Source organism: Pteronotus mesoamericanus, unplaced genomic scaffold (assembly GCF_021234165.1).
Source record: "Pteronotus mesoamericanus isolate MK-2021 breed Mesoamerican mustached bat unplaced genomic scaffold, CSHL_Meso_final contig_68, whole genome shotgun sequence".
NCBI classification, from domain to species: domain Eukaryota; kingdom Metazoa; phylum Chordata; class Mammalia; order Chiroptera; family Mormoopidae; genus Pteronotus; species Pteronotus mesoamericanus.
Window position 1 is genome coordinate 12,407,157 of NW_026555234.1, and position 144,179 is coordinate 12,551,335.

Genomic DNA, 144,179 nt, shown 5'->3' on the forward strand with positions numbered 1-144,179 from the left:
TTGTTTGCTCATTCTGTCCACACAAGAGGCATCTAGCAGGGCATTATAAAAGGATGCAGGCAGTAAAAAGTTAAACACCAAGCCCATGTGGTTATATTTGCGGAGGTGACAAACCAGGTCCCGGGCCACAACTGATACCTTCCATTTTCTATCCCTAAACATGGGGGGATTCCTTCCTGTAAATGGAGCCTGTGGAGGGACATAGTTTCTGTGGCGGCATTGCCTGCAAATCCTTGCCTCCCTCGGCACCGAGGTGTCTGTCCGGTTCCGGTGTGGACGTCAACAGCCAAGTCCACGGCTGTCACAGTGTTAGCTTGCCAATTTAACCATAAAGTCAGAAAAATGTATGAAATTTTGCATAAACATCACTTATCAAACACAATTTGCATTCAATGTTAGGAACCTTTATGCTGTAATAAAAAAAAAAATCTATCTGACTCAAACCATGCAGTCTTTTAAAGTTTCCTGTTGTTGGTTATAATTCTAAAGCTACAGGGTTTTCTTCCGAGTTCCATAAAGCCAAACTATTTCAGGGAAGATGGACCAAAATGTCTTCAGGGGCATGGTTAGAATGCGAGTACAGATGGATATTCTCTTAGTGTTTTGCCTATGTGGAGGGGTCTGTCATGCAATGTATCCTCAAATGGGAGCAGATTCAGCCATCTTTACCACATAAAATTCACCCCAGAAATTCTGATGGCATGCAAGGAAAAAAAACTATCAAAATGAGTTATGAGATTTAAGCAGGTAAGGGTTCAACATAAAAAATTACAAATGAATAAGTTTTAAAATGCTTTAAGATTTTATTTATTTTTTGAGAGGGTAAGGGAGGGAGAGAAACATCAATGTGTGGTTGTCTCTTGAGCACTCCCTACTGGGGACCTGGCCCGCAACCCGGGCATGTGCCCTGACCAGGAATTGAACCAGCGGCCCTTTGGTTCGCAGCTGGTGCTCAATCCACTGAGCCATACTAGCCAGGGCTAAATGAATTAACTTTGAACAATGAAGTAGTTTCTCACTACACTCTAAGGGATTAGTAGAATGAATAATGAATTTCCATGTACTTGCTGAATTCTTTTCAAACTGTTGGCCACCAAATTCAAAATGACATGAAATCTAGCATTCTTTGTTTGGAACCCATAATGCATCAGTGCTTAAAACTAAACCTTTAAAGATGTAATGAAGATTAGGTAGGAATAGTCTCACTGTTGTTCATACAGGGAATCAGGTTATTTGCAGCCTGGTTATTTTGTTTTCCAAACCATCTTCCTTGCACACAGGCAGACTACGTTTCCCAGCTTCCTTTGCAGTTGGTGTGGCCACAAATGTGCTCGGGCTACACACTGTGGGTAGAAATGACATATGCCATCTCCAGGCCTCATGCATACAATCTCCCGATGTGCTGCCCTCCATGCTCAGAGGGAAGGGCACGGAGAAGGCCAGAGACCTGGGCGAGAACCCCTGGGGAGCTCGGTCAGGCTAGCAACGCAGGTCCGACCATTTAGGAAGAAACTTTTATTGTGCTAAGCCCCTCAATGTTGAAAACTAGTTTACCAAGACTCAACATTTTCAAGAAAAAATAACTAAGCAGTAAAAATTGTTAATCATAGTTGACCACTAAATTCATACTTTTACTCAGTTTTATAAAGGAATGGATATGGATAACGGAGCAAGCACCCTGTTGAGTACAGGAGTTCATTACTTTCACATGAAAGGTCCTCCTAGACGCAGTCTTCAACCTGAGCTAACACACATGACTCCACCTGGCTTTGCAAGCAAGCTTATCTTGCATGTATATTTGAACACTCTACAGTTATCTATACAAGCAAACCTTCATTAAAATATTATGTGCCAAGACAGAGGGAACACATGACTGCAAAACTGAGGATGTGATTAGCTGGCTTCCTTCCATTGCTGGAATAGCTCAGTTTGAAATGCTCCTGAAGCATGCTCTGAAAATATTTTGAATATTTTAAAAATACTTGTAATATGTAACAAAAGTCTTCAGCAGCACCTTCTCCAACTAGATGGCAACAGCAGAGAGCGGATTAAACTTTTTCCCTTTCTCTCATCTTTTACCATTTTGTAAACACGACACAATTAGGACAATATCTTTTTCAAATGACAGGAAACAAAAGTTAACAAAAAAATCTAATGAATTTTTGGCCAGAAACTTAGCGAAGGTAGCGGTCTGTTGGGGATATATAAATGGGGGCTTCTTAATACCACATTGTGAGCCACTGGAATCCCCCGTGAGAGGGGTCCAGAAAAAGCTATGGCCAGAGGCCGCCAGAAGCTTTACTGCATAGCTGGGTGCACCGAGGAAGCAGGAAGACAGGACTCATCGGTGGTACACAGTGACTAAGTGAATATAATACTCGCCTACGGGTTGCATTTATCATTCAGTGCCTTCTGTATTGCAATATTAGGACTGGCCAGGAGCTTTAATGACCAATATGAGATGCGGTTCTAGACTAGAGGCCCCAGGGCAGGTTGGGAAGAAGACGCCAAACAATTAATGCCGAGACTTAAAAATCAGAATCGTACTGATTGCAATCTTATCTTTGTCTAAAACCAAGCACCATGTAATCAGAGGCTTTTAGTATTGACAGATTATAAACAGTTACAAATTTGTCCTTGAAGAGTTTGCTTCATTTATACAGATAAATCTGTTGGATTTATTATTACTTATACTTCAGTGAAAAAGAGTGAGTTGATCCACATGACACTATTAATATAAATGTTAGGGAAAATATGGCACAGTTGACGAAAGTGCTAGAATGACTCGGGTTGGGGAAACATTATTTTAAGTGGCTAAGAATTATCAAATCGTCTCTTAGAGACTGAAGTGAATACTAAAATAATCAAATGATTCTGTGACTCCAAAAATAAGAACAAAATTAACATTTGCTTTAAATTTTGGATGGCAGTTATAGGAATCACTTTCCTCAATGTGATTAGTTTAATTTCTATATTAAATGCTGTCAGTTCGTTTTTTACTTCCTTAATTATGGTTTTAACCAACTCCAGTTTGAGCACTCTGAACTCAGTGCCTGAAACACACAGGTCTAAATGTTTTAACATTGTTATTTCTCAATAATGAGCACAATCTAAATATCATCATCTAATTACAAGGTGTCACCTGCTTAGAAGATTATATCCATTTATATAAATACATGGAATATGGATAGTTACTCTGTTACTTGTGCTGAGGTTTAGAAATTACTTGCTGCCTATTAATGACCTGAAATAACACACATTTACACACGTATATAAATCTAGTTACAAAAATATTCACACACAAACCTGATTACTAATTATTACTTAAAACATAGGTTAGCATATAACATCCAGTTATGGATATAATGTGTGCATATTATATACATTCTATAGTGTATAATGACATAATTAAAAATGCTTTCATGGGATAAAAGAATAAATCACATGTGTGTCCTTAAATAGATATGGCTCATTATGAAATTAAAACTCAACATCACTGGGATGAGAACAAAGTCTGGTCAATTATTGCGAAAAAACACTGCGAAGGGCATGAGTGGTCACCCCCAGAGAAACGATGAGATGGGGTGGCTGGTGGCTGCAGCATCCAGAAACGATCCCGGTCCCAGCTGGGGCGTGACCCGCGGTACTTTCAGCTCATCAGGAATTCTTTGGCCCTCAGTTGCCAAGAATTTTAAATGAGGTAAAAGTATTAGCCAATCTCTAAGAAAAGGAAAACATCTCTTAAGAGTTTATGATTCTATGACAAATAGAGAAATCTCAACCAGCAACAAACCATAAACCATAAATGACAAAGATGGAGGGATGCAACGTGGTACCCATTTCCTACACGCAAACACCAGTTTGATTCAATCGAATACTAAGAACACGATGCAGGAAATCATCACTCACCACTTTTTCCGCTTTGAGTATCAAAACACTCTGAATACCTTGTGGACTCTTCATTTTATTCCAAATATTTGAGTTTTTTCCCCAGTCTGCCACTTGCCCCCGCCGGCAAGCTTCAATTCCTTCTGTTACCTACAGGAAATTATGTTTAAACTAGTAAATGTGCTTACTGAGTGATGAACCTTTTCAGGAAGGGAAATTCTTTACTTCCTGTGGAGAGGTAGGAAAAAGAAAAAGAAAGAAGTTCTTTCCTTATGTAGCATTGACCCATGGGTCAGAGAAACAGGTTAAACTTGGGATAATGAACTAGAAAATAACCGAGCAAAATTAAATAGCAATAGAAATAATTATTCGCTCCACTTCTTATTAGTTTATCTTTGTCATTTCTAAACATCAGCCTGTACATATACAGGAGGGTCAGGCAGCGGTTCAAGGCACATCTATCCATCTGGTTGCCTTGCTGTCCTCCGCTCCCTTGAAAAGAATGTCTCTAAAACTGTCACCTGACGAAAAGCTTAACTAGAACTCCCGGTTTTGTTACTGCAAAGCAAAGTTATTCCTTTCTCTCTAATGCAGTAACCACTGAAAAAGAACATTTATACTCTTAGTGGGTGATCTCATGATATCTGTACTAACTACTCTGAAAATAAGCAGTAAATCAGATTTTGAGGTTCATCAAGGTAAATGTGACTCTTTTAGCATTTCTTGAAATGTATACGTTTAAGTATGATCCTATTTAAGTCTTCAGACTGCTGTCAAAACCAGATATACACACAACATGATATATATGATGTATTACAGAATAGTATGCTGGAAACCTATATAGTTCTATTAGCCAATTTCACCCCAATAAATTAAAAAAATAAACCAGACCCACACTGTGCCAATCTTTTCAAGGCATTGTTTTGCATGTCGGAGAGACTGAATGTACAAAGGAGTTCCAATCTAACTTTTGAGAGTTTCACGACTGACCCCAGGGAGACCGGGGACTACGGATGGAGAAGGACCGCAGTTTACTGATGGCCAACGTTAACTATTGGGTTAGACCTGCTTTTACCCTTTAGCATGGACCTAAGGAACTTCCTCTCTTTAAGAACAACTTAATAGCCAACATAAAAGCAGTACTGAAGATTCCAGAATAAGTGAATGTGAACCTTATATGGTAGCCCTTCATTTATATTCAAGAATAATGTGCTAGGGGGGAAAAAAGATCATATTGGAAAATGAAACCCAAAAATAAACAACTGAAAAGCTATACGAGTGGTAACAATGGTATTAATAGGATCTAATTGATATGGCAAAAGTAACTTAGGAAGAGCTTTTAAGGCATTTCCATTTTCAAAAAACATTCTGTAAGATCTTTTTAAAAAATCTGTAGCATTTAAAATTATATTTATAAAATATATCAATCCAAGAGCCTTTTGATCCATATACCATAATCAGGGGATCTAATCATGTAAAAATCTGATAACTGACTTATGCATATACCTCATTAAACTACCCCAAGGTATAAACATCATTAAAATAGTACTAGATGCTTCCATTGTAAAATACAAAAATACAAAACTGACACAATGACAAACACCTATTTATTGTATTAAATACAAGTCTGAAATGGTAAGTCAAAATTACAGATTTTAAAAAATCACATTTCAGATACCCAAAATGTCCTGCTGGTGCTTTGACAACTAAAACAATGCTTTAGAGGTTTTCCTTTCTTTCTTTTTAATTCATAAAAACAGCAACAACGGGGGGATATAAAATAAGTAAAATCCACAACTTTGAAGTTTATTCAAAATTCTTTTGAATCCCTAAGGTGGCTGTAAACAGTCCGTGTTCTCGCGTTCACAGCTTAACGGAATGTGACTATCAGAGTCCGCACGGGCCTCCGGCCAGGATGCCCACCACCGCTACACAGTAGTTTCGTGTTTCCATAATCCAGTCCTAACATTGCCAGTGCTATCCGTACCCAGCAAGGGCCCGTCCTGCCCGTTGCTTTTGATTGGTCCATTCTGCACGGCCAGGTTGAGGCCGTAAGACTTCTGTTGACTTTCAAGTTCAACTACAGTTGGCTTCCTTACTGCATCTTTTTTACTGCTAGTTGAAACTGGCTTCTCCACATTTCTGCTGCTTTTGGGAAGCGTGCTACAGGCATCGCTGCTGTCTTGTTGGGGCGGGTTATACTGTCTCTCTCTATAGGCTAAGTACGCTCTCCGACTGCGTGAGTGGCCTTCGCCGTTACCCGGCCGACTCTTCGGTAGGCCGTTCTGCACGCTGCCTTCCACGCTTGTGGGGACATCATACGCATATTCTCTGAGGACTGTCAGTCGGCTCGCCCGGTGTCCTTTACTTCTGTTTTTGTGATGGCGGCTTGGGTGCACGTTTGTTCGAAACTGCACTTCTAAAGGCGCCACGTGCATTTTAATATCATTGTCCATCGAGTGTTCTGTCAAGCTGTTATCAAGCTGAGGTGTGGGGTTCAAAGGGAGAGAATTGGTATGGCACTGAGCTGCCGCAGCCTGCAAGTTGGTTAATTTGCAGCCCTGGGAGGAATTTTTGAAGCTTGACACACTCTTGTTGGTGCACGAAGATTCCGCGCTGCTATTGGTGCATTTCGGGGCCTCACCATTTGTCCCAGTGGAGTTGGGAGGCTGTACGTTGACCTGCACTGAGTACGAGCTCCGGCCTGGGCAGCAAGTCATGATCCACGCAAGTCTGACGTCCTCCCGATTGACACAGTGGTGAACCATGATGAATGCACTGAGGCTCAAACACGTGGCTCCGAAAAAGAAGCTGAAAACCAAGTCGAGAGGGTAATACAAAGAGACAGCCAAGGCCCCAAACATCCACAAAGTGACGTATAAGAGCAAAGTGAGGCTGGCCCCCAAAAGTTGAGAATGAAAAGTGTGCTCATTTTCCAATGCCGAAGTGGAAATCAGAGACAAAGACATTGAATCCTGCTGATTGACTTCGCCATTTTCAGTGGCCGCCAGCCTCTGTTGCTCCTCGGTGGGCTCCTTCAGCTCATACTTGCGCTCAGGGTGTCTTTTCAGCTGAATAAATATGCTTAGAAAGTACATACAGTTCACAAAAGTGATGAAGCTGGCAGGCCCGTAGAAGGCTCCCAAGGAGGGTTCCCACGCCATCCAGCAGCTACAGGAAAGAAAACGGTGAACCAGCTCAGATGCTATGCAGCTCAACAGACTGTTTACAACATTGCACCAAGCTTCACTGCCTGGGAAAGTTACAAGAGAAGCAACTGGGTCAGGTACACAGAGAACACAAACTACTCACTAGGGCGCACTTGGCCGACTGCCGTAATTCTTGATGTTGGCCGCCGCTGTTATGCCACAAACGATGATGGGAATACCTCCCCCGATCAGGTAAAACCTAACAGGAGGAATAAAGAAGGAATAGCTCATTATCCAGCTAGTTACAGTGCATGCGTCTCTTTACTGCAGAAGTCATTCCTTAAGATTATCATTCCTATTCCGATGGTAAATGGAAGGTTAACTTTTAGAGGTTGCTGTGTTAGCAAGAATGTTTTTAAAATTTTTACTAATTTCTGTTTTGCCCAAAGCACAAAGTCTACCAAGTTTCTGAGCTGGGGAAAGCTGGTCATCTTCTGCCACCCTGTGGACAAGCAAAGTAACACTCAGCTACAGCAAAGAACGGGTTTTTATCCTTTTTGGGGGCTGGGGGAACTGTTTTTGCTTTTTTAGATTCAGCTGGTGAACTGGAAAGTTAGTCCATTACAAAATGGACTTTCATATCTCACTGTGCCATAGTCCAGACAAAACACATAATGACATAGTAATTATTTATCAACGTTCAGCTAAGCCTGCGTATTATTCCCAGCCCACTGAGACACCTGCGTCCCGCAGCCTCACGCAGTGCTAGGGCCCTGCCTGGCCCCTTCCCCACAGACCAGCTCAGGAAAGCAAGACAAACAACAGTGCACTAAGAACGCAGGGAGAGAGTGGTGGCTGGTCCTAGCTACAAAGCTGCTTTTTCTGGCTGAAGCTTCTTTGAGCTCTCTGAAAAGAGAAACAGGAAACTTTCCGCCCTGGCTGGGCCGCCCAGGGTACAGTCAGAATCTTAATTCTGCATTTGTTACTTCTTGGGGCACAGCCCGAATCCTGAATGGGCTGAATAAAGGCACTGTTCAGAACATTTTTCCATAGATTGTTTCTTAGTCATGCTCACAGATACTAAAATCCTTAAATCTGGTATTCATTAGTATTGCTGAAAAAAAGACAGCAAATTACACTATAAAACCATAACCTTGTCTTCTATTTCACACATTCGAGGGAGGCCAATATCCGTGACCCACTCCCCCCACCCCCTTCCTGCTCTACTGTTTCCCATGGGCTTCCTTCCTGAGAAGGCGGCATCATTTCCCAAATTAATCTCAGGTTCTGCATCCCTGTCTGCCACTCTTGCCCTTCCCACCTCCAGGACTTCTTCTCAATTAACTCTCATGTGCAGCTTCAAAATCTTCTCCACTGCCTCTTACTTTCAGCCTAGACTATGTCCCAAGTTTTCTCCTTTCTCCTAAAACTTGCCTGGACCTACCACCTTCTTCCTCTCTTCCTTCCATGACAAATTCCTGGAAGTATTACCGCCATCATGTGTGGGAGTCTCCTTCCTCACCTTATCATGCGGCTGTTTCCACCCAGTGCTACGGAAACTGCCCACCCTCCAGGGACCAGGTTGCTGGGGCTTCCTCAGGCTCAAGGTCATGGGGAAGAAGGACATCCTAGAGGGAGGAGCTTGCACTCTCTAAAGCTAAAAGGGGTGCTTGTGGGTCCCATTCAGGGACTGCATAGGGTTTGGGGTCCAAGCTGCCTTTTCCTTAACCATCTGCGTTTTTTCTGAGAACCCAACAGGAAGGAGCAGCTGCTTGAGGACAGGGTTCCCAAGTTTCTTGGCCAAACGCCGTCTCCCAGTTTCTATAATCTGACTCAGCCGCGCTCCGCTGCTGCCCCTCATTGTTCTGCCTGAATCTTGTATGTTCTCACGTGTTCTCTTTCAAGTCTTTTTTTTATCATCGGAATACTTTTATTTATTTCATTTCATATTTAATTAAGTGTATTGGGGTGACATTAATTGATAAGATAATATAGGTTTCAAGTGTACATTTCCATGACACATGATTTTTCCTTTTATTTTCCATGACCCATCTATTAAACATAGACCTGGTCCAAGAACTGCTCTTTTTTTTAACCACCTCTCCCTGGGGTTCTTGTTTACAGGACTGCACACATAAACCTGTCCTGTCCCGTCTGCAGTATGTCTAGCTTATCCTCTCTGCTGAGCAACAGACTTCCAAAAATGTCACCTTTCCACAGGACAGCAGTGGAGAGCCTACCCCTCCATGCTTACCCAGCCCCCCTCGCCCCCACCATTTACTTTCCTTATAGGATTTTCTCAATGGTTGGAAGCACCTTCAGCTGAGGCAACCTAGCTCCCTGGAGTAGACAATCTGCAGGCGTCTTTGTATTTCTCTCCCCAACTCACCTCTTAAATCAAGTTGGTCATCAGCCCTAAAGAAGCTGCCTCAAGCCTCCAGATCAAGTGTCCCTTGTATGCTGTATGTCACTGCTCTGGTCTCAGGCCTCATGGGGCACCCCCATGCCCTGAGTGGAATCCTTTATTCTCAGGCATTCCAGCTTATATGCCAGACCAATATGTGGCTGTTCTTTTAAAAAGTCACCCAGTCGGGTTATAATCCCTTAGTTAAAAATCTTCGACAGCCGCCCCCATTTTAACATGGCACCCACAGGCCTGAAACTCTGCATTCACCCTGAATTCATGCTACTCTACATCATCCGCCTCGGTTCCAGCCCATGCGCATTTCTCAAAGTTCCTCAGCTCACCACACAATTCTGTATCTAAAGTGCCACCTCTGCCCTTTGCTCTCATCACTAATGGAGGTTCAAACCAGAGGTTGAACAATGATTAATAGCCCCCGCCTCCCATTAATGGCCACTTTGTTTGCACTTTCAAAAAATGCATCTCCACTATAGTTCTTAAGCTGTCAACCATCAGTTCTTCACATGTCTGTCTCCTCAAAGACTAAACTCCTCAAGGAGGGGTGGGGGGGGTTTCTTTAAATCAAGTACATATCCGGCATTCAATAAGCTCAGAGACATCAATCAATTTTTACTCACCAAGTATGATAACCCCCTGATAATTTCTTAATGATAACGGGTAAAAAGGGCCTAACTCCAAAACTATTTTGTCTTTTGCAGAGAATAAAAAACTGCTGCATACTTGAGTAGATTAAAACCTATGACCAGATCCCGGGAAAATGAGAAGAGCTGACATTCTCACAGAGCCTATTATATGGTCGGTACCTTCTCGGCTGCTCTACACACTAACCCGTTTCTTTCTCGCAACAGCCCTATGCGGTAAAATCGTTCCCACTTTATAGATGAGATAGAAAGGCAAATAAAGAGTCAGAGCTGCAAGAAGGACTCCCGGCTGGAAGAGGCGTAGCCAGTATGCAAAACCAGGAAGCCCAGCTTCCAAGTCCACCCTTCTACCTTCCACAATGCACCCAGTTTTGCTATGACAATGCTTCGTAAAATGTGATAGCAACACGGTGCACGAAACAGAGCTATTAGGTACCTGAGCATTGGTCTTGGTGGAGGTGGCAGTTCGTCGGGATCCTGGCACCTTTTAGCTTTTTTAGTGACTTGTTTATAGATGTTTCGGGCGGTCACCCCCACCCACAGTACTGTGGCGAGGGTGGAATAATGAAGGAGTATTCCAACCTAGAAAGGAGATCAAAAGACACGTAAACTGAAAAGACAAAAGGTCTCCTTTTCGATCATAAAGTGTAGTAGCTGTTATTAAAGTTTATCACCAAGGTGGGTATGTAACTTTCAAAAATCAGATTCAAAAACAGTATGAAGGTGGATCCTAATGGTCGACTCCTTCACCTGCTAATGAAACAAAGCACTCTAACCGACATGTAAGAGAGGATTATGTCTTCTAAAAGCAAATTAACAGTTCATTTAGGAGGCCCACAGCCTACAACCGATAGCCAAGGTGACCCTTAACACCCCACGGAACTGGCTGCCGGACAGCGATAAACCAAAGGCATGTTTCTCATACGTGTAAAGTTCTGCATTAGAGTTCAGTTTCTAAAGCCCATTAAAAGGAGTGATATAGAGGGTAAGGAAACTGGAGGGCAAAAGTGACAGCACATGAAATAAGCTTTAGAGTAAGAGACCCAAATTCTAATTCAGCACTTTTATATACCATAATGGCAAGAGAGCAACAAAACACATTGGTGGTTAGGAGGAGGGAGAGGTGGAGTCAAAAGGTTGCCTGATCCACCCCTTACCTGCTGTGACACCTTAGCAAATCACCTAACATCTCAAGCATCGTTTTCCTCATTGGAAAACTGAGAATAACATGAAAGTACTGCGAGGTTCAATTCAACGTTATACAAAGCATTCAGCACACTGCCTTGTACATGAGACGCAATTAATAAAAAAGATACAGATTTTTTTTACAATTTATTAGGACTGTGAACAGTGGGGGGGATTATAAAAACCATCTCTAGGGTTTTTGTAGGGATTGAATGGCAATACCTGAAACACAGTAAGCATTCAATAAATAGTGAATAACTGTAATATATGTAAATGGTTACACAAATCAAGTTTCTTCCAGAGGGTTGACCTGTGTTTGAGACAAACCTAGTTAAGGATACAATTCTAGATGAAGGTTTATATGAGGCTAGGAGAGCTTTAAAATCTATTTTTTAAAAAAATAAATATACATGTCATTGAAGTATTAGGGGCATAATTCAGCTTTCTTATCTGACTAATTACCTACTATCTCTTTGATCATTTCTTATATAATTATTATAGGTAAAATCCTATTAATAAAAGTCTCCAAGAAAAAAATTTTCCTTCTAAAAGGATGGCTCTCCAATCTCAAGGAAACCTGATTGACATTATCAAACCTGGGTTATATAGCATTTAGACACAGCTCAACGTTCATTTTAATTAGAACCAGTCTGCAGGTAAAACCTGGTGACGTGAAGGCTCAAGTATTATTTTGCAGGACAAAACACTAGGGTCGTCACTGTCCTTGCAAGGACTCAAAAGTGCTGAGAGGGTCGCTCCAGCTGGGCTGAACAAGAAAAGTCAGAGTTCTGTTCTTCTTAAGGAGAAAAGTGGCTTGTACGTTCCCATTAGTTTCACTGACTGTACTGTAAAAGCAAAATTTACAGACAGAAGTGGAACAAAAGGCATAAAATAACACTGAGTTATCTGGAGTCACCCCAGATACTGTAAGTAAAAATAGTTTAAGTGAATTTGGTACATAGGAACAAAAACAGTCAAGACAAAGTGCTGATACTGACTGAAAATGTCAGGCTCTACTATTGCTGGAGTTTTTTCTCTGACACACAGGTCAAAAGAATGAGACAGGGCTGTAAAGTAAATAAGTGTAAAAATAGAAGTTTAAAACATTTTCAACACAGGAGGGGCAAGATAGAAAATTCTTTTTATTGACGTATAAGTGACATACAATATCCTATTAGTTTCAGGTGTGCACCACAGTGATTCGATGTTTATATACATTACAAAATGATCCCCACAATAGGTCTGGTTATCATCTTCTACCATAGAAAGTTGTTATAGCGCTGACTTCATTCCTTATGCTGTATATTACAGCCCCATGATTTACTTATTTTTATAACTGGAAGTTTGTCCTTCTTCATTCCCTTCACCTATTTTGACTGCAACCAAACTCCTCCTCTCTCTGATAACTACCAGTTTGTTTCCTAAAAATTTCTAAAATTTGTATGAAATCATAAAAGATCTCAAATAGCCAAAGTGATCTTGAGAAAGAGAAGCAAAATTAGAGGTACCGTGCTCCCTGATTTCAAACTATACAACAAGGCTATAGTAATCAAAACAATATGGTACTGGGATGAAAACTGACACATAGATCAATGGAACTGAACAGAAAGCCCAGTAAGAATCGCATGTATATATGGTCAATTACTCTATGGCGAAAAAGGTGAAAATATTCTACAGGGACAAGACAGTATCTTCTACAAATGGTTAGGAAAACTGAATAGCTACATGCAAAAGAATGAAACTGGACCATTATCTTAAACCACATAAAAAACTTCAAAATAGATTAAAGACCTGAATGTAAGACCTGAAACCATAAACTTCCTAATAGAAATTACAGGTTGCAAGCAATTTGACATTGGTAGTAGCAACCAGTCCCCTTAGGCAAGAGCAACAGAAGCAAAAAAAACACAAATGAGACTTAACACCAAATTCAAAAGCCTTTGCCCAGGGAAGGAAACCGTTAGAAACACAAAAGGCAACCTACCAAATGGGAGAAAATATCTGCAAATCCTGCATCCAGTCTGGGGTTAATTTCCAAACTATATAAAGCACTTACACAATTTTATATATATATATAAAAAAAATAAAAAATGGGCAGAGGACTTGAACCGACCTTTCTCCAATGAACATATGCAGATGGCCTGTAACGAGCACATGAAAACATGCTCAACATCACTAATCATCAGGAAAATGCAAACCAAAAACACAGTGAAATGCCATTTCACACCTGTGAAAGTGGCTCTTATCAAAAAGACAAAAAAATAAGTGCTGCTGAGGATGTGGAGAAAAAAAACCTTCGCACACCACTGGTGGGAATGCAGACTGCTACCACCGCTATGGAAAACTACAATATGATCCAAAAATTCCACTTCTGGGTATTTATTCAAAGAAAATAAAAACACTAATTTGAAGAGATTCAGACATCCCTCTGTTCACTGCAGCATTATTTCAAGTAGACAAGACATGGAAGGAACCCAAGTGTCTATCCATCAACAGGTAATCAAAGAAGGATGTAGGGGATTCCAGAGAATTGTTCATACTTAAAAGATACTGAAGCCTTTCAATTAATTACCAATAGTGGAATTTTAGGAGTCTGATGTCACCCATCACATAAGCAAATCACCAAATATTCCACAAGAACCAGAGTAAAGAAGGAAGCCAGATCTGTATAGAGGGTATTCCTATCTTTTGGAATGAGGTACCTCCTATTGCATTTGCTATCAGATACTTGGGCTACACTTCAAATACAACTTCCTTCATCACAATCTCTGTCAATTAAGCAAGAAATACATGTGAAACATTTGTAAATGGTTTGTAAATAGGTTATCTAATTTATAGGGCATGTAAATAATTCATTAAATGCTACAGATTATTACTTAAGTCACCAACGTTGCTCGGAACATCAATTTCCAAAGCTGCCAAATGGATATAAACTAATTATCCTAAAGGACTATTTTTTATATAGGTATGTAACCATAAACTCTCCTATACTGGAGACCATACATTATAACAATTGTTATTTTTAACCATCAAAAACATAAGATAGTGCAGTATGAATAGCAAGTGTGCAAACGATGACCTTTAATACTCATCATATATGAATACATACAAAAATTAAAATACCAATAGCTGTCACCACTGAATGCCTGATATGTGCCCCAAAATGTATTAGGCCATTTTGTAGGTGCTTCCATTCTCTCTTCCTAGCATCATCATTCACCTTCCTAGCATCGTCTTGAGTTACAGACGAGGAGACTGAGGCTGAAACAAGGTAAATCATCTGCCGGAGGTCACATGGTCCGTGGCAAGACCACAACTCAGAACATCAGACTCCTAAAATTCCTTCTTTAATCTCATTCTGTGGAATGTTTGGTGATTTGCTTATGTGATTGATGACATCAGACTCCTAAAATCCCACTGTTGGTAATGACTGTTTAACTGAAGGGCTTCAGTATCTTTGGTTTCCCAAGCCCGTGTCCCTTCTATTATCCATGCCAGTTCTCACTGAATAGTAAAACCCAGTGATGAGGAGTGAGGGACGCTCAGAGTCGGAGACTGGCGTTCACATCATGCCTCTGCCACTCAATAGGCCCAGTGATTTGGGGCAAGTTAGTTCAATCTGTTAGACCCCATTTCTGTACTTATAAAATATATAAGGAGGAAATGCGTCCGAGGGTTAATATGAAAGTTAAGATAACACATTTGCAGTAGTTGCAAGTAGAAAGCTCGCACTATTGCCTGATTAAACTTTTCCCAGCGCACCTCACATGCCAACGCAGCAGTCCGCGAGATAACAGATAGAGGACACCTCGGAAGGTCAGCTGGCACTATATTTAGTTGATTAAATCATAGAGTGGTAGAGCGACAAGGTCACTAAAATGAGATCCAGCCAAATACTTTCACTGCATAGCTACGTAAACCAGGGACCAGAAAATTAATGATCAAGCACTTATTTGGTGGTACATCATGACCGGGAACCCAGATCCCTTTCAACCTCGAGCCCACAGCTCCTGCTACTCCACCATCACTCACTCAGCTCCTTTTGCGAAAAAGAGTTAGAGGTTCCAGAAAGCTGGACCCAAAGTACCACCTGGAACTGCCTTAAGAACCACAGTGGGAAACACCTGGCTGGTGGCTCCTTTCCTAACCCCACCTGGTCACTAGGGGGTGAAAACTATGCCAGGACCTGGGCACACTCTTCATAAAATAAGGGAGCTCTACAAGGGAGACAAGAAAGACTAGGCCGATTATGGGCACATATAAGACTGCATGTAAAATATGAACACATTAGGGGTTCAGTTCTAGAGTCGGAAGGACCTTCATGATCACTGAACTAGCCCAACTCATTATTTTAAAGCAGAAACACTGCACCCCAAAGCGGTTAAGTGACCAACCACAGAGGCTGTTCTGGGAGACACAGAGTAAGAACCTGCCACCCAGTGTCTGGAATCCAAGGCTGCTCCTCTCTGTGTTCTACCGCTCCCCTCTCAGGGGGCTTCCCACTGAATGAAGTATGAATTACATTGGGAAAGTGAAGCAAGTCATGTTTGAGTCAGAAATAACAAGAATGAGGGTCTGTCTTGCATAGAACGGGAGGACATTGTAAAAACTGAAGAAAAGGACATGGGCAAACATATAAAGACGTGGCCTTTCCCGGTTCGTGTAAAACTTTAACAAATGGGCATTTGTTCTGCCCCTGAGAACTCCCTGCAGTTCTTCTTTTCTTTCTAGAAACGGTATAAAATACCATTCAGGACAATGCAAGGCAGTCATCTTTACAATGGATTTTTTCTATTCATGTCCTCAGTAAAATAAATGCATGTGCCTGCTTCAAGATGTCAATGAATGTTTTCCGATACAACTGAGACTACTACCTTGGTGTGCTAAGTACCCTCCTAAGCGGCAATGCTCAAAATGGCCCCAGGGTTGAACGATTTCTACTGTTTGCCAACAGAGGCCTTTCTTTTCATTCGCCCAACAAATATTTGCTAAACACCTACTAAGTCAGGTCCTGTACTGATCCTTAAATCAAATCAATGTAAATCTGCCCTTGCAGAGCTTAGAGGCCAGAGACAGTAAGTAGGTAAATACCAGTCAATTACAAAGTTTTATAGGCACCATGGAATTTTAATAAGCACCACAGGAAAATGAGGGGAAGTAAAGGACAGCGTCTCTGAAATGGTAACAGTGAACTAGGGCCCATAAGATAAGTGGGTACCAGTCGTGTGAAGAGGGGAAAATCAGAAAAAGCAGCTCTGTCTTCTTTCCGTACAAGCACTAAATTGACCAGAGTTGAGGTCCGGCACCTGGCTTCTTGCAGGTTCTCAACAAGGTTGTTTTCTGATATACAGTAACAGTCTAAGACAGGGAAATGTTCAGCACAGCTGAAAGGTAATTTCATCAGTGGAAACAGGAGGAGGAAAATCTAACATGTATTGAGCACTTACTGTATGCCAGGTGCATTCCAGTCATGGAACCGTCGTAACGATGTTTCTACACATCGACATTTAAAATTCTCTCACATATGAATACTGAGTAAATCATCTGCCTTAGGTTCATGGCACAAGTTAATGACTGGGCCAAGGATGGCTGGCCTTTAATTCATTATTTACTCAGTTATTTTTAACAATGTATATTCAAGAATCTACCAGCAAGACAGAAGGTAAGACCTTGACAAAAACCCGTATCGAAACACATGGCCCCCCTCACCCAGGGTAACCATCACCTCATATCCTGTGTTTATCATCCCCTTGCTTTCCTTTTTTGACAGTTTTATTGCACATTACATTAAAAGTGTACTGTTTCCTTTTAGTTACTTCTATCTTTATAAAAAAAAGATAATGGGAAATGTAATTTATGATACTAAGACATATTCATAGTTATGCATTGTTGTAATTCATTAGTTTGACTCTTGCATAATATCACAGTTTATTCATTCACTCTCTCAGTGATAGGCATTTGGGCCACTTCCAGGTTTTTGCTACTGTGTATCATGCTGCTATGAATATTCATATGCACATGCATACTCACAGGCTCACCGCAGTTACACAAGGGCAAGCTTACTCCAGATCTGAGCCCAGGGGCGGGAGTGCTATGTCCCAGGGTATGTGGATGCCTGACTTGTGAAGGTGCAGCCTCCCAGTCATCCACGCACATTCCCGCACACGACGTATAAAAAGAGCCTGTGGGTCCACATGCTCAATGCTCGGCACTGTCAAGCTAGAATTTTGCCCACAGAAAAGGCTTAACATGGTGGCTATCTGTGGTCTTAATTTGCATTTCCATGACCACCGATGATGTGGAACACCATTTATGCATATACAGACCCTGTGTATTTACTCTCATGTTGTCTTCTTTTTTCCTACTGGGTTTTCGGTGGTCTTCTCATTGATTATATTTTTAATATATTTTTATTCTAATGCTGTCAGTAGTATGTATGGAGAATACCATCTTGTGTTTTCACTTTTGTTAAAGAATCTTAACAAAAGCTCTTATTTTTAATTTAATCAAATTTATCTCTTTTCTAGTCAATGTGTTATTAGTGTCATATTTAAGAAACTCCTACTTACCCCAAGAACTGTGATATCATCAAATGTAAATTTTAACATTTTTGGTTTGGGCATGTTTGGACTTTTTTTTTTTTTTTTTTTAACATATGGCACAAGGCATAGATCCATTTCCATTTTTTTCCAAATGGACTTTCCTCAGCTCCCTTTACTGTACAGCGGGCTCTCTGTACCCAACCTATCGTATCAAAGTTCCACACGGGTCTGCTTCTGGCCTGTCTACTCCATTGCATTGGTCAACTTACGACCCCTAAGCCAAATGTTACAGTTTCAATTACAGTTAGCTTAATGAGCCCTGGTTACTAGAAGGACAACCTCCCCACTTTATACTTCTTTTTCAGAAGTGCCCTGGATATCGTTGGTCCTTTACTTTCACATAAATCTTTAAACCATTTGCGGAAGAGAGACTGTTCAGGATGTGATTCCTGCCAGATCCACGAGCTCGACGGGCGCCAGAATGGAGATTGCTTCTGCCGCCTCCTCAGAGGCTGTCCGATCCCTCGTACCGGGTGCTTTCCTGCTGACGTAGGCCAGCCCCTCTCCCACGTCCCATGGCGTGCTGCTTCCGGGAACAGGCCATTGTCCAGACCTGGTCAAGCATGGGAGGCATTTTCCTGCACCTGGGACTGGTCACATACCAGTACTGCTGGCCAACCTGCCCTGTTTTATCTAACTCTTTGGCACCTGCCAAGCGGTGGGGAGAGTACTCAAGTCATCTTGGAGCCACCCAAAGCACACTTCATATGTAAGTTTCCCTTAAGAAACTCAGTTAATTGCCAGGTTGCAGTGGCCTCTCTTCCGTCCGTCCCTGCCCTCCACTTACGAAGGCAGATTTTCAGTCTCGAGCTTTTCCCTGGGGCTGTGTGTACAAACACCATTTGTTGAGTTGAACGAAAAGTTCTCTTCATTCATATTTATAGAAGAACCTGCCTCTTTCTGATAGTAACTCTTCCTATCTTTGGGCCTAGTGTATCTTTCCATTTATGTCTTCTTATTACATATTAAAACTTAACCTGTAAATCTTGAACATCTTTTATTATTTCTAAGTACTTGATATTCTTTGATACCATATAAATGGTATCTTCTCATTAATTAAGTTTTCTCCTAATTGCACTTCTGAATAGCAGAAAAAAATTTTATAATAAACTTACATTTACTCTGTGCTAAACTTTCTTATTATTTCAAATAATTTTCCTGTAAATTACTGTGGGGTCTTTTTTATATAAATAATCATATCACCTGACAACAACTCAATTATTATTCCCAAATTACAGGTGAAAAAACAGAGACACAGAAAAGTTAAATATTGAAATGAAAACTTATCCATATGCCTAAGTACCTTGCAGCATTATTCACATAGCCAAGAGGTGGAAACAACCTAAATGTCTCTTGACAGACGAATGGAAAAAGGAAATGTGGTACATGCATACAATGGGGTATTATTCGGCTATTTAAAAAGAAGGAAATCCTGTCACACACAAGATATGAATGAACTCTGAGGACATTATGCTAAGTGATCTAAGCCAGTCGCAGAACAAAAAAATACTTCATGAGTCCACTGAAAGGAGGTATCTACGTAGTCAAGGTGATGGAGAAGCAGAAAGTAGGATGGTGGCTGTCAGGAGCGGGGGTGAGGGCACTGGAGAGCTGCTAGTCCGCGGGGGTTGAGTTGCAATCGTGCAAGATGAAAAAGTTCTAGGGATCTGCTATACTTAACAGTGAATATGATACTGTACACTGAAAAATTTGATAAGAGGATACATTTTGTTATATGCTCGTTGCAATTAAAAAAAAAAGGATAAGTAAATTGCTCATAAAAACATAGTTAGTAAACAGAACTGAGATCCAAATCTAGGCAGCCTGAACTCTTAATTACTATGTTGCTTGCTATCACACACATCAAAACAATATGCAAATACGGGTATAAAAATTTACATATATTTTATTCATATATTAAATAGCTTCATTCTTTATACTTATTCTGCAAGAATACTACTTACTAAGGCTACATACGTAATAATTTATTTAAAATTAAAAGTTGACATTTTTTAATTCTTCATATTTACCACACTTAGGAAGCTTCTTTTTATCTCTTACAGTTAAATCTTTTTCTTATTCCTATTGTTTTCATCAATAAATGAAATAATTTTTAAAATCCTACTGTCAGAAAATGCTGTTTCTCCTTCAGCAATGTCAGGATTTGGTAAAATTTTTAAATTAAATGTTCAGCATTATAACAGACATAACAATTGGCGGTGAATTCCCAAAGATAAAGAAACAAGCTCCATAAGTCACATGTTCCATTAAGAACTGACAATTCAAAACCTGAAGTATAATGGCAGACTAAGTGACAAACATTCAGCTCAACTTAAAGGAAAAAAAAACTTTAAGGAAACAATTTTCCTTCTATGGTAGTTTATGAAACATATGAAATTACTTTCCAATATCATTACTGTTTTCCAATTCAGTTTTTCACTAGGACTTACCGCTTGGCAAACGCTGGCATTTCTGGTTTGGGTTATTCCTCCCACAAAGACCACACAGGTCAGGAAAATGTGGAAGCACAAGTTCACAAGCATGTGCCAGCCCTTGAGACTGATCCTAATCAAACTGTTAAAAGAAAAAGGAGAATATTTATATTCAGGCTAGTACACTTGAGGCAAGTCACTACAATATTTGCCTTCAAGTTAATAACTCCAATAGTATAAAATGCCAAATTTAAATGCTTAAACATAAACAGTAGGTACAAAATAGACAGGGGGAGGTTAAGAATTGTATAAGGAATGTATAAAAAACTTCTATGTACAACCCATGGACATGAACTGGGGGGAATGCTGGGGAGGGGTACGGTATAGGGTTGAGGGGAATAAAGGAGAGGCAAAAAATGGGACACCTGTAATAGCATAATCAATAAAATATTTTTAAAATATAAATAAATAAATAAATACATGCTGCATTTTATTTAAAAAAACATAACACTATCAGACAGAGAGACAAGCACATGTACATTTTGAGAAGTCATTTAACTTAATAGTTTCTTAATGTTTCACTTGACACATGAAAAAGACAAGCCATATATGGAACTACTGCCCCCACTAAAGGCTAAAGAAATTCTCCATAATAAGAAACATGTGAGCTTCTGTTAGTTCCGCTGTCTTATGACAGCTGAATTACTTGCTTGCTTCCTAGAGATTTCTGCAAGGTGCCAATCTCTATTTCCCTGACCTACGAGTGCTTAGTGCCTTTCTTCTTGGCCTTTCCTAATAAAATGTTGAAGTCTTTCTTTCTTTCTTTTATTGTAATATCAAAATCTCCTCTTGTTTCTTAACTAAATGTCAAGAAATGCCATATAGGTTCAGCTTAAATACATTCCAGGAAAACACATTCTAGCAAAACCTCTTATAAAGGAAGTTTCTGCTTAGTGAACTCTTTCAGTTCACTATTTCCTACCATAAAATGAAAGTTCCTGGTGTTCTGCCTCCAATTAACAAAAACCATATCCTGTGCTTAAATGCCACAAACTTTCTTAAAAATGCCATCTATAAAATAAAGAAGATCACAGCAGGGAAAAAGTCACACACCAGAAATGATAGCACAGTCCGGCCCTGGAAGGCGCCTCTCCAGTACCAAGTCTGCACACGACCTCTCCCCCGGCTGCTCCCCTGCCCGCCCTCCCGGCATCCCACCCAGGCCTCCCACATTCTCTCCCTGATCCAAACCCAGAAAACTGACTGGATGCTACCAAAGAGGAACCGACCATCCTACGTACGAATTATTTACGTCTCAAACTTCACGGGATGAACAAAGCTTGTAGGTCTTTCAAAGTAACCGTTCTTACTTTGGAAAGGTGGCATACTATAAAACTCAAGTGTTATCTTAATTAAGTGTGGAATAAACTCCTCTAAAATCAAAGTCCTGCCCTTGTCAAGCTTTATTCTTACCTGTGGTGGTACATGTAACTGACGATGACCGCCAAGAGGCATAAGAGGAGGATGATAGCCGTCGTATAGACCACCGGGTGCAGGAGGCTGGCGGCCTGGGTGTACAGCTCAGATCCCGTCAAATCCTGAAGGGGAAAAAAAGCATCATTCTAGCTGCATGTTTTGCATGTTTCTGGATGTAGACTACTGAGATTTTCTCCAGTAATGAACACACATTCTTCATATTTTATTCAAGGGCCAATGTGTTGTGCCATTTTCCTCACACCTTACTTAGCTTTCCTAACTTCCACTGTGATAAATACTTATGGGATTCATGCGTGGGTGTGTATAGGGGGTGTGTGCACATACACTCGTGTTCTACCCTAGACTACTGTTGCCCTACATTTGCTCCGTAAAAGCGCTACAAGGTCAATGGAGAGAGAACAACAGCCCACATGTGGGTGACTTAGAAGCCCCGGCTACAGATTCCACCCTTTAATGCCCTTTCAGCCCACTTATCACTCTCCATGTTCACCAGCTGTTACAGCAGAAGACAGCAGTATCTCTAAATCAACAAAGCCTAACTAGGCTTCGCTAATCACCTGCAGTCAAGTTAAGTTCAGCAAATACGAACAGACCAAACACTGTGTGCGGCGCAGGGGACATAATAGTAATAAGACGTGGTTCCTGTCCCTGAAGAGCTGAAAGTCACAGGGGGGCACAATGAGATCACAATAATGTCTGAGGAAGGGAAGGGCAGCCTGGTTATGGTCAGTGCTATGTAAGCGACTTGCTGTTACTGTTCAACAATCAGTTAGTGTGAACAGTAACAGCAGGTCACTTACATAGCACTGACCATAATCTGGACACTGTGCAAGCACTTTACACAGAGTAACCCCAGGAGCTAGATATAGGGTTGGCCTATATTTAGCCTGAAAAACTGACACACGAAGAGGTTAAATCCTTGAGGATTAGATGAAGAGGAGGGTGGCTGCCAAGTCTGTGCTCCCCCACACAGTGTAGACAGCACCTCCAAAAAGGAAACAGACATCTTAAGGCTCCCTTCCTTATAAAGGACCAGCGGAGGTTGGGAAGAAGCCTCCAGCCCTGGCCCTGGCCACTGTGCCAGAGCACGGGGGTGGCAGGAGTCAAAGCTGTAGACTCCCCACCCCCCGCCACTAAGTTATCTTTGCCAATGGACTCTGAACGCTTGAGACCTGAGAGGAGGAAGGCCGGATGGAAAACAGATGTGAACAGATGACAGACAGGAAAACGGAAGATGGCCTCAATGGTGTCAGAAAGAAAGGGGCAAATCTGCCCGTGACAGAATTGCAAAGTGGCAATATATGATTATAGATCAAAATGGATCAAACCGGAACATCTTAATGAGTCCCTCACTGTCCCAGGTGATGAACAGAGATCCCCCAGAGCCTGACGAACGTCAGTTAATGGGACACGGAAGGCACAACACGGAACACTCGTGCTCCCCTGCACTGCAATGAGCCCCAAACCTGGGATGCGTCTGCGTGTCTGACAAACGGTCAGGGAGTGCCCGCCGTGACCAGCAGCTATGCCAAGCTCCGGATATTCAGGAAAATGCAGAATGTAGTCACAGCCCTTGAGGGCTGACAGTGTGTAAACTAAGAACACAAACACATTCTAGCAAAACCTCTTAAAAAGGAAAATACAAGAGAAGCAGTCTTATCACCAGGAATTGGGAACAACTGGCCCTTGTGAGATGCTTACAAGATTAGTCTGTGGTATGTGGTCTCACTGTATTTTCATTCTCATGACAGTCCAGATTATGAGGGGAAAAATTTAAAAAAAAAACAAAACTGGGGCAATGAGAACCAGTTGGATATTAGTTAAGAGTAGACACATTCTCCCTCAATTCCTGTGTCTATTCCAGTGCAGAATGAATAATAGAGAATAAACTTCTAATACCTAGGATTTGGCCTATAGGCTATTCACATTCCTCTGGGAACTGTTCAATAACACATGGTCACTTTCTTGCTAGCTGTGTAATTTTGGGGCAGTGACACCTGGAGACACCACCAATGTCCGTCAGGTCTGGGGTAAGGGTCTGAGGAGGGTGTGTGAACGTGCCTTCCACAGACCTTGGCAGAGTGTAGCACAACAGAGGTACCTGGATATTATCTGATCCCATTCAGTTCCCAAAATGTATTATATATTGTATGTAATACTCATGTTTAAAAGAGTTCCAAATGTTCCAAAGCCAAATATTCCAAACAAAAATGTTCCAAAGCCAAATGAATGTGACACAGTACAAGAAAGAAACTGGATTTTGAATCAGAGGGCAGTGACAACGAATTCAAAGTCACGCCTGGAGGAAAGCACAAGTCCTCCATCGCCAGTCACAGAGGGCACTGCTTCTCCAGGGACATTCCTGGTTGTCACAACAAACTGACCTGCCCCAGTGCAAGAGAACCCGTGACAGGTAGTAAATGTTTTAGGCTTTGCATGCCAAGAGGCAAGCCAAGGCTACTATGCAGGTACTTATTAGCCACTGACCATAACAATTTTCAAATCACTCTTAGTTTTCCAGCATTAAAAACAAAAACAAACAAAAAAACCCAGCAATGACCAAACTGGGCCTGTGGGTCCCACGTTTGCTGGCGTTTACAGGTCCCTGGTACAGAGAGAACAAGTAAGATACGAAAAACCTGTCCTGGTGACACAGAATTCTTGAGACTATAAGACTCTTTAAGACAGTTGAGAAAATTGGGATGGGAAAGATGTTAAAGAGCTCAAAAAAAGAGCTAAAGCTGAAATCTGAATCAAAGTCATTTTTAATTATACTAGTAAACAAACATAGGTTTTGTGCTACTATAACCAACACATTACTAAATGCACTGTCCAAAAATGGCCACTAGGAGACACCCGTGAGAAGAAAAAGTGAGAGGCAGTCACAGAAGCACAGTGTCAGACAGTCTCTGCCGCCGGTGTCTGCAGGACAACAGCCCGTCACTAAGCTAAACAGTGATCTTAGTCACTCTTCCTCTTCCTATCCAGTACAGTCGAAGGAAATAACAGCGAGGAGCCAAAAAGTAAAGCTGTCCAGAGACATTCAGTAGTATTAGAACATTTGCAAGTGTGCTCAAAAATCACAAAGATGAGTATTATTGAGGACCCAAATAAGGGAAAGGAGACTTGAAAATCTTTGTCTCCTTGACAGAGAGTCACATACTTCCAAGGTATTTTTAGCCTGAGAATGACTATATATAAAATCACTGGCAGTTTTAAAGATTTCATTAGTATCCTATCAATAACAAGGATAATTATAAACTAGTAATTCTCTAATCTCACCAGGATGCGAAGTAAAAAAAATGTGTGTGTGTGTGTGTGTGTGTTTCAAGTCATTATGCTATACACCTATATAGAGCGGTATGTCCAAAGGAAAAAAGGTCAAACATAATTTTAAAAATGGCAAGACTTGAGCAAGAATGTCACAAAAAAAGGATACCCAAACTGACCGTAAGAAATTGAAGGGGTGCTCAGCATCATGAGTCAGCAGAGGAAGGCAAATTAAAACCACAATGATATATCATAACACCAGCACCAAAGACTAAAATTAAAGAGTTAGAATACTAAGCACTGGCAAGGATGTGAAGCAACTAACCCTCATTATGGGTCAGACCATAAAACCAACATGACCACTTTGGTCAACTGTAAGGTATTATCTACTAATTCTAAAGATAGGGATAACCTACAATCCAGCAATTTCATTCCATCAAAAAACATGTACATGAATAATCATAGCAGCATTTTCTTGAGAGCCAGAACCTAGCAACAGCTCAAATGTCCATCCACAGTAGAATGCACACGTTTGGGTATTTTCATATAACGGATTACTATGTAAGAATGCTGCTACTTGCAAAAATAATGATAAATCTCACAGACATAAGTCATGGGAAAGACACCGGACACAAGAAAGTACATACTGTGCAATTCTAATCATATAAAGCAAAAATCATCTGTTGTGATCAGCATCAGAAGGGTGCGTCTCTCTTCAGATGAGGATGGGAGTTAACTAGAATGAAACATGGGGGAGCTACCGAGTGCTCTAAGTAGAATCTCAATTCTGACAGTAGCTAAATGTGTGTTTTCAATGGAAAAATATCAGCAAGCCATACACTTAAGATCTGTGCATTCTGCTCAGTATCTCAATTTCACAACAAAAAAAGAGAAAAATGAGGGTCCCCCTTTGATTACCAATTCCACTTGAGAATTTATCCTGCAGATTTTCTATTAAATGTGCAAAATAATACTGTATAAGCAAATTATTGAAAATAAACAAAATGGAAGGATATCTCAATAAAGTATGGTAGGGACAAAAAATAACATTCAAAGGCGAAAACAAACGAGGGAGCTCGTTTACACTGCTGTGAGACGATCTGAGAAAGGAGGTTGAGTAAAGTGATTACGAAGTCCACATTTCTGAAGTTAGAACTCCAATCCCAATTCCAACACTAACTAAATTTATAAATAAGGGCATGGTGCTTAAGCTCTCCATGCCTCGGTTTCTCCATCTGCAGACGGGCAGCGGGGAGGGTGGTAACAGTTACTGCATAACGACTCCATGAGGTCCAAAAGGTCCACGATGGCCAAGTAACTGACTGCATATGGAGGCTCCAGGAGGGTGCCTGGCACACGTGCGGAATGAAAATCCGCCACTGCCATCTCCACCACCATGTCATCATAAGGTCTCACCATCTGAGGATCTGTCGGTCCATGGAAACCACCCTCATCACAAAGTGTAGTTTCATAGGGAAAAAAAAGGGCATGATTTGAAACAATATTCGTAGCATGTAACCTTCCTGTAAAATTGGAAGGAAATGTATTCATTTTGTTTCAATCAACCTGAAACTCTCTCCCACAATATTCAAGAAGCTAATATTAGTGGTTGCCTACTTTGTAAAGAAATGCGAGGACGGGAGAGGGAGGTGGGAGTCAAGTTTTCACCGTACATTACTGTGTAGTAATAATCAAATGTTTGATCCATGTGAATGCAGTACCTATTTAACAGAAACGTGGCTAGCACCCCTGTTCCATTACAGAGCAAATGAAACCAAAGTTTGCTTTCACTCAGCAAGTTTTATATAAACAATATATAAAGCAACACTACAGAGATGTAAAAACAAATGAGGGCTCTCTAGTTTTATGGATTTCTAGGTGAATACAATAACAAAGGGAAATCAAAGTATAGAGATTATTTTATCTTCACTGCTATTACCAATTAAAGTATTAAGCACTACATAAATGGTTTGCCACTAATCGTTACCTTCTTGCTATTTAAGTTTCTTCTGTCTCTTACTGCCCAGCTCCTAGCTCTTCCTGATCCAGCTGGCTACCTGTGATCATCCAATTCAAACAGGCTCAATTTCTGCTTAACTTTTAACTTTTTCTGTGGCTCCCACAGAGACCTGAGGATAAAATGGGTCATGGCAGAATGTCTACTGAACCAAATTACGGTATCTGTTTGAGACGTACAAACAAAATATATTCTTTTTGACTCAATTTATAAAACCAGATCAGGAAATTCTTTAAAACCAGATCAGGAAAAAATTTATGGGCTTTCTGAGAAAACCCCCCAGAAATTTAGACTTACTGTATAAAACCATACTTTAAGATACAGGGTTCTCTATCTATTACTCAAAATAGTGTCAGGTAAGGAAAAAAAGATATTGACTTCCAATTTTTAAGAGACATTTCTTCTATTTTAGACATTACTTTAATTGAGAGTAGGTATGATTTCATTGAACTGCCTTTAATGTTTAATTAGCAACTCTCAAAATCCCACATACTAATTTTCTTATAACTTTGTCAACAATATTAGGTACATTTCACATTGCTGCCTCTAGGTGGCACAGTAATATTTAAGAAAGGCAAAAGGATATTCTTTGAAAATAACGAATAAAAACCTTAGTACTATATTTTAGCTTGTAAGAACTGTATATTGCATTTTTTAAAAGATTAAAGTATGAAAGATAAAAGAATAGCTTATTTCTTCTGGAAAGGGATTATACTAATTTAAATAGTTTAGAAGAACAGCTAGGAAGTTCAAAAATAGATGCTTTAAACTGGTATTAGATTAAATAAAAATAAGTTTCACACAGTATAGTACCATGTCATTACCAGTGAAGCTTATAAAATGCCTTTTTAATGTGTACTTTGTTTTTCATTTATTTTTCCCAACCTTTTCTAGTTAACTATTATATAAATTTCTGACAATGCTGTATCTCCATTATTTCTCCTTCAATACTTCATAATTTCTGGTTATTTTATAACAAGAGCCTGAATAAGACACTACGTTTAAACTGAAAGAGAAAATGTTCATACTTTCATTAAGACTTCATGCTTTAATCTGAAAGGTTACTACAAATTAATAAAATGTGAATTTACAGAAACCAGACTCACACTTAACAGAAATAAAATGTCTTATATATGTGAGGAGATTCCTAAACTATCAACACATCACAACTTTAAACCAGAATTGATAAATGACTTATATAAACACGGCTGAGTCTAAATAGTATGACTGTGCCCATCGTCCCCTGGGATGAAGGATGCACGTGAATGGATGTCATTGAAGAGACAAGCCTTACACTCTGCTAAATAATCTATTTACTCTTCCTGTTGGACAGGTATGCCAGGTAAGGTATATTAAATTGAGGAGCAAAGGGAAAAACAAAAGTTGAGGAAAACCTATTCTAATTCATGTTTGTTTTAAGATCATTTCTAGTGGTAAAGGCTCTTTAATTTTTTTCAAGAAAAGAATGAATCACAAAAAGCAAAATGTATCATATTTGAAGACTAGCTAATGCTTTCATGAAATATTATCTAGATAACAGATTCAGAGCTGAAGGCAGAAATAAAACATGGGCGTCCTCCCTCCCAGGCTGGCCTCAAGCCATTTCTGAGAACTGTCTTTTAGATTCATTAGGGATTCCTTCCACTATACTCTAAATACTTGTACAGATAGTCCAGGATGATAGTATCTTATCCTAACGATAATATAAAATAAAAATTAGCACGGTTGATTTCATAATTATTAGCCCAGGGATCAGATTCATATAAATAGTTCATTTAGGAAGAGACCTGTCCTTACACATTAATAATGACTTTACCAAACATTAATAACGATAAATAACAGAAAACACTGGCTTGATGAGCATTAAAATTGAAGAGACGTGATTTGTGTCGATACTGTTGCTTGCAGTGACTAAACTGAAATTACCACCAGTACTCTTAATTCAAAAGGAGGCTGAGGAAGTCGGTCTCCACGGCTTATCTTCGGGCAAGCTTCGAGTCACGTCCTGGGTTGAGAGCTGGACTGTACAGACCTCAAGATGTCTCCAGATCTGAAGGTCGAAGTCTTGGTGAACTGGTTCACTTGCAGAGTGACTGAAAATTCCTATTCCAAATGCAACGCAATCTACGTCACTTGCTCCAAACTCAACTTCCCTTCATAATCTGAATTATACCAAACATCACCTCTTATGTAAAGGGAGCAATCCATGTTCAAGGTGTTTTTACAAATCTTCATTTGAGCTTACCTAGGCATATGGAAAAAATGAGACTTCATATTTATGCATAAATTGAACAACTGCCGTACCATTAAAACTGCATAGTTACTGAGGGAGTAGCACTGAATGGTGGTGATATTCTCGTCTGAGTAGAGGATGTGGCAGCCGTCTGACTTCCAGCCTCCTTGCCCGTTCAGCAAATCGAAATCCCACTGGGCAGCCACGGCATCGGCTCCGTGCGCGATCCGGCGCAGGGTCACATTAACGGGGATGTGGTGGCTGTCTATATTCACACCATCTGGAGAAAAAGGGGAAATAAAAGTATTTCTGAAACAAACTTCGTGAGCAACTGAACGTCAACCTATAGTACTGTGCAATATCTTTCTTCTATAGTGACTCATTAAAACAAGAAGGAACAACGGTAAGCAGTTGAAGGAACAGTGAATAATAGAGTCACGCAACCTATTTTGGTGAGAATCACGGGGGTGACGACCGTACGCCGTTTCCCATCATCAGCCAAATGTGTGGAATTCCCCGTGGCTGGAAACAGCTTTCCGTTGCGGAATGCGATGAGCTGGAGCTTATAGACGGAGTCGTCAGCTGGGCGGACTTCTCTTTTATGCTTTGGTGAGAACAGGGATGGTGGAAGCTGAATAGATGCTTCTACTATAGTATTCTGAAAATATGTAAAAAACAACAAAAAAAAGTTGCCGTATTAGTATTAGCATGTGGAAACCACAAAGAATATTTTAGACAATTGCAAATATTTTCTAATTATATGGTGAATACTTTTTAAAATGTATACATAAAATTTAATAGTTAAAACTTATCAGTTCCATGAAATATCTGAAGGCCACATAAAATCAAAGCAAAGTATAAAATAAAGAGAAATGCAACTTTATTTCAAAGTTCAGGAAGTAAATAAGAAATAACTTCAAACCAGAGTGAATTTTCCCATGGTAACATATATTGCTGAAGTAGGTAGCATTAAACAGATCAGGAATCTCTGATCACTCTTTATATCAATTTTACGATGACAAAATTTGGTAAATAAGTACAAATGTAGCATATCACAAATGTGAGTATAATTAATTTGGGTTTATGGAACTTTAAGTTGATTTAGGATGGATTCAAACTGTCAAACAGCAACAGAAAGAAACTATGCAAACATAATAGAAGCTTAGATTCAGCAAATTCTTTTAGAAGTTTTTCTGAGACTAAGAAACACATTATGTTTAGAAACACATAGTAGCCAATAGGAACAACAGAAGATGCTGGCTGATTACTGAATGTTTTTCAGACTTCTTTATTAGAAATTCTTAAACTATAAATTATTCAATACTCAATAAAAAAATAAATCTATAAACCCAGGAGGCAAATAATTAAGTATCTAAAACAAAATTCTTTATTTTAAGAATTTATCACAGTCTTTCCATTGGCACCAACCAACCTCCCTCTCCCTCCAACCCTATGTTCACATTGCCAAGGGAATTTCATCTTAAGAAATAAATGTGATCATATGGTTTAATTTAAAACAACATCTTGGTTCTTGAATGATTAGAGAATACTGTCCCCAAGTCTTAAGTATACCATGTCGTTTGGATGAAGATCTGTCTCAAATTCAGCTTTTAACACTTCCTGTACCACAACCTATATAGTTCAGCCACATCAGATTTCTCAATTTTTGAGACTTCTTTTGTTTTTATACCATTGTAAATACTGCACACGCCAGTGTCCCTGGCTGAAATGAGCTACTATTCTTCTGTCTGGCAAACTCAAACGAGGCGGATTTGATGTTTAGCGAGATAATTGTGTTGGCAAGGTAAAGGACGGGTCAGGATGAGGAAGGCTGCTGGCAGCCACCAGAAAGGCTTTCCAAAGTCCTCTTTAAATAGGCCCTTTTTTTTGGATGATTAATTACATCAATCCTCAGTCTACTGCTTTTGCAATTAGTTGCTCCCTCTTCTGGACGCATGCAACATTCTGCACACATCTCTGGCACGACTAGTATTTGCAGTATCACAGTGTGACTCACTGTCCCCTCCAACTAGATACTCTCATTTATTTTTCTAGACGCCCCTCCTCATGTAACTAATCGGCCCTGGTAGCTGTACCTGATAAAGGTAGACCATTGTTTATAAAATTAGTAAGTCTGTGTGACATGTTTAGTTTTTGAAAAGATTCTGCTTAAACAAGTGAATACTTTTTAGAATTAGTCTTTGACTGCCATGCTTAGAACAATCCTGGAACACAGCAGATACCCACGAATGTCTCTTCAATGAAAGCATTTTGGCAGTTTGAATGCTGGCAGTTTGAACCTTACTTTTAAACTGAAGGTTTCAAGAAAATATTAGTAATATTTCCCCTAAGAAAACGCATAAAAAGGTTTCTACTATTCTCACAAATATAATCTGGTAGGGAAAAAGGTGGGTTATGAACTCATTCATTAATGTAGTAAATTCCTGTTAAGTGTACAAATTTATTTTAAGTGTATATATAATGAGGCATTCAAAAAAGGGAAAACACCAACAGATCAACGTAAAGGGGAAAAAACTGACAAAGCATTATATTCCAGATATTTATTAAAACTTAAGTATTATAAAATCCTTGAATACAAAATGAGTTGAAAACAAAGCATAGCTCTCTGGGAACGTATTACTCGGGATAAACAAAATTCTTAAAAAATCACAGCAACATTTTCTAAAAGAGAGCTGAAAAAGAAAATGACATCTATAATTTCCAGAAGTCCAAAAACTTTTGCTTCGTAAGTTTAAGCTTACAAAACCAATCAAAGAATAACAACAATTAAAAACAAACCACCACCAGCACGCAGGTGTATGGACAGCACACTGAGAAATGAGGGCTCCGTTCAAGGCTGTTCTGTACCTGCGGCTTCCACCCTATCCTTAGGAGTCCAATAAAGAACATTACTAAATAATAATTACAGCTTCCTGTGATGGAGAGAGGGTAGCCTAGGGGAGCCAGAGAGAAAAACTTCTGCTGTATCAATAATGTTTAGACTTTTATAGTAAGAATATAATACCTGTATATTTAATTTTTTGAGAGAAGCGTTGATCATTTATTATGGAAAGGTTAAAAATCTAATTTTAAAAAAATCACTGAGAAAACCTCATTTAATTTTTTACATTTATCATGATTATGCCTTTTGCTACTTGGCCTGAAGTGAAGGACCACAGAGGTTTTAATTTCATTTAAACATATATTTGTTTTTAAAGTATAGATTACAGCAATGGATATAGATATAAATACATGAATTATAACTAATAAATGAGGAAAATCTCTCTGAAAATCCTTTGGGAAGAACCTGTCTTTGGTGTCTAATATCTATTACCAGAAGCTCCCATGGCACCCACGAAGAAAGGGACATGGGACTTGAAACGCAGAGCTAGGACTTGGGTCCCCAATTCACTGCTTCGCAGCTGCCTAACACTTTCCCGTTTTGTTTCCCTCTCTGAGCCTCATCTGCCAAACACAGCTACTGGTCTTTCTAACAAAGAGATGTGAGGACCCAATGGAATCATGACCATGACAAGAACAAAAGGCTATGGAATTGTGGGTGGTATTTTAATCATTATCACTGTCGCCGTGTGGCGAGCGGTTATCTGGAGGCGGGGGAGGCAGACAAGGAACTAACTGTCCACGGTAATCTAGAACCTCATCGTGGTTTTTCTCCTTCAATTCTAGTATTAATGTCAATACTGAAAACTAACAAAGGGTAAAATTTATTTGCTAAAGTCATGTATATTTCTCTATTTACAATGACATTAAGCTAAGAAGAAAATGTTAAGTATCGTAGGTGATGTTAAGTCAAATACTTCTAGATTTTAACATCATTCTTTATAAAACAATCTGCAGTTATACCACCGTATAATTAATACATTAAATTTTCCTAAAATCCTAATTTGTTTAAGTCTATACAATTCTAACAATAAACTTAGGAAGAGTCAAAGAGCCACATGATTTAAAAAAATAAAATACTAATTTCTCCATGCTTCTTGACCAGCTACACACTCTGTTTTAAACGGATGAATATAATGACACATCCTAATTATTTTCTTGTGTACAGTGTACGATTCATTTTGAACTATATACCGTCTTCTGATTATCTCACTGCTAAAGATTAACAGGGATTGTGTTTGCCTTTAGAATTAATTTTTTAACTGCTAATTAAGTATGGCTGTTAATTTTTATTCAACAACATTTACTGAATGTTTCATTACTCTGTGCCCGGCACTGTGCAGAATCTAGACACACGAAATGAGCCACGGTGACTGCCCTCAAATATTCACGATTTAACTAGAGGGAGACCACAATAAGAAGAAGAACTAACATTTCTCACACGCTTACTCTGTGCCAAGCACTGCTGTAAATGCCTATACATTTGCCTCACTTAATCCTCTCACTAACCCTTTGAGTTAAGTACCACTTCACGATTCCTAGGGAACAGATGAGGGACTGACACGAGAGAGGTTACTTGCCCAAGTGTGCACAGCCATTTCCTAGGGCAGCAGGGTGTGCACGTAGGCTGTCTGGCTGCAGAAGGACCACATTCTTAGTCACAATTTCCTCTGCCTTCTCTCCCTAAAACTCAACTCACCATCACCTCAGCCTCTAATTATTCTGGAGAATGAACGAAGCACCACGGGACTGACAGGCAGTGACAAACTCTGAGGAAGAATTCTCACCGAAGGGCAGCAGGGGAGGGGCCGGAAAAGGGCAGAAAGCAAAAGGACACAGAGGACTGGTCTGGGAAATCAAAAGGACCTCAACAGGGCTAAAGCCCTAGATACCTGACATAAGGGAAACAGGAAATATGTACAGAAAAACTAATTTCTAAATTACAGTCAAGAAATGTTTAAAGAACTGGTTCTTTCTGGATACAATACAGCTAAATTCAAAACACCAAAAATTGCTAAAAAGCTTTTATGAATGATGCTAACATATCTGAATCATGGCACTGATGGTGGAAGAAAGCACTTGGTTATGAAAACGATTTTATTTGGTTCTTTGAGAGTCAGATGGCAAACTGGCCAGACACCTGAGGCCAGGTGCTGGAATCCTCAGGGACTTCAGCACTAGCTCTGCCCTCGTACAATCCTCACAGTCCACTGCGGGAGGTAGGAAACCCATCTGGCGCCATGGGTGACATGTAATGACAGAGAGATGGGCAACGTGTTAGGGGCAGAGCGAGGGAGAGAAATAAAGGACATAAGGATGTGAGATGTAAAGATAGACAGGAGGGAATGAGCGAAGACTCCTTGAAGGTGACATTTCTGTTGGGTGTTAACACACAGCCAAGGAGCTGGGGAGGGAAGGAGAGGAGTAGGACTTTCCAGCAGATGAATTAGCATGACCCCGGCCTGAGAATGGCCAGGGGCCGGGGGAGGAAGCGAGGGAAGTTTGCCATCATTGGACAAAAGGAAGAGGAGGTAGGAAGAGACATGGAGCAAGGGATAAATGCCAAATGATGAAGCCAACCGAAAGCCAGCCTACAGAGACAGGAAGTGTTTATAAGGGGAGGTACGAGGTCAATTTCCATGTAGGGGAGACCTAGGATAATGTTCACAATATGAACATCCTGAAGTGATGCACACACTGACCATCAGAACAACCTCTGCAGAGGGGGAGGCTCTGAGATGCCCTCTGCTCTACAGGCACCAAACACATTTGGGCCATGTCCCCAGCAGAAGGGACAGCAGGGCTGCAGAGCCACTCAGGAGACTGTGGCAGCAGCTACTTGTAAAGGCCAGGGAGTATTTCATATTTACTAATGGGCATGGTTGCATTGGTGCATGTTGGCCAAATAGCAGCCTCAGGTAGGCTAATCTATATGAGAAGGATGAATTTTTAAGGAACACTCTGGAAACATAGAGGCTCAATAGGTAACAATGCTTTGGTCAACATAGGACTGAAGTCCACCCAAACCAGGCTGTCATGGTGAGTAAACAGAGAGAGATTCAAGAAACATGTAGAAAGCAAGTCAAGTAAGGCTCCTATGTTGCTAAGGACTGCATTTATATGGGCTTAATTTCCTAGGCTGGTATATTTTCCCACTGTAGGGTAGTATAATCAATTATTGGGTGTTCAAGTTGTCTAGTTAGTGCTATATTCAAGGGACTTAAAAAAAAGGCACACACACAAAGCATATAAATTGTCCTAGGATAAAGTTTAAAATATAAACTTTCCTGTTAATGTGCTAAAGAATTTTGAGCTATTTACATTAAAATATAACTAATTTTGTGTCACAGAAGACATTCCTCTTTCACTCAGTTTAATCATGTCCACACATGAAACATGAATAGTAGTATAATGTGTCCTTGGTTTCTGGTCACAAGATGATGTTAAATGGATAAAATAGTACAAGACTGACAAATTTGAGTGTTGATTTAAAGCTTTCTATTTCAGGAAAGTAGGAACTTTTCTGACCCAGAGGGGTAGGTTGTAAAACTGATTAAATATATAGGGTTTCAACATTTTTAAATCCTTTTCTACCAACTACAATCCCTTAAGATAAAAGGATTCTTCAATTTTAAGTGCTCCTCAAACACACACACCTTTCTCTCATGGGCTTATTATCTGTGATGCTGTCTCTAGTCCTTTTGTGGTATGTTTTTACCAATAAAAAATGTAGTAAGGAAAGGAGCAGGTCTACAGTACCATTGCTGAGTGTGCCAAGTGCTCTCACAGAGAAAAGAATAACAAATACCTCTTGGCACTTTTCCTCCGAGTATATGGAACCAAGTAAATATATGACCCTTAGACATTCTGACCTAGTTCAGATTGTCTTGCGTGGTGGCGGAAACAGGCTCTTTCTAAATTCAGCAAATTGGCTTTTCCTAAGGAGGTCACCAGGTAAGAAACGACGAAATACATTAATTTTTCTTTCATTCATTCATTCATTCATTCATTCAATATGTGCTGAGCTCCCACAATGCATCAACACCTAACACCTATGAATGTGTTTATTCACATAGCTAACACCTATGAATTACTATGCAGACATCAAAGTGACTGCAATCTCGTTTGTGATATACTTCAGAAACAAGACAGAAACAAAGAAAATACTTAGTAATTAAAATCCACAGAGCACACAGTTACACATGGCCACACCAAGCCAAAGGAAAAAATGTGGTTCCATTACGGGCTGTATTATATCCCCACTATTTGCTTCAATGTAGTTTAATGAAACACTTCTAAACCCCAAATTTTAATAATCAATAACAATGCTTTTAATTTTGCTCGCTGTAATAAACACACACACTTTCTGAGACATATCACATTTGACTTCCTTGCCAAAAACCTTGATATACAGGTTGCCTGATTAACTGGCCTGTCTCAAGGCCGATTTTCCATTAGGTCCAATAGGCACAAAGCCAAGGGCACAAAATGCTTTCATATCTTTAAAATCAGGAGCAATAAAAATGAAATTTAAGGTCAAAGAAAATGTTTTAATATGTAATATTAATATATGTTACATATTAAATATATCTTCTTACCACTGCAGTCATAAAATAGAACTTTGATAATTTTTGTGTAGAGAAAGGAGTCCAAAGGGCAAAAATGCCTAGGCTCATGAAAGTCATCATGTGTCCCTTCCTGGTCTGAATTCATTTTTAAAACAACAGCAAAAGGAGTATCAATATCCTCTCCCCCAAAAGAACTTTTAATAAGTTTATTTTGAAAAGTAAAACATTTTGAGTATCCTATTCTAACTGTAAAAGGTCTTAAGTGATTATAGACTATAACATACCTTTAGTGCCAGACTTGAAAATGTATTTGAAACATTGCACTTAAAGCTCAGTTGCTTATCCAGGTTTCCATCCGGATCCCGCCTCCCATAGTCAGAAAGGCCTGTGCGGTCAGAGGCGGCCACTTTCTGGAACACGGTACATGTCATGCCGGTGAAGCCGGTGGCCTTGATGACATATGCTTCCAGAGCAATGTTGGGCGAATACTTCAAGTCAACGGAACAGACGTTATACAACATTTATTAAATGGAGGAAAAAAAGGCCCTTTCAAAGAATTTTCAAACATGCAGCACAGTACATAAATTAAAAGAGAACTCAGGTTCTTACTAAACAAAGAACCCAGGTTCTTACAGAACAATGACTCTGTCGATAGATAGCAGATTTAAAAAAAAAAAAAAAGATGCTGGAAACAAAAGAATGTCCCAAAATATAGAGATATCAGTGAAGAGGAAAAAGAACAGGTCATGAAATGTGGAGGATCAGACAAATTCAAAGTCAATTAAAAATAATTTAAAGAGCACTTTGCAGAAAACTGCGAGCTAAAAATGGAGGTGTGTTATAAAAAAAAAATCAGCTAGAGATATCGGTGGACCCCTGTTAATGATCACAGTATAGGAAGAGTAAGAGAGGTTTGGGAGATACACTCAAAAGTCGCCTTGTTCAGCACTTCATGACATACTCACTTTTTTCTCTTACAGCACGATCTAGTTAGCTCTTTGCATTAAGCTGCACAGGTAAAAATTTTACACATTCATTCCAAAGGTGCTTCTGTCATTACACAGTATACAGTGAAGCCTAAAATCCCACCAAAAAACTACTAAGACTGATAAACACATTCAGTAAAGTAGCAGTATACAAAATAATTACACAGCAATCAATTGCATTTACATACTGATAATTAATCATCAGAAAGGGAAACTAAGAAAACAATTCCATTTACAATTGCACCACCCCCAAAAAAACATACCTAGGAAAAATACCAAGGATGTAAAAGACTTGTACTCAGAAAATTGGAAGAAGCTGAATGGGAGAACATATTCTCAATAACACAATGAATATTAACTCTGATAAGGGGTTAATATTCAAAATTTATAAAGAATGTATACAATTCAACACTCCAAAAAATAATCAAATTAAAAAATTGGCAAATTAAAAAACTGACATACAGATGGCAAATGAAAAGATACTCAATGTCACTAAAGATCAGAGAAATGCACACTAAAACCTCAATGAGATATCACCTCACACCTGTCAGAACGGCCATCCTTAACAAACAGCAAGTGCAGGCGAGGATGTGGAGGAAGGGGAACCCTAGTGCACTGCCAGTGGGACTGCAGCCTGGTGCAGCCACTGTGGGAAGCAGTGTGCAGTTACCTCAAAAAATTAAAAATGGATCTGCCTATGACCCAGCGATTCCACTTCTGGGAATATATCCAAAGAAACCCGAAGCACTATTTTGAAAGAATCTAATGCACCCCTATGCTTGTGGCTGCATTACTTAGAATAGCCAAGATTTGGAGGCAACCCACATGCCAATCAAAACATGAGTGGATAAAAAAAGCTGTGGTACATTTACACAATGAATAGTATTCAGCCATAAAAAAGGACATCTTACCCTTTGCAACACCATGGATGGATCTCGAGAACACTATGCTAAGTGAAATACAGCAGTCAAAGACAGACAAATACCATATGATTTCACTTATATGTGATATCTACTGAACAAAATAAACTAACAAAATAGAAACAGACTCATAGATGCTGAGAACAGACTGACGCTGTCAGAGGTGAGGTTGGGGGGCTGTATGAAAAAGGTGAAGGGATTAAGAAAAAAAAGCCCTCATATACACAGAATACGCCATCAACAGTATGGTGATTACCAGAGGGAAAGTGGGGGGCAGGAGAGGATCGAGGGGGATTAAATGGCGATACAAGGAGATTTGACTTGGGGTGGTGAACACACAGTACAATACATAGATGATGTCATACAGAATTGTATACCTGAAACCCACGTAATTTTATTAACCAATGTCACCCAATAAATTCAATTAAAAAATAAAAAAATAAAAGAAATGGAAGTGCTAGTCTAAATAGTAGTAGATGAACAGATGTTCAAATTAAGCCAGAAAATCACTGAAAAAGATGGTACCTGCCCCCCCAAATTTTAAGAAATTCAAGAGTGACACAGAACTCAGGGGTCCGCCAAAGGCAGAACAGGTTGACCCAGTTGCCACACCCACGTCTGCAGGACTGCCAGCGCCACTCCCACCACCGAACCTCACGAGAGAGGGCACGGGAAGTGACTAGCCTTTCATCGCAGGAAGATGACGGCATTTACTGTAAGCTCTAAGGACCACACTGCTCTTTCCATTTGTAAGGATGGTGAAGTCCATGCCTACTCCACAGGCTAGGCAACATTCTAAGCAGCACATATGGACAAGGTCCCTTCAAAAAATTTTTTTTAAGCTTACAACTTCTTTTCTTAGATTGTAGAATAACGTTGTGCTTACTGTGGAATAAACATGCGCTCCGTTTGCCAGCCGGTGGGTAGCGATGCGCTGGAGGCACTGGACTATCCGGCTGCAGGCTTTCGCCTCCCGCTGCGCCAGCCACAGGACACGCTCATCGGCCAGCATGATGTTGCTCGCAATGTCGACCATCACGTCACCGAGCTGGCGGGCATGAGGAGAGAAAGGAGGCGTCTAACACAGGCTGCTTTACGCCATCGAAATCCTCACAAGACACTGAGATAGGCCCATAGTCTAAATTTTCCAATGAAAACCTAACAGGCTCTGTACTTGCTTCCCATGAAACCCTCTGTGGATATAACTGCACATTTGACTGTGGCCGTTTGGAAATATTTAGGTCAAAACAGTGCACTTAGTAACCACCAAATCATTCATGAAAAGACTGGCCAGTGGTACTCAAATAGAAAAGGGGGGAAAAGACATATTAAGCAAGAGGACAGAAAAAACATCATACGATCCCAAAATAAAAAGATCTAAACTCTTTGTGTGGAAAACCATTTATGAACACTTCTTTGTAAGTGTTAGCTTAGTATATTATTAAGAAATATCCACTGCCAGTTCTTTAGTATCCAGGGCTATTCAAAACTCTAGATGTGTCCAGCCACAGGAGGTCCCCCATCTATGCAGGGCCATCACGTGTCTTTGCACGTGCAGCTTCTCTACCTCGAATGATCTTGCCCTTCCCTTTAAGACCCAGTGCCGTGAATGAAGGGATCCGAAGAAGTGCTCACTTTTGCGTTGCTTGTTTTATTGAGTTATAAAATGAGCTAATGAAAAGAACTCATTTACTGAATCCTTTTCATTAGCTCAGTTCATAACTTACAGATGTAAGCATCTGTCAGCAATGCCAGTGAAATGTCCATGGACTGTTGTTGACACCGACTAGTAAGTCCCATGTCAGAGAAATGCATTGAACGTGCAGGGCTAATGAGACAGACCGGTGTCAAGGGGGGTTGGTATTGAGGAGATCTACAGCAGAAAGAACACAACAAAAGCATTCCAGGGGAGGGATCAGAGGATTTAGAAACTGGCTGGTTCTCTAATCAAGACATAAGCATCAAAGGTGCGAGGCCCCACAACCAAGCCAGAAAGCCAAGGCTGTTTCAGTCGAAGTCTTTTGATCATCGCAGAAGATCCCAGGTGAGCTTCCCAACCCGTTCTGCATCCACTCATCTTCCCAGGATGTATAATTACGAGGGCTGAGGTGGATTTGGAAAAAGTTCAGTCTATCCCACCCAGAGTCCTTCACAAAGATGGGCCTGTGGAAATCCACCCGATACCAACCCTGGAACCACGGGGTGAAATAACTATAGTAAGAACTGGGGTGAAGGACAGGACTTCAAGCCCTGACCCCTGGCTGCGCTGGCCACTTAACCTCTCGTACCTGTCTTTATTTGTGTCATGTGGACAGTAACAATCCCATATGTTATGAATATTGTGCAGATTAAGTTCCAATAACACTCATAAGACTCCTGAAACCATGCCTGGCATGTGGCAAGCACTCAAAAAATGTGAGCTCTCCTTGTAATTTTATTGCCCTTTTTTTTTTAACCACTTGAATCACAATACAGGCTCTCTCTGAAGGCGGCAGGCTCTAGAAGTGTTAGAAAGGGGGCATTTTTTAAAATCTGTGTTCATACATAAACAGGACCCATGCACCCAGCAAAACTGCCTCCTTCTCCTCATCCAATTAAAAAATCAGTTTACTGACTTTGCACTGCCCTTCATAAAATGTTTCACAATTCTTATTTTATTTTCAATATAAACACCTTGAGGGCAGAGGCAACTCAATGTCCTACCCTCATTCACTGGTATAACCCCTGGAATAAAAGCCGATAGGTACACAATATTCATTCACGCACTGACTCAATATTTACCAAGGACCAAGGTGAGACAGACACTGTCCTAAACACTGGGAAAAACACACGAGCTCTATTTTGGAGCTTATAATCTAGTGAAGAAAATATGAAAAAAATACATTTTTAAAAAGTAGTTTAGATTATAACTGCAATGAAGGAAATGAGCCAAGTAATATATAAGGAAGAGTAATGAAATTTAATTCAAACACCTTATTTTAGTGGACTCGCACATTCTCAAATGGCATTTCCCTCAAACTCAAGAATTTAACAGCATCGACTGACCAGAAAATGAGGAAGAGTCTATAATGCAGCTCTGCAGAACCCCAAGCCTGCCGGCACAGTTCATGGGACACTAGCACCCAACAACTGATTTCTAACAAACAGGCACGGGGCTGAATTTCATTCTAACAGAAGCCTCTCTTTCTGAAGTTATGAAGTTATGAAGAAAGGTAGTGTCTCCAATATGTCAATTACTGAATATGTCAATCAGCTGTGTATTCAGCAATTAGAAAAATAGCCACCACCCCTCAGTAGGAATTCAGGGAAGCTGAAATAATTTGGCTATGTTTTTCTTTATTATTTTTACCTGTTGGTATTTCAAATGTTTATACAAAAATAAATAGGGTAAAAGAGATGATGTGGTAAAATAGGTTCTCTGGCTCTCAGAAAGAGATCCCCATTTGGCTACAAAAACTAAAAAGAAAACCTACAGGGAAAACATTGATTCTACTCTAAGAAAGCATTTGCAGATTAGCACAATTACCAACAGGCTTGTGGTTTTATATTTTTTTAAAGTTTTAAATGTACAAACTTTATGAAGATGCAACATGAGACCTGACAGATACAGATCTCTACTGAGAACTATGATGATTATAGGATCAAAGGACTGCTTCCATGGCTCACTCAGTAATGCCGGTGATGGAACTTAAGGTGTTAATGAAATGTGAGGAAAAGAAATATCTCTAAGAAGGTATGCAGTTGACTAGAGTGATCGTCTACGCTGGGAAGAAGCTGTGTTTCTCATTATTTCATTCTAAATGGCTACGAACGAAGGAAAAAGATTTGATGCCAACAACTTCCCTAGAGCAGGCGATCATAAAATGTTGTATGCTTGTGTAGCTGGGTTCCGGAAGCCGTGCCGAATCCTTCATAGTGACAAAAAGGACACAAAAGGAATAACAGTGCATGAAAAATTACAGTGGACTAAAAAAGTATTCCTGAAACCTGATACGCAAGGAGAGTTTAAAAACTGCAGCCAGCATGAGAAGGCATTTATGTCCCCTTGACCTCATTCCCTGAAGGCCATCGCAGCCGCAGAAGGTCAGGAGGAATCACGCACCTGCTCAGCCACCTGTCCCACGCAGCGGCCAGGATCAAATGAAAATACATGTGAACACACTTGATCAAAGATAAAGGGCAAAGGATGAAAATGCCACGTTCATAAAAATGGAAATGTTAAATGTCATCTGTTTTAAGAGACAGGACAGCTCTTGTTCTCCTCCATACAGCAGTGGGCACAAGTTATTCGTAGGACAAGAGACACACAGGTTATGATAATTACACTAGCTGAATAAACTGTCTCACGCAGTCACGACTGTAAACCTACTTTTGCCTACCCTTGTAGATACGTTTGGAATTCTGATCAAAAGTAGACCAAAATCACCTGTAAATTTCATGCGTTTGCTAGGCTAGCATATGAAATATCCAAGATACTACATAAACTGAACTTGACATTTCCTTTTAATGTGGTAGGAGTATAACATAGTGGTGAAGGCAGAATGTTTGTGTGTCTAGAAGTTAAATGTTCCTGGGTTAAGATTTCAACTCTGTCACAGGTTAGATGTCCACAAGCAAATTATTTGCCTCTCCAAGACTCAGTGTGCTCATTTGTAAAATGAGATCAAGAACCTTATGAAAACTACTTGGAACATCTCAATCCATAGTAAATTAGGAGGCGGCGGAAAAAAGGCGACCACAAATTCCTTCACTAAGCAATCTGTGTCTTTTTCTTTTATTTGAGGAAAAAACAAGGAAGCTAGACTGCTGTGGACCCCTCCCCACACTTCCACTTTCAAGTCTCCAGCAGCAGGGGGTATCTTGTTGATTCTAATACCAGAAAAGCAAGAATTACAGATACAAGTGTGGGTGAGGCAGCAAGCGAGGCAGTTGTTTTGAGACAGCTAAGATGGAAACGGGAACCACAGGAACTGACATGAAGTCCCAACTTGACTAAATAATAACAATAATAGCAGCTGATATTATTAAAGTTCAAGTATTCTTCATTATTTTCTCCTAGTTACAAATTATCACATTGAGAGGCTTATCTTAAGGTATGTTATTATCTTGATTACTTTTAATGAAGAAACTGCTCTTTTGTGAAAGTCAAGTTTTAAAGGTGTATTCATGTCACTCTTAAGAAGCTCCAGTGTCCTGTGGGTGTTACAATTCCACTACTGGCTTCTCAGCAGCTGGCTTGGATGGGCTGTCGAGGGTCAACAAGGGGTTCATTAGGATAACCATCGGGACCTATGGCAAACAATAAACCTCCGGTTTTACTGAGGTATAGTAAGGTAAAGGGAAGGAGGAGGAAGATGATGATGATGGAACTGGAGACACAGGTGAGAAAGGAAGAGGGGAAAGCTGAGATGCTGAAAATAATGTTGCATTTATTCTTCACTACATTCCAGAAAGGATTTGAGGCACCCTAGCAAAATTTTAAAAATAATCATTTTAAACTAAGAACACATAAATAAAGAGTGGGAAATACAGACATGAGAGAAGAAGAGGAGCCCCGGCCAGGCAGCTCGGTTGGTTGGAGCATCATCCCGTACGCCCAACGGCTGCAGGTTTAAGCCCCAGACCCCCTGGTGGAGGCATGTGCATGAGGCACCCAATCAATGTTTCTCTCTTTCTCTTCCTCTTCCTCCCTCTCTAAAATCAAAAAACATATCCTTGGGTAAAGATTAAAAAAAGAGAAAGAGAGAGAGAGAAAGAGAAAAGAGACATAGACAAGTTAAACATATTCATCAATGGCAAAGCTGCTGTGACCGGGGAAGGTTGGTTCTTGATAGGCTTCTAGTCAAGGCAATAAAAGTAATTTTACAATTATCAACAGAAAGGGAACATTTCCTACAGGGAGACGAAGTTGCTTTTGTGACAAGTTCTAGGAACATGGGCGGTAACAAGTCAAGAGAGGCAGGATTTCATGGACACCAACCTCAGCTACGCCTTCACAGCAAATAGAAAAGTTTAACTTCTAAGATTCCTTCAATTCTCCCACTGGAAGCAGATCTTGCTTCCTTCTGATTACAAAAATATATGTGCATCTCCCTTTCTGAAAGAATGGCGAACTACCGTATTTTGCCATATATAATGTGCTCTCATGTATAATGTGCATCCATGTTTTTGGCCCAAACTTTTCAGAAAAAAAATCTTTTAATTTTTTAATTCAACTATTATGTTTAGATACTTGTTTTTTACATTATAAAGAAATTTTAGCATTTATTTTTTAACATATTATGGTACAAGAGATTTTATGGAACAAATAATTACAAAACACAAGAACAGATACAAGGTATTTCAGGTACTACCCATGTATAATGTGCATTGTTTTTTTCCCCTCAAAAATTTGGGCCCAGAAGTGTACATTATACATGGTAATATACGGCAAGTCCTCTGGACAATTCTCCTGCTAAAAGAGAAAAATGCTGAAGGGGAAGAAGTTATCTTTTTAAATGCACCACTGACCAGGCAGGAAACAAAGACTCCTCCAGATGCCAACGTGGAAACTCTGAGGTTGGCCCCAGCTGACCAGGGACTATTCTGTGACTATGCTGTGACGTCCGCACAGGGCCTGGGACCCACCAACACAGGCCTTACAGGAGAAGGCTGGCGCATGGAGCTGATAACCAAAGAGGATACCTCAGGGTCAGGGCAAACCAGCATGCAATCGGCCCCACAGAGAAAGTGGTCTGTGAGGAAATTTGAAACATGTCTGTCTTGACTTTGGCCCAAGGGAGGAGGAGGTAAAAAGTCACTTCCCTGACTACTTGTAAACTCAAGTTGACCTTCACATGGGACTGAGGTCAGACTTCACTTGACTTCCATGGTCTGAAAACCTTCAAGCTAAGAACTAATGTCAAAGCAACGCATTACCCTGAAACAGACGCTCAGCGCTTGGCAGAATCAAACAAATATCACCCTTAATAATCAATTAGACCATTCACATTAGTATCTGTTATCACCCATGTAGAACCAGAACAAAAACCAAAACCATTTTGTATAGGAACAGAGAAACTGATTGTTATTTCCTGGTGATGTAAGTGTCTGTCCATAGAATTCCACATGCCAAATAAGGTAACCAGGAACAAGGTTTATATTAAAAAAAAATCAAGGAAAATTGAACATGGACTAGATAGTTGATGATATTAAGTAAGGACTTACAGGCTCATTTTGGTGACACAATAACAATATCATGGTTCTATTTTAAGGTTCCATATATTGCAGAAAACTTATGGATAACATATGACATACAGAATTCATTATTAAATGATCCAGAGAAAGAAAGAAAAAACAAAAGAAGGAGAAGGGTGGAGGGAGGAAGGGAAGAGTGGAGGGAAGGGGCGGGGGGGAGAGACAGAGACAAAGAGAGAAGGAGGAAGGGAGGGAGGGAGGAAGATGAAAAATGAGGGAGGGATGGAGGGCAAAGGAAATAAATGGATGAATGAAATAAGACTGGTAAATACTGAAAACTGTTGAAGGTGACAGATAAAACATAGATAGTAACCATAACATTCTGCCTCCTATACTTTTACAGTTTTCCAATAAAAAAATAAAATTTGTAAAAAACTGTTAAAAAGTTAAACCCAGAGGAAAAGATTTTAAACTAGGTAACAATACAGAAAAGTCTGACAAGATGAAGGAAGGACAAAAAGAATCAGAAAATCAGAAAATAAACAAGAACATAACAGCCAAAACAGAAGAAATGACATTTTAAAATGAATAAATAAAAGAACTTTATATATACTTTTTTAAAGCTGTACATAAAAATGTGCCAGATGAACTCTGTAGTAACCTAGGGTCACATGAGCACCTCACTGCCATCCTTCACCTGGAGCACAGCAAAGGGACTGGAATACAACCAAATCTGATCTCTAATACTTTCTCATCTACTGAAATGGATACATAATGTTTTCATCACTCTCCTAAATATGGAACAGATGCTTATGCTGCCTGACAGACACCCTTCAGCTGTTTTCCTAAGACCCCACTAAATATACCACTTAGACCTGGCAGCGTGATGGCTTTTAGTATCCACCCTGACCACGGAATACTGGCTTCTGTTGTTGAGATTGAATCTCAGGTTAAAAGGTAACTGCCTCACAATATTTCACCTATGACATTACCCACAGCAGGGTAACTTTTTGGACATAAGACAAAAATCAATTTAATTATTTGTCCAATTAAGCTATATGCATTTTAGGATACCTTAGCATAATTTTATGTTGTAGTAGTATTTTAAAAATTGAGTCCTTCCTTAACCCTCAAGATTTCATTTTCCAATACTAATAAACAGTGAAAATTACAGCCTTCAGTTGAACTTTCCAAAGAATCAGACAGGAGGTCTGTCACTGTGTCATGAGTAATATGACATTCGTACTTTATTTTTTCAGTCCTGAATATTTCCCTCTGTTTCTCCTATTTATACTTAATTAGTTGCCATCATTTGTTTCCAAAGACAATATAATTCAAACTTTACGTTCCATGTCAATGGGTGAAAGTGACAGTACTCTACATCAAACTGTAAGTTTTTAGAGAAGCAACAAACATTTTTCTGATTTTTTTTTAAGGACCTCATTCTTAGCTTCTGAGATCATCAGATGTTAAATTTCCTAACCCTATAAAATCACATCCTAGCTTTGCCAACTATTGCACAAAAATGGTTTCACCTGTATTTTCTCACTTGTACACACACATTTTGTAAGTTAAGCAGGGCAGGTATCATTCCATTTTTAAAATAAAGGGCCCAAGGCTGATTAATGTTTCATGAAACCAAAGTGACCCGCAGTCACCAACAAGACACTTTCCCCGAAGCACATTCCAAAGCGGCAGACCATTCACACACACACACTAGCAAACACGGTGAAATGTACACCTCTGGGCACCGCACGGCTCTTCACAAGCTGGGAGGTGAGCAAAGGGCCCTCACATCAAGACAGGGGGGCATGGGATAAATATGTATTGTATGGTGACAAAATCTTTTTCAGTGTGCACATTCCAAATGTCATTCCAATTACTCCAGTGACTCAGAACATCCCACTTCCATGAATGGTTTGTAATCATGTGGGTAGCGAACCTGTGATTATACTCAACAATGGAGCGCAGAATTACCCCAGAGCCAGAATCCAGACAGCTTCTCCCAGGGCTGAGGAAACTTACCACAGGGAGCAAGCTGTGGCCCAGGGACATAATAAAAAAGCGGGAGAGCTCGTTACAAAACTGTGGTCTCAAGCTCAGATAACAACACTGACACGTTACCTCATTATCAAGTGGTGCGTCTACACCTGAGTGCTATTTATATACCTATATCTATTTTCCTTCTTTTAACAGCTACATCATATCAAGTAGAGCGCCTAATGTACTAGGGTTGCGCTTCCAGGACTTCTCTCTAAAATGCAAGACTTTTATAGATATTGTACCAAAAAAATTCCTTGCTTAAATGACGAAGAAAAACAAGGCTTCGTTTTTTATTTTTTAACATCCTAATGAATCTGACATGTTTTACACATAGAGTTTGTTCAGCACAGCACTTTCCCTAAGGAAATTTACTTTGGTAGATCTTTCAAGGTTGTGTACTGAGTACTTTATCACGACAGGGCAACACTGTATTAGAAAGGAAATGTGAAACTGCAGGGAACCTGGATTAGATAGGCAAGGCTCTTGGCTTCTGTTTACAGCCCTGCCCTAACCTAGCCGTCTAATCTTAGGAAAAAAACATTTAATTTTATTTAGGCTTCAGTTTATGACCTGACCTAGGTTTATTCTACCTCTAAAATTCATTTTATATAAATAATTACATCACAAAGGAAACGGTATATAGAAAGTTCTCATGTAGCTGGAAACGTAAAATTTAAGAATACGTTAATCTCCATCTTCAGACTCATTCAAAGCATGATTTGCTGGTCATTCATTCTGGAAAGTGCTGTTGTCAATATTTTCCCCTAAAGGGCAAACATCACTTGGGCAAGCGTATCAGAGCTTTCAAAAAGGGCCTGCTAAAATGTAGTACTTTTGAAAGCCACTAAATTTTCATAACTGATACATTCCAATCATTTGAAATTTCAAGAAAGTTCCTAAAACTGACTTGCATTTCTCCAGGACATTACAAAAGGAATTAAGCAACTTAACACACCATCTGTACGACTGAACCTGATTACTCTGTATGACTGAACCTGATTAATAAGAGTGAATGGAGGGCCACATGGAGAAGAGAAACCTGGAAAGCCCAACACAGACACCCAGGCTGCCCCACAACGTGGAGCGAATGTTCTCCCTTGCTCCCTCCAGGCTATGCCACATCTTGGTACCTCAGTTTCCAAGACCTGATAGTTCACCTCTAAGCCTCCCAGCAAAAGTATGACTATGAGTTTCTCAATGACAATTTTTGATGTGAAAAGTATATTTATTTAGTTCAAATACAGCAAACATAAACAGGCTTTAAAAAGAGAGATTAAATTAAAGGTTCTATTTAAAAATTGAAGCCTTGGCTGGTGTGGCTCAGTGGACTGAGTGCCAGCCGGCAAGCCAAAGGGTCACCAGTTCAATTCCCACTCAAAGTTCGGGTCTCCAGTAGGGGGTGTGTGAGAAGCAACTACACATCGATGTTTCTCTCCTTCTCTTTCTCCCTCCCTTCCCCTTTCTAAAAATAAATAAATAAATAAATAAAATTTTAAAAAATAGAGATTCAGGTCTATCACATGACCATCTGTTAACTGGTGATACACAAACCACTTGATACCAGAAAAATACCTCTTTTGATTTTTCCTCTTTGGTAAATCTTCCAAATTTTTCTATCATTTCAGCTACAAATATAACATCCATTTTGTCAGAAAAGTTGGCTGCTTCCACAGTGTAAGCCAGTAATTGCCTGGCTGTAGCCACAGCATTGGTAAGATTGAGAGGCATCTACAAAGACAAGACAAAAAGAAGCCCTTAGCAAATTGATCAACAAAATTTTTGACATTTTTTTCTTTGCATTTCAAAACACTGCAATGAAGTCAAACTTTTAATATTTACTCACCATGCCCTCCTTAAAATGCTTTTTCAAACCTGAGAAAAATAAAATTTTAATGGAAACAAAACTGAAGGGAATTTTTTTAAAACTTGGAATGAATGATAATACATAAAACTACATCATATAAACATGCTGCTCCACCTCCTCCTCTTCGCTGATCCAAATTCTGCACAAACTCAATCCCAATTGCTTGGTAAAGCCTTCCCTGAGTGTTCCAGCTGGGAGGAATCAATACCTCCCTGAACAGGAACAGGAACCACTTATTTAGCACTTACCTGTATCACCAAGTACTGCCATCAATGTTTTACATTTGTTTACTTATTGACTTAAAAACATGACTTGGCACCGATCATTGCAAAAAGGGTCTATTAGGTGCTAAGGATCCTAAGAAAATGTGTAACGCAGAATTATCTTCCAGCTGGTTGTAATCTGGTGTGGTTTATAAAAGACACATAAAAGCAGAGACGGGAAAAGGCTTCTGAGAGGTACAAGTAAAACAAAGGGTCGCTTGTGACAAAGGGATTGCTAAAGGAACCCAAAAGGTGGCTTCCTGGGTAGACGTGAAGGATGGCTGCAATTCTGTCTGGTGGATACAGATAATAAAGATATCCAAAGAAAGGCACAATGCCAGGCAGTGACAGGAAAGAGTGACACCACTGAGGGCCTTGAATACCCGCTGAGAAGACGAGACCTTATTCCCAAGGCAGGTCAGTCACGTGAAGCATAAACACCATATGCATATGCTTGACTAATATTTGAAAAATGGTCTTACGTATTTGGTTTGAATACCATGTTTTATTAACAACTTCAGGAAATCTGAAGACTTTCTAGTTACCTGATTAAACATATAAAGAACTCTAGTGACATCGTTTGCATACTGGCAGCGAGAGTAGTCATCATCTGCCCAAAAGCCGCCTCGGTCACATCTGCGCCAAGCCTTCCTCTCATCCTGCGGGTTTCCGGGATAGATGCCGCTGCCGTGGGCGTTCCGAGCGCACTGCAGGTAGGCAGTGATGCCCGCCAACGTCCGGGGCCACCTGGGCACAGGAAGGCGAAAGGGCATAAGAAAAAGCAATAGTGGAGGAAAATCCAGGATTAGAACATGTTTTTTAAAAAGACCAAAATTTGGGTAAATAGACCAAGCCACACCAAGTGAAATTCTTATTAATGCAGTGGAAGTTAAACTGAATAATAACTTAAGGCATGTCAAAAGATAAATAATTCATTAATCAGTTAAAAATTAGAATCCTCTTCTATTTTTAAACATATACAACACTCAAACACTGTAAGTAAAAATAGAAACTGTCATAAGCAAAAAACATCATATTATGATTATTTAATAAAAGATTTTGAATGTAACAAAATTAACAAATGTTATCTATTTCAATTTAAGGTATACAATTATTATAGATTAACCATTAATCCATTGAAAAGATACCACCAAGCCACACACTGGCTGGTGTGGCTCAGCGCTGGCCTGTAAACTGAAAGGACACTTGTTTGATTCTAGCTCGGGGCACATGCCTGGGTTGCAGGCCAGGTCCCCACGTGGGGGTGGGCGAGAGGGAGCCAATCATTTTCTCTAGGACACTGATGTTTCTCTTTCTCCCTCCCTTCCCTCTCTCTAAAAAATAAATAAAATCTTTTTTAAAAAAAGATACCCACCAGCAATAATAAATGCTGATTTCTACATTCATGTCAAGGAAAATTAAAAAAAGATAATTTTGTAAAAAACAATGAAGAAGTAGCTGAGCTAAAGACGTTGTTATTGCTCCTCCACCTTGGACCTGAAAGACTAACACCACAGAATTTTCTTATCCTTAAAAATAGGGCTGACAATGGATGGAACTGCAGAGCATTATGCTAAGTGAAATAAGCCAGCGGGTGAAAGACAAATACCATATGATCTCACCTATAAGTGGAACCTAACCAACAATACAAAGATGCAAGGAAAATAAGACCAGCAACACTGAAAGGAAAAGAAACCAACAGAGACAAGAGGGAAGGAGGGAGTGGGGGCGGGGAGAAGGAAGGGAAGGGGAAAGTCAAGGAACATAGAGCAAGGACTCATGGACAAAACCAAAGGGGAAGAGCTGAGGGAGGGAAGGAGGGAGGGGGCAAGGGAAAGTGGTGGGGGGTAGGCAGAGACAAATGTACTTGAAAAAATAAATTAAAAAAAAAAAAATAGGGCTGACAGCCACAAGGCAGCAACAGCACCAACCGCAAACAGTACAAACTGGTCTTCGACAACCTTTCCATGGCTCTTAAAAGCAACACATCTCCCTTCATTTATGTCAACCACAAACTCACTATTAAAACCCTGAACATAAGGAAACATTAAGTAAATAATATATTTAAAGATGGTTTAAAGCAACTTTGAAACTAAAGAGAGGCTACAAACTCTAAACTTCCTAAGGAAAAAAATACCACTTCACTCATACGGCTTAAGTTAACTCAGTCCAGCACCAATGGCGTCCCAAGTATCAGGCCGCCAACAGCTTTCGTTTCCCGAAGACTCATCCATTGGCAATAATGAATGCTGATTTCCTTGGGCTCATGACAAGGAGAATTAAAAAAAAAAAAAAAAAAAAAAAAGGACAAAAGGTAAACACAACTGTCTCACCCGCTTTGGTTCTTCTTGTTTAACTGACAGAAGACCCAAATTGGGGAGGAAAATTGGACGTGGTTCTCTTGATAACGGTGTCTACTTCAATGCCAAAAGTTAAAAGTGACTTAGCAATACAAAACCCTCCAAAGTTCATCCATTAAAAAAAGCCCTTAAAAAAAAACCCAAACAAAAACAGGAAACCCCATTAGCCTGTCTGAGTTCTGTACTATTTTAGAAAAATTGCCAGTCTCCCTACAGTAGTGGCTTCTAACTTTTTGAACAAAACCACCTGTTAAAAATGAACACTTCTGGCTCTACCTTCAGAGACTTATATGTCAACAGACTTGAGATAAAGTTCAGGAATGTATTTTGTTTTCTTTTTATTCTCTGTAAATGATTCTGAAATTGCTGTTGTACAGGGTAGTCCTTAGATAAAGATATATATAAATACACATCTATTTCTCTAATATTCTTACAGAGGATAGGAGACCAATCAGGAACTTCTGCAGACAAAAAGGGACGTGAGGCAAATCAGACTTTTCCAACACTTTCCATGCCACCGACCTGAAATCACCTTTATTGTTCACCACCCTCTCGGGAGGACAGTACTGCGCAGAGCTTTCTAATACGACGATATCGACAGTTCTTGTATTGTTCCCACGCTTGGTCTGGACATGACAGCCCCAATTTCCAGTGGATCCAGCCTGAATATTAGAAATGGTTAGGGCACTGCATGAAGAAAGATTTTAAAAAGAGAGAAAATATGGTTAGGCAAAAAGGTGAACAACATGGGCTTCTATCACTTATTTAGCAAATATGTCTGAATGCATATTGTGGGCCAAGCACTTGCTAGATAAAAACGAATTGAAATGTCCCTCCACTGAAGTACTTCAGCACCAAGTCAGAATGAGCAGGTAAAGAGACTTAAAATGCTATAAGAAGAGCAATAATAGATGGATGAATAAGGTGCAATGGTACATAATGCCTGAGGCATCTCCTTCCAGAAAAAGAGAGAGCAGGCTACAGCAGGGAAGGGGAACAGCAAGTGCAAAGCCAGAAACAGTGGGACACATGCTTCAGCAAAACCAACGGAGACATTTCTAAGCTACATCTACCTTTTTACTGATCCAAAGGAAAATATTCAAGCATGAACAAAGAAGATTAATATTATAAAGTATGTAATTAAGTAAACATTTAAGGTAAAATATTTTTGTGGAAGGATTATGCAAGAAACAACTTGTTAGGTCTCTAAAAAGATGTAGTAAATTACTAATTAATGGTATAACAAAAGGAGTTTTCCACGTAAAGGTATACTTCAGCTTACAAAACAGCTATATGTCTCAACAGTTATCAGTAAATATAATTGGCAAGATGAAGTCATAATTGTCTAACATAAAACCTATTAATTAAAGAGCAAATGTCAGAGCATTTAATTAACCTTTATTCCCCACCCCCACAGGACAAATTAGGCTTTGCTTTAAAGTAGATACAAATGATAAGTAATTAGACATAAAGTACCATTTTAAGTAACTTACAAAATTATGTCTTGAAATTTAGTACACATTTTTTCAGTCTCCTAAGCCATCAATGGCTACACAAGAAGTGTTCTAATAGACTTTGAGGTACCACTATGCTGAATCAAAGGATATGTTTATCATTTTTACTGAGTCAGTAGGTAAACCAATACTCTATAATAAATGTATTCCAAAATAAAGTGACACAAAAGAGTCTGACATTAAATTTAAATAACCAGAAAGTTTAGCAAATCTTCTTCTTATATGACTCTACTGAACTAGGAAAAAGTATATTTAAAAAAAAAATAGGCCATGGAAATCATTCTGTAATCCAACTGGTTCCCAACTTTTATGGTTCACAGCCCCTTCACTGACTAGATAACTTTTTCATGGTGCCCCTAGACCAAAAGAAATACCTAGAGCAGCTGTAATTACCAAATTAAATCCCCAAACTGTGTATCCCTATCCTAATATAGTAGCCATTTGAGAAAATAGCACACATCAATTTGAAATAAACATTTCCTTCTTAAATAACTACATTTAATGGCTTGTGTGTGCCTGTTGAGCACTACAAAATTAATCAAACATCAGACACAGATCAGACAATGATATCGTTATTTCTTGTTCCACAAAAATTTTTCACATGGTACTTGTTTTGCATCAAAGTAATGGACAAAAACCCTGCATCCCAAAGTATGAAACCAGCAAAAGGAATTCTAATTTAGCATGATCTAACGTGACGCTGTAACTGCCTGGAGCTAGCAGCTGTGTGGATTCTGACAAATGTTGAGTATCGCTGTTCTTCATCAAAAACTTAAACTGCCCCGCAGCACCTCTGTGAACTCACTGTGGTACCCAGGGTGCCTTATGGTCCTAATATATTTCGTAAACATTTTTTAAAGATAACTTTTAACAATAAATCCAGTGTCTTAAAAAAACAAATTATTGGAATAAAATTTTCAGGTATCCTCAAGGCAGCACACTTGCAGATGCAAGGAAAAAGAGGCAGCTTCAATTTAATCTTTGAGGAAAACCAGAAACTCTTAGTCTTTCTAATCAAGGATCAATGACATGTGAAGACCAACGAAGAATCAACAGGTATCCCAGTATCACCAATTCAATAGCTGAATTTTCTTTTTCTCCAACTTCTCTGGGTAAAGGACTTCTTAGTCTTCATATGAAAGATTTTCACTTTAGTCAAGTGTCCCTACCAACAAAAACATTAGGCTAGGCTGCTATCCTTAGAATTTTTTGTACTTCTATGAAGAATTTAAAATATTACTTACAGATATAAATGTATCAAGTTAATCTAGTTACTTTATAGTCATCAAAGTTAAGGTTTCTAAATTAATCAAAGCTCTTTCAGAAAAAGGTTTCATGTATTTTTAAAGACCTACTATTGTACTATATGCCAATTTTTATCTATTCACACAATAACTGTGTAAAACACAAAACTGATGAGTTCTAACATACATATAGACTCATGAAATTATTACCATGGTAAAAATAATGTAACCATTAGAGTTGTTACACTGGGACTTAATAAGCTGTCTCTAACAATCGTAGGGGGTCCGACGAAGGAACCCTGCTTCTGGCAATAGCAGAGGGGGCGCAGGAACCGCCCTCCCTGCAATTAACAATTACAAGCTCTGGACAAACAAAATGGCAACTACCTGCATACCCTGAGCATCATCCAAAGCAAGAGGAAACCAGACAGGCAGGGACCGAAGGAAGAAGGATTAGCCCTGGGGAGTGATCATAAAATTGCTTTTAGTGGCTTTTGTCCAAGGATACACCCTACTCAAACAGAAACACTCAATCTTACTTGCTGGAAAATCAGAGGACAAAGGTAGAAAGGAGGCTGGCTGTAAGCCCAAACTTCAGCGTGTAAAATCCACCCGGATCTCTCTAACTGACCTTTGACCTACGCCCAGATAGGGGAGAATTCAGGCACAGCCTACCACACAAAAGGCAGAGCTGGGAGTTTGAATTTAGTCAGGCTAACAGCTTGAGGCAACAAACATCAGCTTTCTTCAGGTGAACAGAACAAAATCCAGAGTTAGCAGTCAAACTTTTTCTTCAAAGGCCAAGAAGCAACACTGAGGATATTATATAGGTATGTAAGTAGCCATTTGAAGTATAACTATTTAAAATTATTAAAAAATGTTCTCAGATCATAGGCCCAGCAGGCCAGACCAGATTTGGCCCATACGCTGTACTTGGCCAACTTCTCCTCTATAATCAATCATTTGCAATGTCTAGGATATAATCCAACCTTAGTAGACATATAAATAATAATTTTTAAAAAATAGAAAACTGTAAGTCATATTCAAAAGAAAAGCAGTCTGTGATGATAATCCCAAGATGACCCAGATGTTAGAATTAGCTGGCAAGGATTTAAAAGCATCCACTGTAAGTATGTTAAAAGATATAAATGAAAATGTGCTTCTAATAATCAGAGAAAAACCTCAGTAAAGAACCAAACTATAAAATAGAATATTCTATCCCTACAATTCTCAGACATGATTTCCAACTCTGAGAAGCTTTAGTTTCTTGATAATGTTTTCATGTCAGTTCTGTGGGCCTGTCGTGACGCTACCCTCGGGTGCCCCAGCAGAGTTTGGAATTCTGTCTTTAAGAAACTGGTAGGAAAGAAAGGAAGAGATGCAGGGAGAGATAAAGAGACACAAAGATGGAAAATCCAATGCCTGTAGGTTAAGATTTTACCAAAATAAAATATATGGTGAGTGATAATTAACATATTTTTAGTTCGCTGTTGACACTTTACAAAGTTGACTTCAATTAAATATTTTGGTGCTCACACCAGTCATGGGTTTACAAGACAGGTGTTATATTCTTTTATGCCAGTCGGGTAGGGAAAGGAAGTTATCTTAAAACGCAGCATTAATCATAAGACAGTAAAAACTGAGTGATTCCTAAAAGGGAAAATCCAAGCTTAGCAGAAGGAAATGATTAGAAATTAGGTTTGGCATTAAAAGTTTACATTTTTCCTCCTAAAGTTTTAAACAAAAATGCTCCAACTTTTTCACAATGTTTCCCTTTCATCCTATACTTTCTCCCCCATCTCCCGAAAAACCTGGTGGGAGAGATGGCTATTTAACTCTGCAAGATGAGTAACGATCAGGGGGCCCGATGTTTGCATTTTTAAATGTGGGAAGGTAAAATATTAATTCAAATTCCAACTACCAATCACAATCCTCCCACGATAAATATTTAAAATCGACAGAGACAATTCTTCACTTAACAAAGTTTACCTTGCAATCAAGGAGCAGTTGTGAATCATGTTCTTTTCCACAAAGATACCCTGCGACTCATCAGTTTCAACTATTCGCCCGTCCTGATACCACAGCACTTGCATGTCCTGGTCAATGTAGGAGGCCATGCACTGGAAGGGAAGGCTATCTCCTTCGAACACAACTTGGCGATGGGATGGAGTCATGTAGAAAGACGGTAACTCAAGCGGGGGATCTAGGGACAATGGAACAGGCTCAGTAAACATTTCCAAGGCTCATCACACACTCCAGAATTAAAAGGCATAGAAATCCAAATTAAAACTTTAAAAATGGGAAAACAAATATTCCCCAGTAACGAGCACTCTAATGCTAGCACAAACAAGGCTGCTACCGAGAGAAAGGGGTCCCAGAAGAAAACAAAATTGGGAAAAGTAAAATGAAATCATTTCGTAATCAGTTCTGACACTTAGAACTGCTCCTCCTTGGTGGTGTCACAGGACTGTGATGACCACAGAGGCAGTACTAAAAGAACAATTGTAAAATAAAACCTAAATCTGGAGTAGGGAGCTGGTGATAAGGAAATGCTGATATAGACACAATTTAAAAATACATTTTGCAGACTATATTACCTTTGTTTAAACCACTGGTTTCTGGTTATAAAAGTAATGCACACCCACTGAAGAAAATTTAGAACATTTAAAGAAAAAGGGGAATAAATCTTTTAAGAGCTCATGTATTTTAATCACTTTTTAAAAGCTGATATATTCTCTTCCAGTCAGAAAAACAAAACAGAGAAATTTTAAATATATATGCAAAAATGTACACATATATAATGGGTTCATTAAAGCCTTCCAAATACTTAGTTCATTGTCTAACCCAACAATTTTACTTTCAGCGGTCTAGCCAAAGAATAATAGTATGTATGCAAAGATGTACAGAAGGAAATTAATCCTTGCACTGTTTATAAGAAATACCTCATTTCAAACTGAAAAAACTTACAAAAGCATGAGAATGTAATATTTTGGTCAAAACATAGGAAAAAGTTACAGAAGATAATACACAAATGTGTCTTTGACAATAGCTAACAGTGAATGATAATTAGCAATTAAATTTATAAAATATTTAGTGTACATCAGGATCTGATGTACATATACATTATTTATTTTCATAAATTTTAATTTTTATCCAATGAGCATATTTTATTGCTGTGAAATAGCAATAAAAATTTAAAGAGAAAGGAACAAAATGATAGGACTGTTTATTTCCAAACACAAAGGTTAAGCTGGAATCTCCTCCTATCATCTTAAGGATTGTGGGGGGGTTTTAATGGGTTTTTTTTTTTTTTCATTTAACACATGGTAAATGTATTATTTCCCTCAAGTTTTCCACTATTCTTCAAAATCATTTTTCAATAGCTACATAGTATGAATAGATGTGTCACAAATAAGTGAACCAACCTCCTATTTTTGAGAATTTCAGATATGCTTAAATATAAAGTATGAAGATTTATACACATAGCTGATCACTTCCTAGGAATAAACCCTTACCTATAGAATTCCTGGATCAAATTATATCAATTTCTTAAGAACACTGATATGTATTGCCAAACTACAGTTCAAAAAGGCCATACCAATTCACTCTCCCACGAACAAAACAGTGATTGCATCCTGAGATGTTATTACTATCAACAAATTCCTAATTCCTGATAGAAAATCAGAAGGTCTCTGTTACTATTTGAATTTGGTTTTTATAAAGCTGTTGAGAACCTAAGAACCTTAAATAACGAAGCAGAAAAAATGTTTTCTACATTGAGCTGACTTAATTGTTGACATAAACTAAGTATTGTCGAATCCCTGAAGATTAATGGTTATATTCAGTGCCATCAAAGTGTAAAGGGAATGTTACAGTTTGTCAAGAAAAACAGGGTGGCAGGTAAACTCCAGTAAATGCGTTCTGTTTTCCTTTCTCCCTTACCGCACGTCAACAACTCCTGCTTCACACCTGTGACCGGCTGGGCCTGCAGAGACTTCGGGTAAACACACCGCGTGTCCCGTACAGTGATGTTCCTCTCCTTCACCCAGCGATGCATCCACAGTATGTTACAATCACACAAGAGGTACTCCGTCTGAAATTCTCTGCAGCGTACATAATACACATGAGAGCTTAGGGTGAATTACATGAAATAACACTTTCGCGTTGCTTGCACTGTGGGGCATGAGCGCGCGCACCTTCACCGCACCACATACTGTCTCTTTTCCAGTGATAGGACCTGCGGAGGGTCCAACCCCAGCACGGTCCCCCACTGATGCTGGACTCTTGCTGCTGCTCACCTTCACCACACTGGTGGTCTACACCACTGACTGGACACAGGCTCCTTTCCAGAGGGTCTGACTCCAGCGTGGTCCCTCATGGATCCTGGAATCACACTGCTTTCCACCAAAGTTGCTTTGCAAACAAAATCTACTCACTGGCCCTCATCTCTGCAACAAGCTCCTTAATCCCAGGGTTCTGGAATACCAGCGCTTCACCCTGTTTGTCTTCTAAAAGCTTACCAGTTCATCCGAAAACATGTAGCACTAGTACTGTTCCTTGAAGCCTTCTCCAGTTCTCCCAGCCATCACTGCCATAATCTTGAGTTAAATGCTCATAGACTCCCCGGTTAATTTTGGCAACATAAAGCAGTATATGATTGCCTCACATGGTCATGTTCATCTGTCTTGACTGGAGTGCTAAGTCCATCAAGGATGGGGAGTACTTTTGACACTTTGTTATATACCAAGTGATACCATCATTATTTACAGACTTAAGGGATACAGACTCAAACTGACAAAAACATAAGGCTTCATACTTGATATGAAAGAAAACAGAGAATTATCTTTATATGTGGCAAGAAGTGTTATAATTTGGCACATGGGTGTAAGAAACAAAGAGAGGACATACATAGCTTCCATATAAGCAAAATAATCTCTTGCACGTTTGTTTTATAAAGCACGAACTATTCATGTGCCACACATTTCACTAAGTCCAGCTAATAAAAATACACGCAGATCCTGCCCCTGCCAACCTGCAGGGCATTATGTAATGGAGGAACGAAATGTAAACATCACAAAAATAGAATGCAACATGGTCTATACAAATAAACCAACAAAGAGCAAAGAGCAAGTATAACCATGTGTGTTTCTAACACAGCCCGTGCTTTGGCACAGGCTTCATCTCAGTTTCGGCAATAAAAGGCCGGGGCGGGGGCGGGGGGGAGGGAGTTGAAACAAGATACAGCAAACAGAAACTATAAAAAAAAGTACCAGAATGACCAGACTGACTTCTACTGCCTACGCACCAGCTTCTGGTCACTTCTAGGCCTACTAAGTAAAAACAGTGGCGACTTTCCCCAATTTGGGGAAGAAAGATTCCCCATACTCCTGTTAACTCACGGTCTCAAAAGCCAGATTATTCTTTGCCGTCTTTTTTATTTCCTAAACTTCACAGTAATGACTGACTTGAGCCCACTAAATATGCCAACAGGAAATTCCCGCCCCCCCCTCCCTAAAGAGCAGTCTTTGGATAAGAACAGGAGTGGCACCAAAAAGAAAGATCAGATGGCATTTGATCGAGGGCAACTCTAGACCTATGTCCAGCATGGAGGTCAGGGGTCAGGTGGATGCCTAACCTAGTAGCTACACCCCAGTGAAACTGCTAATGACATTTAAATGATAGGTTTAGAAAAGGGAAGAGAAGGGAAGGGAAGAGAGGGGGAAGGAAAGAAAAAAAGGAGGGAGAAGAGAGGGGAGGGGAGGGAAGAAGTCAGTGTACCCCAAACAGAGGCATCTGGGAGGGAAGACAATTTTCCCTGTGAAAACAGACTTAACCCCATGAGTTACACAAAACAAAAACTTGAAAAACATTGTATTTCACTGTAATTCCAATAAAAATCAGTATAGCTTAATGTTTGAAATACAGTAAGGCTTACCTGGAAAGAGTTACTTTTAAAAGTAACACCTGTATAATCTTAGAGCTAACAAAACTGTTTTCGGAAGACCAAAAATCCAGCCAATTCTAAAGCTACAGACAACTGTATAAATATGATCTTACATTGACTTCATAAAGCAGACATTCTACATAAACATTCCTAGAAATGTAATAAGTTGTGAATTTAGTTTGGCCAAGAGGTTCCAGCATAAAATTAAATCACTAAAGTATAAAAAATGGTTAAGCACAAATTCTTCAGAGGGAGGAATATTTTATACTTTGGGGATTTGATTAGTCAAAAAAAGAAAATACTTTCTCATGTGAAAACAAAGTCAAAAAGAAAGAATTACCAACATATTTACTTGAAATACAGATTTGACAGGTATACTATCCTAAGGAGAAAATGGTTGGCCCCATCTGAAACGCATTAGAGTAAGGTTTACAGTATGGTTTTCAATGTGAATGCATGAAAGATTCTAATTCTGCGAAATTACAAGATTTTCCCCATGAACTCTCTTAAACCATATAATAACTGTTTTTAATTTTCAAAACCTAAGACATATTTATAGAAACAGAAGAAAAAATTCTTACTTACAAAGACCGTAATGAGCCAAGATAATCAAAAGTTCCTTGAGATAATGAAGAAAACAAATTCCCAGAAAGGTTTCTGGTGGGAAAAAAAGAAAATTTCATTTAATTTTAAAAAGACTAACGAATATATCTTTTTATATTATTTCATATTTTCTACAGTATACTATAATCATTAAATATTACAAAGAATTTATAAAAGTTGTTTTAGGTCTTATAAAGAGGGAACAAGTAGTTTGTCCAAGGCTGAAAAAGAAAATTGTTCTTAACCTTATATAATAAACAAAATTTAAAAATTATTTCTGCTAGACAACGATTTTTCTATCAGATATAGGGTGAACCTGTAGATCTTTAATCACGTTCTCATTGCAACCAGGTTTACTTTTCATGTGTTCACACAGTATTATTAAGAAAGCAAATATTTAAAAAAATACATAAGAAAGAAAAATGATGACCTGCAAGATCAGCAGCAGCAACCCACAGTGACTGAGTAAAAACATCAGCAGCGTGGAAAGAGTCCAGGGTTTAAAGTGAAAGATCTGGGTTATAATTCAGTGTTGGCCTCTTCTCGTTTCCCCTGTATCAGATGGCTTTAAGAAATACCTGTCTAAACCCTTGCAGAGTGCTGTATGAATTAAAACCCAAAACACCCCATGCTACAATTTGAGTAGTCTGTTATACCCATAATGACTTCAGGGAAGTATTTCTTCCACATCTGACTATGAACTCCAGCAGGGGAGGGGCCTGTGTGTCTTATTTATTTTGGGGTACCTCTGGCAGCTAGTGACATGCTGAGGTATACAGCAGGTGCTCAGTGGTGGGGGAGCGCTGCTTCGGGAGGCTTCTAACATGCAAGGGGACCGAGGGCTCTGGGAGAATGGCAGCATGATCCGCCCACCACAAGATCAGGTGTGGGTCTGCTGCAGCCGCTGTGGAAAGCAGTATGGAGGCACCTCAAAAAATCAGTAACGGATCTGCCTTTTGACACAGCAGTCCCACTTCTGGGAATATATCCGAAGCAACCCCAAACACTAATTCTAAAGAACATAAGCACCCCATGTTCACTGCAACGTTATTTACAATCACCAACATATGGAAGCGGCCCAAGTGTCCATCAGTAAATGAGTGGATAAAACAACTATGGGGCATTTACACAATGGAATGCTGCTTGGCCATAAAAAAAGAAGAAAATTTTGTCCTTTGCGACACTGTGGATGGACCTGGAGAACACTGTGCTAAGTGGAATAAACCAGGCAGACAAATACTATATGATTTCATTCATATGTGGAATCTAATGAGTAAACTGAGCTAACAAGCAAAATAGAGTCAGACTCAGAGACAGAGAGCAGGCTGACAGCTAAAGGGGTGGGAGGGGTTGAGCAAAAAGGAAAAGGGACTCTTGGCATGAACAACAGTGTGGTGACTGCGTCGGGGGGAGGGTATAAGGGCAAAAAAAAAATAGTTATTTTTTAAAAAGAAGCAAAAAAAAAAAAAGAACAGATACAATTTAGACGTAGAGTTCTCAAGGAAGAAGTCCGGGGACCTGCCAGGAGGCCTTCGGAGTCTTCGGAATGCTCCAAGTGGGAGACAAGGTGACAGGCAGGTGGGCTCCCCAGCGGGGAGAGAGAAGAGGGCTGCGCTGGGAGAAGTCAGCTCTTCCCACATCGCCTGTAGCCATGAATTCCTGCTGACTCTATAACACGCAAAGGCCAAGCCTTCACCAGCTAACAAACAATGGACTTCAATCAGAACGTCACTTTTTATGTATGTCTTCTGATACAAAAAGATGGATGAAATGATTCTGATCCTCACAGAATTGCCTTGGCACTTAAAAAGCAAACAAATAAATAAGGATATTTGCAAATAAAAAGAACAATGAAAGAGATGCCCTTTCCTTTTTGGGCCTATAAGAGTGGATATCAAATGTGAATTTTGGAAAGGGTACTGCTGATGGTAGTGTAAATTACCATGTAATACTCAAGAAACTAACTTAGATACAATAAAAACAAACACTTGTGCTTTTATAAAGATACCTCATGTGAAGTTATGACTACTGGGATTTGTTTAGAATAATGTAGGCGGTAAGACAAGCGAAGGGAGGTAAAATGGAAACAAGACTGGCTATGGGTTGCTAAGCATTGAAACATTTTTTTTTTTTTTAGACATTTGAAAGATACCATAATGGCAATTTGAAAATTAAATCTGTCCCACGCATACAGAATTTAAGCATAAAAGAAGTGATTGCATCTTACAAGGACCACTGGATTCCAATTATTATTTTATTCTAAGTATTAGGTATTGTTAGATATTTTCCCTTAATCATCACAGAGGAAGGAATCACAGTGGAGAGAGACGTATCCATCTTCCCAGCAAATCCCAACACACACCCATTTTTCCTCCAGGGTTGGAACAGACAGCTATTTGCTTGGCAGAACACCAAAGATGTTTGGCTTCGGTTTCGGGGTCATTGAAACTTACACAAATTTTAAAACTGTAGAATGGCACTCTAGCTCTGAGACGCTTACACACAAACAAGCAAAAGGCCACGGCGATGACAAGGTACCAGCAAAATCACTGCTCCCGTGTCCTCGTAAGCTCACTGGAAGCAGTGGCAGGTGAACTATCTACCACTCCTCCGCCCCATCTCCCACCCTTCAGGCTGCTGTTTTTTTACTCTCTTGCTTAACTTTTCTTTACTGACTTACTTTCTCTGAAACAGATACATCTGAATCCCTTTAAGTGAAATGAACACGGTACATCAATCTGTGTGTATACCGTGGTGTTTACCAGGGCAAATTTGTTAAAGGAAGAGGAAATGCAATGAAATCTCTTGTAACAGAGAAATAACTGACTAAATTACAAAATTTTATCCTTGAAATATTCTGTAGCTATTAACAAGCATAAACTAAATCAACATGTATGCCCTTGAAAAGATTAACATGTTGGTAATTTTTTTAAAAAATGTAAACTGACACCCTAACTGGTGTGGCTCAGTGGGTTGTATGCCAGCCGGTGAGATGAAAGGTCGCAGGTTCGATTCCCAGCCAGGGCACAGGCCTGGGTTGTGGGTCAGGTCCCCAGCTGAGGGCACGCAAGAGGAAACTGATTGCTATATCTCTCGCATATCGATGTTTCTCTCCCTCTCTTTCTCCCTCCTTCCCCATCTTTCTAAAAATAAAATCTTTTTAAAAAATGTAAATTGCCAAATACAGTACATTTTTAAAACCTCATATGCATGCCTATATGTTTGCGGGAGCAAGAGAAAATCTGAAAATACATACACCAAATCGTTAGTACAGGCTCTCTGAAGATGATGTGTCTGAAATGACAGAGGGAAGATTTAACTTTCCCTTCATATTGCTGTATGGTTTTGTTACTTAATGACATCAGTATTTTTTTTATTGTATAAAGGAAGTTCATATAAATATACCTCACCGATTATCTCTAAAAAATATATTAAAGGTATAGTTCTTAGAAAAAATTACAGGTTTTCAATTCATTAAAAAGTGAAAAACAGGAGAGCTTCTGGTTTGGTAATCCCGTGAGAATGTCTTTGTAAATGAACTTCTAAGCGAAGGACAGATGTCCCTGTTGGTTTCCAGATCTCTGGTCTGCCGGGTGTTTCCAGTGTGAGGGTGGGACGGGTGGGAACTTAGGCTTGGCTTCACTTCCCTGGGCTACGTCTTTCCCCAATTTCTTCCCATCGACAAAGGCAGAGGGCAAAATACAGAATTAATCTACCCCAACCCCCAAAACTCACACCCACGTCCACTGAAGCCTCTGACATATTTATTTTCCAATATTTAACCTAAACCCCCAGAGCCAACGCTTGTCTCTAAAGGAGGAGGGTCTGGGCGAGAACACTGCATTCTAGGCTCCTGGGAAGAGGCGCAGTCAGGCTGAGAGCCCATGTCCCCAGTAACCCCAGAGGGCTCAGCTGGGGAGGCAGCCTAGGAACCAGCAAAACAGGGGTCCACTCTAGTCTCCTTTCCTGTGTATACTTCCTATTTCAGAAGCGGTAAAAGGGAGCTCTCTGATTCTAAATCTAAGAAATGTACTGTAATCCTATTACTCATCAGATTTCCTTTTCTACCTGTTACATTGAGAAAATGGTATATTCTCCAAGTCTAAATTACAGATTGTCACCAGCCTTCCCAGCAAGCACACTGCCTGGCTCAGAGAGCCCGGAAATCTGGCGATCAAAGAAGCCTGTACAGAACAAGTACCCAAACTTTCTTGGTCCCTAACTCTGGACCATGTCAACCCAAATTAGCACAGGCAATTCGACAGCAACGAATTCCTGAAATGTTTTCTTTCGGAGTGGGGTTTTGGTGGTGGCTTTGCTTATCTTTTATTTTTCCCATTAAAGAATTTGTTGTTTTTAAATTTTTTTTAAATTAAGATATAATTGACATATAACACTGTATTAGTTTTAGGTATACAACATACATACATGCATAGTGCAAAATGATTACCACGATAAGTTCAGTTAACATCCATCACCACATACAGCTACAATTTTTTTCTTGTGTGAGAACCTGAAGGTGGACTGACTTAGCAACTTTCAAATGTACAATACAGTCTTGTTAACTAGAGCCCCCACGCTCTATGTTGCATCCCCAGGACGTATTTATCTCGTAAGTGGAAGTCTGTATCTGTGGACTGCCTTCACCCATTTTTGCCTACCCCACCCCCATTCCTGAAGGTTCAGAAGCTACCTCAATGGCCAGCTTGTCTTAGGATGTATTTAAAGGATATTCTGTATATGTCATAGATTGTTACAGTGTGTACAGTAAGGTAATATCATATTCTGATGACACTGCAAGTATCTCCATGACTAAATTCCAAGATCCCTATCCCTCTACCACTTCAGTTGCTACTGTATAGCCATTACTTGAATATTAAACATGTCATAGGTATTTATAAATATTTGGGTACTGATTCAAATATTTTCTTATCTCATAATAGGAAACAAAGATATACTTACAATCTAACCAGATTGGTGAGTCCTCGAAATATGTCTGCATTCAGACATCCAATCCGATTATTTGTCAGATCCCTAAGGATAAAGGGGGGAAAAAAGATGTCTTCAATTAGTTCTCTTGGTTAATGAAGGTTTCATACATTCAATATTCAAAAACAGCAGCCAGGTATCATACAGAACCTTTCTTTTCAGTGCCTCTGAGGTACCTACCTTAAGAGAAATAGCAACATGATGGCACTAAGAGGCACTAATCCTTGCTCTCACCTACTCTGGTATGTAAAGACTAAATGCTGATTAACTACATACAGTGAGTGCCCTTTGCGTTTCAAGCACTGACTCCTATAGAATGACTTAAGATATAGCTGGAGGAGGACAAATGGGAATGAATCTCCTTATGTCTCTGATACAAGTTGGTTGACAAAGGCCACCTCAGCTTCTTTATATATGTCAGTTACAAAATATTACAAAGATGACCTGCACAGGTTTATGCTGGGAAAAGTGAGGGAGCAGAGCCCTATCTCAGCCACCAGCTGACACAATGGAGAAGTGGACGAACATCATTTAAATGCTGGAACTTGAATCTCCGTAAGTACTCAGAAGTTTTCAATGTAAAGAAAACATACCTGAGTTAGCTTCTACTTCACAGCTCTATCACTTAGTCTCCATAAAAAGTAACTGGGCCATTACCTAGACATCCGTTAACAATATGTAGGTAATGGCTCAATTTTTTTGCCAACACTCCTAAATTCTTATAGTTCCCATCAAATGTTATTTTCTCAATATTTTTCCTTCTCAATCCATAAAACCTTTTCATTTGCATCTGTGTAAAATACTTGGTAAATAGAGGGGTGGACAAAAGTAGGTTTACAGTTGTAATACAATAATAATACGAGAGTGAACTCTGTGTTTCGAGCACTCACAACTGTAAGCCTACTTTTGCCCACCCCTGTATGTTATTGTTTCTTCACTATTTTTCTTTACGCCAAGGACAGTGAACACAATTTTACATTTTAATCTGGTAATTACATTTTAATTGGGAGAAAATAAATAATAATTTCTAGAACCTTAAAATAAGATGGCGTGGCTTTCATCATTTATCAGTGAACTCTGCAAACAATATTGCAAGAAAATCCTAAAACAATGAATCTTAGTTTTTATCAGTTTTTAGAGTTGGAATTATTCACCACTTTAAATTTTGACAAAAAGAATGAGAATACGCTTTTACACTAAACTTTCAAAAATATTTTTATCACATTTTCTTTAATGTCCATACTATTCCCTTTAATGGAGAATTGACACGTCCTCTGAGGTACACTCTGAGTTAACTCTCCTCAGAGACGTGATTGGCATCTCCCACTTCTACACTAAAATTGTTGGATTTTAAATGGTATACTTGGTAATGGAAGAAAATACATCAATCTGACAAGAAATTTTAAGGACATGGCATTTGAACTGAACTAAACTTTCACTTAGATATTTTGTAGCTCGGATAATCCTGTGTTCTGTAATCTCATAGTTCTACTTTTCCTTTCTTATGTCAACTTTTGATGAAAGAATCTTAAGCAATGTATGTCTTTATCTGCACTTGCTATTCTCCAGCTCCGCAGACTATTAAAGCTAAGTATTTAATTGTGAAGGTCTTTTTTTTTTTTAATTCTAGCCGATTTTCCTTTTATTTCTAGGTTTTACTGTTTAAGAAAATGAGGCATCATCTTGCGTGTTGTTGCTTAAACAAGCATTTCTAGGCTCTATTCATTCTCTTGTCTCAATTCTGAGCTTTAAATGGTGTAATTACCATTGATTCTTTGGGAAACAATTTCATTAGAGCTATATCTATTTAAAATGGTATTTAGGTATTGATAATGGGTGTTCATGTAGACTGAGAATTGGCATGAATCTGTTGATAAAGCAAAAAGAGACGCTGAGCAGGTCTAGGTTTTACCTACTTCTGGTAGTTTAGTCTGCAAAAAGCCACTTACTCTTCCTGATTCAAATTATCTACAAAATAAAGGCAAACGCACAGTACACTTACAAAAACACTTACCAGGAGGCTGTCATGTGAGACGCACAATTGAAATGAATGATTTAAGGCCCCATAAGAAAAAGCGCCTGTATCTAGAAGCAACTGTGAAACGTTACCACTGCAGAATATCTTTATATCTCATTGAGTTTACATCTAAGACACTCTCAGCTTGCAAGCTGTACACTGTATGTTCTATTACAAGTCAGCTGTTTGAAATTAAGACGATATTTTCTAGTGGGAAAAACATTATAAATGGAAATTATCTTCCTAGGCAAGAACACAAGAGACTACTTAATGTGTAATGCAATGCAAAATGCTAAGGCAATGTCTGGTACAATATTAGTAATTAAATTAAATGCTACTGAGCAGGAAATCTATATATTTATTTTGGATGGCAGTAATTGAGAAATTATTTACTGAAGGACGGAGAACTAGATGGAGAGCCAAAGATATTTTGCAGTATCCTTAAAACATCCTCATGAAACTGCTTTTTAGTAACAGTCCAGTTTTTTTCAACTTCTATCTCGACATGGAGAGACTGTTAGCATTAATCTTCAAAACAAAAACAAAAACAAAAAAGCCCAAACACGTCCTTCCAAAAAAGCTGTGACTACAAAGGTGTGGATCTGTGGACCAGTGGATCACAGAGGAAAAAAATAATCCATCTTCTCAAGCAATAGGATATCACACCGCTTCCCTTGGAAAAAAAGTTGGTAGGAAAAATCTTAAAATACTCTAGAAGTTCTCACACTTCAGCATCAGAATCACCGGAAGGAGCAGTTAAACCAGAGATGATTTGACCTTGGCCCCAGAGTTTCTGACAAGGTAGGTCTAGCACCTATACCCCCGCGTTCAGCTTAGGCACAGGTTTGAACCGACCCATCCAAACACAGCGTCTGTCTGCTCCCACTGAGAAGCACAAAGGACACGAGTTGCTGTGGTACTTCCAGCTCATTGCGCCTCTCCCCTTCACTCCCTAGCGACTCTGCTCCCTCTGCTCCCGGAGAGCTGTGCCGCCTGTTACCGGCTGTGCCCCACACACCGGCTGTGCCCCACACACCGGCCGTGCCCCACACACCGGCCTGTTGTCAGTCTGGCTGAATCCTAACAGCTGCCAAGACTCTTAGCAGCTAAACTCTAGCCATGGCTCCATCCCTCTCTAAGTAGATTCCAAGACCATTATCTAGCCTCTTGGTCAGTGTGTAAGATTCCACAAAACTGCAAACCCTCAAGGAGGTTCCAGGTTACCTCGGTATCTCTGGAGCCCCGCTCAGTGTCGAGCACAGAACACACTCAATGAACGCGTGTGCAACTGAACTGATACTCATCTCTGTCTTACACTTTTTATGTTGCTAAACCTGGTGGATACACGGTTCCTGAACTCTAACTTGACCCACTGCCACTCTGATGCCTACCTAATGTCTACCACCCTCAACTTTTATCTTCCTTTTCTAGAACTCTGGTTTCCAGGCCCCACTGAGCTACCCCACATGGGCCAGTTTTTCTTTCACTGTTTCTGGAAAACAGTGAAGAGCAGCATGAATGGGGAAGAAGAAAACCGATCCCCTCTACACATCCCTGAGGCTCTTCCTTTGAGTGCACACAGTGCTGGATACACACCATGAAGCATTCCCCACCCCCAACAAAGACCATGGTCATAGATTCCCTTCTACAGAGTCTGACTGAAATTTTAAATTTCACAGCACTAGGAGAGAATCTTTAAGTCTTCTTACTCTTCATCTTCCAGGATTCTGAACCTTAAGACTGCCTAAGAGAGGGAACTGAGACCTGGAGAAAATAAGTTTCAGATGAAAGACAATTTTACTAGCAAAATTAATTTTTTTTTTAAAAATGGAAAAATTAGCATGGCCAACTCCTACAACTGGATCTGACTATAAAAATGAGCAGGTATTTGAATGACAGAAAAAGAGCTACAAGATGTCTAAAGTATTAGGATGGAATGCTAGTGTCAACATTTAAGCTGGATATGGCATGATTAAACTAAAAGCAAACATAGCCCGTTTTATTATACACATACTGCACTATGGAAAGCAAGTAAGTCCTGACTGGAGTGGCTCAGTGGATTGAGTGCCGGCCTTTGAACTGAAGGGTCACAGGTTTGATTCCCAGTCAGGGCACATCCCTGGGTAATGGGCCAGGTCCCCAGCTCGGGGTGCACAGGAGGCAACTGATGGATGTTTCTCTTGCACATCAATGTTTCTCTTCCTCTTTTTATCCCTCCCTTCCCCTCTCTCTAAAAATAAATAAAATATTTAATGTAAAACAAATCATCAATATTAAAAAAGAAAACAAGACATAATACAAGTAAGACACCTTGAACTCTTAATAATAATAATAATAATAATACTAATAATAATAGGAGAGGATGACAGAACCACAAGAGACAGACAGACAGAGAGAGACAGGGGCTGAAAAGGTGACTTCTAAAAAGAATGGAAGCATGGAGCTGCTCTCCTTCTCCTCAGTACCTTATGCCCCTGCACTGAAGCGGTTTCTCCTTACTCTCATCAGAAACATCCTGAAACACAAACCTTATCATGTCAACTCCATATCCATAAAATCCTGCCTATCCCCCCTACCATTTAAACAATAGATTTGGGATGTTTAAAACATGGCAAGAGGTCATCAATGCCTACAAGAGCCCAGTCCTGCCCTGAACAGCCTGATGGTCTTCTTATCCCTGTTTCTACTTTAGGCTATGGCCACGCAACGACACTACTGTCCCAAGAGACATGGTCTCACACCTAAGTCTTCCCCGCTTCTGCTCGTCCTCACACAGGGAACGAAGTCGAATCTGAATGTTGGCCGGTCCTAGGGCTGGCCAACCCCCTCTCAGGCAGTGCCTCCTTTCCCTGGCGGATGATTATTATTTTATCTGCTACAGCGCATATGCATGATGTAGAATCATGGTCCATCTACTTGCCCCCCCCCCGAGTCTGCAGGCTGTTGCAGAGCAGTCAGAGAATGGCAAGCAGCCAGCACGTAATAAATGTCTTTAGGAGGAATACAGGATGGCAGGGGGGACAGTATACACATGGCTTGAGTGTAGGGTTACTTCTCAACAACTGTGAAACAGCAGAAGGGGAGGGTGGGCAGGGGAGTTCTCAGCTACAGAATAAAGGCTGGTCTTTAGGTTTTAAAATAATAATATATCTGAAATAATAAGAAATAAATAGAAAGAAAAGTATTTCTATCAGTAATAAAAAGGGACCTCAACTGACATGGAATTTACAACACATAGGATCTGAATGCATTCATAGCTTGATTAATGACAGCTGGTAAAGCCAAAGCAGCAATGATTTTATTAGCGTAAGAGCAACATGACCACCAAACAAATCAAACTACCTGTGATATTTGTATTAAATATGCTCTATCTTCTGTCCTGGACCTGGCCAGGTGAACTTCTCAAAATTAATAAAAACCCATTTTTGTGTTATGGAAAAACTTTAAGTAGATGAACAGTTACTTATAAAAGAAACAGTTCAAACTCACAGGCAAGCAATTCAAACACTTACAATCTTTTTAGCGATGACAGTCCCCAAAAGGCACCTGGATCTATACTACTAATAAGATTATTTCGGAGGTCCCTGTTAAAAATAAAATAAAACAAGTTACTTATGTACAAGCACTGTAACAAATATTTCCACACATTACACATAACTAGTCTACAGAAAACAACAGTAACAGAAATAATGGGAGGAAACTAAAGTATAAAAAGACGACAGCAAGATTGCCGCAGCAGTAAGTGCTAGGGCCAGCGTCCAAATTCGAGGAGTCTGGTTCTAAAGCCTCCTGTTTTTGTCAATAGAAGAATAAAGGTATATGTTAAAAAAGGCGTGTGTATCCTAGTATTATTCACATTCAAAGCTACACTAAACTATAGTCCTATAAAATATGGCAACTATTAAAGTTTCCAGGATTTAACAATGACAACTGCTATGGTTGCTATCAATTATAGAATGTTCTGTCACTGTGCTATGCACTGTTTTTGTTTTAGGAGACTCCTCCCTTGTTTTCCCTACTCTCCCACAGCATATGGTACCCACCAGACGGTGCCCGGAATTCTCAACACCATCCCTCCAGGTGTGGCACTTCACCAACCCCGTCCTGATTTTTCAAATACTGTGGCCCTAGTCATTGGCATGATTACATGACCTTGGTCTAGTGAAACCTAGGACCTTGAGGGAGGAGGTAGACAGGGGACACAGAACAACCATGTCCATTGGTTTTATAAGATGTTGTGATATAAGCCTGGAGCTATGAGTTTCTTGCTACCATGATAGATGAGCCTGTCTGATGAAGCCAACAGAGAAGAAAAGAAAACAAATGCTGAGCCCCTGGATCCAGCCAAGCCTGAAGTCTAGCTCTCACTCTGGGCTCCTCAGTTACACAAATCACTCTAATCAGTGAGTTAGTATCATCCCATGAAGATCTCATAATCAATCCTAGGAGGTATTACTGTTGCTTCAGACAAGGAAACATGTGCAGAAAGATTATGAAATCTGGCCAAGGACTTGGTGTCGATATGTAGCCAAGCCAGAAGTCAGGATGTAAACACATCTTTCTTACTGACACAGTGAACACTAACTAAAGGAACTGAGCAAATTTATACCTAGAGCAAGAGGGAGACAGATAAAGTAAACATACAAAGAAGTTAGCCATAATTAAATCAAGGTGCTAGAGATATTTTCTACTTGTCTGCATGTCTGAAAAATGTTGAAAAAACTATACCCTGTGGTATTACTCACCTGCCAACTACCGTATTTTGCCATGTATAATGAACACCTTTTTGCCCAAATTTTTGAGGGAAAAATAAGGATGCACGTTATACATGCGTACAATAATTACATACCACGGGTATAATAATGGGTATAATCCTGTGTGTAATGTGCATAAAACATGGGTGTGCATTATACACGGGAGCGCATTATACACAGCAAAATACAGGATGTGTGAAAGCCATCCACTTCTTTTCCCCGCGCACCGTGGTTATCAGCCAGCCCAGCCTACACACCACACAGCTCCAAAGGACTTGTGTCCTTGCTCCTCTCAACTGTTCCCCATTTACATCTTCATAAACATGAATCTGATGATGTCTGTGCCTGGTTAAACCCTCCAAAAGCTCCACAGCCCCTCAGGACCTCAGGGTAACGTGCAGGCTCTCCCCGGTCCCGCCCTTGCCCAGCTTCCTACACCAACTCTCATGCCCGTTCTGCCCCCAGCATCTTTCTTTAACTCTCACTCGCTCAGTCTGCCTTTCGTCATATATGCCGGCCATGTACGCTCACCCCTAGACCTCTGCACGTGGCTTCCCTGTCCTTGACACACACCCTGGTCTCCCCCGCCTCACGGCCTCACCCCTGCCCGGCTTCCCCTTCCGACTACCTCCTCCCCATCCTTAGGCCTTGGAGTGCACACGGCTCCTTCCTCCAGAAAAACGCCTGGGAACAACAATGCTTTCCCTGTCACAGCCTCACCACACTGTTCTTTGATTGCTTCAGGCATCGTCTCAAGAGACCAGAAGTTCCGCAAGGGTGGAAGCCACGACTGTTGAGTGGGAGTGAGAGTAAGAGAACTCAGTACGTAGAGAGGGGTGGACGGAGAGCGGTAGGGGGTGTCCAGCCCACAGCACACAGGCCACAGGCCACATGCGGCCCAGGATGGCTATGAATGCGGCCCAACACAGAATCGGAAATTTATTTAAAAACTTTTTTTTTTGCTCATCAGTTTTCGTTAGTGTCTGTGTATTTAATGTGTGGCCCAAGAAAGTTCTTCCAGTGTGGCCCAGAGATGCCAAAAGACTAGACACCCCTGTCAGTGTTTGCCCCTCTCAGCCAAACTCATACTGAAAAGCAAACTCCCAAAGTGATGGAATTAGGGGGTGGAGCCTTTGGGAGATGATTAGATCATAATAGCAGAGTCCTAATGAATGAGATCAATGGCCTCTTAAACGAAACCTCAGACAGCTCCCTTTCCCCCCTTCCACTACGTGAGGTTTCAGGGAAAAGACAGTCAAGTAGGAAGCGGTCCCTCATTGGACACTAATCTGCCAGCATCATCATTTTCGACTTTGCAGCCCCCAGAACTGTGAGAAATAAATGTCTAATGTTGTTACAAGCTACCCAGCTTCTGGCATTTTGTTACAGAAGCCAGAACAGACTGAGACAGATGATAAACGGATGAGAAGTAAACCATGGCTGAGACACAGAATTCCATTTACCTAAACTTTACTACAGAAGTCTTTTAAGTCAATTATGGTTACCCACGAAATCATTAGAATATTCAAGTCAGACAATGGGGAGATTATTGCATGTCACTCGTACCACTTCCACCTCAATAAAGGTAGAGGGTCATGACGCCTGCAACTGACTTCAAATAATTTAGCAAATGTGTGTATGCGCAGGCATATTCCAATATTCTAAAAAGTGACTGCAAATTGTGAATAATTATTGACTCTGGGTAAGAAAAGTGGGGGTATGGGACATTATTATTGTATTAAATTGGGGGTATGGGAGATTAATAATGTATTAATAATATATTTTTATTTCAATTTTTCTGTATGTCTGAAATTTTTCATAATAAAAATTAGTTTTTGTCCCTAACTTTTTAAGTTCCAGGAAATATAATTCATCATCAGGCCTAATATATTAGTTCCTGTCTCCCCATCCCCAGCTGATCCCAGTCCTGCACCTCAAAGAGAAGATCTCTGCAGAAAATTCAATCAGGATGTGTTTGACTTGTATTGCATAAACTCTGCAAATAGAAATATATGTTAGTTCCATTTTTTAAAAAACATGTTTCCCTTTTCAGATTGTGAAAAATATCTACAACAGGAAATAATTTAGCTAAAGCACAACATAAATTTGTGGTCCATGATGTACTGCATGTGTTTTTAGAAAATACCTCTCATGAATAACTAAGTAGTGTAATATGATTTAAAGATACACTTTTGCTTTAATAATGAAAAAATGCTTGACATATTGTATAATATTTAATAACAGTTGTATTAATCAGGCATTGCCAAAAGATATTTATAGTCAGATTCTCTCATTCAACATTTCCCTCACCAATCCACAGTTTCCCTAGTAAACAGAAGTCTAATGTTAGGATGTGCAGCTGAATCTGAGTATGTTGGGTCATTAAAACATAAATGAAAAAAAGGTGAACAAAAACTGCTTAAACAAAATTGAAGAAATATTGAAATAGTTGAAGAGCTAGCTCCTTTAGACAAGAATACAAAGTATATCAGAAAAGATACTTTTTAGCTGCACGGATCAGAAACCTCTACTTGAAACAGCTTCATCAAAAAAGAAAACAATTCCCTGATATTACAGGAAATCAAGGAGTAAGGCAGCTTTAGTGGCTGGTTCCATCTCTGTCCCTGATCCCCATTTTCACAAAGTCAGGTTGGCCTTCAGGTCCAAAAATCACCTCCAAGCCCAAAGTCATAAAAAAGAATGGAGGCTTGCTTCTTCTATCTCAGGAGCTGGGAAATCTCTCTCTGAAGCCTCAAAGCTAACCACCCGTCATCTCTTATTGGCTAGAACTGGGCTCTGTCATTCATGAGAAAGAGATGCTTTAGTGACCCAGACCCATCATTTCTCAGGGGGAATGAACACTGAAGAGTCAGACACACTGACCACTATGCAACACTGGTGTCAGTAATTAAGAGTGTAGTTGAGTGACACTCATTTCTGACAAATATATAACACAGTACAAGAATGACAAGACCATAAAATAAAGAGGGAAGTAGGGGGCGGGGGGAGGGGGGAATGGATGCATGGAGGAATGGATAAAGAAGGGAAGTTCTCAATTCTAAACAGCCAAAAAGTCTACAAAATGTTTTTTAAAAACTTTTACCAAAAAGTTAAGAGATAAATTTATAGGAAGCATACATTTTAAACAATTCTTTCAATAACAATATACAGTTCACCCTTGAACAACACAGTTTGAAATTCCAGGCTGAACCGCATCCCAGCCAAATTTCTATGTTGATGTCCTAACCCCTAATACCTTAAACTACAGCCATATTTGGAGACAGGGTCAAACACTAGTGATGCTTAAAACACAGCTGTGACGGAAGCAATGCAGTCCTGTGGGTGCTCATTTGTGGGAGAAGCCAGAGGTGAAGTGGTCAAGGAAAGGCCACCTCCAAGTAGAGAAAAGTGAAGCACAAGAAAGACAGCTAGGAAAATGAGGAACGCCTGACATTCAGCAGGAAAGATGGTCACATGGTGTGGCTCCCTGGTGCACTCTGAGATGTCATCTGAAATGTATGGGTAACATGGGAATTTGAAACACAATCCTAGAACAGCATTCGGAACACAAGCAAATTAAATATCCACCGTGTACATCTCACCAAGGCAAAAAATGAGTACTACCTATAACGCATCTAATCAGAAGCAAAACTGTCCCTAACTGCTCAGCAGAACACAATAATCACATTCACAGACATCTGGGTAAAATATCAAAGTTTATCTATAAGTCCCGTACCCCCTCCCCCTGGCCTTTTAAATTTCTGTTTGGATATTTGATGAGGCATACATGTCACGGTAGAAATTCAAAAGCGCATCTCCAACTTCTGAAGCCAGCAATAAGCAAACGATGGTCCACAGCCTGTTTTGTAAATAGTCACCTCCACACTGATTCATTCATGTATTGTCTGCTGCCGCCCTCTCGCTACAACGGCAGAGGCGAGTCACTGTGACAAAGGTCACCCGGCCCACAAAGCCTAAAATACTGACTATCTGGCCCGTTAGAGAAAGTCTGTCCACCTCTGCTTATACTAGTTATTCTTTCCTTTGAATTCATTTTTCAATTACAGTTCACATATTATATTGTACAACTAATTTATGGACCTTATATACCTTGCAAAGTTAAATTTACATACCTTACAATGTTACCACTCCAGTAAGTCTGGTACCCATCTGACATCACACAGTCTTTACAGTATCATGGACCATATTCACCATGCTATACTTTGCATTTCTGTGACTGTTTTCATCACTGGCAACTTGTACTTTCTTAATCTCTTTCACCCTTTTCACTCATCTCCTCAGCCCCCTCCCATAGGGCAACCATTAATGTGTTCTCTGTACCTTCATTTTTGTTTGTTTAGTTTGTTCCTTCCTTTTGCTTTTCAAATTCCACATATAAGTGAAATTGTGATTAGTTTTTAAAATTCAGTTATTGAAATTTCTCCTAGTAAAATGTTAGAAAAACTCAATTTTTTTTTATTTTGAAAAGTTGGGAATTTAGTACTAGATTTACAATAAAAATTCATAAAGTAAAATAACAATAAGAAATGATAACAAAAAAATACTCACAATCTTTCAAGGAGACTTAGCCCAGAAAATGAGCCATTCTTCAGCTCGGATATTTTATTGTTACTCAGAATCCTAAAAATGATAGAAAAATACAATGTAAGTTGCCTAATATGTGTACACCATCAATATTAAAATCATTTAGCTCATTATATTTAAACCTATGAGGAATCCTAAGTCATTTATTACCGCCCAAATTTTTGAAATGCCTGACCAACAAAAGAAAAAAAAAGAGCTTGTCTTTAAAAAAAACCCACCTAAAAAAGCTCACATATCTGTCACCTCTTAAATTGCTCCTGTCACACTGAAGCAAAAATTTAAAATAGAAGTCAACACAAAGCAGCTCTCAGTTCAATATAAAAATAAAGACAGCCACATACATTTATATAATTAATCAAGTTACGTAAGTTGAATACTTATTTAAAAATTGGAAACGAGAAAAAATGTGTACAGTGCGCTCTATAAAATACTGACCTTACAAAGAAATCAAGTACCCTCTAGATGTCATTACAATAATGCTATTAGTTGTAATTTAACAGTATGCAAATCCATGTGTCTATGTGTGAAAATATACGGCCCACATGCACTCATATACAGACATAGATAGTAGCTGTATTACAATATTACAGCTCACATATCATGACAATGTTCTTTTTTTAATTAATTAATTTATTTTTTCAAATACGTTTGTCTCTGCCTACCCCCCACCACTTTCCCTTGCCCCCTCCCTCCCTCAACTTCAAGACAATGTTCTTTAAAAAATAAACAGAAAACAAACATTTACCAGAAGTCATCATCGAGCCGTGTCCGTGGCAGGACTCACCTGAGAGGAAACTATTTACACATGATCTAGCATCCTCTCCAGGCTCTGTAACTACGCAGCTTTGGCAGATTGCATACGAATAAAGAGATTCCACAAGTGAAGTGAAAATGCTATAGTTACCTGATGTGGGGGAGCGGGCTGTCAAGATAAGAGACTGAGAAAACCAAGGCCCGAAGAGTTACATCAATGGCGCAAGATCACACTAGCAAACGACAGAGCCAGATGGTGAAACCAGGACATTTCTACTCCAGCCCCTCACGTTCTCTGATACACGCGCCTGTGGGTCAGGGGAGGCACTGCTGGAGTCTTGGGCAGAAAATTCTCCATCACACTCGGTGCGGCCGAGCCCCAGGGGCACCCTGTGCAGGGGCTCCCCACCCCCTCTGAGACGGAGCAACTCACAATTCTTCGCACACACAAATGTGGACACGCAACCTTTGCCATGAAATTTCAGGTACGTTTTCCCTTCATCGACTTTTGCCATTCTAAAGATATATTAAAATAAAAATACCCATTCGACATCTGATTTTCTTTTGATATAAGTAGTATTTTTAAATAAATCTCTACTCATGCAAAATAACATTTCAGAGTCTCTTGTGTGGGATGATTACTAGAAGCTTCTTAAATCAAATATATGCGTGTTTGAAACCCAGCTCTTTAAATTATCAGTTTAAATAAACTGATCTGGGGTACGTCATTCCATTTCTCTATAACAGAATCCCCTCATTCATAAAATGGGAAGGTAATACCTATCTCATAAACAGTAGAAGGAAATTACTGAATGTATAACATGCTCAGTGAGTACTTGTAAGTGAGATTCAGTTTCCCTGGTTTTAAGACTCACATCCTCCCTCAGTTCACTGTTTCTTGCAATCAAAGTGTATTGCTGCACAGTGTTTGGCCTCCCCCCAGATCTGGTACTAAAGCAGTGACAAAGGGACCAAGAAAACACAGTGATCAAAAGCATTCCAATGAAAATGCAATACTGTGTTCCTCTAGCACAACTGCAAAGGTTTTTAAAAGTGAAGTAGGCGGCGTGGGCAAAAGTAAACTCCGGCTGGCACGTGACCAGCCTCCCGAGCCACCTGGCGGTGCGTGCCCTAGAGCCTCCAGCCTGCGGTCAGCTTAGACACCAGCCCTAAGCTCACGAAAACAAGTCACCAAATGCGACAGGGAGGATATTCAGAGACCTATTTTACCATGATTTATGACAGACAAAATGAGAAACTACCAACGAGGAACATCCAAACACCAAAAGGTTACTTACACACCATTAAAAGTAATTCTTTCAAAGGAAACACGATGAAAAGAGAAATGCTTACAATCACTTATAAAGCAAAAAACAAAACTGATACTATTGATTACAAACAATCCAGGCAGAGACAAAAAAAAAAAAAAAAAAGACTGGAGAAACACATCAAAATGATCACTATCTTCGGTTAGTTTCTCTTTTATTCTTCATAATCTTGTAGTATCTTTTAAAATACCTAGACTATGATTCTTATTTTTAAAATATTTTCTCCTGATGAGAAAATATTTTCTCCTGATGAGAAAATATTTTCTCCTTAATAACTAAGCATAGCTTAAAATTGAGTTAATTTTGAATACAATTTTATCTAAGTAATAAAAAATAATGTTTTATTTATACTTTGAGATTAAAGACTCACATTTATTTATATTCAAAAAATGTTTACGCAGTGACTATTTGCAACTTATTCGGCACTATATGGAGTGCAAAGAACGACGGTGGTGATACGGTGAGTCCAGGGTTTTCACTGAGACCCCTACCAGTAATAAATGATTGAATTTGTGACAGTCGCTTCACTTTCCTAAAAAGGTAGAATTCATTTTTAAGATGGAAAAAATTAGACCAGAATGATCGTCAAGATCTCTTCTAGCTGCTGTTAATTTTTTATAATCACTCATGGTTTAATGAGCAAAGCTGATGAACTTTACGGGCCAAGAATTTATTACCCAGAAACCAAAAATAAGGACAACTACACAATCTACTTCCCAAGTTCCGTGACATTAGCGTCCTGTGTCTGCATGAAGAATGAAACCCAGGCATGGAAGCGGCTTCGGAAAAAGCGCCAGGAGGGTGACTACATCACACTCCCTGCGCTCAGCAGTGCTTTAGCAAAAGGACCGTCATTTGCTCAGTCATAAAGCCTTTAGTTCAATAAATGGTAGGCTTTATTGAGGAGCGTAAAGAGACATTTCATCACACTTAAAAAGTTGTAACTGTAACCTTAAAAATATAGTTTACAACCTCACGTTAATATATTCAGTCTACACATTACTTGACGTGTTTAAGGATTCTGTGCAAGAAAACAGGATCAGTAGGAATAAATCTACTCTGCAGACAGTTTTTATACTCAACTTTGAGACAAGGGGCTGTGAAACTAAAAATTCATAATAGCCTGTATCATTATAAGCCTAAAACCCATTCACAATCAATATTTTCGCTGACATCTCTGAAATTTCAAACTTTCTAGGAGGCAACTAAATAAAAAATATAAAACTTGACCAAAGTTATAAAGCTTATATATACCCATTTCTGTTCCATACTAACAGCGCTAACACACATGATCTATAGACCATGCTTAAGGAACGTTATTCTGGGCTCACGTCTCTTGAATTTTAACACTGAAAGACAAGTCTGATGTCACGTTACAACTCAGCATGGTTCCAAGGTGGTTCAGTATATCACTTATGCTGAAAACAAAGGAAGGAGTAAAACAATGTAAATATTTTTTTTATATAAAATCAGTTTATGGAACAGAAAGAAATAAAAATTAAGTATTACATGTTCTCAGTTGCTTGCTATTGCCAAGTCCCATAATGGAATGCAGTTAACAATACCTACACTCTGTATGGCAGGAGGTGGAGAATAATTCTTTTGAAAGGAAATGAAAATATATTTCAAGAGCATTAAACACTCAGATCAAATGTTAGGAATATAATTCTTAAAGTCAGTAACTAGAAGGAGCAATCAGATAATCACATAGGGTCCCTGAAGCAAGTGGGATTGTGGCCCTCCAAAGGGTATGTCCACCCAGAATCTGTGAATGATATGTTAACTGGAAAAAGGGTATTTGTGATGGAATTAAGGTAAGGGCTTGGGGATGAGATCATCCTGGATCGGGGTGGGCCCTGAATCCAAGGACAAGTGTCCTCAGAGCAGAGAGGCAGGAGACACATAGAAGGTCAGATGAAAAGCAAGGTAGACACAGAAAGAAAAAGTGGAAGCTGGCAGACTTCGAAGTCATAACAACTAAAGATGTTCAAGACCCAAAGAAAGGAGCAAATAGAAAAAAAAAAAAAAAAATATATATATATACACACACACACACACACACACACACACACACACACACTTTAAACTGTAGTACATTTAAAAAAAAAACCTTCTTTTTGAAATCTTTAAAGCCATAAGCAATGTTGAAAGATAAACAACATATTTATAACTGCTACAAAAACAAAGGACTGCCCTGGGTGGGTGGCCCTGTTGGTTGGAGCATCGTTGGGTTCAATTCCCAGTCAGGGCACATACCTACATACCTAGGTTGTGGGTTCAAAACTCAGTTGGGGCGCATATGGGCGGCAACTGATGTTTCTCACATTGATGTTTCTCTCTCTCTCAAATCAATAAACATATCCTCAGATGAGGATTAAAAACAAAAACAAAACAAGAAACAGAAACAAAGCACTAATTTTTCAAGTATATAAAGAACTCTTACAAACATCCCCAATAGAAAACCTAGCAAAGGCCACAAACAGTTCAATAAAAGTAAACATTAATGGATCATAATCATATGAAGGGATATACAATCTCAGTCATGAGAGAAATGTAAATTAAAACTAAAACAAGATACCATAAATCAAGTAGGGTGCGTAAAAATATGCTACTTTTTTTTTTCCCAGCAGGAAACAGCTGCTCATATTTTGCTATAAATCAGTACAATCACTATGGAGGGCAAAAATACAAATGTACACATGAGTACAGTATTTGATCCATTTAATATCCCTTTTGGAAATATAGCTAAAGATATACATGTACATTTGCAAAATACTCATGTATTATATGTTAAATGTTGCATGATCATGTATCTATATTAACAAAATTATTCACATTATTGTTTGTAAAAGTTAATGACTGGATATCTAGGTTGGTTCCAGCAAAATGGAATTGGTTAAACTTGTCAACACAATGGGGTACCATGTAGATGGGGGGGTTACAGAATTGAGCAGAAGTTCCTCCAGTATTCAGACAGAAAGATTAATGACAGACTGAGGGGTGAAGGTATGCATTTAAATATTAAACTATTAAAAGTTTCCACCCCTTGACATTCATGATTTGCTCAAGTAATGCCAACTGTAGTAAGATGATTTGATTCTGTGCATTAGATTTATCATGGAGACTAATACTTGTTATTGACACATCTTTATCAAGTACGAGAAAAATGGACAGTAAAGCTAGGCTATGCTTTGGAGTCACTAACCTCAATGGGCACAGGGCCTTTAGGAACACCTGAGATAGGCTAAAATCAGGAATGCTATCTCCTCAAAAGTAATTTTTAGTGCTTTGCTTCATTTATCCCACTAACAAACACTGTTCCTTCACAAATTCTTCAAAGTTCTAGTCCAGGCACAGCCAAATCCAATACTCGCCTGTTCTCCTGACAGACCTTGGGCTCCAAGGATGGTTTCCATAGTTTTAAACAGTTAAAGGAAAATTTTAAAAGTAGTATTTCTTGATGCATGAAAAGTATATGAACTTCATATTTCAATGGTCTGAAAGTTTGACTCAAACACATATGGAGTATGACAGCTTTCATGTTGTGATGGTGGAACTGAGTAGCATCAACATGCTGGCTGGCCAGCAGAGCCTAAAAATATTTACTATCTGGCCCTTTATAGGAAAAAATCTGTCAACTCCTCTTTTAGCATACCCTGTACTGGTTTTCTCTGTTTTCTAAATTAAATCTCCTTGGCCAGTAAGAATAAGATAGTATCCACAAGGATTCCAAAACTCCACATCAATCTGAATAATCTTTACGTTAAAATGACATGCCATTCCACATGCCATCCTCAATTACACACGTTTTGTCCTAAGTAGTATTAGTTTGGTCGCCAATGTGTCTTCCTCTTAAGTGCATTCATTCATTCCCTCATTCATTCCTTCGGTCAGAAAAAAATTCTTACATGCCAAACAATGTTTTTGCCCTCACCCTGTCACATCGTCTTGTTTTAACAGCACTACTTATCATCTGCAGTAACTCTGTTCAGGTGTTTGTGTGTCTCCCATGTCTTCCATGACAAGGTCAAACCGGTGAACCGTAGAGCCCATGACCACCCACTGCATCCCCACAAAGGAGAGCGTAACGGTGAACATCTGAGCGGCTCCCCTGTGCAGGCACCCTTCCTCATGAGGATACACTACTCCGTCACACCTCACAAAGACCCAGTGGCATCAGTACTGTTATTTTACCAAAACAACAGTGACACGAATTTGCAAGTTAAAGTAACTTGCACAAGTTCACTCACTGACCAAGTGGCAAGGTTTTAGGAACTGTTGCAGCTGTGGAGCGTGCCCTGCTCAGGCTCCCCTGCAGCTGTCCAGAAGGCCTGCCTCTGTTCTCAGGCAGAGGCCACTTACTTTGCAGCCAATGGCAGCCAAGGACTGAGCACAGCAGCGTTAAGAGGCTGGGAAAGACTCCCTGAAGGGCAATCTGCGCCACAGCTTCCTGTTGGGCTGGCCAAGGCTTTCTTGTAGCTGCACTGTAGTCTGAGGCTCCTCTTACCCAATGGTCCTTCCTTCCCCCTTCCTTTTCACAGGTGCTAGACCTGCATCCCAGTCCGAAGGCTACCCATGAGCACTTCTGCCTCATATTCCTTTGTTTTTCAGTCATTTCCCCAGTAAAAATGTTGTCCTTCTAACCTCACCCTGGCATGTGCTTCCCGGGGGATCCACTGACAAGATGCCCATGATAATCTGTTCAATAGATGAGTGAAATAAAAATATGGCTGGGTGTAAGGTTCTGTGTATGGTCAAAGATCTCCCTCTAAGGAATTAATGATACAAAATCTATAATGTCCTGGCATCCCGAGGGACAGATGAGAAGTACAAATAACATTCCCCTCTCCTTCCTTCTTTCTTCAGCTTAGGGAAATTTGGCAGGGGTGGGTGGAGGAGGAATCAAAAATTCTACCAGAGTTTGTCTACTTTTCTTCTTTTAATATTGCAATAAGACTGTTCTAAGATACTTCCTCTACATTTTAACACTTCTAAAATTAGAACCATCTTAGCACTGATATCAAAAGAAATTTCCAGCTGCTAGGAGAAAGAAAAGTTATGAATTTAACCGCGGTAGTCAATGTTGGCACATACGCAGGCTGTGATTGAATTTTAAGTCAGGATCCTTAATTACAGCTTAATGTTTTTACGTTAAGGTTTCAAATGACACAGCACTGAAATAAAAAGTTGTGTAATAGAAGACTGCGTATTATATGACAGTCAGCATAATGAAAGGTAGCAGAAATGTTAAATCTCTGAGAATGTAACATTTAGGAGATGATGGTGGGATTCATTCATGTACCGTGGAGAATCATCACTCAAGCAGCTCCCATCTCTCAGCTGCCAGTTAATTTATAAGGGAAGCTATTAAACTTCTAGTGATGCATGGTTATTAGCTTAAATTTGGAAAAAATAAAATAAAATATAAGCTTGTTAAATTAACCAAGTAAAAAGTACAAACAGGACCATGTCTTCCCAGATATCCAAATTATATTATCAAGACTAAGACCCTGGTCAGGTAGCTCAATTGGTTAGAGCGTTGTTCTGACACATCAAGGCTGCGGGTTCGAGCACCCCAGCCAGGGCACATAAAAGAGGCAACCAATGAATAAATAAGTGGAACAAGCTGATGTTTCTCTCTCTCACTCAAATCAATAAATTGTTTTAAAAAATTAAAAAGATATTACTAAAGGTGCAAAGAAAAATAAAGTGAAGGTCACTTATAAAAAGCTCAGCAGGTTATAATGCATGCATCAAACTGTCAAATGACTTAAAACGCAGTCATCATACATTCATAGGTAGAAAAGCAACCGATAAAGCAAAGGCAAAAAATGATAGTAACAGTAAAATCTATATAAGACTTCTACTTATTATCCTGATTTTCTTAACTTTCATGTAAGTTTAAAATTATTTTCAAGTGAACAATGTAAAAACCTTTGTGTTAAAGTGATACTGTGTGTTAACAAGAATGGTCAAGTGACTTATAAGAACTCTAAATGAGAAAGCTGGGTGTCAAGTACTGAAGAAGAGGTATTTCATCATGTGGGAGGGGGGACATTTTTAGAGAAACCAGCTAATAAACATTCTGTCTCTCAGCTCCCTGGCTGATAAGTTATTTTAAAATATGCATCCGATCTCCGATGGCATCTTAGAATCAAAGAAATACCGGGCTCCTTTTCCTTCTCCATCTGCTTCTTAGTTGGGTACTTGTCTCCTAGACCCATCCTCCACATCTCTCAATTCCTCCTCCTTATTCTCAGCTTAAACTTGTTGCTTTGAATTTTGGAAGAAACCCTCTGCTCAATATTCCAGACCACTTTTTCTGAGACCTAAGCAGTTTTCACTTTGCTCTTGATCCCATCTCCTGCCTCAGCCACCTAACATCGCCACCTCGCAGTGACCTTGTCAGGCCGCCTTCTCTCCTCCCCATTCCTTTCCCATGGGTGCTCCTACTTTACAGACTTGCTGCTCCCTTGGATCTGAAACTAGGAATTGCAACTTTCCTGTCTTAACTTTTCACTGATCATTCTGTTGATTTCCTCTCAAATGTCTGATGACCCTTGGTTGCTTGCTCACACTTACAAAGGTCTGGATTCATGAGGATCACTTATAGCAGAGGGGTGTTTGTTTGTTTGTTTGTTGTTTTCTAAATTCACTTTAGCCTTGGCTGGCTCAGTGGCTTGAGTGCTGGCCTGCAAACCAAAGAGTCACTGATTTGACTCCTACTCGAGGGCAGCACATGCCTGGGTTGCAGACCAGGTCCCGAGTAGGGGGCACGCAAGAGGCAACCACACACTGATGGTTCTTTCCCTCTCTAAAAATAAATAAATAAAATGTTTTTTAAAAAAAGGAACTATTAAAACAATTCACTTTAGGGTGAGAGAAGGGGGAAGGAGGGAGGAGGGAGGGAAGGGAGGGAGAAAGAGAAGTATTGATTTTGTTGTTCCACACATTGATGCATTCATTGGTTGCTTCTTATACGTGACCTGACCAGGGATCAAACCCACAACTTCAGTGTTTCAGGGCAACACTGACCAACTGAGCAACCCAGGCAGGGCACAGCAGAGGGTTTCTTTAGCACACATGAGAATAGCATGAGAAAAAGGAGGTAGAACAGAAGTACCTTTATTTCAAGGTTCAGAAGTCACCTATCCTTGGAAGGTAGGGACACAAAAGAAACCTGGGGTCCCTATAACCTCCCCTTCCAGCTGCAATCCCCCACCAGCATTCTCCCTTGGCAAATCTCCTAGTTTATTGAAAACTAAGCTGAACGCCTTTCTCGCACAGGCAAACCCTGCCGCCATGCCAAACTCGCTGGAAGCAGAACGAGAGCAGCTGTTTCAGGCTTATTAATTCCCGGCCGAGCACTCTCCTTACCCACTTTTGTTGCCACTCCCTATAGATTCAATTCTTGGAAATTTCCCAGGATCCCGTTAGGAAAATTCATTTTTCTAGCGATTCCCACTTTCGTCTCTACTGGGCTGTAAGTTCCTTTGCTGTCTAATGTCACCATCGATCTGATCCCATATGTTTTATTTATTTCACAACAGCCTCAATGTTCCTGGACCGCTGGAGCACCTTTCTCATTTTCCAGCCCCGTTAGTTATGGCTCTGCTCATGTTTTTATGGGATTTTTTTTTCTGTCATTTTCAACAGGATTTTGGAAGGAAAGGAGAAAAAGTAAACAAACATGGTTCAATGTATATCCACTTAAGGGGGGTTGTAAAGGGGTCTTTTCCTAAAAGTAGAGGACTATTTCCCCTTCAACCATCTCTCCAGATGCTAAATGTTTCAGGGGCAGGCCTGGTTTCTAGCCCACCCCTTCCCCTTCATGCAGGTTGGCTCTAAGTTGTCCTTTACAAATTTTGCCAAAAGCCTCAAGTACCTTTCACTTCACAGAATGGTGACTGTTAATCACAAGGGTGCCTGTTACAACAGAATACTTCATATGTCAACCAAAGGTAGAGCCCCAGGTTCCCTGCACATGACAGGTCTCCCCGAGCACTCCCATGCTTGCGTGCCACAGTCGTCCTGGTCCAACACCAACTGCCAAGTGCAAAGCAAGGGTGTCTGGTGCCAGGCCTGCAGGAGAAAGGTGAGGTTCTGTTCCCCAACCTGGTGACTCGAAGCAATTTTTTGTTTGGGGTCACTCTCTAGCCTCTGCTCTGTCTCAATAATTACTGAGCATGAGAGACAGTGGCGGAGCGTAGACTCTGGATTACAAAGGACCTGAATTTGAATCTTAACTCCAGGATCCAGCTCTGTGACTTCGGATAAGTTCCTTAACCTGTCAGTCACTTAATGCCTTACCCGTAAGACATTTGGGCATTTCTGAGACAAGACGGGGACCTTTTGCAAAGAGTGTATGTGGCACAGCACTTCAAGCACACACTGGAGAATTCCAACCACCTACATCACAACTAGAAAACAGGAAAGCCAAGACCTACTGGGTTCCACTCCCGTATGCCACTGACCAACCTCCCGGGCCACTGAGCTGCCTTCAGACAAGATCAACGGCGTCTGGGCCACCAACCGTTAACTCACCCTAGTGAGGTTCATGAACACTTTTCCTAAGTCTTATTTTCTAACATATTGTTAAAATACGTAAAACTAGCTCAAGCCCATAACTTCACAGATACTGTTTAAAATAAGTATTTTAAAAATGAGTAAAATTAAAATTGAGACAATATTTTACAAGTAACAATACCAGTGGTCTACAACAACAAATTAGGACTACGGCACCCACATGTCTAAAGCTGGGAGGCGCTACTATTTTCAGAAACAAAAGAGCCACAGAGCAAAAGGAGAGTTCAAGGACATAATGTGTCACTGACTTCTGTCACCAAAGGCATTCAGAAAACACACCTGCCAGCTCTAGCCCCTTCTCAGAAACTCAGCGTGTACACAATCATCCTGAATTGAAGATACTTACTCAAATTTATTTGAGCATTTCTCAAATTTATGTAACCAATAAACTCTTTAATGTGATAATAAGGTTCTAGCCTGCCAAGCCCACTTTGCTGAGGGCCACACCACACGTGTCCACGGAAAGCCGAGGCCGTGGGTCAAGACATCTGGCTGTGAATCCAGTGCCGCCGCTCGTGTCATAAACTGTAAGGTGAGCTCCTCGCCCACCTTCGGTTTCCAGCCCATAAATGGGGGAACTGCGCTGATTTGTGTAGAGCATGGCTCAGCAAACTTTGGCTGCGAACTGTGGTTTTAGATAAAGTTTTATTGGCACACAGCCATGTTCACTCATTCATACACTGTTTTATGGCTGAGTGAAGTGGCTGCACACCTAAACTGTTTACTATCGGCGACTTTACAGAAACAGTTTGCCCACTCCTAGTGGAGAACACCCCGGTTCTCCACTGTGCCTGCAAACCCAAATCGTTTTAGGGGCTTTAAAAAAAAATACCAAAGACTGTCCCCTACCGATTAACTCAAAATCACAGGGCATGGGGATCCAACATCACATCACCTAAGTTCCCAGGTAGGCTTTGCCAGTGCCTGTGTCCCGGCCTGCAGGGACAGAGAGCAGGACAGAGAGCAGCACGGAGCTGTCCGTCGTGAGTTCACGTTGCTCCGAGAGCACTGACAGCTCTGCCCTGTGAGGGGCCACGGGAAACACAGGGTCCCATGACCACTCCCAAGGACCCGCAGCCAGAGAAACCAGGGAGCAATCCAAAGCTGGCCTGTGATGACACGGAACTGTCCGATGGGACACAGAAAATACTGCACAGAAAGAGAGAGAGATAATTAACACAACCTAAGGGGTCTCGATAACGGCCAAAAACTATTACAACTCTTTGGAAAAACATAACTTGACTCTTAAAATTCAAAAGATAAAATAAAGACAGTGATTACTGAGAAGCAAATCATAAAGAAACCTGGAGTATATGCAAATAACAGGAGTTCCAAGGGGGCAAAAATGGCTATAATTAAAGAAATAAAAGGAAAATCTCTTTTCAGAAAGTAGAACAGAGGTTCCCAAGAGCTGTGGGAGGTAAGGGAATGGGGAATTATTATGTCTTCAATGCCACTGAATTGCACACTTACAGATGGTCGCAGTGATAAATGTTACATATTATTTTACCACAATAAAAAACTAATGTCTAATAGTGATATGTACAGAAGGCAAAAAAAAATTTTTTTTTTAAAAAGGAAAGAAATGTCTCCAGTTTCAAGGCAGACGTAAAGTAACCACGTGCCAGGCAAACTAATGAGGGGAAAATGTACACCTAGGCATATCCTAGTAAATCTCTGAACTCCGTGATAAAGAAAAAGATCCTCTAAGTTTCCAAACAGACATGAAAATGTGGGTGTTTTTATTATTCAGTTTTAATATACAGGGTGGAGCCAAAGTAGGTTTACAGTTGTTTGAATGCCAAATAATTAAAAATAATACAAGAATAAATTCAGTGTTTCACATTCTCACAACTGTAGAGAAGCAGTTCAGTATGCTCCACCTGCCTCCTTGAAGCTGTATGCAATAGTACTTCCAACTTCTATCTCCGAAAGGTGAACAATTATTTAAAATGAGACAGCAAGTCAAAGATATCAACAGCTAACTTACTACTGGAGGGTCACAATGTAATTTGTCATGAAAAAGTCACCTGCGAATAAAAGGAGAGGCCACTGACATATACAGTGAGACACCAGGTGTCAGCCTGGGCCTGTGGCCCTCCTCACTACTCCAGTGGTTCATTACACAACCTGTCAACTTTTCAGGCATATTTATTAAAGACCTGACCTTTTCTAAGGTCTGTTATTTTTATAATTATTTCAGATCTTTTATTCAGCAGTTTCATAAGCAAAAATAAAAAAATCTACTTTTCCACTTTAGCTTTAAACTGTAAGTTTACATGTAATTAAATGGCATTTGGGTGATTAAGAAAAACTAAAGGGTTTTTATGCTATACTAAATATCTTTCAAAACTGCCTAAGAATGAAAAGCTGCTTAATAAATAACATTTCATCTGATCTTATGGACAAATCAGCTCCCTGAAAACAGGGAGCCCATTTTTCAACGTGTGCTTACATCATAACTAACACTGGATGCTTAATATTTACAAATAGAATAAAAGCAAATTTATTCGACAGTTTAAGTGAATGAGAATTTTCTCCTGAGACCAGGCTGAGGTTCTTCTGGGATCTTTAATTTTTAAGCTGAAATGGATGATGGACCAACTACTCACTCGCTGAGAATACATCTGAGCACCTACTGTGTGCTGGGGGTGACACTAGGCTACAAAGACAGGCTTCACAGACTGACAGCACACATGCTTCTAAGTGCTGAGTGCTACCAGAGGGATGCATAACTGATCCAAAGTGAACAGAGTTTCAAAGTTGTAGAAAAGCTCAAGGACTAGGGAAAATGTTTCTGAGCTTTGCTGGGTTTAAAAATAAAAGAAAGAAAGAAAGAAAGAAAGAAAGAAAAAGAAAGAAATGCAAAAGGCCGACAAGAATAGAAAAATGCTTTTCAACAGAGAACCTCACAAAGGTCTGTGTGAGTCTTCTATCGCTGCTCACAAATCGCCATGAGCTGAGTGTTTTACATCAACACTACGGACCGGCTCGCCGTCCTGCAGGCCCGGAGTGGGTGGGCACGCGGCCCAAGGCGCTGGCTGCAGAGAACCTGGTCACTAGCAGTGGGGGGATGCTCCTCAGGTGACGGGAGCGGAGAGGAGACAGGAGTGTGCGCATCGCCTGTGAGAGATTCTTGTCAGTCTCACTCAAACTGGAGCTGTGAAAAGTGGGCCCTCATAATTTTGATTTCCTGGCATTTCCCATTATAAATTTGTGTCCCCTCCCTGGGACCTCTGGGACTGTCCATGGACTCTGGAGTCTCACTGCCTAGGGTCAAATCCTGGCTCTAACCCCTACTGCCTGGGCGGCCTCAGGGCCCTAATGAGCTTCTATGCCCCCTCCCTCAGGCACAAAAGAGGGCTCTGACTAATAGTGGTCTCATTAGAGAAATATGAGAACTAACTAATACAAGACTTAAAGCGCTTCAGATAGGATCTGACACACTCTGCAAACGTTACCTGTTATTACTGACCCATATTTCTAATGGGCCCGAGTTTCTCTGCTAATCTGTAGGAGTACTTGATATACGGGAACCAGCATTTGTCTCCAACACAGTCTCCCAGAGATCCTTAGGCAGCTGGTCAAACGCTGGGAGTCACTCTCTATTAGAAGGTACTCGGGGAGCACGTTTTGGAAACCATCACTGAAAAGTGAAATCAATTATTTTTACACAGAAAGAACTTACTAAGTACAGAATCTAAATAATTCTACTGGTAAGAAATCTCTTGAGACTGTTAAGTGTAGGTTGCTGAACTATTATTTTAAAGTAGCTGTTGAGCCCTGGCTGGTGTGACTCAGGGGACTGAGCACCGGCCTGTGAACCTAAAAGTCACTGGTTCAATATCTGGTCAGGGCACACGCCTGGGCTGTGGGCCAGGTCCCCACCTGGCGGTGTACAAGAGGCAAGCATTCCATCTTTCTCTTTGACATTGATGCTTCCCTTTGTCTCTTTCTCCCTACCTTCTACTCTCTGAAAATAAATAAATAAAGTCTGCTGTTGAAACTCTCAAAACAGGGTAGAACTTCAGTATGTGCAGAAAGTCATTAGCAGAGTTTTGGGCTTTCAAGGCCACTGGCAAAAATGACACATGCCACCACCTTCTTGTCCCATGCCCGATCATTCATTATTCGGTCCCAACGCCTTCCTCACTGATAAGCTCACACAGCGTCCCTGGCGGCTACTCCCAATTCACCAGTGCAGACCTTTGGGAAATCTATCTGCCATACTGGCTCTACTAGAGGAGCGATGTCATAGTCAACTATGACCCCACAATGGCCTGTGCACTTAGAGGGAGGGAATTAAGGGTAAAGGGTCAACAGGAACTGCTGTGAGACAGAATCCGCCAGAGCACTGGTGTTGAAGGATACCCACTAAATGCACAATGATACGGGCAAAGCAGTACAGGGGTAGGGGGAATGCAGACCAGAAAAATCACCAAGTGATATAGCATCTGCAGGATGGCCATAAAGTCTGGAAATAAAAGGGAAAAAAGTTATGTGTGTGTGAAGTCAGGAAGAGTGTCTTCACTATGCTTTAAAAAAAAAAAAAAAAAGTCTGTTTCCAAACATTGTGGATACACTATACATTCTTTTGGAACTCAGAGATTCCACTAAGGAGGCTGGTCAATGAGCTGGGTTTTAAAAATCTATAGCCCTATGAATATATGTTCTAAAAATCCATTCCAGAGGAAGAAAGGGGGATAAGAAAAGAGACAACCAGAGTTCAAATGCTGAAACAGTTTTTCAAGTGTTCAGATCATAAAGATAGGAACTCAGGGACCGCCCCCTCAAAAAAAAAAAATCCAGTTTATAGGAGGAAAGTTCGAGGCCCCTGTGGGGATTAGCCCTAAGGACTGAGAGCAGGTCCAAGCAGGGGGACGCAGGCCAGCAAGATAAGAGCGGTGCGAACGCCAGGCAAGGCTCAGGGTCCCTGCAGGCCAGAAGCTCAGGGCCAGACGGACCCAACCCCCATCTCTGCCCTCCCAAGAGAGCAGCCCCTGAACTGACCTGCCGCTACAATGCGGTGAGTCAGTTCCAGTAACACAATCTGAGCTCCATTAAATGTGCCCGCAAAGTCTTTGGATTTAAAAATACACCTCAGTAATCTCACCAGGTTTAGTTTGGTTTTATGGGATATGTAAAACCATAGAATTTCAGCGAAGAGACCTTAAGATTCTCTAGTTTAAAACCTCACTTTACTATTCAGGAAGTGAGGCCCAGATCAATGATGATTCAAGAGGGGTCACGATTCTCCTTCGTGGCAAAGCCAACTTGAGGTCCCGCATCCATCTAGTCTCATTGCTATTTTCTCTGTAGCCTCCCTTCTAATCACCTTATCAAGTAAGGGACAGGAATGCCACTTCTCTGCTTACCCAGCACAAATGTGATGTGTAGACGCAAACCCGCCCTAAAAACGGAGAGTGGTACAGCTTCTCTTCACTTCAGGTGAAGATCTAATGGAAATGCAACGACCCTCGCGAAGATGCTACTACTCTTTTCATCTTCACTTAGCACCCAGGTTTGAGACAGGGACATTTATTACTCTAGGGAAAGATTTTCCATCTCAAGGATATAGGCAAGAAAAGGACTGATTATTTAATAATCAATAATACTACACTGCAGACCTAAGTATGGCCGTCCCTGGTCATGTCCATGGCCACCTGATGATAGTAAAGGGGGATGTTAAAATTCTTTCCTTCAACAGCGGGTTATAAGAACAGCAAATGTACTGGGTGAAAATTACCAGTGACTCCTGTTTTCCCATCAGCTGGCCACCTTGAAAGAAATAGTTTGGTGTAAATAAGTCCCCTTTATCTTTTCTTCTACAAAGACTTGCCCCCAACTCTACTGCCACAGTGAGCACTTAGGTTGTCTGTGACTTTACGGATATAGCAATAGGAAGGATTACAGGCCAAGAGGTCACAATCCTGGGCCAGAGGCCTTCAAGGCATGCAGTCTGGGAGGGCCACTTTACCGGGTCACACTCAGATGGCACAGCTGTAAAAGGGGGGCCATACTGACCTCATGGAATTGTTTCGATAATTGTGATGCTGTATTCGGCACAGTACTTGGATAAATGTCTGAATGCTAGTGGTTATTAGGACATCTAAATCAATTAAGGGTGCTTATATGTCAAGTTCTGAAGTCCAGTAAGGTCTATAGACACCTTAAGATTTCTCTCCTCATGGTCATTCAATATAATCATGAGACTCATTTTAGGAGAAAGTCAAACTAATATGAGAAAGATACATTTTTATGTATATGCATATATACGTATATCTTCACCCAAGGACATTTTTTTCATTTCTTTTTTGAGAAAGAGAATAAGGGAGAGAAGGAGGAAAGGAGAGAAACATCAGTAAGAGGAGCATCGACTGGTTGGCTCCCATATGCGCCCAGAGTGGGGATCAAACCCGCAACGTAGGTATATGCTCTGACTGGAAATTGATCCCAAAACACTTCAGTTATGGGGCGACATTCCAACCATGAGCCACTCAGACCAGAAAGATGCTCTTTTTAACTATGTAATTCAACCATGGTCCCATTAAGGTTATATCAAAACCAGAAACAGCAGGCCTATCAAGTTAATTTTGTCAGAAAGATAAAAAGTCTTTTTGGAAATATTCTTTTAAAGGAAAACAATGAGAAGACTACTAGGATCTTTAGATTTTCCTTTACTAGCCTGCAGCATCCCAACAGAAAAAATAAATACATCACTGGAAAGTAAACTCAGTCGGAATAAAATACAACCGTAAGGCTTATGTACTTTCATAGACAAGCTGTACACTGAAGAAATATAAAAAGAACAAGAGAGACCCTGAGTGAATGTTATGTTCCCCTCTCAGAAATACTTTTCCAGCACAAGGGAGCCTGTTAGCCACCAACTAAAGGCCCAGGGCTCTCTATATTTTCCTTTTCTTTTAGAAGCTGGACCATCTCCTCTCACTCTGGACATATCCAAACAGGGCAGGAGGTTTCCGTAACCCCCCTTCCATCTTTGCTGCGTGCGGTGACACACAGACACAGGACACCTGCAATTTAAAAGGTTTTATAACTGCTAACACGGGAAAAGATGGACATGCCAACACACAGACCTGAGAACGCCACAGGTTAAAAAAATGGAATCTAAAGAACAAAGTTAGCAAACAAAGAAAACACAAAAAGACTCAGAGATACAGAGAACAGACTGCTGGTGGCCAGTGGGGTAGGGTTGAGGGGACTGAGTGAAAAAGATGAAGGGATTGAAAAGGACAAATTGGTGGCTGCAAACCGTCGCGGGGTGTAAAGTCCAGCACAGGGAATATAGTCAATAATATTGTGATAACTATGTGTGGTGCCAGGCAGGTACCAGACTTACTGGGGAGATCACTTTGTACCTATAAATATGTAACTACTATGCTGTATACCTGACACCAATAAACGATAATACTGAATGTCAAATGTCATTGAAAAATAAAAAATAAAAAAGAAATTAAAAATAAAACTGCAAACAGTCATTAAAAGAAAAGAGAGAGAAAGTCTGACAAAGGTGTCAGAGCCATGAACAGTCCCCGCCGGTGGCTGCTAACTTCCAGCTAGGCTGATGGACAAGTCTTCCGACTTTACCCGAGAGAAGAACGCAGATGCTTTTGGCCAAGAACCCTGAAAAATCAAGTCATCGGAGAACAGTTAACCGGAGTTCTTTAAGAAGGCAATCGACTCAAGCAGATGATCTCTCCTTCTCATGGGTTCAGACCGGATGACACCCACTCCCTGGAGCCTCCCTCAAAAGGCAGCGCTGTGAGTCCTGGGTCTATCTTGGCAGGGAGGCCACGCAGTCAAGCCTGCCATGTCCCTATAAGAGTTTCTGAGTCCACACTACATAAATGGCCATAATGCGATAATTGTGTGTGATAACAGACACGTGACCATCGAGCTAAAGGATCAGAAGAGGACACAGGCAGTGATGAATGAAAAATGCATGCATCTAGGCTGACACTGGGCAGCAGTGGGCCAAAACTGAGAGGTTAGGAAGTGAACATGGACTCAGGCTACTTTTCAAGACGTGTAATTATAAAAGTATGGAGAGTAACCACTTGAATAAGGTGCTACAAGGGAGCCCTTCAGGGAGGGGAGATTTTTTAAGAGAGAGACAGGGCACAACTATGTATGCCAAGGAGAATCATCACAAACCACGGGGAAAGTTTAAATGTAGAAAGATAAGAGATAACTTCTCCAAAAATAGAGGAAAATTGGATCAACGACACCGGAAAAATAAAGGCATCTGGGTAAGAAACAGACACTTTTCACAATCAAATGAAGAGTGGGAGTTTAAGCTTGACCTTGTAGGTTGAGTCTTCTGCTTTGAAGAGAGTCAGGCTTATCCAGGACAGAGAGGGTCATCCTGTGTTAAGAATAATGCAAGATTCTTCTCCTAGTCTTATTTGAAGCAGGAAGCTGGGGAAGGAGGAGTGGTGAAGCAGGGGGCGGGGGGGGCGGGGGCACGGGACTTCTTTAAAAAAGATTTCCTGGGAGTTTATGTGCTCTGTGCTGAGGACACAGAGATAAATGATCACCATCAAGAGTTCACAATCTGGTAAGAGAGTGAGGACTGTAAATAAATAACTTCAAACAGTGTGACAGCTGCAGTAATGCAAGCAGACACAAGGTAGGCAGGGTCACAGGAATGAAGAGTCAGCCTAGCACTGGAGTCTTGGCCATAAAGGGAGAGTTTTAAATGCTTGATCTTATTTAGAGCAAACAAACAAAAGGCAGGTTAAAAAGAAGATTAATCTAATGGGAAGCCCATCTGTCTCAAACACCACAGTCCTGGAGACGAATACTCCACCAGTCAATTTCTCCTTGCCTCTTTTATGAGAAAAGAGTTGGGAAGAATTGCACAATAAAAACAAAGAATGCTTTTAAGTCTTATCTTGATGGGAAATGAATCAATTTAATTAGACTTAGATTCAAACAGGCTTAAAGAAAGAAAAGTTTAACAATTGCATTTAAAAAAAAAATCTGTATTACTGTTACACCTCTAAGGCCACTCTAAGTGACTTTCTATTGAATCTAAGGAGGGTTTAGACCCAAGTGTCATCCAACACAATTTACAACCTGCTTTCCATCTGGCCACAATATGAGGCCATCACAGAAGTGCCTGTTAAATGCCTATCGTTATTCTAGGTGCTACAGTTGCAGAGGAGGGCGCAAAATAAAGGCTCTGACCTCAAGAGCACTGGCATTCTGGATGAGGCTGAGTCACATATTTGGAAGCCTGTTTTCCATTTCAGAAATATCTTCATCCAGGGAGTGAATTTAATTCAGTCACATACTGCACACTATGCCCTGAGCTGGGGGGATGAGAGGTGAGGGGGCATTGGGGAGCTTGGATCACCCCAGGGACCCTCTCCTCCCCAGCCTCCGTAGGGAGCCACCTTAGCCTGCAAGAACAATTCGGGAATAGGTGGGAGCAGCACTTACAAAGCAGGGCTACCAATGTGTTCAAATGATTTAATAGCAATGCTCACACACAGATTGTGCAGGTGATGGACAATTCAGCCTTCCTCATATGGGTTATATAATTAAATTCCACAGGCTTGCCACCCTATAGCTATTACTCAGAAACTAAAGATTTCAAACACACACAACTATTCACAAATACTACATTCTTTAAATTTAAGAAGGCAAAATTATGGACAGAGGAGGGCAAAGGATATCTGTTTTTAGTTTTATTTAAACTAAGAACCAAGAATGTAAGTCACCTGAATTGGTAATGAGCTAAATGCAACTAGCAAATGCCTAATACACCAGCTGATGCAGCCTCACAGCCTGGCAACAAAGTTATGTGCCCTGATAGGAGAAATCTCCTGTGCGGTCTGCCCAGCATGCCTGTCAATCTTAAAGTCAAGACAGGACAAGAATGCCCACAGTTCCGCCTTCTTAGTGCCCACCAAAGCAGCAAGAAAACAATGAAAGAGATATACTATTAGATGACGAGTTGTCTCTTAAAATCTCAGGAGTATCAAGTGGGGGTAAGGGGAAAGCTCTTAGAAAAAGAGTTTACAGAGAAGGTTGCCAAATACAAATGACCCTTTTGTAGACACATTAAAATATCTCTCATAGTCTGAAAGCAAAAATACGCTCTTTTTACTTATCATACTCAGAAGGGCTGAAAAAAGATTTTCCCAGGAAAAATACACCCTTGGAAAATTGGGCTTCTCACTGTCTCTCTGTATTACTTTACGATTTTATATTAATAATGCATTTTTACCTGCTAGTAAGTCTCTATTTTAAATCTAAAATAAAAGATGTAAGCCGCCCTGAGACGGACCATACTGTATTTTGCAGCCGGCTCCCCAAGGTTCAGACCCTCCAGTGAGGCTTTGGACAAATGCTGGCTGCTCTTAGGCCCTTCTGGTTAATTCATTCAGCACCACAACACATTTTTAAAACCTTACTGTCCTTAACCTCGCGAGCTGCTATTAAATCCAGCTTCAGCATATCACTCCCCACTTCACAAAGAATCGTTTTTCTTGTCCCCCATGAGTAAGACCCAATGCTAACTCTCTCAGCTCTGTTCTAAAAATGTTTCTTGACTTAGATTCTTTTTTGTTCCACGTGGAGCCATCCCTCCCTCTCAGGAGAGGCAGCTGCCCTCAATTTGTTTCTCTGCTGTTTATTCCACCTTCTTTTGTTGCATCTGATGACCCCTGGTGATGATGGTTAACCCTTCAGGTCGCTGGGCTACTAAACAAGAGCTCCTCAACCCAGGGGACATCAGAATCACCTGCAGAGCTCTGACAAATACCAACACCCAGGCCCCGTCCTTAAGCAATTAAATTAGAGTATGACATCTGTGGTCCAGGCATCTGAACTCTTCACACTAGACTGAAAACCTCAACAGCAAACTCACCAACCAGGTTACAGGTTACAGGTAATCACCATACTGTTGTCTGTGCCTATGAGTCTTTGTTTGTTTGCTGCTTAATCCCTTCACCGTTTTCCCCCAGCCAGCTCTGTGCCTGGCTGATGGACAGGAGGGGAAAGCAATGATGGTCATTGGATAGAAAGGTCTATCAGACCCTTTAGCAAGGTTGTCCTAAACCAGTCTTGTGCATTTCCCTTCAGAAATCCAGTGCCTTTAATAATGTCTAAAAACCCACCAGTTACTAGCCTATCTCTTGCTGTCTTAGCAGAGGAAGCAATGGAGAAAGATGCAAATTTAATCTCACCAAAAAGAGCCTGGTTGGTGTGGCTCAGTGGATTGAGTGCCCGCCTGCAAACCAAAAGGCTGCCTCTTAAGATTCCAGGACAGGGCACATGCTTGGGATGCAGGCCAGGTCCTCAGTTGGGGGCATGAGAGAGGCAACTGATTATGTTTCTTTCCCTCTCTTCCTCTCTCTCTAAAAATAAATAAACAAAATCTTAAAGAATAGAAAAAAAAAAGAGCCAGATGGTCAAGCCTAACCTGAGAGACCCCTGACAGATGTATAGCTGGAAGGCAAGAGGCAGAGTTCCAGAAAGGAATAGGATACTAGCATAAAAGAGTAGGATAAAACTGGCCTAATAATCACCCTCCCCCAGAAAAAAAGTTACACCCAAAGATAACAAGTCCCAGAAGCTCACCTGAGTCTCCCACAGGCAGCGTAGGCAGTGGGTATTTGCAGAACGAATGCAAAAGCATGCAGTTTAAAAATCTGGGACATAAATTATCAAGCATGCCACTAAAGAAAGTAAGTATCAAAAGTTAATTCTGGCCTTCGGAAAGCCCCCGCTGTGTGAGGAAGGCACAGACTCAAACCCGGGCTTTGCGTGAGGGCAAAGGGGAAGAGAAGACCAGGGCGTTGGGGGATAGTGGGGGTTGTTCTGGATTCTTTTTTCTACCAATCCCTTAAACCTTCCATTTGTTCCCCGAACAGGGAGGCTCTGAGCACAAGCAATGCTTCCCTGGGCCGAAGGCTCCACATGCGCAGTGGGTTCACCCCGTACTGAAAGTGGCCGTGACAGACAGGTGCCTCCTGCGAGTCGCCTGCTTCGTCTCTGGGCCGCCTCACCCCAGCAGGCGGGGAAGTCCCTTACCAGACATGCAAAATTTCTAAAACGTTTCATTATGGAAGCAGCAGCAAGCTTGGGAGATAGACTGCTTACCTTTTTAAAAACTCCCTCTTTGGACCAATATTGCCCACATTGGAATATAAATACAAGCTAAACCATACATAAAACACTAAAATGATGTTAAGTTTCAAAATAAATGGAGTTGAGCCACAAAATCTCACCGAGCGCTATAGCTTCCTAATCTTTCCAAGAGCCAAGTTAATAAGGTACTAAAATGTAAAGAACTTTGTATCCTAATTTTTATCGGCTTGAAAAAAGTATTGACATATTAATAAACTAGTGATGTTCTGTGGCCTTTTAAGATTCCTCCACAGGAATAGACCAACACAGAAAACAAGTGCCTTCAGAGAAGCAGCTTAATGTGGGGAAAAAGTCACTGAAAACTCTTAGAGAAAACTTCACCCTGTGTCATTTTCTGAGTTACTGTATTTTGCCGTGTATAATACACACAGTTTTGCCCAAATTTTTGAGGGGAAAAATAAGGATGGACATTATACATGGGCAGTGCCTGCCATACCTTGTATCTGTCCTTGTGTTTTGTAATTATTTGTTACATAAAATTTCTTGTACCAGAACGTTCAAAAATAAATGCTAAATTCCTTTATAACACAAAAAACAAGTATCTAAACATAAATAAGTAAATAATGGGGTTAAAAAATTAAAATGAAAGATTTTTTTCCCCCCTGAAAGATTGGGCCAAAAACATGGGTGCGCATTATACACAGGAGCGCATTAGACATTGCAACATATGTGTACTTTGAAGAGTTTTTACTTCTGTTTTTTATGTTTTCGGTATTTTTAACCATCTTTACAGACTCCTGGAAACAGAAGCTGTAATTAGAATGAAGCAACAATTTCCAAACGTTCTTGTGTTCATTTGTTTCTGGTATTTTGATTTCTGGGTCATTGCCAAACCCACCAACTTCTCTCATACATTCCCAATGCTGGAGGACTATAAGCAGGCAAGAAGCAACAGGATTCCGAGGCGGGGTCATGCAAAACTTTCTCATCATATCAGGACAACTTAACACTTGTATTCATCGGCAAATCCCTAAATGTGCCCAAAAGTCCGCAAAATTTCTGAGCAACTGGACAACATACAGTCTCTTGTGTGTGCTCACTACACATATAAGGTCATGGGGTTACAAGTAACTGTGAATAGAGTTAATATACCCATTTTAGAATTGGGGACCCCACAGCGATGAAATGCTGACCTAAACTAAGTGAATGTTCTCATTTGCCATAATGGGGTAGAAATGTGAATTTGCGTTCCTCTTCCATCCCTCCACCTGTCCTGCTCTCCCACCGCACAGCCGGATCTCGGTGAGCATTACTCATGTCAATAAAGATATAAAGATTGATTTCATTCCCTCACGTGCTGCAGGCACCAGCTAAGACAAGCCTCACAGTCCTTCCCTCCAAGGGAATGGGTGTTACAAAAGCAACACCAGCATCAGCTAAGTACCGCGAGAGCACAGACCATAAGCCGTGCCTGGGTTCAGAGAAGTGAAGGATCAAAACTCTGGAATAGAGACAGCAGAGTTCAGGTCAGCTGACCTGGATGGGGAAGGACCCAGAACCTTCCGGAGCAGGGGCTCCAAGCAAGAGTGGCCAATGTAGCCAAGGTGTACAGGATGCAGAGTACAAACTCTGCACAGGGACAATGAGGCACACTCTGGTTACACAAAGAATTTGAGGATAAGCCTGATCCTTGAATGAAAGAGGCACATCTTACCCCCAACCCCTAGAACTCAGCACTGTGCCTACAGTATAACAGTTCTTCAACCGATGTGCAGGAAAGAAAGCATGTCGTGTGCTGAGTGTTGGAAATAAGGATACAGAGGTATGTAAGACCTTAAGACTTTGAACTCAAAGATAGAAACCTTACCGTTGACCACGGCAAGGAATTCAGGCCACAGCAGCTTGCTGGGCTACTCATGAAAATCACCTCGTTCCTCTCCCCGTCTGCTGCACTCACCTGGCAAAGCCGCAGCCTGGCTGATCCCAACTATTCATCCCTCTAGGCTGAAAGTAGCAGGAGAGAAATACCAGGGTGACTGCCTCCCTTCGAATCTGATCACAGGGCAAAAACGGACACGCCGTCACCCTGTTGACATTTCTGCAGTGCCAGTATGCTCACCTTCCCACTTTCCAAAAGGACCACTTCACTGCTCTTCCAGCGTCTACCAGCCCCCTTCCTGCCTCATCCAGCCTGTATCTCAGACAACAGCAGCAATGGGGCCAGAACTCCCTCTCCCCACACCTGTACTTGCTCTCCCGCCTGCCTGCCTCTCTGCTCCTGCTCAACCCCCTTCCCTGCTAGCACTGGGGATGAAATGCCTGCCACCGCCACCCCCACGAGCCCAACCGTCCACCTTGCGCCAGCTCCCAGCCCACCTCTCCTCTCATCCCTCCACTTCCTCTCCTGAAGTACTGCCACCCGAACTCAGACGTGCTCCAACACTCTCATTGCTCCCGAGGCAACCTCCTTCCGTCACAGCAAACTCCGTCCTCTCCCAGGTGCTCAGACAGCCATCCACAGCCTGTGCTCCCTCCAGGCCTCCCCAGCCTGCCTTCTGTGGCCTCGGGTCCACGCATCCTGCCTATGGCCTGCGCCAGGGCTGCAGGCTGTCAACCCCAAGGGTCAACTCCTGGGTCTAACTGTTCTTCATCTCTCAGCATCTCTCAAACTGGGGCGCCCATTCCGCTCCTCAAACCTGAACTTCTCTTGGCTTCTATGACCAGATACAGCCAGGTGGCTCCCCACTTCACCGGGTGGCTCCTCCTTGGCCCTGTCCTGCCCTAGTGTGTTTCTGCTGGGGCCCCCTCCTCCTCCCTGCCACACACTCGCCCCACAGGGACCCCAACCAGAGGCGGTTTTAAATACCGTGTATGACCACTGGTTCCGGGAACCATCTGCCCCCTTGAGTGGGCCCAGTCAGTCACCAGCCCTCACTGTAACCCCGGAACTGCCCTCTCCCCAACCCAATCCCAGAGCTCCCGTCCTCAGGCCCTGCTCCAGACCTCCCTTCAGGAAAACAAATAAGCTTCCAAGGCCTTCAGAGCCCCACTGGTCTCTCCCCTTGTCAGACTTCCTAAAGCATTTAAACACTCAGCAGTATAGGATTTATTACTTCATGACAGGCATTCCGTAATTGTTCCCTAAATGCCTTCTCCTTTGGTGCAAATCCACTCTCCCCAACGTGATCCTTTCTGAACAATACAAGCATTCCTTTCCGTGTACCTGGCACGGAGCCGGACACAATGGTGATGTCCAATGACCAGGGTCGGGAGCAAACAAACATAACATTTTATGAAGTAAAAACCAAAACTCATGCAGTGCTTTAGTCTGTTAAACAGTCTGAGAAAAATCTGGACTTTGTCCCTGAGTTACTTTACAAACCATTAAAAAAAAACAAACAACAAAACTTTGCCTAGAACCATTACGTAGCATCTAGCATCGTAAGGAAGACACATTTGGAAAAGCAAGGACTAAATTTGTAAAACTTTCTATCCCTGACGTCCTCAAACATTTTTAAACTTAAAATACTGAGCAGCCTTTTACATAAAACATGGAAATTTAAATTATTTACTATATTCCTAACAGAAGCATTCAATGTGGTTAGGTTTTTACTCAATGCATGTGCAGAAATGATAAATGCAATTTAATCCTTTAATCCAAAAGGCTACATGAAATACAGAGGACAAGTGTGGTCATGCCAAGAATTTCTGCTAGACCTCTCCCTAAACGTGGCTTTGGAAATGAGTGTTGTCCATGAAGGCAGCTGAAAAGCCTGCACTTCAGGCTACGTTTGAGTCCAGTTCATCCGCTACGTAGAAAGAGCCTTTCTTTTATTGTTAAAAAATAAGAACAATAAATCCTATCCTATCCTTACCATTCTCTCAACCCCCATCACTTTTCAACTAAAAACAGCTGGTCACACCAGAGAGCCTGCCTGTTCTCCAGCCGGTCCCTACAGCCTTCCCTCCAGCCACTTTGGGCAGTGGTCACTTGCCATCGACATTCCAGCGACATCAATTGCACAGCTCTGCAAGCCACACTGCCCTCCTCCAAGCAGGCGGGCATGCTGGGGTCCCCGCCTTCCACCCCTCATTTCCTCCCCCCACCATTTCCTTCACAATCACTCTCATCCTTCTTGAACTGGATTAGGATCTTCAGATCCTCAATCCCACCAACTGTGCCCCAAGGAGGTCTCGGTTGCCCTGTTCTGGGTTCCTTTTGCTACATGTGCACCCCAACATTAGAGCATTCACCATGTTCTGAAACTTTTTCATGAATCTTTCTCCCCAAACACATCCCCGAGTTCCTGCTGAAGAAAGACCATGTTTATATTTATATTCTGTACTGACTTGAATAGTGTACACCAAAAAGTATGTCCAAATCCCAACTTCCGGTAAAGTGACCTTATTTGGAAAGAGTCATTGCAGATGTAATGAAGCTATAAATCATGAGCTGGGATCATCCTGGACTTAGGGTGGACCCGAAATTCAATAACTGGTGGTCCTTATAAAGAAAAAAGAGAGTGTTTCAGAGAGAGAGAGAGAGAGAGAGAGAGAGAGAGAGAGAGAGAGAGAGAGAAGGCCACGTGAAGACAGAGGCAGGGATTGCAGTTGATTTGCCACAATCCAAGGAAGGTCAGAAGCTGACAGAAGCATGGATTCCCCTAGGGCTTCTGGAAGGATGGTGGCCCTGCTGCCACCTTGTTTCGGACTTCAGGCCTCCAGAACTGTGAGAGAAGAAATGTGTTTTCAGTTCCCGGTTCTGGTAATTTGCTGCAGCTCTATGAAACTAACACCTCATCCAAACCTCAACGTGCTGCCTGCTACCTACAGAACCACTGAACAAAGACTGTGTTGAACTAATAAGAAAAATGAAGGGAATGGAGGGGACAGAGGGAGGGCATCGGAGCTACAGGGTGAGAATCTGGGCCGTGGACCTTCCACTGTTCATTCACTGTGAGAACCTGGGCAAGTCAGTTACCCGCAGGGACTCTATTCATTCCCTCCAGAAAATGAAGCAGCTGGCCCAGAAGGCCCTCTCCCAGCTCCAGTGCACCTTGAACCGGCTGCATCCAGCGCATCAGCTCTATTAGAGCCTGAAATAAATTACAAGTTCCCGCCCCTTAATAAGTAAACTTTATCAGTTTCAATCTCATCTAAAGAACTTTAAGGTGCAAAAACAAAAAGGATGAAAATGACGTTTTAGAGGCACTTTTAATGAGTGCATGAGAAATTCAGGAAAATGGTTTAACTGATAACATGCTGAAAAGTGATTTTCTACAACACTCTTTTTTTTTTCTTTCTGCAAAGCAAAATCAACAATTTACACGTAGTTGATCAATCCAGCTGGAACTGCTGACGTTTCAGAAAAACTCGACCTAAACTTGAATCAGCTTAAGCGCTCCTGGCCCAGAACTCAACGGGCCGCTGACTAATTTCTGCAGAGTAGTAAGGGGCATCTCCAACACAGGAGATGTGTTGGCTCAAAACTGAAATTAAGGTCCCATACTCAGAATTCCCACTTCAAAGAATCTGGCTAAGAAATAAATAAATACAGCTGCTGCCACTACCAAATGGTCAAGTGTTGGCTCCTAATGGAGTCAAAGAAAACAAATTATTTTTACTCATTTTCATGCTTCCATAAACAGAAACACACACACATTTTCCAGTGTGAAACCTTTCCTAACTCAAACAAAAGGAAATGAGGAGCAAAGGTGTTAGTAATGAGATTTATACTTATCTTACCCAATATCCTGCTTAATTTGGAGTAAATTTTTAAAAATTTTAATTTTTTCATGGGTCATACTGCTCTCCTGGCCTTCATGTTTTTATAGTATAGTGGCAGCCTTGGCGGGTTTTTGTGGGGGTTTTGTTTGTTTGTTTGTTTGTTTTTTAACAACATAGGGGAATGGGGAGCTGGGGGATTCATACTTCCTTTCAATAAAAGATCCATTAGGAACGCTCTAAAGCTTTCCCAAACTAATTCACGGTTCAGAAAATAAAATCAAGAGACACTGGGGCCAACTGTTCATCTGGAATGCGCAGAACCACAGTTGCAAAACCGGACCGTGGATCTCAGCACACAGTGAGTTATGAGACCGAAAACTTTTTCCTTCCAGGTGGCAGGCAACTCCATTCGAAAACCAGTCCCTCGAATTGGAAGGCTAACAAACCCACAGTGTTTTCAATTCCAAAGTTCTCAGCTTTTAAATCTGAGCTCTCACACACGAAAATGGGGCTGGCAAGTGCAAGACTTCATCTCAAATATGCTTCTAGCTCTTCATAACAACTCAACTTTAAAAAGTGCTCTTTAAGTGTAATAAAACGAAGATAGCAAAAGGCAAATCAATAATCTGGGGGGTGAGGGAATCACACAAAGGGGCGTTTTGAGTCCGGTGTTGTTTTGTTATTGTTTTGGTAGGCTGTGAACTAGCATCTGAGCGTAACTTAATGCGCACAGAGTTAAGGGCAGACGCTCGGAATGGAGCGCAGTTTTCTGGCAGCCCGAGCGCAGGATGAATGAGCTGTAATTCTGCCAACTGTGCATGTTTACTCGCATCCTCACGTGGCACCGCGCCGCGACCGAAGCGCTGAGCCCAGACGGCGCGGGGCGCGCCAGGGAACCCTAAAACTTTCACTTTGCAAAAGGCAGCTCGGAGGCAGATTCACGTGCCTTCCCCCAACGCTCCCAAGCCAAGTCTTCCACCCAGCAGCACCCTTGCCTGAAGCTTCATTCACACAAAGGCGCGTGGGTGCTCGCAGGACCCCTCTCCAAAGTTTGCTCGGAGAGAGACGGCGCGACCAGAAAGCACCGGAGGGCCAGTCCCGGGAGCGAGGGCTACTCACAGGGTGACTGTGCGGTTGGGCAGCGTGTCCGGGGGCAGGACCTGCGCGAGCTCCAGGCTGCTGCACACCACCTTGCCCTCGGCGGCACCCGCCGCCCTGCCGGCCGCTCGGGGCCGCCCGTCGTGCTTGCAACCCGGGGGCAGTGCCACGGCGCCGCGGCCACCTCCCAGCAGCGCCAGCAGCGCAAGCGGCAGCAGCAGCTGCTGCGGCGTTGGGCGGCCCCGCCGGCGCCCGGGCGGCTCCATGCTGCGGGCCGGGGCCTGCGGGGCGAGCGGTGGCGCGCTGGCCTAGCGGGCCGGCCCGGCGCCCGGGATGGCGGGGACGCGGCGCGGGCCCGGCGGCGCCCGGAGCCTCATGGCGGCCGGAGGACGGGCCCTCCTCGGCGCCGGCATGCTCCTTTGTCCGCTGCTGCCGCGCTCGGCCTCCGGGGAGCCGTGGGGTCACTGCAGCGTGAATCCCAGCGCCGCTCTGCCGCCCAGCGGGATCGCTGCTTCCTCCAACGTCGCAGCCGCCTCCAACCTCGGCCGCAGCCCGCGGCGGCCCCTCCCCGCCCACCTCCTCCGCCGCCACCGCCTCCGCCTCGTCTCCTCCCCTCCCCGCGCCTCCCGGCGCCCGCGGCTCCGGGAAGGAGGTGCGCGCTCCCGGACCTGCCCCGCCCTCTCGCCCTGGGGCCGACCCCCGCCCTCGGCCTCCGGGCAGGGGTTGTGGGGGACCCGCGGGAATGCGGCAACTCGTGGAGAGGACCGGACAAAGTTCTAGTCCGCACTCCCGCCGGGGTGGCCACCCTCACACACGCTCCCTCCTTCCGTCGCCGCCTTCCAGACAAAGCCGTCCTGTGCTCCCCTGGGGGCCGCCCATTCCGCCAGAGGAGCCAGGGCCAGGGTTGAGTGAGGGAACAGGGCAAGGCTGTTTCCTGGGAGAAAGGAGAGGCGAGGGAAAAGTGTCCCAAACCGACTATCTTGAGAGTAATCGCTTTCCCATCTCACTCCCCACGAAGGGATTTCAAGTTTTCTGATGCTACAACGTAAGTAGTCTCATTTGTCCCAAATACACCACGGCTAGGAGCAGGTCTCTTGCCCGGAAAGGGGACTCTACCACTTCTCTGGCCTTCAGCAACTCTGGCTTTGGTCCCTGAAGAGGATGTATTGGGGCCTCCCTGGACCTGCAGCCTCGAAAGAAATTTCCCTGTGACATCCAATGATACCGGATATAACTAGTTAGAGCAAGAGTGAGCAAACTAACCAAGAAACGCCAGCTAAATCGACTATATACTCCTCTACAAAAGGCTGCCCGCCCCCGCCTTAGGATTTGTAAGACCAGGGCTCACATACCGTATATTTAACTATTTACAAGGAGTATATTAAGCTAACAAGTAAAATATATTCTATTCTCCTGCCTTGAGAAACATTCCTTAATAACAACCTGCACGGCCAAGCCTGTGTACAGAGCTGTCAGATACCTTGGCGTTCCACCCTGAAACTTGGTGGGAGGAGAGAGGCCCACCCGCCTCAGCCCTTGGCTTACACATTTCCAAGCCCTTTGCTTCCTCTGCCAGTTCCATTGGTGAACAAAAGGGGCTTTCTGCACGTGTGGACACCCGGCCTGCTCAGCCAAGCTCTGTCCACACCCCTTGGCTGCTCCTTGGACCCACGTCGGCACAGAGCTGTTGTTTGCACCTCCACTTGGGAAGGTAGTTCTTGCTCAGGGCTTGGAAGTAGCCCCGGGAATTTTCCATCAGTGAATCCCAGGGGCCTGGGTACCTTGGGCAACCTCTAGAAAGGACACCCAGGCTCTTGAGGAACACACCCGTTGGCCCCGGAGATTTTCCACCCCTCGGAAAGGAGAGCCAGGATGCTGCCCTCCAAAACACAAAGCCCAGGGCGGTGTTTTTCTTGCCTGGGTCTAGGGACCAATTCCCAGGAATCCATTTATATAACTAGAACTTTCTCAGTAGTGGGCAAATGGTCTTCACTTAATGTGTGCTGTTGCATTAAATTTAAATAGCACTTCATTTGATCGACATTTTTTAGGTCAACTGTGCGAACCTCACAGTGTCCTCACTGATAGTATGTCCTGTGATAAAATTGTTCCTAGGTTTGTGCTGTCCAATATGGCAACTACGTGTAGCTGTCTAACACTTGGAATGAAGCTAGAGTGAGGTAAGAATATTATTTCTCATTTTATTTTATTTTCGTTAATTTACATAGCCCAAGGTGCTGAGTGGCGACCTGTGGGTCTCAATACTGACGGATAGAAAAAGTGGGAGTCTGTCATGACCGTTTAGTAGCTTTAAATCTATTAGTAAACTTAGAAGGCAAACTGATGCTTCTGCGTTAAGTGGCTGAAATTGACCACATTCCCTCTGCATTTATTTAAAGAATTATTTTTCCCTAACAAAATCTTTATCATCATTATTCGTTTTCCTTATAAAGATAAAAACTTCCTATTCCAGCAATACGGCAGATTTTCATAGCCATCTTACTATTGTCATAGCCACAAATTCTCATGTGAACTTAGAATCTGTGAATACCTCCACATAGTCTGTTTCAGCCTATAGTTGAAATAAACATGCGTGTCTCTTTCGAACTCGGTTTACCACAAATACTGACACCAACTTGGTACATAGCTTCATTCTACTTCAGTATAGATGAGAAAGTTATGTAAAGTATAGAATTATCAGGAAAAAAAAAAGAGAGAGAGACCTCAGATGTTGCCATGACTCCAAGGAAAAATTTGGAGGAAATGTTTGATTATATGGGTAACTTCAGTCACTCTTGTATAGGAATCACTCATACCATCTTTGAAATTAAAATCATTGTAAATCACAAAATAGTCATATATTAAAGCTGGAAAGGGCTTTAGAAAGTGTATCTTTCAACACTGCAATCCTTGGAAGGCTCACAGCCCTCAGTTACTATCATTCTGTACAGCAATGCTCCTAAGACATGGCAGGTAGACCTTTGCACACATACAAAGATCTCAGAGGACGATCTCTGAAACTTGCTCTCACTTACGCTAGGTCACTCCAAAATCTCCACTTTAATTAAGCTACCCAGCCCTGACCGCCTCTCGCAAGACAGGTCTATCTACTGCTGATCTTCCCCTCAAGCGTCAAGAACGTCACCCTATGAAGTCATAGGACTAATCGGGTGCTTTCAAAGTTTTTGCTGTGTTTGTGATCATCCCACTTTCGAACGCCCTACAGAAGCTGTTTGAGAAATTGCTTGTTAACCACGTTCATGTACACACAGTCCAGTAAAGCTGCATTGCATCAGCGTTGCCGTCGGGGTGGTTGGTGGACGGCATTCCAGAGCTTCTAGGCTGCAGATCCTGTCTTGCTATGTCACGTGAGGCTTGTAGGAGATAAGAGGGAAGCCCTCAAAGACACTTTGGCCCTCCTCTTAATGTAGACTTGGTATTCATTATGTGTGTAAGTACCTATGTAATAAATAGGTGTGTGTGTACACATATACACCATTCTATTTATTAACATTTTTTTCTATGCCAGTCTTCTTTCTTCTCTATTAGACTGTGAGGTCCTAGAGGCTTTTCCTGACCTCCTTCTTTAATTACTCTCTCCCACCTTCAGTTGTTCCCTATTACGTGACTCGAGAATCTAGACCAATTATCTAGACAGAGTTTAGATAGCACGGCTTGTTAGGACCTGAATATAGTTACCTTTTAAAAGGAATATATTTGTTTACTTTTTTATGTTGTTGGCCTCCCCACTGCAATACCAGCTCTATGACATCTCTCTGACCATATTTTGCCACATATAATGTGCACCCAAACTTTCAGGGGAAAAAAATCTTTCGTTTTAATTTTTTTAATTCAATTTTTTTATTTATTTGCTTTTAGAAACAAAACCACTTATCTTATTCCAGGGTGTTATTTTGCATACAGATATTGTTAGTGATTTCTAGAGTTACACTTTTAATGCATAAGCATACATAAAAGAATTAAAAACATTTATATAGATACGGAATAAGTGCTACCCATGTATAATGCGCACCCTTATTTTTCAGTCAAAAATTTGGCAAAAAAGTGAGCACTATACATGGAAAAATACAGTATTTACTTTCTATAGCAGACACTGCTGGATGCTGCCAAAGGGCCATCCCCAAACTTCTGCCTTTGAGACTGAAAAAGCTAATCATTTCCCGGCCGCCTTTCCATATATTAGTGGATATAACCTAGTTCCAGCCAAAAAGAATCAAAGGCTGTACTGTCCAATATAGTAGGCACTAGGAACATGTGAGTATTTAAATTTCAATGTAAATTAAATAAAACTGAAAATTCAGTTCCTTAGACACACTAGCCACAAATCAAGGGCTTGCTAACTATATGGGGCTGGCAGATACTGATTGTACAAATTATAGAATGGTTCCAACATCACAGAAAATTCTGTTCTCAGTACCGATTTGAGGGGAAGTCTGCCAGGAAGCCTTAGGATAGAAATTGTTGGTATGATAAAAAGAGATGTGTAAGAGATCTCTCCCACCATCCTTGTTCATCCTGCTTTGAGATGGTATTGTGAGGTCATGATACCTGAAGCTGGAACAGGTGTTTTGTGACCACAAAGCAAAAAGCCCAAAGGAAAATTCCAAAATATTAAGAGGAAACGGGAAGACCAAAACCATTTGGATCACTGAGGTTACAGCTGAGCTACCAACAGAGCCCCTGGACTTATTTTTATTGACAGTGAATAGTCTTTCTAAGCCTCTGCTACTGCAGTTTTCTAGTGCTTAGAACAGTGCCTGGCACATGGAAAGGAGTCCAAAGTGTTTGTTGATTCACATGATTTAAATCTTACTCATTTTTATGTTCCTGACATCTAACACAGTTCTTCATATATATTGGCTGGTGAGCGAAAGCTTTTTTGAATTAAGTATCTGGAATATCTGGGCATAAACTCCCAGCTAAAAGCAACTAACTTGAGAAGACTAACTAAAGATTAGTCTTCTAACAGCAAATTGAAATGTGTATCTTTGTAATGAAATTGACAGGACAAAGACCAGCAATTTTTAGCACTTGAAATGCCTTGGAGGCACTTTCATAAACCCCCTTAATAAACAGACATTCCCTGTTTATTTTTGCATCATTTAACATTAATCTATTAATTGTGACAGCTGTAGTTTATAATTTTAGTTATTACATAGCATGTGCTAGAATGTGTGCTTGGTCACTGTCCAGGGCCCAGATAGGAACAGCAATAGTATCTCAAATAACCTCCGAGCCTCTTCAGACAGCTCAGCTCCTGTTCTGGCTGACTAGTTAGTAGAAATAGTGGCCTTTGACATGTCTCTAAATCTCACCTTTCAGAATGAGAGTTGGAATTGGGACCAGCTTTCAAGTGCTCTGATTTTATCCTGCTGAACCATGAATTCTTCTCTTGTTTGTGTGCTGCAGCCAGACAATTACTGAAATGTAGCCCTGTGACAGTTAAATGCTTTTTTAGATGACCAAATATCTTTCTGAAACAGCATATTCTTTACCCACTGCAATGCAATTATCATCAGTTGTAAAATAAAGAAGAGAAACGAGGCAAAAATTGGCCAGCAGTGCCACGTGGGGAATTACCTTGGTGTAACTATTGTCTCCAAGTACACAGCCAGGCATTTTAGCACAGAAGTCGTAGAACGGGAAGGCTCACAGTCCAAATGAAGGTGCTCTAATCACACAGCTATTTATATCCATTTAAAAGACACGGTGAGAATCAGAAAAAGCGATGAGGTAGGTTAACCCACAAAGGATAGGAGGCAAACAGATGAGAGATCGCACCACCTGAATATTGGGTCACACAATGTTCCTATGACCTATCTGAGTTCATCTGTCTGCCTGTCTCTCCCTGCCTCAGACAGGGCAAACTCCCCCACTGCTCGCATGGTTATAAAGTCCAGAGCTGAAGTTTGAGCATGTTGACCCAACAGATTTAGGATCTCTGTGGCTAATGTCTCGCTGGCTCTGTTAGAGAGATGCTGGGGCAGTTGTGCCTGGCCACAGTCATAGCACCTGATTAGCAACTTTGGATGTTATTTGTGCTTCTTGGACTGAGGATGTTGAAGCGGATTGGCTGTCCCTGATAGCTGATGTTCAGCCCCACACTGATGGAGTACCTCAGATGCCTGGCGCACACTTAGTGAATTATAAATATTTGTGCATACAGCGTCCTTCCATCCTTTTCTACCTGTAGGTAACTTCTACCTTTGTTCCATCACTTTTACCTGTTCACCACACATGTATTCTTTCTTCTTCTATGTCTGCCATGTCTCACAAGCTATTTGTTCCTCTACTTAATGTCATCTACTCTTCCTATTTTTTTCTATTACTTTTATAGCATAATTAAATATTTTAAAATACTACAGAAAAAAATCACATGACAGATGAAACAATAGACTTTTGGGAAATTTAGAAATAAAATGCATACCAGAGATGAGCTGTAGATAACTTCCCCAAATAACAGTATTTCCTGAGTATCTATTCCCCAAATATAATTAATGTGTATAAACTATTTTGTTGTATCAGTTATCTGTTATCATGTTTTAGTTCTATGTACCTACTATAATGATTCAAATCTATCAACCAACTAATAACTTTTAATGATAGGCATAGTAGCAAATAATGCCAATCATGAAATTTCTATCTAAATTTTTTTTAAAAGTAACTTTTCTTCCTTAGTGTCAGGTAACATCAAAATCCATTTGTTAAGCTGAACAGAATGGAAGATATATTTGAAATTATACATTTCTCAACAAAGTAATTAGCCTTTTGATTCAACCTCTGAATCAGTATGTTAATAAAACATTGAATATCTTGTTGGATTTCTATAATATACTTTTAACACCCTCTTATATCACTTAGAAGCCTTAAACGTTATTAAAGCATAAACAATTTGGCTATCTAAACTTAATCAAACATTTAAATTTTTATTTAGATATATTAATAATTTACTCAGGTTACATACATTTTGGATGATGGGATTGTTTTAGTTTATATGTTGACAAATCAAAAATGCATATATAGTTTTCTGTAACTTTATAGAATACTAAAATAAAAGAGAAAAGTGCTAAAGTAGAGAAGAAAAAGCATTGACTTTTGAAGTCATAATATCTGGATTAATATATCGACTCTATCTTTAGCTGGGTTACCTAAGGCAAGTTACTTAACTTCTTGGTGCCTAGGTTTCTTGTAAGTTTTAATTTGAATTTAATTCAATTTAATATGATAACACAAAAGCATCTAACATGTGATTTGCACATAACAGGTGCCTACTGAAAGTTCATCGAACCTGAATCTAACTCTTTACCTCATATTTCAGATGAAGCAGCTGAAACCTGAGGTTAAATGAATGCGAGTAAGGTCATACCCTTGTTTCTAGTGAAGACCTGAGCCAGGGAGCTGGGAAAACTTTGCAGGTGTAACTGGTTTCCCTTATAAACTAGTAATCAAACTTTCAGATACACCTGGTAGCGGGTTTGATTTGAACAAGTCACTCACTGAATATCTGTGTTTCCCTACTGGCAGTATTGAGGGACCAATAATTGCCCCTGACAATCTGGTAACATTGGAAAGGTAAAGAAGTAACACATGGCATAAATTACTGGGAAAAACATCCTGTGTAATCCTAACATATCATTATAAACATTGTAAACTACAAAACCATTTCATCTTTAGTAACGCTACATTACAGTTTTATACCGACTCCTTTCATCTCTAGATGTCTAAATTCCTCCACAGTAAGTGCTGTGAACCTTCTTAGCCAGTTCTTAGTGCTACTAACAGGGCAGAGTGGAACATTGAGGCAATTAAGCAGAACATTTGGGAGGAAGTGAGCCCATTGTCTCCACAGGGTCTTACAGTTTACAATTCTATTTGGCGAGACAATGACTCAGTTGTTCTCATTCCTTTGCAAGTGAATACCCATAGCTATGGAAATGAATATAAGGACATTCTAAGTTCAGTTTAATACACCGGAAATGCTTCTGAGGCTGGTCCATTAAGGCAAAGCTTTTGTCTTGTTATCATTACTGTATCCCCAGCACCTGAACAGAGCCTGGCATGCCATAGGCACTCCATAGCATTTGTCAAATGCGTAGATGGATGAAAGAATAAGTAAATGAATGAGCCAAAGGATGGATATTATTTCTTTATTTACGTTTTTTGTGACCACCAAATAACTACAGTCTAACTGTTGTATTGTAACTTAAGCAAAATTTTTCTTGATGAAGTCAACTCTCAGCCCAGTTGACTGTGCATTGAAACTTCTCATACTTGCACTTACCTCTTAAAACTATTTGGATATTTGATGCTCTCACTGCTACATTATAAAAGGTAAAATCCCAGCCTTCCGACTCTAAAGTCTCTTCCTATCAGGCAGAGTTACTCACCTAATTGAAGCCTGTTGGGCTGTTAAAGCTCTGGATATTCACTTTTAAATACACTTAATTAGCTTCTCTAATATTCATTATATAAAACTCAGTCCCTTTCTGATGGGAATATATAATCAAAACAACCTGCCTGGGAACTAATACGACAATACAAAAAGTGGGGCAAAAGTAGGTTCACAGTTGTTTGTATGGAAACTAATACAATAATTAATACATAACCGTAAGAGAATAAACTCTGTTTTGTGTACTCACAACTGCCAACCCCCTCGTGCCCCGCCCTGTGTAAAGCATCTTAGGGGAGAGGAGGGTTCTGTTCAGGGCACCGTCCAGGGCTGGGCCCGACCTTGACTTGAGGATCTCAGGGGTTCTCAGTTACTCCGTCAGCTGCAACTGTTTTCTGCTTGGGCTCTTCTTTGCTTTGAGTGCCCAGCCCCTTCCTCCCCTCCCCACAGTGAGACCCTCAAAAGAGGAGAGTCAACAAGAGTCCCGCGTTTCCTTGGTCCCTCACCATAACACCAGGAAATTCTGCCAGACTACCCCTACGTTTGTCAAAGCGATTCCAGGTGAAAGGGACAGAAACACAACTCCCAGGGGGTGAAACACCAAGAGGGAATGTAGTATTGGTTCCTGGGAACGGGAAGTCGCTTCAGGCACAGCTGGATCTAGAAGCTGAAGAAATGTCCCCAGGTCTCTCTCCTTCTCTTCAGCACATTGCGGGCTTTGTTCTCTGACTCACCCAGTAATTGAAGAGCCACTGGCAGCTCCACCCATATGTCCCCGTCCTGTTGTAAAACCCCAGCAAAACAAGAGTCCTTCCCCGCAGTGTTCCCAGTGAGGACTGTGACCAGCGTGTCTGGGGTCACATCCCTGAAGGAGGGGCGGGGGCAATGAAGTCCTCTGCCTGACCTGGCCTGGGTTGAAAATACACCTTTCAGAACAAGTGTAGGAGAGGGTGAGTTCCCCAAATACATACTTGATGGCAGAGAAAACACTGTCCACTGTGTTAACTTTACCTCTCAAGAGTATAATATGTCACACAGGAAAGAAATAGGAAGTCACAAAATGTTAATCACAATTATTTCTGGGTAAAAGGCTTACAAACAAATGTTAATGGCTTCTTTATATTTTTATGCTGTTTGTTATTTTTTAGAATGTACAAAAATTACTAATGTAATTTTAAAGATAAGGATTATTTTCAGAATTTATTCCTTTTATTGAAAAAAAGAATGAATACTATTACTGAGTTCAATGTTGGTAAATTGTTCTTCTTAGGGCTGAGAGCAAATTCAGTGAACAAAAAAGTCTCAGTCACTACCCTCAAGGTATTTGTTGTTAGCTGGGAGGACACACATACACTCTTTTAATTACTGCTGTGAAGGTCTTTAGATTCTTTCAGCAAAGGATAATTGCTGTTATTACTCACTGCTTATCAGCAGTTTCTTGTCTGATAACAGAGAGATCAAAGGTTTAAATATTTTAAAAAATCATAAAATATGTTTGAAAAAGCATGTTTATTTGCACATATACATACAACCATATAGGTGTATATGTATGTGTACACATGCAAACCACAACAAGGTGCAGAACTCAAATACATCAATTTTACCTCATAAAATTTTATATTCTGCCTTAACAAATAATGTAAAAAAATCAAAAGTCAATTTGCTAAAAAAATACTTTGCAGTATATAGGGTAGAGGAATAAGAGAAATAATTTCTTTATTATGTTAAAGAAAACCTTACAAATCAGTAAAAAAATGTTCAACAGGTAAAATGTAAGAATGGCTATCTCACAGAAAGAGGAAAATAAAAGGTATGAAATGTGAAAGGATGTTCAGTCTCACTAGTAATTAAACACAGCACGCAAACTCACCAACAAAAATTGAGATATTAATTTTCACCCATCAAAATGGAAAAAATATTAAAGAGTTAGATAATATTTGGTGATTTCCAGGGGTAAAGAAGCCAACCTTCTTTTACATAGTTGGAGGAAATATAAATGGATACATTTTTTTGTTTGCTTTCCCCTCCAGCTTTATTGAGATGTAATTAACATATAACACTGTATAACTTTAAGGTGTACAGGGGTTTGATTAGATACATTTGTAAAATGCAAAATGCTTACCACTAATTGTTAGTTACTACTTCCATCCTGTCACATAGTTACTATTTCTCTTAAGTGGTGAGAACAGTTAAAAGTTACTTTCTCAGCAATATTTAAGAGCATGGTATGTTATTAGCTATAATCACCATGCTGTAAATTAAGGATACAGCTTTTTGGTGGGATAATTTGGTATCATCTTTCAAAAAGATTAACAGCAAATACCCTTTGATACAGCAATTTCATGGAACATTGGTATATGTTTTTTTGTAATGACAAAAAGCTGGAAGTTACATATATGTCTATTAACAAAAAGAGAATGGTTTCAATAAAGTATGTTAAACCACAAAGGGATTGACACTTCAGCTCAAGGGAAGAGTTGAGAAAAGAGAATGAAAGGCTCTCTGTGTGCTATGATATCCTAGTCAAATGAAAAGAGAGGTATAGTAGATCCACATTTCTATAAATCACTGTTTGTATGTATTGAGTGTACATGGAGTACTGTTGGAAGGATACAAAGAAACCTAATAACTGATACCTTTGGGAGAGAGACAAGCTGTGAGACTTACATTTCAGTGTGTACCTTTTTCATATTTGATTTTTTTTTAAAAATTATATACATACATGTATATACTTTTTAAGGAAAAGACAAAATGGTTTAAAAATAGACTGAGAACAAAAATTGTACGTGTTTTTCAATTTTTGCTATGAGTAGACAGCGAATCATCACAGTATATCCTGTTGTTCCAAGAAAAATCTCTTGAAGGAAGCCTCTTAATTATGTAAGTTTTAAAAATATGATTATATAAGTGCAAAAACTATAAAGCAAAAGAAGTATCTATTGCCTTAAGGAAGTCCCTTGGGAAAAAAAACCTGATTTTTATTGTTTTTGTCTTTAATATCCCTTCAAATATAGATCAGGTCACTGGGGGAAAGGTGCATGAATTTGCACAGGTGCCAAGGAGATTCCTGGGAGCTCAGGATGGAGACTGAAGACCAGGGCCCCTCCAGGCACAGTGGCTTTATCTCTCTGATAGGCTTAAATGGTCTTGAGGGAGTTGCGTTGTAAGTACCGTTTTAGCTGAGCTTAGGGAGAACTGGCCAGAAGGCTCCTGCAGCTGGAAAGAAAATGGAACATTTGGGGACATAAGAAAAGACCAATTTGTCAGGGATTCAAAGGGAGGGGAATTGTGCCACCCATAGAGCCTGGCGAGGTAGACAAAAGTAAGATCTGGCAGGGGTTGTGTCTTTGTTCGTTAAGGATGTTGTTTTTCACCTTAATAACAATTGGAAGCCATTGAAGGGTTTAGAGCAGAGAGAAGATACAATAAAGGCGGTAGTTGTATGTGCTTTTGGCTCCTATGTGGAAATTGGAGGGGTTTGGGGGAACTGCACGAGAATAGAGTCTATGAAACAATTAGGCATCTCTAGCCAGAGATGAGAGATTATCCTAGTAGTTTAAGCTAAAATGGTGGGAATAGGGATGAAGAGAAATGGGTATATGTGAATGAAACAATATTTAAGAAACCACAAGACTCCTTTTCCTGGTTGTTTGGAGAGAGGAAGATGTTGAAGATGTCCCCCAGTTTTTTTTACTTCCTTGGGGGTGTGGGCATGTCGTTCATCAATTTAGGAAACCATGGGGGAAGGTCAGTTTGCTTGGGAGGATTGAGAGTCTGTGGGGCATGTTGAGACCTGGGATCATTGGGAGCATTCAAGTGGTGTGCTGAATAGGCACTAGTATAGTCTGGAGTTTGCAGCAAGGGCTGGGGAAAATTGTTTTTTGTTTTTTTGTTTTACCTGTCAGAGCATATAAATTGTATTTGAAGGAAAAGTGAGGATGAGATTTCCTAAGTAAAAAAAATATATATATATATATGTATGTATTATATGTGTGTGTGTGTGTGTGTATATATATATATATATATATATATATATATATATATAAAAAAGAAAGGAAAAGGCATCAGCTAGCATTTGTCCTAAAGAGATCAAACTTTTAAACTTTGGGACAGAAGACAGCAGCAGAGACTGAATAAGAGAAGGAGTTGGCAGCAGAGAAAGAGGAACAAGAGAAAGTGGAATGGAGCCTGAGCAGGGCATTTCAAAAACTAATGTTGTAACAATGCGGGGCTGGGGATAAATCTCTCTGATCATCTAATTACTCCTTGGTGTACAGTTAATGAGCTCCCGGTACTTAGTGACAAATAAGATTTGAAGAAATCTTTCTTTATCAAGAACAATATCTATTTTAAATCTCCCCTTCTTAAGTCACCTCTGGGACACCAAAGGAAGTGAATACCAACTCAAACACCAAAGGAACAAGGAGCGCTAGCCATAAAAGCACAAAATCACCTGTCCTGCATGGGACACCCAGCGACACCCTACCCTCCAGCCCCATTCTTGCCTCTGAGCTAACAGAATCCCACCGTGGGTGACAAAGCTTTTTATGAGATTGCTTCTGAGTTTTACCAATAGACATGGGAACTCCAGCTGACTTCTCTTCAGCTGTTGCAGGAACCGAGAGAGAATGGCTGTTCCCTTTTCTTTGCATCTCTACTCGGTTTTTAGAAGACAGCTTAAGGTTCCATGCCGGATGGTGGCAGAGGAGGCACCTCTAAGGATGCCGTTGCTAGCAAGTCATAATGAAAGAACACCTATTCAGTACGCCACTGACCTGGGGCCATCTTTTGCCTGTTTATGTCTTTGACAGATAAATTTCTCCTGTAGTCCTTCACAAAGTCTCTAGCAAAATTTTGTCTTTTAGCAAAATATGTAAAAATAGGGGGCTGACTTCCAGAAGAAGTGTTTTGTTTTATTTTGTTTTGCTTTCTTTCGTTTGCCTTTAGAATGTTAAGCAGAGGTCAGTAAACTTTTCCAATGAAGGGCCAAATGGTAAATATTTCGGCCTTTGCCATCTATACGGTCTCTGTTACAATTACTATGGTGAAAGTAGTGAGAGACAACACATTAATTAATCAGCGTCACTGTGTTATAATTAAACTTTATGAACACTGAAACGGGAATTTCATGTAATTTTTACGTGTCATGAAATACCTTCTGTTGATTTTTTCCCCCCATCCACTTAAAAATAGAAACACTCTCTTAGCCCATGGACTTTAGGCAAATAAAGGGTCGACTGACTTCTGCTCCAGATGAGACCAGCAGAGCAGCTTGACCTGAATTGTCACCTCCTTCTCCCCTACACCCAATAACTCAGAAAATGCCATTTTAGTTATTGCAAATGAAAATGTTAAACCCCGGGGGACAAACTAATCTGGCAAACCTTGGAGTCCAGTTCTTCCAACATTCTTATTTAAGGCAATCTTAGTAGCCTGCGCCATCCAAGAATGGCCATTTGCCTGGAGTTGATAAGACATAATGGTGACAGCTCAGATAAGGCTTCCAACTACAAATTCTCACCACTCAAGCTGAGGTGGAATTGGAACTACTGTCAGTAAGAATGGTGTCTGTCAATCCACGTATTGCAAAACCAGCACAGAGCTGATTGTTGAAGCAGATGTTTGAAATGTAATTATAAGCACTTAAAGCCATTTGGGAAAGGAGTCTTACCCAGAAGTTCTCTTGGTATCAGACTCCAGAATCAATATGAATTCTTGAAATAAGTTTTGAATGTTTCCTGAGCCCTTCGCCTGGGCGACCTGGGGCCAATAATGTCAAGTAGCATGGAATGTGGCACCACCCCTTTTACAAGTGGCACAAGGCTTTTATTATCCGGATTTGTTCCTGGCCACCTGACATAAATTTCAGCAATGAGGTCATGCAAATTTCTTCTGAAGGTTTTATAAGATGATCTGATGACCGCCTTTCAGAAAATCAGTATTATTTCTCTATAAAATGCATCCTTTCCATAAAACTAACTCATGGTGATGACTTGAGCTCAAGCCTTTATGTCATATTCCTACTGCTTACCTAATCTGAGACATAGGAAAAAATGGGATATTCTACAAAGGGAATTCTGTAATAAGATCAGCTGAAAGACAGGAACACCTAGAGGCCATCAGACTTTGATAATAAGAACACAATAAAAATCTGTAATTCCCAGGCTTTCCAAGAAAAATTCTCAAAATTGAACCTCAGACTTGTAGCCAGACTTTGGAAGCTAAAGAAAACTCCCTAATGGCAAACATACTACGATCGCCTTTTCCCAAGAAAACTCTTCCTCAACCACTGCATACTCCACTTTGCTCAACCTCCTTTAAGTGACAGCAACTCTACTTAAGGAATTTAAGGTGTAACCCCTGCTAGCACCTGAAGCTGAAAAGGCTAATTGGAAACAGGATGGGTTTGAATCAACTCAAATGAGCTTTGGAGACACCCAGCCTGGGTTTCTTCTTGTCCTTTGACTGAAATTCAGTCCACAGCTCTGTAAGATTATATGTTATGGCAAAGGGAACTTTAAAGCTCTCCTCTGCAAATATCGTCCCCCTTTGTTCTCTTTGTCTATTCCCTCCCCCTTCCCTCTACCATACAAACAGAATGAGGATAGAACTCTTCATCAGATAGTCTTTCTGAGTTTCCAGTTTGGGATAGGCCGAATTTTTATTTTATTATGAGTAAAAGTAGTTTCCTTCGACAAGAACAGAGTTGCTGGCTTCTTATATAGAACGTGCTTTTTAAGGAAAGTCAAGAGACCAGGCATTCAATGAACAGGGGAAAATCAGTGATTTGGAAGCATGCTCTGACTATTGGGGGACAGAGAGGTTGTACAAGATAAACACAGAACAGATGGTCAGATAATTGGGAAGTTATGGTCTATTAACAGGAGAAGATTATCAAGGCTAAAAGCTGGGTTAGTCAGGTAAGGCAACAGATAGAGGCTGCTGGGGGAGACGTTCGCATTATCTAGCATATTCCTTTAGAGTGAGTTGGCCCAGGAATCCCGAAGAGTCCCCTGTCAGGAGTTAGTTCTCCTATGATTTCAGAGACCTATTATTCCATGTGACTTAGACTCTAAGCTGAAATGCCAGCAACCTCAGGAAAATCTGGAATTTCTTATTCACTTCAAGGGTAAGTGGAACGTGTATTTCATGAGTCTTCTCTTGAGCAAGGGTGAGTACCAGCCATATTGACATGGTTTCTTAAAGAAGTGACATAGGAAATTTAACTTCTTGGATTTTTCCCACTCCTATAACTGATATAGAAACATGGTTTAGGACCTCCTAAATGTCTCTGTAATCCATCATCTGTGGATACCAGAAATCTGGTGTAGAACTATGGGCTTAAAGCTAAGAAATAGAAGCACTAAACTCTAAGCCTTGTACAGGGACGATGTAATATCCATGGCACATCTCAGAAATGCTGCATATCACAAAAGGGAAAAAAAAATCTGGATTCTAAATAACTAGGAGCAGCCATTAGGTGGAAAGAATTAGATGAAACACCCAACCTTTTACTGCAGTTGCTGTATATACATTAATGGTCTGAACTTTGAACAATTACAGATGCAGATACTGGAAGTTCTCTGCAATTGGTAGAAAACCTCTAAGGATATTGAGCATTAAGCAGGGCCACCACTCAGAAGACACAAGAGAAAAAGATTGGCAAAACACCAAAGTGAAGAAGAGGAAGGATACCAACAAATCATATTCAGAGTCTCTTTTCTGTCATCTTAACCCCAACATGGTAGACTAATTAAATACTATATGGACTTGAGGAGAGGAAAAAATTTTCTCTACCCTTCTAGGTTCTTCCAGCTGGTCTAACAATCAGGTCAGCATGAGACAGATTAGCAAGAGAAAATAACCAAATTTAATTACATACATACACATGGGAACCCCACATACAGGAGAGAGTCAGCAAACCCACACAAAAGAGAGGTTCAAAGATGGAAAGTGAGTTGTATGTGATATTATGAACCAAGGATGAGGTAAGGTGCCTTGGGGCTTCCGAGGTGGATGGTCATTCACAGGATGATAAGAGCAGATGTTCTGCGGTTCCGTGTTTACAGTGCCCTATAGATAGGTCATAAAAATGTTATTTCTGGTAGTAACTCTTATTATGAGCAGGGGCCCTGGTTTCTATTTTTAAGGGAGAGGTAAAAACTTCTCTTGAGCCCAGAGGGTCTCAACTGCCTTTAGCTCAAAATCCACATATCAAAATAGCATATCTTGGGGAGACCCGTTTTGAACCCCTTCAGACCATATTATAGTAAACCATGAATGTTATAGTCTATCCATCTGTCCTTGTGTAGCTTATCTACCCACCTATAGCTTATTTGAAGACAACTTTTCTGATTTGAAGAGTAAGGTTGAGAACTGAAACCACTAGCACTTACTGACAGCTTGGTCATTCAGAAACTAAAATTCCTACTCCCTTCACTCCCCATAGCAGTTTACCTTAACATGACTTTACTCTTTCGTTGTCTTCATTGGTGTGACTTTCATAAGACCCATCCAGACTTCGATGGAAAGCATCAACACACAGTTTGAATCCTAAGGTTCTTTGAATGTCTTGCCTCAAAAATCCTTGCCTTACTATTTTCAACAATCCCGGACTGCCGATATCTTAATCCGCATACAATTCTCATCAAGCCCGCTTACACTGGAAAACCTACCTTGAACTAAACTTTGAATTCTCAATGAATTCTGACTTGTTTCCCTACTGAGATGTGACCAAAGTTTTGTGGAGGTGTGTTCTGGCATGGATATGATGAACAATATACTTAGCTTTGTCTTATTCACAGGTTATGTTTGGGAATATTTGAGAAGCTGGCTTTCAACAAGGTCTTTTTTAGTTGTTTTCCCTAGAGGAAAATTAGATTTGTAGCTTTCAAGAACATTTATTGATAACCAATTTGTGCTGGCATCTTTAAAAGACAGATTATTATGACTTCTCCCTGCACACTTAAAAGACAGCTTCATTGTAGTCTTGAGAAATATATAATAGTTTCAGGAAGTTTGATAGAGGAACTTTCAATAATTTATGGCACATGACATATTTATTATTTTTGTTGTCACAGCATGACCAGGGTGATCTTCTTTTTTGCCCTCATGTTCATTTATTACAAGAACTTTCTTTTATGTCTGACCCTCTGGAGAGTCACTGTTGGGTGAATAATTGAGGTCACTTGATACCACATGACATGTACTGTTTCTGCACTCTTTCCATAATGGGTTTTGAATAGCATGTTCTCTTCAAGTGACCCTGCTTTTGACAGAAAATGTAGTATATGTTGTCCCAGCTTTTATCTTGTCACCCAGTGTAAAGGGAAGGGCCAAACTGAGTCTTTTTTTTTTTTTTTTTTTGGCATGGAATTGAGAGCCCTGCAGAAATAATGGTTTACCCCAGAGCAGAGGTCTGCAAACTTTTCCTGCAAAGGTACAAATAATAAATATTTTGTGCTTTGCAGGCCACACAGTTTCTATCACAACTGCTCACCTCTGCCATTATAGTGCAAAAGTGACCATAGACAATATGTAAACAGATGGGCATGTCTATTACAATAAAGCTTTATTCACAAAAACAGGTGACTGGGTGAATTTGTCCTGTAGTTTGCCAACTCCTGGATCAGAATATGAGCTCTGGAACTAGACAGAGCTCAGTATGTAACCTTATTTTTCTACTTGTTAACTGTGTGGCCTTGGGCAATACATTTAACCTTTGAGCTCTAATTCTCTCTTATACAATGGGAAATTATACTACCTACCTCATATGACTACTGAGAAGAACATGACAGTACATGTGAAACACTTAGCTAAGCTTCTAGGGTTTAAATGCCAAGAAACTATAAGTATTATTAGTCAATCTTCTTGATACTGTATTTTTATTACCTATCTAGCTTATATGCATTTAACCATTTTCTTCATCAGTATGCAGTAGATTTTGTCACTTAAGGGGCTGAGCTCCAAGTGTAAAATACCTGAGCTTTATACCTGATTTTCTAGTTTTGTCATCATTGTCATATCGCTGGGGGTTCCAGCTGGCTGATAAATAACACTTTTTCCTCCACGCTCCACCTCCAATTTGCTCACCAATGACCGCGATACAAGTGTGAGACTTAGACTGCAGATCAGAACGTCAGTTCTGTTGTTGCTAAAACTGAAGAATGCGGTTTAGTCTGTGGTCCCCAGCATTTCCTAATATCCTCCTGCATTGAGTCATTGTGCCCATCTCGTTGTAGGCAATGTTGGACAGCCTTACATCCCCCTTTGCATGAAACAAAACAAGTGTGTGTCCTTCGATGAGGCTGGTTCCAAAGAGAAAAGGAAAAGGTCTGAGCTGAACAAAACCACCACCTTCTCCCATGTCCACAGATGAGGTAAATAAGAGCAAGGACAGAACCCAGGAGCATTGCTATAGCTGAGGCCTCTCTCTGAGGGAATGTAGAACCCCCGAAACGGAGGATTTCCACAGCACACAGACCCGAGTCGACTGTGTGCTGGGAAGTGCACAGGCACTTCACTTAGATTAGCCTACAAGACCTTTATACCAACTCTTAGAGAAAGCATTGTGAGTAAATGAGAGAGAGAGGGGGGGGGGGTGGGGAGAGACATGTGTGGCCCTAGGATCTTGCAGGAAAAAGGTGGTAGGGCCAGGATTCAAATCCATGTTCAGTCCCTGCCTCCAAAGCTCAGGGAGTCTTTCTAGCAAACCTGGACTCTCAGATCTGAAAAGCAAACAGACTAACAACAAACATAAAGCAGAACAACAATGCAAGTTAGTTCAACTCAGACTTTGTGTTTGCGAGCTCTTATTACTGCATAACCATCACTGCATTATTTTCTAGCTGATTAAAGGGCTTCCCATTAATAAATCCACTCTTAGATTTTCCTGCAATCTATGTCTTCCCCTCAAAAAATAAAGATGATATGTTTCCCATTAAAAAAAGGAAACTGCGACATAGAGCTTCCTTCAATTTCCTGACTTCCACCCCTTTCTTCCTACCAAATAGTGGTGCTGAGATTCCATCTACAAATTCCTTTGGCTTCTAAGGATGTAATTCGCTTGGTCTTAGAGACTTAAATTCACTTAAAGTGGCTATGTCCCCTTCTTACTATCTTCTCAACTATCTTGGGCTATAATTCCTTTTTTTAAATTGGACCTTTCCAACTTGAAGGAGACCAAATAGAAATATTTTAGTGTTTTATCACCTGGTAACATTATAGTATTTAAAGAGTAGGTCTATACTATCATTTTCTCGTGCTACAAACAGTTGAAAAATCCCTTTCTGTCATCTTTCATGTCTTTAGATAGCCTAATTCACTCAGCTTTTTACCTTCCTGACTATTCTTATAGGTTCTTCTTATTCCTTTATATCCACCTGCCAGTCTTAAAACATTACATCCTAGAATTGATGCAATTGCAATTCCACATAGATCCATATCATACCTTTTGATGCATTTTTAATATATGGTGTTTACATTGAAGGGCGATTGGAATTGAATTGTTAGTTTCCATAAAAAATGGGTCAGATTTTCTGACATTTTGATGAAATGCTGTTTCTTTAAATTGCCATACATTTGGACATTCTATCAAAACTACTGACAAGATGGCCTTGCAGGATCTGTTTGTACGCTTTTAATTTGGTTGCTTTCCCAAATGCTACAGGTACTTTCAGTGCTAAATCTGTTGTTTTTGCTGGATAATGTTAGTTGTAGCAGAGAGCAGTTATCAAAATTTTGGTGAATTTTAGGGAATTTGGTTTTGAATTGCCCTTTGAACACAAATTGCTGCTGCTGACCTGCCATTAGTAGGACGCGAAGTTTGAGTTATTTCCCCTGTGGAGGTGATGGATTGTACTGTCTGAGTCACTGACACTCTCTTCCGCGTTACCCATTGTGACTAATCGCATGCATTTGCAAGATGATTAGCCAAGGTTAGGGGTACAGTCTGTGATTATGAAACCAATTTTTTTCTTTATGTGAAAAATTACTATCTTGCAATAGCATTAAATTATAATTTTGCTTCATATCTTAACGAATGGTAGATTTTTAATAGCAACTCACATTCCTATGACTATTTATGTGTTGTTTGCAACGTAGTTCTTGACAAGAGCCCTATCCCGTCCTCATTTTTCTCCCATTCAATGTTTACAGCTTTAAATATACCTATTTTACTGCTGAAGAGTCAGGAGTTCATTCATTTATTCAGCAAATTGAGTGCTTACTATGTATTAAGTTGTGTTCTAGTGCTGGGGATATAACTGTGAGTAAATCAGTCCTTTCCTTCCTGGAGCTTTTATTGTAGTAAGGGAAGAAGGAGAATACGTAAGTATACAAGTAAAGCTATAGGTAAGATGCTAAATATAAGGAGGGGGTAAAGTATGGAAGGAAGCAAGAAAGTGCCAGGGAGGGAAATTGTTGATACTTTAGAAGCCTTCACTGACAAGGAGACACCTGAGCAGAGACTAAAACGAGTGAAGGAACCACATGACTCTCTGGGGAAAGGTCTCCCAAGCAGATGACCAGGCAAGTGCGAGTACTGAGAAAAGCGAAGCATGCCTGCAAGTTCAACACAAGCCAGGGGGCCAGTGTGGAACAGAGACATGAGAGAGGGACTCACGGGAGATGAAATCAGAGGACTAAGATCAGTTAGGACCACATTGGCTATTGTGGGATTTGGGATTTTACTCCATGTGAAACTGGAAACCGCTAGGTGATTTTAATTGGAAGAATGCCTTGATTTGATTTTTCCTGCAGTTATTTTGGCTGCTATTTTGGAATAGACTTAAGTGGGATGTGTTATTTATTTATTTTTTTCTATTACACAGTTTTCAGGGGCCAGGAATTTGGTCATGACTTAGCCAGGGCCTCTGCTTGAAGACCTCATGATGCTGTGGTCAAGGTGTTGGCTGGGCCTCAGTAATCTCAAGGTCACTTGGGGCAAGATCTGCCTCCAGACTCACTCTGTGGTTGTCAGCAGAACTCATTTCCTTTTGGGCTGTTGGACTGAGGGCTGTGGTTCTTTGTGAGCTGATAACCAGAGGTCATCCTCAGTTCCATGCCAAGGAATCCTTTCCATCAGAGCAAGCGAGCAGGGAAAGCCAGAGGGAAATCTCAGCATAATAGAAGTCAGAGTCTTTTGTAACTTAGTCGTGGAAGTAACATCCCATCACTATTACTGTGTTTGGTTCATTAAGTCATTAAGGCTGGCCACATTCACGGACAGGGGATTACAGTGGGCATGTGGCTACCAGGAGGTGGGGTCATTGGGACCCATGTCAGAAGTAGCCTACCATGAGAGAAGAGGACAGACACCAGAGATCGGTTCGGATGTCACTGACATGTTGTTAATGGCTATTGCTAATTCTGTGCTGATTTGCTTATTTATGGCTTGGGTGGCTAAATAGTTCCAAACCCCTTGCTTCTTATGCAGATTATGGATATATTTTTGAAGTTCAAACTAATATTTATTGAGGCATCAGGTTTGGAGTTGGAGAGAAACATTAGAGTCTAGGATTACTCTGGGATTTTGGGGATGAGCCACTGGATGAAACTAGCCTTTTTCTGAACTGGAAAAGACTCTGGGCAGAGAGGATTTTTTTCAGGGAGAGGAAGGAGTCAGGAGTTAAGTTTCAGACATGTTGAATTTGAGATGTCTCTTTGACATCCAAGTGGAGGTGTCGATTTGGCAGTGGGATATACGATCCTGGAGCTTAAGGTAAAGGTTTGAGCTATAAATAAAAATTTGAAAGACATCATTATTTACATTGTATTTAAAGCCACAATACTAGATGAGGTCACTAAGAGTGTGTGCCTTAAGTTCTAGAGACTGTGCTAAACTGAGAAAGAATAGCTTTGTGAGGGGTTCATGGAAGACCAGTTAACATTATGTTGCTCTTTGCAGTCATCTTGTCCCTAAGAAGGACAATGTTTTACCTTATGTAAATCAGACCAGCTGCTGATGGCCTTACACGTCCACAATAAAACTTTGATTCCACTTTACATCTTTTTTTCAAGCCAATATATATACCCAAACTGAGAGCCTGGATTCTTCAAAGATAAAAGCAAGCCTACGCTAATACAAACTGGAAGTTTTGAAATGACAGCTCTATCTTAAAAGAGCTTAAGGGGTCATTTTGTTTAGAGGGTGGGGAGAGCAGGGCTCAAAGTCATTTAACAGGTCAGGTCTTAAAATCCTTTTTTCTAGTTCTTTTTTCTCTTTGACCAATTTCATCCACTACTTTTACTTCAAGAATCATTCACATGGTGACAAGTTCCAAAATCTATATTTTAAACCTCAGACTCTCACAGGTTTCTGGTCCATATTTTCTACTGTCCCCTGGTCATCTCAGCCTGCAATACTATGGGGACTGGAAATGAATCCATGCTTATTATTGAGAGCTAATTCTGTCATTTTTTTTCTTCAGTTCATGGCTTCATTATCCATCCAGTCTCCTATGTCAAAACACTAGGAGGCACCCCAGGATTTCCTCCTCATACTCTAAATAATAATTATAATAAAACTGTTAATTTGGAGGGGATTTATAAATATTGTATCTAGTCATCATGATCACCCAGCGGTAGGTATGATTTTATTGAATCTTATAAATAATAGGGGGAAAATAATTTATTTCCTATCGCTCAAGGAACAAATAAATGGCGGAACCTGGAGTCAACCCTGCTCTTCTGGAATCAAAGCCAGTCTTCATTGTACTATTTAACATTGCCTCTTCATTCAGTCATCCATTCATCAAGTCTGGCTGCATTCCAGTCTCTCCTCTCTGACCTCTTTGCCATGGATTTCATCCAGAACTTCAGCATCTCTCACCTGGTCTTTAAAGCCTCATCCCACTGCTTTCCCTCCTCAGTGCAGTTTGTGGTCACACTCTCTCAGGGTCATCCTTCTTAAGGACAAAGCCAACTGTACTGTTTCCTTCTTAAATACTCACTGCTCACTGCATCTAAAATGAAGCCTTAAAATTTTGACACTCAATGTCTTTTTCAGACTCCGGTCTAACTCCGGTTTCAGAAATTCCAAACCTTTCTTTCACTTTGCCCGTGCTCTGCCTTTCTTCTTAGAATGCTCTGCCTTTCCCTTCTAACTACAGAAGTCTCACCCATACTTCTGGATCCAGTTCAAACGTTACTTCCACGGTGTGGCTTTTATATATTTAGGCAAAGCTAGTCTACCCATCTCCTGGGTTCTCGGGGCTACTTTCTGCTTACGTCCGTGTCTCCAACAGTAAACTGTGAGACCCTCGAATACAGGGACTGTCTTGTTTCTCTTTGTAAACCCAGTGCTACTGCATTGAAACATTCTAGAGATAAGTTTTTTACAAGTGATAAAATCATCTATATATAAGGTTCAGATTTTTAAAAAATGTGCAGGTGAACTGTTTCTACATAAAAGGGGGCTATCTCTTGGCTTCATTTTGTAGATTTCATTAGGGTGGCATTAGTCATTCTTGTTTATGTACACTTGAGATGTATTTTGAAGCTTTTTGTAAGGTGGAAATACTTTTTGCTCTTTTCAGTATGAATGAATTAGACTGGATAAGAGTGATAATTATATTACATGTTTTACACCAAATGACAATTTAAATTGGTTCAATGTAATACCATCAGCACTAAGTGTAAGAAGTAGCTAATAAATTCATTTGTTAGAGCCTACATCTACAGAAAGTACTCAGTGTTTAGAGTAGGCTGATAAAGACATTCTGTTGGTCTTCAGATTGTTCATTACATTTTTATTACCTTTGACATACTGCAAATATATCACTTTCTATTCATTTTGTTCAAATCTGTACAGAGGCTAACCCACATATACTATTATACCCACATATGACTTTTGAGTGTTTCAAGTCATCTCTTTTCACCAACTTATTTTTAGAAATGGAAACAACTGAGATACTTTTGAAGCTACTGTAATATTTATTAGATTAATTTATCTAGTAGTACTTTAAATATTTAAAGTTGTTTTTCCCAGAAAGTGATTACAATAATGATGTGTTTTACAATTTATAATGGCAAAAAAAAATTTTCCTTAAAAAGAGTTTTGATATACATTACTTTAAATATGGCCTTGAAATAGTGGTTGTGCAAATTGCATTTGTGGTAATTAAGCAAGCTAGGAGTAGTAAGAAAATTTGTGGTTTGTATATTAATTTCTGGACCAAATACTAAGGTATAGTCAATTTTTTATTGCAGAATTTATTTGACATTTGTAGTTGCCTTCCCAGTGTCCAGTTAGCTCTACTCGATAGACCCTGATTTCTATTTGGGATTTTATGTATTGTTAGGGCAGATAATAACTATATCTATTAGCTCTAGAAATAGAGCACATGACCTAAACTGAGCCAGTTGGAACAATGTTCTCCTCCAGCTGCCGCTGTTGGTTCAGGAATTGGCACGTGACCACAGCTAGTATAATCCCAGAGAGGGAACTCGGGGACAGCTAAGTCCTTCTTTGGCTTTGGATGGGATGACCTACCAGTGGGAACTCTACAATTCTGGAAGTCATTTTATTTTGTTAGTAAAACCTGCTTGTGGATAAGAAGGTCACATGGAGAAAGAGAAGGGAGAGAGAATCACAGTGAGACTGAAGTAAAGACATTACATTTTAATCAAACCATGTCTAAAGTCTACCCTCCTTCCTGGTCTGTCATGTACAACAGCCAGTAAATTTGTTTTATTACTTTAGTCACTTTGTGTTGAGTTTTATTTTACTTGAAATACATTCTGGTATATTCATATTAACGTGTGGCAGAGTAGATAAGATTCTTCGACCACGAGAAATATGTTTTGTATTATATTTGAGTACGAATGTGTTTGATCCATACTATTGAAAAGTAAGTAAGAGATCACATTAGAAAGTCTCAACTTCATGGCTATGTAGTCAAGTTTGCTCCTCGGACTCCCTTGCTCAGTGTCCATTCTGGCTTCTTTGCTGGAAAGACTTACCCAATTCAAGAATAGAGGATTTCTGAGTTGGCCTAATTACATTGCTTAGGATATATAATAACCTGGATGCATCAACAGACATATCAGGGGCTCAAAGGAGCTGGGAAAGGGAGAGCTGAGCTAGCTGCCAGATGTCAGAATAGCTGATTAAAGTAACAAGCCAAAAATAAAAGAGGTAAGCCTTTGATCATTTACTGAGATGGTGTCAGCAGGAGGCTAAACCTGGAGAAAATGCTATCTTCTCCTGTTCCATTTTTCTCCATGAAACAGAACACTGGTCCAGGGTCTGGTGGATCAATGCAGACATTGGGGACACCCCCCCAACACAAGGTCCTGACATCTTTATGGGCCCTGAGTGGTAAAAGGGATAAGAATGGGAAAATACTGGATGCTGAGTTGTGGGGGAGACTGCCTTCAAGGTTTTCCCCTTGGCCACATAAGAAGGCCTTGGCAGAAGCGCCTTAAGAGGACCTCGACCGAAGGCCTCAGATAAAGAATCCTAGGCTGGCAGAGTTGGGGCCAGGAGTGCAGCTAAGCACAGGAGCATGACCAGTGAGGGGCCTGTGTCCTTGGCTGCATCTCCCTTCAGAGCCTGCAGTGCCCTGGCTGTGTCCCAAGTCTGGGGTCGGGGGGACCTTTCCCTGGGAGGCCTGCTGGGTAGAGCCTTTGTAATTGGCTATGGTCAGGCCTGGAAAAGCACACATTGGTTTTTAACCAGGAGCCAAACCTCTCAAGAGGAGAGCAAAATTATTTTTAAATGTTAAGACCATGAGAGTCTTCATGAACACTATTCAGTGTAACATACAAGTGCCTGATACGTTGCTTGTATCAGGGTTAAATTATGTTGTTTGAATACTTCTGCATGTGTGGGTTTTATGTTTCCATGCTGAGAGCCTGTGGGTTCAAAGACTTTTCAGTGGGTTACAATTCACATGGTAAAGCAAGTCTCAGGAGAAAAACAGGCTGCTCTGTAATCAACAACACTTGGTGTCTGCTCAGCTCTTCCAGGCTGCAAATTTTGGTGTTCTTTGTACTCTTCAATGTTGCTTCTTCATTCATTCACCACGTCTTTTTAGTTGTAAATTCAGAAGCATCTCTGCTTTCTAATCTCTCCTTTCTGAACTCTTTGTTGTGACTTCATCCAGAACCTGAGTATCTCTTACCTGGACTTTAAAACTTTGTCCTAGCTTGTCCCTATTATAGATCGCCCATATTTTATTTTGGGGACAAATACTCTAACTTCTTTATAGATCCTCAATGTTTTGCCTAATATGATGAAAACTTCCAAAACATGACATCAATACTCCTTTCAAATGACCTTTTGAAGTCTGCCAACTCCTGACAGCAAGTTCTGGTCTCCCCGTGCCTTGCGGGACGCCCCGCTGTCTCACCATCCCTGGTCGGGGGCCTCCTCTGCTGGTCGCAACACAAGCCTCAAGCGGTGTGGGGGTCCTTGGGTACAGTGGGTGTAGAAACACAACCAAAAAAGTCAAACAGACAAGAAAACCGTTTAACTTCCATGTGTTCAGAGCCGGGCACGAGGTAAGCTCTAGGACAGAAGGCGAGTAAGTGAGTGGTAAGACAGGGAGAGCTGAGGGCCAGGCCTCAGCATACACATTTTGGCAGGACAGAGCTCAGTCTGACAGTATGATTTAATTGTGCAAAATCTTACGTGATCTCCAGCTTCTAAAAATTTAATTGTGTTTCATTTTGAGAAACTCTGGTTAATATTTTATAACATTCTTAATTGGCAAGTATGAATTTGTATAACATCAAAGGAATACTTATTTGTTTATGTATAGTGGCTTCAGAGTCCTACACTCAATGTATTTTTAAGTAAAATAAGATAGGAAATTTTATACATGTGTATACACACAACCACACACATACAAGCGTGGGCAAACATAGGTTTACAGCTGTGAGTATGAGAAACAGTTTATTTTCATATTAATTTATTATTGTGTTATTTATTTATATTATAACTATGCACCTACTTTTTCCCACGTACGCTGATATATGGGAAAATTGATACACATACATACATACACATACATAAAAAGAGAGGCAAATTATGCTACAGACACCACCAAAACAAGGTGAGAATAAAAAATTACATTTAAGGTCTAAGTTTAGGAGGGAACAGTCTTGCCCCTAACATTTGGGGGCCCTGAAGCCAAGGCAGTACTGCAGTCCTCATTTAAAAGTTATAAATTAAGCTGACAAATTATTATGTTAAACATGTACTAACTACCTACCTTGACAAATATACTACCATAAGAAACTCAAAAATAACTGTGAAATTATATTTTTTATATGATTGGAAGCAAAATAGTGAAGACAAGTCAATTTAGTTATTTATTGGATATACATAGGTGTTATCATGATCGAAGTATGACCGATAAAATAAAAATACATAAATATTATGTATTTATTCCATGAAACTTATATTTCTTGCCTCCATTTCAGCAGTGTCAATAATTATGTTGTTAGAATAATTTTCCCTTGAGTTATATTCTATTAGCAGCCATTATAGAAAAAATTAAACAATTCAATTGTACTCAAAAGGAATATATTTCAATATATTTTCACACAAAGCAAATATAAAATATCAAAAATTTAGAATAGCTTTAATAATTTTTCAATTATTTTTATTCTAGTTATTCAAAATGAAAATACAAATAAACATTAAAATATTAATTAAAGTTACAATTTGTTCATTTTTAAAAATACAATTGTCATATTAAACACATTTATAAAAATAAAACTATTCACATTTCTTGAATTTACTGTCCATTAAATTGTTAATGTAAGGATTGCTGTCAAGCTTCACATATATTACATCTCGAACTATATAATGCAAATTTGAAAGCGATATTAATTACTATTACAAAATGTCCATCAACTGCCACGTGCAATGTTGTAAATACTATGCTAATTAATTCCTAAGTGCCTCCTGCGGCACTTACTGGAACACTGATTGGAAACGATATTTTCTCGCAAGTACCTATAGCTTCATGCTGAGAGGAAGGATCTGATAGATGAGTTTGTTGACTCTCTTAGAACAGATCCTTCCTGCACTCTAAAGCATCCAACATTATCAGCTTTACAATCACAAACGTTCATCTCTATCCCTACCGGCAAGGACAGAGAGAAAGAGATGTGGAAAATAATTTCCTGGGCTCTGAACAGAGTTATTGCAAGGAGCACCTACAGCAGCACGGCTGTGGTCCTACGTGAGGCAGGAGCCCAATGCTCTTCTGTGCTTCTGGAGGTTAGAGTTCCGCGCTTTACTGTGGTCTTTCAAACCGTGGACCTAGGGCAGGAGTCCATACTGCCTCGGCCTGGGGGCAGTCCTGGAAGGTAGTTCCCCAGGTTTTCATCTGTCTAGCCTGCAGCTCTAGCCTCGAAGACAGAGAGGATGTCCTGTTGTTGCTCCAAAGACCGAAGACCTGCCCATTGATGCAGCACAAATGGCTCAGAACTGCTACATGAACCGGAAACCTACTGGAAAGTTCACAACTGCCTTGAGCTTGCTTACACTTACAGTCTGTGGCTTCCTACAGAACTGTTCCCTCCCATGGCCTCTCACCATGTCCAATTTCCTCAAGTTACATTTCAAATGATGGTGAGAAATGATTATCTATGGAAAGACAGAAAGGGGTGGGCAAATGTAGGTTTACAGTTGTGAGTATGAGAAACAGAGATTATCCTTGTATTATTGATTAATTGTATTATTTATTTGTGTTTCAACTGTAAACCTCCTTTTTTCCACCTCTGTATATATAGTTAAAGAATACAGAGTGAAAACAAAATCTATGGTGAAATATGTGGATCTGTATACTTCCAAAGTGTAGAGGGACAGGGTTACCAGGCATCCCATAAACAATAGTGACAAGTCAAATATTTTAAAAGTTAAAAATCTCAGATAACAAAGAGGTTCATAATGTTTTATTCCCCTGGACAAATTCTGTGACTTCTTTCAAAAGTACGTTAAAATCGTCCTTTGGAAGTTATTAAATTTTTTTTCTCCTCTGAAGAGCGTGTCAGGCCCCTTCTTTCTTGCAGATCTCCAGACAGATCTTGCAGAGGGTCTTGGATGTGCTTGGATGTGCTTTTATAATTTTGATGTGTTAAGGAACTAAGAGGTGGTCCTGGATGAGAAAAACTCTCCATTTCTCTCCTGCAGGTTCTTGTAAGTGGCACAAGTTGAATGTATTTTATTTATCTATTTATTTATTTTAAAAATTAGTATTGAATTTATTGGGGTGACATTGGTTAATAAAATTATACAGGTTTCAAGTGTACAGTTCTCTGATACACCATCTGTACATTGTATTGTGTGTTCACCACCCCGAGTCAAGTCTCCTTCCATCATGTTTTACCCCGCATACCCTCTTCAACCTCCCCCAACCCCCTTTCCCTCAGGGAATCACCATGCTATTGCTTGTGTTTATGAAGTTTGTTGTTGTTGTTGTTGTTGTTTAATCCCTTCACTTTCTTCACTAAGCCCCCAATCTCCTGCCCCTGTGACAGCTGTCGGTCCTCCATGTCTATGAGTCTGTTTCTATTTTGTTAGTTTGTTTTGTTGATCAAAATCCACATATCAGTCAAATCATATTTGTCTTTCTCTGACTGGCTGATTTCACTTAGCAAAATGTTCTCCAGGTGCATCCATGCTGTCACAAAGGGTAAAACTTTCTTCCTTTTGACAGCCCAGTAGCATTCCATTGTGTAAATGTCCCATAGTTGTTTTATCCACTCATCTACTGATGGGCACTTGGGCTGCTTCCAAATGTTGGCGAATGTAAATAATGCTGCAGTGAACATAGGGGTGCTGATGTTCTATTGAATTTATTGTTTCAGGTTTCTTTGGATGTATTACTAGAAGTGAGATCACTGGGTCATAAGACAGTTCCATTTGTCATTTTTTGAGGTATCTCTATACCGCTTTCCATAGTGGCTCCAGCAATCTGCATTCCCACCACCAGTGCATGGAGGCTCCCTTTTCTCCACATCCTCACTGACACTCATTTGTTGATTTATTGATGGTAGCCATTCTGACAGCTGTGAGGTACCTTTCTCTGATGATTAGTGATGAGCATTTTTTCACATGTCCATTGGCCATTTGTATGTCCTTTGCATTTATTTTTATTTTTAAATTTTAACAGCTTTATTGAGATAAAATTCACATATATAGTTTATCCACTTAATATGCAAAATTAAATGGTTTTTAATATATTCATAGAGTTGTGCAGCCTTTACCAGGATCAGTTTTAGAACATTTTCATTTTCCTAAAAAGAAATCCCTTAACCGGCAGCAGTCACTCCCCACTTCCTCAGCCTTTGGAACCACTAATCTACTTTCAGTCTGTAGACTACCAATTCTGGACGTTTTACATGAATGCATTCATACCATATATGTGTTTGGAGACTGGCTTCTTCTACTTAACATATATTTTCAAGATTGCTTCTATTGTGGCCTGTATTGATGCTCCATTCCTATTTATTGCTGAATAATATTCTATTGTATGGAATAAAAGTATTTTATTTATTCATCAGTTGATGCAAATTTGAGTTGTTTTCACTTTTTTGCCCTCATGACTACTGCTGCTTTGAGCATTGGTACACAGTTTTTGTGTGGGTGTACTTAGGAGTGGAATTGCTAGGTCACATGGTAAAACTCTGTGACAAATTTTGAGGAAGGCCGAACTGCACCATTGTGCATTCCCCCAGCAGGGTACTAGTGCTCCAATTTCTTTACATCCTTTCCAACTCTTTTCATTGTCTTTCTTTTCTACTGTGGCCACCCTAGTTCGTATGAGACAGTATCTCATGGTGGTTTTGATTTGCATTTCCCTGATGGCTTGTGATATTGACCATCTTTTCAGGTGCTTATTGGCCACTTATGTATCTTTTGGAAAAATGCCTGTTCAGATCCTTTGTTCATTTTAGTTTAGGTTACATATCTTTATATTATTGAGCTGTAAGAGCTCTTTACCAGGTATAAGTCCTTTATCAGATATATGGTTTGCAAATATTTTCTGTCATTTTGTGTGTTGTCTTTTACTTTCTTGATGTAATGTGTATAACACAAAAGTTTTAAACTTTGATAAAATCTATGTGATGGTTAATGCTATATCAACTTAACGGGGCCATGGAAGATGACCAGTTGTTTGGTCAGGCATTATGAAAGTGTGTCGGTGTGGATGCTCTTCGATGACATTAACATTTGTGTCAGTGGACAGAGTAAAGCAGATTGCTCTCCCTCATGTGGGAGGTCCTTAGCTAATCAGTTGAAGAAATGGATAGAACATAAAGGCTGACCCTCTCTTGAGTTAGAGGAACTCCTTCTGCGTGAATGTTTGAGCTGGCACATTGGTCTTTTCCTGTCTTTGGACTTGAACTGAAGAATCAGGTCTTCTGGGGTCTCAATCCTGCTGGCTATGGGACTGGAACTTACATCATTGGCTCTCCTGGCTCTACAGTTCAGTCTTCATAATTGGATGAGTCCTTTCATATATACATATACATATACATATACATATACACACACATATATAAATTGCTTTCTCTATATGTATACATCCTGTTGGTTTTCTTTCTCTAGAGAACCCTAATACCTCTAATTTGTTTACTGCTTATAATTTTGTTTTCATATCTAGAAAGGCTTTTCCTAACCCAAGGTCATGAAGATTTACTTCTATATTATCTTCTAAGAAGTATTAGCTCTTCCACTTAAGACTGTGCACCATTTTGAGTTAATTTTTTTGTATATGTTGTGAGGAATGGTTCCAACTTCATCTATTTACATGTTATCACAAATGGTCCCGTTATCCCAGATTTGTATATGAGACGATTCTATGTACTACCCACCAAATTGTCCTGGCATCCTGGTCACAAATTAATTAAAAATAGATAAGTGTGCTTATTTCTGGATTCTCTAGTACCCCTAGAACTTGTATGTCTGTCATTACAGTAACATGTTGTCTTGATCGCTGTAGTTATATAATGATTTTTAAAAGTGAGAAGTGTGTGTGATCATTCAATCTTCTATCATTGAGTACAATGTTATCTGTGGACTTATTGTAGGTGCCCTTTATCTAATTGAGAAAGTTCCCCTCCATTCTTAGTTTGTTGATTGTCTTCATCATGGGAAATTGTTGGTTTTTGTCAATGACTTTTCTATGTCCCTGGAGATGGTTTTTGTCCTTTATTCTATTGATACTATGTATTATATTAACTGATTTTGTATCAACCTTGTAGTCTGGAAAAGTCTTTTTTTAAAATGCTGAGCTTTTTGACACAAAAATGCTGAAATGTATCAGTAATGCCAATGACTATTAGAGTGTAGCAGTCCTACTCCTGCTAATTCTTTCTTTCTTTTTTTTTTTCATCCTTGGTAGAAATGAGCCTTCAGCTGAAATGAAAACATGATCAGAATTAGAAACTCCAAAATTAAAAATGGAAGTAACATGAAAATTAGGTACTATATTAGTTTGCTGTTGCTGCTGTGACAATGGCACCACAAACTGAGTGGCTTAAACCACAGAAACTTACTGTCTCCGTTCTGGAGGCTAGGATTCCAGAATCAAGACAAGGTGTTGGCAGGGTTTGCTCTCTCTGGGGCCTTGGGAGGAATAATCTGTTCTATACCTGTACTGTATCTTCTGGTGGTTTGCTGGAAATCTTTGAGGTTCTTTAGCTTATACATGTATCACCTGATGTTCACATGGTTCTTAGTGTACGTATGGTGTCTGTATGTATGGTTTTGTATATCTCCAACTTTCTTCATTTTGTAAGGAGCCAGCTACATTGGATTAGGGCCCATTCTAATGACTTCATTTAACCTGATTACTCTGTAAAGACTCTATCTTCAGGAAAGGTCACAGCCTAAGGTTCTGTAGGTTAGGACTTCAAAGTGGAAATGGAGGAGGGTACAGTTGAACCCATAGTAGCTACTTGTTTTCTGAAGCCTTCATGTAGAGCCTCAAAATAGACCTTAAAATAATAAACTTGAAATGACATCTACATAATTGCACTATTCTTATTCATGAAATCAGGTTGAAATATGACTAATTCTTGCTTATTTGACTTTTCTTGTTTGATGCTAGGAAAATTCTAGATTAGACCTAACTACCATGTATTCAAAAACCCATTATTTTCTGCTGGGGCTGTGACAGAAATTTCTATGAAAGTAAAGCCTTTAATTATGAAATTCTAGGATGCCAGGTGTAGTATTTGTGGTTTAATTAAGTAAGCTTTTTGACATTAGAAAAGGAAAGGAAAAAGGGGACAAAAAGAAAGTAGAAAAGTAAAAGGAGAGAAGGAGAAAGAATAATTGCAGCAGATAGAGGAGAGAGAGAAGAGGAAGAGACACTGAATCTGATAGATTAATTCTTCCCTGGTGATATGGCTGTCAGAGACAAATGATAAGAATTACCATACATTTTAAAGTCAGATTCAAACAAAAGTCTAATATATCTGTGTTCTGCATGAATAAGGCTTTTAAGATTTTATAAATATATTGCATTTTAGGTTTTAGGTTGCTATCAGAAAAGAGTCAAATCTTCTGCATCTGTTTCTGAGATGAACATATTCAACTACTCTGACATGAACCTAAATGTTTTGTCTTCTTCCCCCACTAAAAAATTATATTTGAGCTTTTCACATATATGTTTAAGTTTAGCAGTAAAAACATAAGAAAAACACCAATTATTTATTAAGAAAATACCAAATAATTATTAATACAATTTGACTGGAAATTGAAAAACTAGGGCAGTAACTTAATATTCTAATTATGAACAATTATATAACTAAGAGAATTTTATTGTTCTAATCATGTGTATATAAACTAATTATGTGAACTAATCTGCTAAATGTGATTAATGGTCACTTATGGAACATTAATTTAAATGATTGTCCAAAGCATGACATTCTACAAAGAGTCAATTTCTTTTATAACTCTTTTAAGAGATGAAAATGTGTTAAACTATGTAAATTTACTTAATTTTAGAATTGTACTTACTAGCTACTTGAAATGATTTTGAAATAATTTATTCTCATACTTTGCTTTTAATAGATACATTGAGTTGTTTTTTTCTTGTCATTTTTGGGCAATTGACATTATTTGTTCATTATAGAAAAGCATACATTTATTTAAATGAATGTCTCTATAGAAAATGACTGTTTAGAGGTTCAAAAAGTTCAGGTGCTAAACTCAGCCTGGAAGGCCTGCACATTTTGGGAATGTGTAAATGACTAATTTGTGAAACAATAGGTAAAGCTAAGATATGTATAATACATACATTTAAAAAAAGTATAAACAAAGCAAGGTTATTCCTGAAAATATTCCTTATACCTTACAGGTTTAAAAAGAATAAAATTTAAAGCTTTAGGGCAATAGCTCAGCATAGTAATATAATTATGCTCTTTATTCTAATTTTTTAATCTTACAGTTGGCAAAATTTTTTGTGCAATTAATCTTGTAGGCCATTAAATTATTTTTTTCCCTTTTCATAGGCATGTAAGAGTATCCAGTTAGTCATTGCTTCTCACTGGAGGATAAAGTATGAAGGAAGACATATAGTGGTAGGTATGTGTTAGCTAGTTACTTTTCATCTTCACATAGACACAGTCATGTATATAGAGCAAGGATGCTTGTCAAGTTTATAAATTCTAAAGGATCCCCAATCCACTTTACGTTATTAGTGCATATATAGTATGCTTATGTGGAGAGCAGGACCAATAAAATGTCATGGGTCTGGGCAAGAGAGCGTAAAGTACATAAAACAAAGTGGAGTTCATGTCAACCAAGATGGCTGCCAGTCTGCCCTGACACTTCGGTTTAAGAGGGAAACTAGACACATCTGGCAAGGAGACACGCCTAAGATATCTGCACACGTGATCAGAACAGCTAAGTCTGCAGAGGGGAACCACCCACAGATAGGCCCCTGGGGAAATTCCTCACTTGGCATCAGGGGTGCCAGGACACTTCTCAAGAGGCCCAGAAGGATGGAGCTCACCACTCTCAAGGTATAACCGAGGCAGGCTCCAGGCCACTGCTGGGACAGCCGAGCTCCACACAGCAGAGCGCTGCTCCATGCCACGCTGATCTCCTGATGACTGTGTCTCTGGAGGCTCTGCCCTGCTGGACTGAGGACTTTGCCTGCCCTGCTGCGCACCTGGCTCTGGAGACGCCTCCTTTCAAGATGCTGACGGCTCCCTTGCCCACCGTGCTGTCTCCTGGACCTGCAGACTGAGATTCTGGGACTCGGGTTTGTTATCCTCCCATTCTCTCTTGTGATGTTAGTACTGACTGTCTCTGAGTGACCGTAGTGATATTATTTGGTTAGTATAGATTTGGATTAAATCTGCATTAAGAGAAGCTAAGTGAACCCATATTAATAAAACCCTAGTGAATAACAGTCACCTTTATTGGCTCCCTGTTATCTCTTGGTGCTGGTGTCACCTGTAGGACAGGTGGTTGTACAGGCAGGTCAATGTTTTCGGTTCTTAAGGCCTAGATCAGATGATCCAAGCAGGGACTGGAGGCTGGCTGATAGGAAAGACTATATTGCGAACATAGGCTCACGGCAATTTATAATCTTACCTTTTATGTAACTAAAATTATCTATCCTAACATTTACATTTTGCGTGTTTGTTTTTCACTAATTTCTGTATTTGTTTTATCTAAGTGATTTACACTGGTATCATAAGCCCAGTTTTCTGAGGTGAGATTTCCATCTGAAGATTTAGGGATTTGTTATGGACTAAATTGTGTTCTTAAATCATAATCCCCATTGTGACTGTACAAAGGGGGACCCACAAAAAACCCAAAATTATTTCCTGGAGGGCTGGCCCCTTGTAGTACAGGCTTCCCCTCCTAGGTGAGTATTCTAGGAACCCACCTGTATCGGTGTACCATCTGGTAGTGTTGTGAGAGGCTGTGTTTGGCTTCAGTGAATTGTTTTTTGAAGACTCAACACATTTGCCTGTTCCATGACGAGTGATTTACAAGCACACCTGCCCACACCACACTGAGTGTTCAGCATTTTTTGACCAAAAAATGACATAACCCCCATGCCCTACCCTCCCTATTCACCTGA

The 144,179-nt window shown here is 40.3% G+C and overlaps 1 protein-coding gene across 1 annotated transcript; it reads right to left on the bottom strand.

The window, feature by feature from the left end:
- Positions 1 to 5,484: 5,484 nt before the first annotated feature.
- ADGRA3 (adhesion G protein-coupled receptor A3) lies at positions 5,485 to 108,233 on the bottom strand. The gene is made up of 19 exons (XM_054581992.1): positions 107,724 to 108,233; positions 78,055 to 78,126; positions 72,244 to 72,315; positions 66,688 to 66,759; positions 61,708 to 61,779; positions 59,121 to 59,281; positions 57,168 to 57,381; positions 52,943 to 53,107; positions 50,606 to 50,807; positions 49,506 to 49,661; positions 39,601 to 39,762; positions 37,093 to 37,296; positions 29,784 to 29,997; positions 29,411 to 29,619; positions 21,796 to 21,920; positions 20,341 to 20,464; positions 10,540 to 10,685; positions 7,201 to 7,296; positions 5,485 to 7,059 (listed from the first exon to the last, which is right to left on the bottom strand). The coding sequence occupies exons 1-19, from the start codon at positions 107,966 to 107,968 to the stop codon at positions 5,817 to 5,819; spliced, it is 3,954 nt and encodes a 1,317-aa protein (XP_054437967.1). The 5' UTR covers positions 107,969 to 108,233; the 3' UTR covers positions 5,485 to 5,816.
- Between the last annotated feature and the right edge of the window lie 35,946 nt (positions 108,234 to 144,179).

Bases quoted from the DNA above. Each gene is read 5' to 3' on its own strand.
- ADGRA3 (XM_054581992.1), bottom strand. From the start codon at position 107,968: ATGGAGCCGCCCGGGCGCCGGCGGGGCCGCCCAACGCCGCAGCAGCTG. The intron at 72,316-78,054 runs GTGAGTATTTTT...TATTTTTAACAG, and splicing joins CTAAGTCTCCTTGAAAGATT to GGACCTCCGAAATAATCTTA. The intron at 21,921-29,410 runs GTACGGCAGTTG...TTTCCCCTTCAG, and splicing joins GTAACTATGCAGTTTTAATG to GATTTGACGGGATCTGAGCT.